General features: G+C 48.4%; 1 protein-coding gene across 1 annotated transcript; it reads left to right on the forward strand.

The window, feature by feature from the left end:
• Positions 1-66,919: 66,919 nt before the first annotated feature.
• Positions 66,920-111,381, forward strand: LOC141217363 (microtubule-associated serine/threonine-protein kinase 3-like). Its single transcript, XM_073665789.1, has 9 exons — positions 66,920-66,928; positions 70,348-70,513; positions 70,620-70,718; positions 70,961-71,083; positions 71,228-71,337; positions 71,440-71,531; positions 71,928-72,064; positions 72,552-72,644; positions 111,290-111,381. The coding sequence occupies exons 1-9, from the start codon at positions 66,920-66,922 to the stop codon at positions 111,379-111,381; spliced, it is 921 nt and encodes a 306-aa protein (XP_073521890.1).
• Positions 111,382-144,179: the final 32,798 nt, after the last annotated feature.

Consider the following 144,179-nt stretch of genomic DNA (forward strand, 5'->3'; position numbering starts at 1 on the left):
TTCCCTCTTGTCTTGCGTCTCTGGGCCTCTCTTCCTCCTCCTTTCCACTGCAGGCCTGGCCCTGGAGCTGGGCCCAGCCGGAGCCACAGCTCCCTGTCAGCCCTCCTGGCTGAACTCTCCCTCTGACTCCCTCAGCTCTGCTCTCCCTGTCTCTAGATGGTGCCCACCATATATACTCCCTCTATGTGTGAGCCCAGGTGACTAGCACCCAATGGGCTCCTACCTCTATGCCCAGAGTCCCTCCCCTATCTGCCCCTACACTACTGGGATGTTCCTCCCCCCCTCCCACTCCAGCCAGGGACAGACGCTGTCGTACCTGCACATCTATCTGGTGGGAGTACCGTTGTTCTGTCCCCCGGAAATGGGATGAGTGTAGTGCATGCAGCTAGCTGAGCTCAGTCCCACACTTCATCCTTACCCGAGAGTGGAATACCACACCTCTGGATCGAGGTGCAATACCCCTGTAGCAGCCGAGTCCTCGGGGTGCTACATATACATCACATGGGATACACTGGGGCCGATGTATATATAGGTGCATCTCACTAAATTATAATATGATCAAGAAGTTAATTTATTTCAGTTCTTCAATACAAAAAGTGAAACTCATATATTATATAGAGTCATTAATATAATTGTCTTATCCCGTCTGTCTGTCTGTCCTTCTGTCCAGGAAATCCTGCGTCGTTGATTGGTCCGGCGCTGTCAATCAGCGAGGCGGCATTTCAGAAAAAGATGGCGGATGTTAGCGGCTCATCTGCCGCACGGAGGTCAGCGGCGATGCAGCCGGGAGATGCAGCCGGCTGCTCGCAGCATAAGTCCCCCACCGGAGGCGCTGCTGACCTCCATGCGGCTACCGTCGGGAGATCAGCGGCTACGGCCGCTTATCTCCCGACGGCAAGTGTGACGCCCCCCCTCCCCTCTCCTCTCCCCCCCTCTCCCCTCCTCTCCCCTCTCCCCCCTCCCCTCTCCCCGCTTGCTCAGGGCCCCGGCACCCGGCGCCATACTTACCCCTCCCTGTGCCTCCGCAGCAGCTCCTGTGTCTGCCGCTGCTGCTCTGTGACGTCTCAGGTCAGAGGGCTCGGTGACGTCTTTACACTGCGCTCTCTCCTGAGCGGTCACAGCGTGCAGCGGGAAGATGCCGGCTACGCTGGAGTCCGGAGCAGCAGCTGAGAAGTGAGGTGAGTATTGGATTTTTTTTTTTTATTGTATGGGGGCATAGGGCATTAAATGGTGGGGTGGGGGTGTGTGACATTGTGGAGGGGCCATTATAAGCGAGGGGGGGGTGTGACATCCTGCATGGGCCACTATGGGGGGATGTGACATCCTGCATGGGGTATTATATAAGGGGGATGTGACTTTCTGCATGGGGCATTATCAGGGAGGGGGGGATGTGACATGCTGCATAGGGCACTATGGGGGGGATGTGAGTTCCTCCATGGGGTATTATATAGGGGGGATGTCACTTCCTGCATGGGGCATTATAAGGGAGGGGGCGATGTGACTTCCTCCATGGGGCATTATAAGGGGGGTGGTGACATCCTGCATGGGGCATTTATATGGTGGGGGGGAGTGACATCCTGCATGGGGCATTATAAGGGAGGCGGGGATGTGACATCCTGCATGGGGCACTATGGAGGGGATGTGACTTCCTCTATGGGGCATTATATAGGGGGGATGTCACTTTCTGCATGGGGTATTATATAGGGGGGATGTGACTTCCTGCATGGGGCATTCTATAGGAGGGATGTGACATCCTGCATGGGGCATTATAAGGAAGGGGGGGGATGTGACATCCTGCATGGGGCATTATACAGGGGGGGGATGTGACATCCTGCATGGGGCATTATCCTGCATGGGCCATTATATGGGGGGGATGTGACATCCTTTTTGGGGCATTATAAGGGAGGGGGGATGTGACTTCCTGCATGGGGCATTATAAAGGAGGGGGATGTGACATCCTGCATGGGGCATTATATGGGGGGGGAGTGACATCCTGCATGGGGCATTATAAGGGAGGGGGGGTGACATCCTGCATGGGGCATTATAAGGGATGGGGGGATGTGACATCCTGCATGGGGCATTATATGGGGGGGGGAAGTGACAACCTGCATGGGGCATTATAAGGCAGGTGGATACTCCCCGGTCCTCACTAACACGGTTCGCTGATTGGTCGCAGCCGCGACCAATCAGCGATTTCGGCGCCAAATTTAAACACCGCTCTGCTGATTGCTCGCGGCCGCCCGCGGCGACCAATCTGCGATTGTGGCGCCAAATTTATACACGGTCTCCGGCCAATTGGCGGCAGATTTAAAATAAGTATGCCACCGTCGGGAGACATTCTAGAATACCCGATGCGTTAGAATCGGGCCACCATCTAGTATATTATATAGAGTCATTACAAACAGAGTGATCTATTTCACGTGTTTATTTCTGTTAATGTTGATGATTATGGCTTACAGCCAATGAAAACACAAAAGCCATTATCTCAGTGAATTAAAATAATTAACAAAAAAACACATGCAAAGGCTTCCTAAGCATTTAAAAGGTCCCTTAGTCTGTTTCAGAAGGCTCCACAATCATAGGAAAGACTGCTGACATGACAGATGTCCAGAAGGCAGTCATTGACACACTCCACAAGGTCCCAGAGTTCCAATTTTCATTTGGAAATCAAGGTCCCAGAGTCTCGAGGAAGAGTGGTGAGGCCACAATCCAAGCTGCTTGCGGTCTAGTGTGAAGTCTCCACAATCGGTGATAGTTTGGGGAGCCATGTCATCTGCTGGGACTTGACACTAGAGTTGAGCGAGTATGTTCTATTAACCCTTTCGCCGACTATGCTCGGGCCGAGCTCCGAGTATTTCCAGCTGCTCGGTGATAAGGTTAAATTGCTTCTGTGTGCATGATTTGCAACTGTTTGACAGCTTTATTACATGTGAGGAATGTCTATTTCTTACACATTCCTCACATGTAATAAAGCAGTCAAACAGTTGCAAATCATGCACACGGGAGCAATTTAACCTCATCACCGAGCAGCTGGAAATACTCGGAGCTCGGCCCGAGCATACTCGGTCAGAACATACTCGCTCAACCCTACTTGGCACCTGTCCACACTGCCAAAAATACCAATACCTGGTTTAAAAACAACAGTATCACTGTGCTTGATTGGCCAGCAAACTCGCCTGACCTAATCCCCATAGAGAATCTATTATAGAGAATCTATGGGGTATTGTCAAGAGGAAGATGAGAGACACCAGACCCAACAATGCAGACGAGCTGAAGGCTGCTATCAAAGCAACCTGGGCTTCCATAACACCTCAGCAGGGCCACAGGCTGATCGCCTCCATGCCACATTGCCGCATTGATGCAGTAATTGATGCAAAAGGAGCCCCGACCAAGTATTGAGTGCATTTACAGAACATACATTTCAGTCGGACAACATTTCGGATGTTAAAAACATTTTTCAAGCTGTTGTTATAAAGTATTCTAATTTACTGAGATAATGACTTTTGTTCATTGGCTGTAAGCCATAATCATCAACATTAACAGAAATAAACACGTGAAATAGATCACTCTGTCTGTAATGACTCTATATAATATATGAATTTCACTTTTTGCATTGAAGAACTGAAATAAATTAACTTTTTGATGACATTCTAATTTAGTGAGATGCACCTGTACATCATATAGGATGCTGGGGCTGATCAGTATACATAATGTAAGATACACTGGGGCTGATGTATATACGTCATGTAGGATACACTGGTGATGATGTACATACATTACATAGGATATGCTGGAGACTATGTATATACATCATATAGGATACGCTTGTGCCAGTGTATATGCATCTCTATAGGATACCTTGGGAGCGATGTACATAGATCATATAGGATATGCTGGGGCCGATATATATACATCATATAGAATACACTGGGGCTGTGTCATGATGTGACTGTGGGATAGCAAGTGTGCTCCTATTCTGACCCTCAGGCTAGGGGTCCCTAGCTATTTCTGTTCCCAGGATTACTCCTGAATGTGGAGATGCCCGAGCCTCGTTCCTTACTATGCTCCTAAGCAGCACTAGTTTGTACAGTGTATGGGGGGAATACAAAACAAGATAGGACAGAACTGAAGCACAGTCACACAACACGCTCTCAGGGAAATACACAAAGGAATATAAAGTCTAAAACCTGAGAGGCAACAAAGTAATATAAAGACACCTAGGGAAAAAGGAAAGGGTTACCAAACAACGCTTGCAACAACTTTAGCAATAACCACTAAACCAGTATGTGTTCACCTTTCCAGAACAGGATAGAGAAAAACGATACTGGCATTGCCAGCAAAGCACAGCCGGCTTAAATGGAGAAACAGCAGACACGACTGGTTCTCCTCTAGCATGTGATCAAAGGCAGTCAACAACCTCAGCCCAGCAAAGACTAACTTTTGCTCACCTGCCAAGGAGCTGCAGCTCTAAGAGTCGATGCCCTAGTCACCCTGCACTGACCATAGCTATCAATGGAGTTACAAGGAGCAGTATATGAATCTGTGGAATCCACAGACTTGGACGCCGCCATCACAGTTTGTGATGTTAGAGAAAACCTCCTTGTGACATGCTGATGTACAAACATCATATAGGATACACTAGGGCTGATGTATATATATCATATAGGATACACTAGGGCTGATGTATATATAGTACATCTTAAAGGATATACGGGTGCTAATGTAGAGTATATACATCATATAGGATACACTGGGGCTGATGTACAAACATCATATAGGATACACTAGGGCTGATGTATATATAGTACATCTTAAAGGATATACGGGTGCTAATGTAGAGTATATACATCATATAGGATACACTGGGGCTGATGTATATACATCGTATAGGATACACTAGGGCTGATGTATATATATCATATAGGATACACTAGGGCTGATGTATATACATCACATAGGATACACTGGGGCTGATGTATATACATCGTATAGGATACACTAGGGCTGATGTATATACATCATATAGGATACACTGGGGCTGATGTATATACATCGTATAGGATACACTAGGGCTGATGTATATATATCATATAAGAGATACTGGAGCTAATGTACAGTATATACATCGTATAGGATACACTGGGGCTGATGTATATACATCATATAGGATACACTAGGGCTGATGTATATATAGTACATTTTAAAGGATATACTGGTGCTAATGTACAGTATATACATCGTATAGGATACACTGGGGCTGATGTACAAACATCGTATAGGATACACTAGGGCTGATGTATATATAGTACATCTTAAAGGATATACGGGTGCTAATGTAGAGTATATACATCATATAGGATACACTGGGGCTGATGTACAAACATCATATAGGATACACTAGGGCTGATGTATATATAGTACATCTTAAAGGATATACGGGTGCTAATGTAGAGTATATACATCATATAGGATACACTGGGGCTGATGTATATACATCGTATAGGATACACTAGGGCTGATGTATATATATCATATAGGATACACTAGGGCTGATGTATATACATCACATAGGATACACTGGGGCTGATGTATATACATCGTATAGGATACACTAGGGCTGATGTATATATATCATATAAGAGATACTGGAGCTAATGTACAGTATATACATCGTATAGGATACACTGGGGCTGATGTATATACATCGTATAGGATACACTAGGGCTGATGTATATATAGTACATCTTAAAGGATATACGGGTGCTAATGTAGAGTATATACATCATATAGGATACACTGGGGCTGATGTATATACATCGTATAGGATACACTAGGGCTGATGTATATATATATCATATAAGAGATACTGGAGCTAATGTACAGTATATACATCGTATAGGATACACTGGGGCTGATGTATATACATCATATAGGATATACAGGTGCTGATGTACAGTATATACATCGTATAGGATACACTGGGGCTGATGTATATACATCATATAGGATATACAGGTGCTGATGTACAGTATGTACATCACATAGGATACACTGGGGCTGATGTATATATATCATATAAGAGATACTGGAGCTAATGTACAGTATATACATCATATAGGATACACTGGGGCTGATGTATATACATCATATAGGATATACAGGTGCTGATGTACAGTATATACATCATATAGGATACACAGGTGCTGATGTACAGTATGTACATCACATAGGATACACTGGGGCTGATGTATATATATCATATAAGAGATACTGGAGCTAATGTACAGTATATACATCGTATAGGATACACTGGGGCTGATGTATATACATCGTATAGGATTGACTGGGGCTGATGTATATACATCATATAGGATATACAGGTGCTGATGTACAGTATGTACATCACATAGGATACACTGGGGCTGATGTATATATATCATATAGGATATACAGGTGCTGATGTACAGTATATACATCACATAGGATACACTGGGGCTGATGTATACACATCATATACAGTAGGATACACTGGGGCTGATGTACATACATTACATGGCCTCAGCTTGTTAACTCATCCATAGCCTGGAGATGAATCAGTGTAGCATGCAGCCCTCCCAGAGCTTGAAGATGAGCCTGCAGGAAAGTAAGGAGCCGGCGCGCAGAGAGCGGTAGCCCCTCCTACCAAGAACATCCTGATAACACTATCTGGCACTAGGCCTGGCAAAGAGTACGCCACTGCGGTGTACTGAACGCTGTGCGTGTGCGTCGTGCATGGGCGCGCATGGGCGGGTACACACGACATGGACATGAAAAAATATTAAAAGGCCAGCAGCTGCAAAACCACGGCCGATGGCCCACAATGTAGGTGAGGGCTGCAGCCCAGTGAGCATGTGCCTGTTGGGCTTGTAGTAGTGGCATGGTTCTAGAGGTCAATATATCTTTGAACATAAGTATGAGATATACAACCAATACCATTTTAATGGCAACTCTCGTATATATATATATAGACAGTGTCGGACTGGGGTGTCTGGGGCCCACAGGAGGAATTGATCCTCAGGGCCCACCCTACAGCTATATGTAAATACCTGATAGCCGATATCCCCGTTATAGTGGAGCGTCTGCTGTAAATCACAGGCGGCTCCTGCACATCTACTGTGCACATGCTATAACTAGGATGTACAATTACGGTAGTTTGCAGTAAAGGGGTTCTTTGGTTAAAACAAGTTATCACCGATCCAAGGGCTCCATGGGATAGGTGATAACTGACTGATCGTTTGGGTCCGAACATTGGAAACCGCACCGATCAGAAGAATGGGGAAGTTTTATCCCTGTCAGGACACTTATCCCCATTTTAAAATGCAGCGGCAGGTGGGACGTCTGACTGCAGCTCCCTTCATTCTCTTTGGGGTTTCCAGAAAAAAAACAAGAACAGCCACTGAGGGAATGAATGGATCAGTGGTCAAGTCGCACATGAGCTCCAGTCTAATGGGGATAAAAGCTCCACATTCTACCAATCGGTGCAGGTCCCAGCATTCAGACCCCCACTAATCAATAACTTATCACTTATCCTGTGGAGAGGTGATTACTTGTTTTCATCGGAGAACCCCTGTAAGTGCATCTTGTTCCAAGTATTTAATTAATCACTAATGGAAATAAAGAATCTTCTCCTAATTAATATCAGAGAGAACAAATGACTGCCATACACAACACAATCCACTGTACCAACACAAACAGTACTACATACAAGGGAGAAATACTGCCACACCATGACTGGACTACATATTACTACCACATAGTGACCGAATAATACTACGTATAAGGGAGAAATACCACCACACGATGACCAGACCACATATTACCACCTCATAGTGACTGAATAATACCACATACAAGGGAGAAATACCACTAAACCATGACCAGACCACATATTACCACCACATAGTGATCGAATAATACTACATATAAGGTAGAAATACCACCACACCTTGACCAGGCCAGATATTACCACCCCATAGTGACCGAATATTACTACATACAAGGGAGAAATACCACCATGCCATGACCAGACCAGATATTAACAGCAAATAGCGTCCAAATAATTCCCCATCATTTCTCTCTACTACCTCCATAATTGCTCTTCTCCATCCCAATCATTGCTCTCCCCCACCTTCTCCAACATTGTCATATCTCCCCCACCTTCTCCATCATTGCCATATCTCCCCCCACCACCTCCATCATCATTGCCATATCTCCCCCCACCACCTCCATCATTGCCATATCTCCCCCCACCTGCTCCATCATCATTGCCATATCTCCCCCACCTGCTCTGTCATCATTGCCATATCTCCCCCAAACTGCTCCGTCATCATTGCCATATCTCCCCCCACCTACTCCATCATCATTGCCATTTCTCCCCCCACCTGCTCCACCATCATTGCCATATCTCCCCCACCTCCTCTATCACTAATGCCATGTCATATCTCCACCTACCTCCTCCATCACCATGCCATGCATATCTCCCCCCACCTCCCCCATTGCCATGCCATATATCCCCCACCATGTCATATCTCGCCGCACCTGCTCAATCACCATTGTTCTCCCTCAAAAAAACCCAAAACTTGTCTCTCAGCGCGCTCCCCCGCAGCACTGTCCTCTGCTTCCTGCCCGGCATCTTTCTCCCTGACACAGGCCCATGCTGCATGATGACATCATCAAGCAGCGCGAGCCTGTGTGAGGGAGGAAACGCCGGGCAGAAAGCAGAGGTGAGGACGGATCCCTGCAGCTATGCTGCCATTTTCCTCCTGTCGGCAGTGGAGCTGGAGGGATCGCTCCTTGCCTGCCGCACAGGATGAGGGCAATCTGCCCATGGGACCGAGAAGCAGGCCAGATTGCCTTCATCAGCCGCACTGCAAGGGCCCCTCTGACCCTCCAGGCCCTTGCAGTGCGGAGCACCGGCGGCCATGTTAACCAGGGGCACCCGTGTGTCCTGCTCGGGGGCCCGCTGAGGACCCGGGCCCACCGGAGAATTCTCCGGTGTCTCGGTGCCCCAGTCCGACCCTGTTTATAGACACACTTACACATTGGTGTGTACATATGTGGGGGTCGTGATGACATTCCACTCGTCCTCCAGTCACTCCAAATTCAAACTATGAGCATGGGTCAACCATTCAAAGAATGAGTCAGACAACAAGCTGGTTCAAGCTCAGAGCATGCTCAGAAGACTACTACAGTCAACCTCCTCAGCATTGTTCTGCGTTTATTTTTACATACACAAATCTAAATACACTACATAATGGGAGGGAAAAGGGGTTGTCCGGGGCGGGTTAAACAATGAAAGTCCAGTGTCTGGCCACTCCTGATTGGTCCACATCTCCTTATCTCAGTCTCTGGGCAGATATTGCAGCCGTCAGCTTATAATCTTGTTTCGTTTCTCTGAAATGTCTTGGCAACACTGGAAATGTCTTAGTTTAAGTTTCGATTTGAGTAATTACGTAGCAAGGAAAGCTTATTGTTATATGACACAAAATGGTGGTTAGTACATTAGCAAAAAAGCGTATAAAAGTTACAAAAATATAAAAGTTACAAATATATATATTCTCTTTTACCCTGACATTCCCCCCTAAACACTAAGCTTTCCTTTGCTTTGGGGCCTTTGAGACTGTCCATGTGTGGGGAGAGGGGAGGTGGATTTCTTCACCCAATCATCTTAGAAGCTGCCCCCTTATGGGACGCCCCCAAACAATTGAGTCCTATCCTGGATGACACATGGAGTTCTCCCAACTGATCCTAAACTGAATCTTTCAATTGGACTTTGTTATGGGGGGGTCTGGTCAGACTTGTTCAAAGGAGTGTATTTCTCTATATAAGGGGACTATGCAGCACAGGACCACCAGGCCCAATACTAGTAGACCTCCCATTACTAGACAAACTTGTTGGAGGAATCCCTTGAGCCCTCCCAACCAACCTGAGAAGAAGGAGGTATCTACCCCTGTGTGGTAGCTGTCCACCCTGGGACAGACAGTAAGCATATGGAAAGGATATAGAAGAAGGTAGTCATCTTTTATAGACTCGTTCTGTCTCTCGTGCAGTGGGAGGTGTGAATCCAGGTGCTCCTGCCCTCAAGCTTCAGGGCCGTCGGGGTGGTGAGAAGCACAGTGTACGGTCCCTCGAACCGCGGCTGGAGGCAGTCTTTCCGGACAAACTTCTTCACATACACTAGATCGCCTGGGGTGAAATCATGTACTGCATCACCTGTAGATTCTGGGAGAGAAGCAGATACTGGAGAGCGGGTGTTAGTCAATTCTTTGGACAAAGCAATTACAAATTTTACTACTCTATCATGTGTTTCAGACAACTCTTGGGGCCTAATCTCTCCTATCTTGGGTGGGGTCCTAAACAAAATTTTATAGGGAGTCAGCCCATGTTTGGCCTGAGGAGTGTGTGTGATATGATACAATACTATGGGGAGTAGGTCGGGCCAGGGGAGGGGATGATCTTAGGTCATTTTCAAGAGCTGGGTCTTGAGTGTGGAATTCATCCTTTCCACTTTGCCTGAACTGGCAGGATGGTATGGAGTGTGGAGGCCCAAATCTGTTCCCAACATGTTCCAGAGTTCTTCGTAGATATTTGCTGTGAAAGCTGGTCCTTGATCCGATTCTATGACTTGGGGAAACTCCAAATCTGCAGGCAATTTCGGTGATCAGTTTCCTGGCTGTGACTTTAGCAGTCATGTTGACGACCGGGTAGGCCTCGGGCCAGGCTGAGAACATATCCACGGCTACCAAAACGTACTCCTATTTTCTTGCTTTAGGCATTTGGATATGGTCGACTTGTATTCTCTGCCAAGGGTAGTCTGGTTTAGCCAGGTGTTGGAGAGGGACCCGTGCCGTACACGTTGGGTTGCAGGTAGCGCAGACAGAGCAGGATTTTGAGTACGAAGTCACAGTGGAAGAGATTCCGGGTGCAAAATACAGTTTCTTGATACATGCCAAGGCTTGATTCTTTCCTCTGTGTGTAGGCCCGTGAGCCCATGCTGCCACAGCTGAGTACATGCATCTAGGCAAGCAAGGCTTCCCATCCACTTGGTAAAGAGTCGAGTTGACCTTTGAATCTTTGCGACCTGCCAGCACGGCTCCTGCCGCTTTCCATTGCTTGACTTCTTCAGTGGGGGTCTCCCTTTGTTCCTCACACAATTTTTCTTCAGGCATCCTGACCCCCCTGGATTCCATTCGTGTCTCCGCTGGACTTGTATGGTCTTCCGCCGGCTGTTCTTTGGCTCTTGCTCTAGTGAGCGCCACAGCTACGGTTTGCAGGGTTTCTCCTATCTCTTCTTCCTTTTCCTGCCACTTTGATGACACATTCTCCACTGCTGCAGTCTTGGCTGCTTGGTCAGCTAGGTGGTTGCCCCTGGCTTCTCTGGATTCTAGTCTTCCATGAGCCTTGACCTTCATAACAGCAACCTGAATGGGTAGTTCCAGGGCCTTCATTAGGGCCTTAATCCATGAGGCATGTTTCACTGGTGTACCTGCAGCTGTGATGAATCCTCTAGACTTCCACAAAAGTCCAAAATCGTTGCAAATTCCATGTCCATACCTGGAATCGGTATATATATATATATATTCGCCTTTGTTCCTGCTGCCAGGTGGCAGGCCTCTGTGAGAGCCACAAGTTCAGCTTCTTGTGCAGACATGTATGGTGGTAGAGCTTCAGCCTTGAGGACTGTTAGGTCTGTTGTGACAGCATATCCCGTGTGGAACTTCCCTTGAGGGTCTGCGAGCGGATGTGCCACCATATTCTCTGGAGCAGAAGTCTCTTCCTGCAAAATTTTTATACAATCATGAGGTTCCACCAATGGACCTTCACCCTCTTCACCTTCCCCCCTAGAAGGTGGAAGCAAAGTGGCAGGATTGATAGTCAGACATCTGGTAAATGTTATATTGGAGGGCAACAATAGGGAACACTGCAGACGCAGGTGTCTTTGGTTGGTGAGATGTTTCGGAAATGTTTGTTGCAGAACAGCTGAGAGATCATGACCGGCCTGTATAACTAGATCATGTCCAAGGACGATATCAGCTGACTTGTCAAGGAGGATGTGAGCAGCGTGGACCGCCTTAAGGCACATGGGGGCAGTTCGGGCGACAGGGTCCAGGCGGGCTGAGTAGTAGCCTAAAGGCCGATACTTATGATCATAGCGTTGTGCTAGAACTCCAGAGGCATGACCTTCCGATTCCGAGGCAAAAAGATGAAATGTCTGAGTATAGTCTGGTAAGCCCAAGGCCGGGGCAGAGACAACAGCCTGTTTAAGGCGGTCAAAACATAGTCTGTGTTGATGAGAAACACGTGGATTTTCAGCATGAAACCAAACTGAGCCTTCATCCCTGAGACAGTCGTACAGAGGTTGCATGAGCTTTGAGGCATCAGGGATCCATTGTCTGCAGTAAGTGATGAGGCCAAGGAAAGTCTGCATAGTGGAGTAGGTGGTTGGGAAGGTGATATCCATGATGGCTTGCTTTCTTTCTTCAGTCAGATGTCTAGCACCTTGTGATATACAATGTCCGAGGAAAATGACCTTGGGCAGACACCATTGGACTTCGCCTTTCGAGACTTTACAGTTAGCTGAGTGAAGAAACCAGAGAAGGGATTCTGACATCTCTGGCAAATTTTCTTCAGTGCCACAGAGTAAAAGATCATCCACATACCGTAGAAGGGTGACCTGAGGGTTATCTTGAACCCATGGCTCCAGAATAGACTTCATAGAATGAGTGAATTGGTTAGGAGAGTTCTGGGCTCCTTGAAAGGTGAAGGCAAAAAGAAACCACGAATCTTCATGTAAGGGTATACTGAAGAAGGCGTTGGCTAGATCTAACACCGTAAACAAGGTGGCCGTTGGAGGCAGCTGAGACAAGAGGGTGTTTGAGTTGGGTACCACTGGAGTTTCTAAAATGGTAGCTGCATTGACGGCTCTGAGATCCTGAACCAACTGGTATCTTGGAGACTCTCCCGGAACGGTTTTCTTTTTTACAGGAAAGAGGGGTGTATTGCATGGAGATACACATCTGACAAGGACTCCTGATTCCAGGAGGGAAACGATTTGGGTACCCAAGCTTTGTTCTTGTGCAGCCTTGAGGGGGTATTGTGGCAACCGTGGATACCTGTGTCCAGGCTTGAGGTGTACTCGGACCGGGGGAACCTGCAGGAGGCCGACGTCCTCTGGCCCACTGGACCACAGAGAGTGAGGGAACTGTGAGGTTGTATGGTCATCATCATGAGAGGGAAGGCTTTAAAAACACAGTGGTCTTCAGTCCCTTGTTCGGAATGAGGGTCCCGCAAAAGAAGCTCCATACCATGGTTTCCGAAGGTAATTGTTGCCTTCATTCGCTCTAAGAGATCGGTTCCCAACAGATTGACAGGACAAGTTTCAGAGACCAAGAATCTTGTGAGTACTCCGGTGAACGGTCCTGCAGACACAGGGACTGTGGGTGGAGAGGAAATATGTTGGCCTTCCACCCCAACACAGGTGAGGGTATCCGGTGATAGGGATACAGAAGGAGGGAGCTGTGCAGAGGAAATGACAGATGTGGCCGCCCCAGTGTCCACCAGGAACTTCAGTGGTTGATGGTCCACCTGTAAAGTGACAGTCTCTGAGGATGTGGTCAAGGCTACCACACTGCCAACATAACATTCATCCTTCAGAATCACGAGGTTGTCTTCTGTTTTTAGATGATCCCTTGTCATCTCTTCTGTCTTGTTTTCTATATGTGGGAGGAGTATCATCACCTGTGCCTTTAACCATTACCCACTTGATTCCATGTTGGTTGCCAGGGGTGGGTAGCTTTCTTGAGCTTGATATACCGTGGCAGAAGCGGCTTTCTTCCTTGGCTTAGTATCCTTTTCCATTTTTAGCATGGCTTTTTGGAAAGCTTTGACAATGTTCACTACGTCGTTGAAAGAAGAAGAACGAATCTCGGGCCGTACTCTCAGGACTTCATCTCTGAGAGCGTCTTGTAGGCCATCTACTAGGGCCTGAACCAACAGGGCGGCCTGCGTCTTGACATGAGGACTGTATCCAAGATCCTCAAAATGCATGCTGAGTCTTGCAGCATATCTTTCCACAGATTCATCAGGGTCTTGTTGAACATCTTGTACAGACCCAGCTTGATCTGACAAGTGATCCTGAGCCCAGGCTTTTAACTGTTTCATGTATTCTAGGCCGGATTCATACGTACTAAGGGATCCTGCTTTTGTGGAATTCATGGCCTTTTGAAAGCTCTCCGTTTTCGGCTAAGTGAGCCTGGCATTCTGCAGCCAGAGTAGAACCAGCAGCAAGGGCAATTTTACGAACCAATCCTCCAACATGGCTCATACAGGTGTTTGCAGGGTTGGCTATGGCCCCCACCCGATGTGTAAGGATGTCACCATAGCCTATTGACAGAGTGACAGGGTGTCCTGATGGGTCTACTAGGTTCCGGGAGCGGCAGGGGTCCCAGACTTCTGAGGGGCTGGGGGGTGGTGTTCTGTCAGCAGTTGCTTGGAGCAAGGGCCGGAATATGGGTAATGAATGTGGGGTGGAGGATGCCATAGGAGACGTATGGGGTAAAAAGGGGGGGGGGGGCTGGAGTATCTTGAGCCCATCCCTCATCTGGCTCCGTATCGTCTTGAGTAACAGTATGTTGGCGGAGGGAGAGCAGTCTGGCCTGAAATTCTGGGGAGTTGAGGAGGATATCCCCAGGGTTGTGGGTGACTCCCATAGGAAACAGGGGAAGCGTCTCAGCATCGTGAACTGGAGCAGAGGGTGTCACATTAGTTTCAGATGGGTACTCTGGGACTACGGGCTTTTCCACCTGTGCTGGTGGCTGGTAATATGCACTGGACGGATCTAGTAGTGGATATAGGCTGGATTGGGGCTTTACGGGCCTCCCACAACAAGTAAGAGGTGTAGCAAGATGGCCGTGGGAGGGAGGAGTTAAAATGGAAGTGGGATTATTCTTGGAGGCAGGAAAAGGTGTAGTAAGATGGCCGTTGGAGGGAGGAGGGGGGAGTGGGGGTGGGATTGTTCTTGGGGGCAGGCTGGGCATCGTGCCATGGGCGGCCCGCCCAGAGTGGGTTTTGCTCTCCACACACCCGACACGTCCACCCCTCCGGTGATTTGTTGTTGGCACCATTATAGGGCGGTGGCTGAAGGCTCGGTGTAGTGACAGGCATCAACGGGGTTACGGCCAATTTAGGGTCACATAACAAATCACATTCTGTAGCTTTCATGTATCCGAACAAAGGCTCGGCATTCTCTGTCCCCCCCCTGCACCATCTACTCTAAGATGTGCTTGCAGAAATCCTCACCCAACTTTCCCAACTTCTGTGTAACACATTCATAAGCTTATCATATTCTACAAATTCCTAACATTCTTCTTGCCTTCTTGCCTTCCCGTAACTCCACTAATTGGCTTAACTCCTACAGCAGCATTCCGCAACTTACGAAATCTTTCAAATTTGAATATACACAACATTTTCTTATAGAATGCAATGATCTGTCGCGACTCAGATCACTGGTGCAGCCGACAGGTCGCCACTCCTCAGTGTAGAGACACCTCGATACACTGTTGAGATAGAGAGACACCTCAATCTAACTCCTTTCCTAGCCTTGAATGGCGACTTTACAGTGCGACTCACCACGGCACCCTGACTACAGGTCACCACCCGTCAGTGTAGAGACACCTCGATACACTGATGAGATAGAGAGACACCTCGATCTATCTCCTTTCCTACCACGGTACCACCCGACAGTGTAGAGACACCTCAATACACTGTTTAGATAGAGAGACACCTCAATCTATCTGCTTTCCTACCACAGCACCACCCGACAGTGTAGAGACACCTCAATACACTGTTTCCTAACCTTGACTTAACAGCAGTCTCTGTATTAGACGAAGAGTACTCCTCAATTCGTCACAGATTCTTTCTCCCTTACACTACAATTCAGGAATGCTTTGTAACCTTGACTATCAGTCACGGGAGGCAGCTATCTAAGAAAAGTACAGTGACCGGGGGAGGAGGAGGTGGTGTGCACACGAGCACGCGCAGGCATGCGACGTCACTCGGTTTAACACTTGCTGGTTCAGGACGTGGTGCGGGACGCCCAAGGTCTCACCACTCGACCGGTCACCCACCCAGATCCAACCTGACAACCCCACAGAAACCGCTGCGGCTGACACACAGGCAAGTGAGACATATAAAATACATCTCAACTTACCGTGTTCGATGGAGGTTGATCAGGCCTCAAATTCAGCCACCGCGGTCACCACCAGGGAAGTCAGCAATATGGGTCCGGGAGGGCGGCGTACCGCTAGCCACGCCGCACGTTGAGCGCCATTTGTGGGGGTCGTGATGACATTCCACTCGTCCTCCAGTCACTCCAAATTCAAACTATGAGCATGGGTCAACCATTCAAAGAATGAGTCAGACAACAAGCTGGTTCAAGCTCAGAGCATGCTCAGAAGACTACTACAGTCAACCTCCTCAGCATTGTTCTGCGTTTATTTTTACATACACAAATCTAAATACACTACATAATGGGAGGGAAAAGGGGTTGTCCGGGGCGGGTTAAACAATGAAAGTCCAGTGTCTGGCCACTCCTGATTGGTCCACATCTCCTTATCTCAGTCTCTGGGCAGATATTGCAGCCGTCAGCTTATAATCTTGTTTCGTTTCTCTGAAATGTCTTGGCAACACTGGAAATGTCTTAGTTTAAGTTTCGATTTGAGTAATTACGTAGCAAGGAAAGCTTATTGTTATATGACACAAAATGGTGGTTAGTACATTAGCAAAAAAGCGTATAAAAGTTACAAAAATATAAAAGTTACAAATATATATATTCTCTTTTACCCTGACACATACAGTACATGTGCATGTGTGTGAGTATATACTGTATGTGTATATGTGTATAGTGGCGTTGCTCGCAGTTTATAGACCCTGTAAGGCAGCGCTAGTCATCATGCTGGGGGACACTCGCTGCATCGGGTCAATTAAAGCACACCAGCCACGTTTTCCAGTATTTCACAATCCAGCAGTTTATTACACTTCACTACTGCTTATCACCGAGTCCAACTCAGTGGCTCACCGACATACACATATAATGTCCAGGAGCCTTTCAAGTGGCAGACAGGCCCACTTGGCTCCAGTTACAGCCATCAGCAAAGTCACTTATATCAACGTCCATATAATGCAGTGCTTTACCTTTGCCCGGTTTTAGCTGCTTCAGTCAGATTTGTTCTGCCACCACTGTGGCTTTACGGCTTCCCAGATGGGGGTCTCCAGCCCTCGTTCCTTCAAAGGCTACTGGTATGTTTTCTCACCTAACATCCAGCCTATGCCTTCCAGGGCTCTTGCCTTTCAAGCCTCTGGCCCTCCAAGGCTACTGGTATCGCTTACACGTAAGGATCCAGCCTCTGCCTTTCAGGCTTCACTAGGCCTCACTAAGCCTCTCCAGGCTAACAGTGTCCCACACACGGGAACAGGCCTCACGCCTTTCACACCTGTCTCAAATCTACCAGGGTTTATATATCCTCTAGTGCACACACAGGACCTGTGCTGATGTCACAGTCATGTGATCAGACCTTCTGTATGCACAGGACCTGTGCGATGTCACAGTCATGTGATCAGTAACCTCGGGAGGTACATGGCCGGCCAAAACACACCCTGGACCATTACAGTAATGCCGCAAGCCGCTGCCCCCAACCATTACAGATCTTTAATAGTACTGGTGTTCTCTTATGGGCCAAAAGGATATTTTGGCCCCATAGGCTCCAGGGCTAAGTGCGACTGCAACACATGTACCTACTATAGTTATGTCTCTATGTTTGTATCTGGACAATCAGACAGGCATTTACCATGTAGCCTATAGTTATTCTGTCCTATTCTGTAGTAGATGTGTAGGTACTGTAATAATCTGGCAATTCACCTATATCTCTGCTCTGTACAACAGCTGCATTTGCTCCTTGGTCTGAAATACGTGAGCTGCGGGGACTTTTACAGCTACTTACTGATGAAGGGGCAGCTTGACATCCCCAGTGCAAGGTAAAGTTTTATTTTTATGTAATTATACACGAATAGAAATATACAGTATATATAAACAGCAGTTCCGTCATCAGTATTGATTGCTCTTTGATGCCAATATGGATTAGACTAAAGCAATATATTAGTCATCAGAACCTGGACAGAATCCTGACCGGCCACTTTATTACACTATGGATATGTAGCACCCCGAGGACTCGGCTGCTACAGGGGTATTGCACCTCAGACCAGAGGTGTGGTATTCCACTCCCGGGTAAGGATGGAGTGTGGAACTGGGCTCAGTTAGCTGCATGCACTACACTCACCCCATTTCCGGGGGACAGATCAACGGTACTCCCACCAGATAGATGTGCAGGTACGACAGCTTCTGTCCCTGGCTGGAGTGGGGAGGGGGGAGGAACATCCCAGTGGTGTAGGAGCAGATAGGGGAGGGACTCTGGGCAGAGGTAGGAGCCCATTGGTTGCTCGTCACCTGGGCTCGGGTGTCAGAGGGAGTATATAAGGTGGGCACCATCTTAGGACAGGGTCTTTTTGGTCTGCTCTGTGCAGAGAGGAGCTCAGCCAGAGAGGGCTGACAGGGAGCTGTGGCTCCGTCTGGGCCCAGCTCCAGAGCCAGGCCTGAAGCAGAGAGAGAGAGAAGTCAGAGGAAGAAGGAACAGAAACACCAGGAAAGGCCCAGAGACGCAAGAGAAGAGGGAACCCTGAGATCCCACGAGTTAACGGGTGAAGGGTTGGCAGAACAGGGTACCGGATCCCAAACTGGTGGAGGCCAATTATCCTCAGCCAGGAACCGGAGGTCGTGAACAAGTTTTGGCGCGACCCCTCGCCATATCCACCAGGAAGGCATACCACGTATAGGGTCAGGGAAGCCGGGAGAGGTTTCACCACCAGAAGGCCCGAGGGAGCTGGACAAAGGTGGATCCCTGGTGGGGACGGCCAGTAGGAAGGAAGAGAGGGGAGCTCAGGACCACGCTCTGGAACTGCCTGGGAGTTGGCTGAGTCCCGCACCTGGTGGACGCAGCACGGCTCGGGTGGTCACTCTTGGCCGAAGTGATCTGAACACCAACTGTGAGTAAAGCTGTGAAAACTGCAATGCACGTCTCTGAGCTTCCTTGTCACACCACTACCACTATCATCTTTTCCTGCTTCATCAGCTGCCCTGAGGCTATACCCCTCCCGTTGGGGGTTATACCATCCACGCTGCACATCCGTACCACCGGCCTCAGCGGACTGCCCTGCAGCGGCGGCTTCATAGCCGCATTCAACGGGTGGCGTAGTCGGACACTAATACCATCATATCAATAACGCCACTTAGTTTGACACCCTGGGCACGGACTGGGTCACCGCCACGAGGACTACTACCCCTATCTGATCCGGCTCCGGGTATTCCCCGCGTGCGCAACGCTACACAAACATGGCCCAGGGGGCGCGTCACCTTTGGCGTAGTCGGCAGGATTACGTGCCCGCAACCACCGGGTACTGCGTGCCTGAAGAAAAGTTCACATTTACCTCAAAAAGGAGTCTCCCGCCAATTCCAGAGGGTTCCCGCCATCAGACGCCGTCCGGAGTCGTTTCCCGCCGTTTGCCCGCCATCTGCAGCCTTTGCCCGCCATCCACGAAGTTTCCCGCCATCAGTGGACGATTCCCGCCATCTTGGGCAGTTTCCCGCCCTGGCAGAGCGGACGCCATTGTGGGCGTGCCAGAGAGTGGCAAGAGACCACCTCCCATCGTGGGCGCGGTCCCAGAAGGGCGCCAAAAGCGGAGACCGCCCCCACCAGCCGAGACTACCACCATGGAAATGTCCATCAAGGTCGGGGGTCTGCCCCTGAAACTGACTGTCACTAAGTTGCCCCGGGACCACTCCCAAGGGGGGCGGATAGAGAACAAAACGGAGAAGATGGGTGCAGCCTGGAGGAGTCTGGACAGATCGCACCCGGGGATGGAGGAAGAGACAAGCGGTACCGACCCCGTGGTCCGGGGCCTGCTGCAGGCCGCCACCCCAGAAGGCCTGGTGGAGATCCTGGCACAGCTCCCCAGAGATCGGGAGCGTGCACAGACCGCGCTGGAGGCCTTGGCCCGGAAGATGGCCCGAGTACAGCAGGAAGCACTGGCCGAATGGGGGAGGGAGATGGCCCAGCAGGCTGGAACCCGCCAGCAGAGGACGCCACCCGCAACGTGGAGCATGTCTGCCCCTGAGGATGGTGCAGGAGGGACGAAGGCCGGAGACGACGCCGCGGAGGGAGCCGCAGGGATGGAAGCAGGTAATGGGGACGTCACCACCCTGAGCCCAGTAGCCGAAAACCTGCCCCAGCTCCCCGTCGCAGAGCCCGAAGTCCCACTCACCGCGCCCGTTGCCGCACCGCCACTGCTCCCAACTAGGCCTCAAGCGGCCGGAGCCGCGGTCACGCCCCCTTCCGCGCGCCACGCCCCTTGACCCTGAGCGCGGCAAAAGAGGAAGTGCCCCCGGCCTGGTCGCAAGGCCGAGTACCCCCGGGCGCCGCGGTCTCAACAGCGCCCTCCTCCCGGAAGGCGCCATATTTGAATCCAGACAGGATGCCTACGGCCTGGACACAAGGCCGAGCACCCCCGGGCGCCACTGCCCCTACAGCGCCCTCTACCTCCACCGTGCCACCCCTGGGTGAAGATCTGTTTGCACAGCATACTAGCCCGGATGGGCTGCCCTTCGTTTGGCCACCGGAGTACATCAATTCCCGACTCCGGAGGGAACGGCCCCTGTGTGAGCCTCTAATCCCGGCTCCGGCGCCCGCCAAAATTGTCCCACTCCCGTTGGAGGAAGCCCAGTTTGCATGGGACCCCACCGGTGAGAACCTAATGGGGTTTACCCAGGAGACCCGGGCGGACGCAGCCCGGCGTGAGGAGTGCTGCCGTCAACAGCTAGAGGTCTTCGGGAGAGAACGACGAGAGAGGCGGATCCGCGAAGAACAGCTGCAGGTCCGGAGCGCGGAGCAGAAACGCCGAGCCCGACGAAACCCCGGTGCGGCCCACGGTCCCCGCGCCACCGGGACCGTAATAAAGTTCCAGCTGGAGCATGGCTGGGGCTTTATCCGGGATCACCGAACCCCCGGCGACGTCTTTGTCAACCGCAGGGATGTCGAGAGTCACCTTCCAGAAGGACACCGAGGATGCGACCTCTACTCAGGTGATGAGGTCACCTTCACCCGGCATCAGTGTGCCAAAGGACCGTACGCCCTTCACGTACACCGGCTGACTGAGGAGGAGATACAATATGAGGAAAGCCAAGAGGACCCGGACGGGTCTGAAGACTACCCTCAGGAGGAGGCAAGGAGAGGATACCGCTACTGAAGGAAGTAGCCTAAACAAAGTACTGTATATAGTTACCCGTCAGGGAATGAGAACTGTTGCTGAAGTTGTTGCTGAGTGAAGTGTGGTCCCCGTTGGGACTAGTGTGGGACTGTTAAAGAACTGTTTCCTGTGTGCCCCTATCCATTACCAGGCTGAGGACTGTGAGCAGCCATTCCCCTATTCCCACTGGCCGAGGACTGAGAGCGGCCATACCCTGTAAATAGTTGCGCTTCTTAAGGCGCCCCCTACTGGTTTTAGAGAAGAACTGCTTTTCTACTTTGGAACTAGTGACTGTTGCACTTTACCTGGTCACAAGTTGCACCGTGGCCAGAAGATCAAGAATATGTTTGAAAATGTTTTATTTGAGAATGTCTTATAATGGAAAGTTAAATATGCTGCTAAAATAATAATGCCAAAAGTTTTAAATGGTGTTTTTCAAAAAGAGTTCCGGTGGCATTAGGAAAATGTTTTATACCTGTAACGTTTAAAAAGAGTAGAGTACCTCCCATAAAGGGATGAGTTCATAAGTTAATATCTTATATATGAGTGCACTTTAAAAATTTTGTATGTTGTAATTTGCTTTTGCTCTATTCCAGCCCGAGGACGTGCTGTGGTTTACCAGGGGGGAATGTAGCACCCCGAGGACTCGGCTGCTACAGGGGTATTGCACCTCAGACCAGAGGTGTGGTATTCCACTCCCGGGTAAGGATGGAGTGTGGAACTGGGCTCAGTTAGCTGCATGCACTACACTCACCCCATTTCCGGGGGAAAGATCAACGGTACTCCCACCAGATAGATGTGCAGGTACGACAGCTTCTGTCCCTGGCTGGAGTGGGGAGGGGGGAGGAACATCCCAGTGGTGTAGGAGCAGATAGGGGAGGGACTCTGGGCAGAGGTAGGAGCCCATTGGTTGCTCGTCACCTGGGCTCGGGTGTCAGAGGGAGTATATAAGGTGGGCACCATCTTAGGACAGGGTCTTTTTTGGTCTGTCTGTGCAGAGAGGAGCTCAGCCAGAGAGGGCTGACAGGGAGCTGTGGCTCAGTCTGGGCCCAGCTCCAGAGCCAGGCCTGGAGAGGAGGCCTGAAGCAGAGAGAGAGAGAAAGGAGAAGAAGGAGGAACAGAAACACCAGGAGGGGCCCAGAGACGCAAGAGAAGAGGGAACCCTGAGATCCCACGAGTTAACGGGTGAAGGGTTGGCAGAACAGGGTACCGGATCCCAAACTGGTGGAGGCCAATTATCCTCAGCCAGGAACCGGAGGTCGTGGACAAGTTTTGGCGCGACCCCTCGCCATATCCACCAGGAAGGCATACCACGTATAGGGTCAGGGAAGCCGGGAGAGGTTTCACCACCAGAAGGCCCGAGGGAGCTGGACAAAGGTGGATCCCTGGTGGGGACGGCCAGTAGAAAGGAAGAGAGGGGAGCTCAGGACCACGCTCTGGAACTGCCTGGGAGTTGGCCGAGTCCCGCACCTGGTGGACGCAGCACGGCTCGGGTGGTAACTCTTGGCCGAAGTGATCTGAACACCAACTGTGAGTAAAGCTGTGAAAACTGCAATGCACGTCTCTGAGCTTCCTTGTCACACCACTACCACTATCATCTTTTCCTGCTTCATCAGCTGCCCTGAGGCTATACCCCTCCCGTTGGGGGTTATACCATCCACGCTGCACATCCGTACCACCGGCCTCAGCGGACTGCCCTGCAGCGGCGGCTTCATAGCCGCATTCAACGGGTGGCGTAGTCGGACACTAATACCATCATATCAATAACGCCACTTAGTTTGACACCCTGGGCACGGACCGGGTCACCGTCACAAGGACTACTACCCCTATCGGATCCGGCTCTGGGTATTCCCCGCGCGCACGCGCGCCGCACCCCAGACATGGCCCAGGGGGCGAGTCAGATAGGGCAGGATTTCTTGTATTTCTGTAGACCGTCACTAATTTCTTGTCTCTCTGTCAGATTCTATGCCGCTGAACTCGTCTGTGGAATCCAACATCTCCACTCAAAGGGCGTCATCCACAGAGACCTCAAGCCCGAGAACATCTTGGTGGCTGAAACGGGCCATATTAAGATCACAGATTTCGGTCTCTCAATTGACAACATGCATGGAGACCGAACAGCCACTGGATACGCTGGAACTGCAGGCTACATGGCTCCTGAGGTGAGAAGAACAAGGATTTTCTCTTTTCTTCATACTATAATTGTATGTCTGCCTGGATCACACACATAATCCAACAAATGTCCATTACAGTAAATGGGACATTCTGACATTGACATCTGGCATGCCATACACATTAGATAGGCAGCTTGCCTCAGCTGAGTGTACATGCGTTCTGAATGGGAGGGGGGAGTATGACCATGCCAGACACAAAGGATCGGGCACTGAAATTCAGCATCCAGTGTTTGAGCTGAATTGGGATGTCTCCATACACATTAGATGATCTCTCCGGAATCTGTGAGTCCGGCCACAATACATGATCATGCTATATGTTTTGCCAGCATTAGAGACCCAAAGAGTTACAAGTCAGCCAGCAAAGGTTCTGGAGCTCAGAAGAGCAGCATGGCTCCTTTCAGTCATTAGTGTGGTAATCATAATATTCAAGTGATGCCACAACCAGAGGAATCATCCACTCTCACTATATTACATAGTCTTACAATTATTATACTGAGAACTTTGTTACACTGAAGATATGGAACTTTTTGACCAACTCTTTATCTATTTTCTTCTTCTTTATGTAGATTTTGGCTGGGAAGGAGTATAACGCCGGAGTAGACTGGTATTCTTTTGGTGTCATCTTAAAAGAAATGGTTACCGATGAGTGCGCCTACCATCAGACACTCAACGATAAATCCTCCGGCATCAGGAACATCATTAAACAGGTCAGTTGTCTTAACAGTCATTAGTACTATGATGTATACAATGTTATAGTTGTAGAGATGAGCAAACCTTTTGAAATTCAAATTAACCAGCTTGTTCCAATTTTTTCCCAAAAATGTTAAAATCGCAAGTACTCAACATAAATGGGTAAACTTGTGGTAACCGTTCTTTACTGCTGTGCTGTCACATACTATCTGTGCAGTCTTTTACTGTTTTATGTCTTTCTCTCTCAATCTCTACTGCTAAGCTGTGATGTGCTCTCCCTATCCAGATTCACCACAAAATGACTCCTACATTCATTGCTTTGGCTTTCATACAGGCTATGATAGTCCCTCCTGATTGTGCTATAACATGTGATGTGACACCTTAAAGCATTATGGTGAAGCCTGGACGGCTTACATCAGAGGTCCCATAAGTCTTCTCTGACTGATGTAATTTTTAGTAATACTGTATGAAAATTGGCTGCAATCATTTTAGGTGATTCCCAAGAAGCAAATCACAAATTGTTGAAATTCACCGGGTTCAGCAGATTCACAAAAATTCAACACAAATTCAGTTCGCATCAAGTGGATTTGCTCATCTCTGCATAGTAGTCATCATTTTCTCTCCAGTTTACATTCATGGATTTTGGTTTTATCTTTATTAGCTCCTTCAGAAAGATCCTGCCAGTCGCTTAGGAGCCAACGGTAACATCAGAAAGCACAGGTTTTTTCAGCGTATCGACTGGGTCTCTGTGGAAGCCCTGAAACTGCCTCCACCATACGTCCCTGCAGTAAGTATATGAGCAGATATGGTTTCTTAGTATTAAAATCTTTGTGTCTATTCTTTTACTAGTTTTCAATCAACACAACTTGTTTTTAACGGAGACTCTGATATAAAGTCATAATTTTAATGTTATAATTCCTTTTTTCCTTTATAGCCATCTGAGCCTCCCCGTCGTCATAAACCATTCCATCTGGAGAAACTAGAAGCAGCAGAGGCCACAGCACCTATATCAACAAAGGACCAGGCATTGTTTGAGGGATTTTCATTTGTCAACTTGGAAACCCTTGAGCAGACCCCAGCTCTATAGTCATCAGAGCGAGCGGCCCACCTGAGCCTCCGGAAGACTGAAAATCAGAAGACTGGACATCACTGGAACAAACGCTGCAAGAATGAAGGTGACCATGGAGACGTCGAGGGACCCCGAATGAAGACACAGAGAATGACGGAGCCAGCAGATCCACCTATGGGCTGGCGGTAAGAATAAGCGCCATAATATCTGCGCTTTATTCCAATCATAGGCATGTGCCAAACATTTTTCACTGACCGGTAATAGGATTTCCTCCTGCTCATTTTAGCTCCAATTTTTGGTGCTGTCTTGGGCAGCGATGAAATACTGAGGTGCGTGATGGCCGGCTATTAAGGGGTGGCAGGAAGCCGGATTTTTTTTTTTTAACAACATCTTGCACTTGCCTATGATAAATCTACCATTACCGGCAGTTGGATTTCCTCATACTTATGACAGTGTTGTCATAGGAGTGGGGAAAAAGGTGAGAGATGGCCGGCTATTAAGGGGTGGCAGGAGGCCGGATTTTTTTTTTTTTTTTTTTAAAATAGGGAAAATTTGACCTATGGAGAACACAAGAGCTTACAGCTAGTGGACTTGCACATCCTCCAGATGTAAGTGTAAAATGAGAGCCGCAGTCTTAAAAAGTACATTTTGTTAAGACCCTGAGGATGGCAGAGCCGGCAGATCCACCTATGAGCTGGGGGTAAGAATGGAGGACTATTTCATCAAAGTCCTGTGAAGACACCCATGCCAATGTCATTCCAGTCCATGCCAGGGGTACCTATTCCAGAAGCCATTGAGCCTTCTCATGGAACATCTATATAGTTAAACAAAACAAAAAAACCTGCAAAGCTTTTTAATGCAACTAAAACCTCTTACATTTTTCTTACATCTGTAAATAACAACAGAATGAAGTGGGTTAAAAGTGTATTTTGAATATTCCCATTTTTTAAGGCACCTAAACAGGAAAGGGTTCTTTACAGTCAGAGCAGTGGGACTGTGGAATTCCCTACCACAAGAGGTAGTGATGGCAGACACTATAACAGCTTTCAAAAAAGGGTCTGGATGATTTCCTCGAAACACATAACATTGAGGGTTACAGTTAAATTAGACAAAATGTTACAACTATAGAAGTACATTTAATACCATAATAGTAATTACATAATTAGTATCATAATTAGGTTTGATCCAGGGTTCCTGGACTGATCGCCTATTTTCGGGGTCAAGAAGGAATTTTTCCCCTGTGACACAAATTGGCTGAAGGTGTCCTGGGGTTTTTGCCTTCTTCTGGATCAACAATGTAGGCATAGGGCAGTATTATTAGTGATAGGAAAGTTAGAATAATACTGTAATAAGATAGCAGGATGTTAATAATAGTAACGATATCAAATAGTCACATTTATAAAAATAAAAACAAATTAATTAATAACTGCAGTAGTACAATAAGTAGTGTAATATTAAATATATAACTAGTAATAACATAATTAGGTTTGATCCAGGGTTCTAGGACTGATCGCCTTTTCTCGGGGTCAAGAAGGAATTTTTCCCTGTGATGAAAATTGGCTGAATGTGTCCTGGGGTTTTTGCCTTCTTCAGGATCAACAGATTTAGGCATAGGGAGTCTAGTAATACCATTATTAGAATCACAAGAGTAATACAAAATATAAAACTAATTAAAAAATTAAATTATAAACGGGTACATTCTTAATTGTTATAGTGCAGCAATAATAAAAAAGGTAATAATAATAATAATAATAATAATAATACATTTGTGAGGCCTAGTGCCAGTTAGTTAGTAAGTTAGTGTAGTGTTAGTGTACGGAGTACAATTGGGGGAGGAAAGTTGAACTTGATGGACCGAGGTCTTTCTTCAACCTACGTTACAATGTTACTAATATCTGCGCTTTATTCCAATCATAGGCATGTGCCAAATATTTTTCACTGACCGGTAATAGGATTTCCTCCTGCTCATTTTAGCTGCATTTTTTGGTGCTGTCTTGGGCAATGATGAAATACTGAGGTGCGTGATGGCCGGATATTAAGGGGTGGAGGAGGTTGGATTTTTTTTTTTTAAATAGAGAAAGTGTTTGACAAGTCAATGTATTGTTCAACCCGGCCACACAAGGCTTCAATACTTTATAACCCTAGAGACATTGCTTCATCTTCCGGCTCAGCTGTAAATGGAGAAAATCATAATCTTTGAATGGGCGTTAATATACTTTTTTTTTTTTTAAATCAAAGCAGCAAAAGCATATATAAATATAAGAGCTATAAAATACATACACATTTTGCCAAGATGTTCTTTCTGTAGGCTTTAATTCTGAAAAAGAAGAGGTATAATATAGCAGCACAGGCAGAAATAAGCATGCTGTTACAGTGTAACCCAAAGAATGAGGTTATGACCCGGAAATATGAGCCCCGAGTCGCCGTCTGCTGTAAAGACTTAATATTCTATTCTGTATTGAATGATCTTAAGGGCAATAAGCACAAGAAGAACAGTTACTCGCTCCAACACTTTTAATGCTCTCACTATTGTAAGGCTACAATATGTTTACATGGGGCGTAATTACTGAGGATTCACCATCCAAATCTGCAATAAAGTTCAGTACAGAATTTGTGTTTATAAAGGAAAAATATCTCAGCAGATTTGAGAATTTCTTGTAAGGCATGGATGCTCCTAAAAAATATATATTTAAAAAATAAATCCAACGCAGTTCGCTCTGAGGTCGGTGCTGCCTGCTCCGTTTGGAGGACCCAAGACTGCTAAAGCCTGTGATTGGCAGCAGCGCTCAGGTGACTAGAATTGGATGTTTCTTTATTGTCCCCATCACAGCCTCGGTGCAGGAGATTTTGGGAAGCGAGTGACGTCTTACACTAAAACTATGACAGGGACATTGAACTCTTCTTCAGTCACAAAGAGGGGGCATGATTATAGCACATGAGGCCGGGCTAGTCCCGGCCAATAGATGCTCACCCCCCTCTGGACTAGTATTGGCGGCCAATAGATTGCGCATCCCCACTTCCCCCTCTGGACTAGTCGCAGACAATAGATGCCGCTGCCCCCCCCCTCCAGACTAGTCCCAGCCAATAGACCCCCCCCTCTGGACTAGTTCCAGCCAATTTGCATATTGCTAGCAGCGATGTAAGAAATGTTTTTACTGCACGTAGCAATCAACTTTTGGTTCCTGCATCATAATGAAGGATAATAACAGTTTGGGAGACTTGGAAGACATCACAGGTTTCCTTTGATAGGAATATCCCATAAAGTGTCATACATGACAAATCTATAGCCTGCGTCTCTTGTTGGGATACCCCTTTCACTTTCCAGTAGAATAGGATTTTATAGCATAAGTATAAAAAAAAGTGCTAGGGGCCACACATGCTCAGTCTCCACAGCCAGATCTCTGTGTCCGTGCACAGGAAACTATTCCCATTGGTCCTTTACAGTGAACAGAGGATAACTGTGCAGAGGACAGGATGGGGGGACATAGGTCCATTAGCATTAAGCTTATTAGATGGACATGCAATTTGATACACACTTTGAACACTGTTAAATGGTTAATTATGGAAATTCATTTGGAATGTTAATTAATAATGGATATTCATTTTATCCTTAATTTTGAGTTCTATACAAGGATTGCCTCAGCCATTGTGTCTAGTTGACATGCGCTATTTGTGTGTGCATTTTTGGTTCACTACCATATGTAGAACAGGTGTGCCATACGACTGGCTATAAAAGCCCATGGTACAGAAAGGGGGGGGCTCTCTTGCTCTTCCCACCCCACAAGAAGAATCTTCATGCTGAGAAGTATCTGACATGTAGGCCTGGACACGTGCTGGATAAAGACATGATTTACCAGCCAGGATCCAAGGAAAGATGGGTGAATCTCAACAATTAAGCTAATTATGGACAAATGGACAATTACTTTATAACTAATTATTGTATGTACCTGCTGCAATTTGATTCTTTTTAATGGACAATCCAAGAATAAATAGATACATTTTTTTATAAGAATATCGTGATATTGATACTTTGCGAAGTCCTCAGTAGGAAAAAATAATACAGGAAGAGTATTATTTTACAATGGTGAGCCAGCCAGTCCTGTTTTTTCGTTTTTTTAAATTAAGTAAGTGAATTTCTTCCGTGAACAAGGGGGGAAGTCCTGACGAGCTGAACAGCTGTTGTTCACGTGTCAGTAAATTCACTAGTTTGTCACGAGAAGCAGAAAGGAACCTATAGACTGAGGACTAACAGGAAGCAGAGGTACTAACAAGGAACAGAATCACACAGGAAAAGAATCAGACGAACTGAAGACAGGACGTGCTGATAAAGGGAAGCCAAGGAATCTTAAGGTAAGCAAAATATGGATATAATTTCTTCTTTTGCTAAACAAAGTAATATTAATTTCAAAGTTAATGTAGGAGATGACATAGAAGTTTTGTGGCTCAGTTTATACAAAGAATGTGAATTGCAGAATTTACAGTTAACTTTTAAATTGGTAAATAGAGACAAACAGAAATTGAGAAATATTCTACATTTGGTAGATTTTTTTCATAGTCTTGTGTTAGAGATTTCTAAGCAGGAAAATAGTGTAGAAGTGTCAGATGGTGATACTGATTCTGACTGTAATGTGGAAAATGAACAAGAAGTAAGACACGTGTCTGTAACTGAAGGTGACCTTGGGTCTGACCAAGAGACGGACATACAGAAACCTGACATGGGAGGAGACATGACTGACATACGAGAAACCGACATACTAGGTGATGTGGGAGGAGACGTGAGTGACGTAGGAGGAGCGGACGTACAAGAGCCACTAAAAATATCAGAGAATTCAGGAATTACCCAGGCTCAACTGCAAATTAAAATGAGGAAAAATTTGCTGAAATTATACAAAATCATGCCAAAATATGATGTCAAAATCCATGCCTGTAGAAATTCAGAGACATTTGAGAGCTTTTCTGATAAGTTTGATCTAACCAATGAGGAGAGGAATCAATTATTTAAAATATGGATTCCTGTGACATTGTCCAGACGTTTACATTTAATGCCCTGTGAAAATGACTCTCCTAATGGATGGGAAAATGATTTGGACAGGTTAAGATATTTGATTTATTGTGTCACAAAGGATTTTCCCAACATAGAAGATCTGCAGAAACTAAGGATTGGTAGGAAGGAATGTACATATACATTCATGTCCATATTTGAACGGTTGTACAAAGCTCTCATCAAAAATGGAAAAGTACAACAAATGGTAACAACTTTTGTACAAAAATTCAAATTTCTAGATCCAGTATCTAGAGTTATAGCGTCACAAAAAGAATCCCTATTCAAATGTGCGCAGTTGCTGGATTCTGTTAGAAAACATGAGAATCGTGAAAAGAAAATAAATCAAGTTAAATTTATAAAACCAGGAAAGGTAAAATCTTACCAAAAGCCAATATCAAACTCTCCTAGACTGAGTCATCCCCATAGTGAACTCTATCAAATACGCAGGAGATTTCATATCTGTTATAAGCCATATCAGATGATTCAAAACTCCATATCTCCACAGAAAGAGTTAAAAATGCAAAGCTGTGACTTTTCCCTAGAAAAGAAAATGGCCGAAATAGACGGACAGAGACAGGTGAGACGACCAGGTGAGAGTGACGTCAGGGAATGTGGACAGAAGGACAGGCAGTTCTCTGAGGTTTTGAAGGATAGAAAAATGTCTTTCCTAAATAGGACGTTCCTGGAGATATTTGAGAGAGACAGAAGATTTGGTTTAGGGAGTGGCTAAGGAAAAACTGTAATTATAATGTAGCATAGAAGTGTTATAATGTCTCAATATTTATTTATAATCTTATACAGTAAAATTGTAGTTACATAGTTTCTAATAGTTCATATATATATATATATATATATATATATATATATATACACACTTGTCTAAGTAGAGATTGTGTATAATTGTATTTATATATATATTTATAAAAAATATATATATATTAATTAATAAATTAGAACTTCATATATAAATTTAAGTAGCAATATTTTGAATTACATTAGAACCAACCAATATATGTATAAGATATTTAAATAATTCTTTTTCTGTATGAATTTGATATTTAATTTTATCTTCTTATATTTCCTTAGAGGTTTCATTCCAAAGCAGGATTTGATCAAACAACTCTAAAATGGATTTATTTCTTTATTCACACAGGAAGTTGAAAAATTGCATGATTTTATGTGTATAACATTTTAAAATAATAACAATATAACTAGTTGGATCATTATGTGTAGCACTTATGAATTAATATTTTCTGTGCATGAAGTGTTCGTTATAACAAGTAGCTTTACAGCATGACGTGTGACAGCTGCGGCCTTTGAACTTTGAGCTAATAGTATAGATCCCATTCATTCTATTTTCAGCTGATGTAACTTAAAACCTGGCAGCCAGTGAAAAAAGAATCTAAGTCAAGAGTTTTTTCAAGTGTCTGAAATTCCAGTGACTTACTCTCATATTATATAATATGTACTTGGGGAATATTCAAAGAAATATTAAGATATGACAATGCGCATTAATAAATTGGGATACAACAATTTTGGGTTAAATATATATATATATATATAAAACTTCATATGTGGAATGTTTGAGTTGAACAGATCTGTGAATGTCAGAGTGAAGGTGACAGATGAGTAAATCAGCAGCTGCTAAGTGTGATTGATGTGACAGAGGCCTCGTATGTTTGTATGTTTGGAAAGAAAAAAAAATGTTTCTTTATGTGAAGGTACAAAAATATATTTAATTCTGAGGAAATTATAATACATAATTAGGTATTATCTACATATATATATTTCTATATTTCTTTAATAATTATTATTTCTTGATTTAACTAATAGTGGATAAGAGCAACCACACATCAAATGGTTTACAAAGCAAATTTACATTTAGAATAATTTTCCACATGATAATATTCTTGAATAACTATGATATTATTTTTAATGGTTACCTAAATAGGTACACACCTCTCTTTAGACAAATCTATGCTACTCATCGATATGAAATTTATGCAAAATATTTCTAGAAGAATAATTATTTTAATTTGGTTCTGATATATACATAAATTTTATAAAATAATATTTTTTGGTATTAAGGGGGAAAATGTGTTTTTGATCCTGATTACATAATCACTTTTGATCAATACTTATTTTCCACACATTTTAATAAAGAAGAAATAATAATAAGGTACTATGGTATAATTAAGAAGGGTATTACATGCAAAGTTGCATAGTTTAATAATTTTTTGGTGATACAAGGTTATGACAAATATGAAATCATCCAGATAATGGAGATATAAGGGTATTTTTTATGGAGAATATAATTACTCTGCATTTGTCATTACAATTTAAAGGCCTTATTTTTATTTTTATTCTTATTTTTACTCTTAATTTTATTTTTCATTTTTAAAATTGTATTCTTACTTATTTTCTTATTTTTCCATTTTTCATTTTTAATTCTCAATTTTTGATTTTAATTCAGTTCAAGATTTCAATTGAGAAAACACATTAATATTTAATGGGGTAATGTCAAGTACAAGAATATTGCTTCATCAAATATAATGATGATTTGAATTAATATAAGAAAAATGTTTACATTTTCTGAGTAAACACAACAATTCATTCATTCATTCATTCCTTCATACATTCATATATTTATTCATTTTAGTTCAGCAGTATACATTCTTTGGTATTATTGGTTTAATAAAGATATAAACACTTGTTTCAAAACACACTGACACCTATGGGTTGGAAAAGGTAATTACCCCTATGACATAAAAATGTTCTATCATATGGAGAACTTGATTAATAATGAATTATTATCTATTATTGTTTATTATTCCAAACATAATTTATTTTAATATTTTGATAATAATTAGATGGATATTATTGATTGCTATGGTACGCTGTGATATTATAGGTTAGGAAAAACTGCCAGATTTGGTACCAGATTAGGGAATGAAGACATCAATCAAGACATCGCAATTATGAATTCTATCTTAATAAAGACTTTTCATATTTATAAATCAAAGAGACTCTCAAAAGTTACAAGAAGAAGCAACTGATATCCGGAAGTCTCAGAAGGTAACAGGTGTGAATGCTGAGTGTTATAATAGACTGTGTCCATTACATACAATACAATTGTAATGCACACGCCCGGGATGAGCGGCGTGTGCGTGTGATTGTAGTGATTCCACTGGACCGTGCCGGAGAGTGAATGCCTGGAGGGGCGTAACTAGGTATTCACCCGATCCGACCAGGGTCGCACGACGGCATACGACGCCAGTGCACCAAGGAGGAACCGAGCAGAGGGACCAGGTGCTACTCCAGGACAGACCCCGGACACGGCTGTTGACCCACACAGGGGAATACAGGAACAGACTGGTAGGCTGGCACACAGACTGGTGGGTATAGGCAGGCACGACTGGTATGCAGGCAGGCGGGTATGCAGGCAGGGGGGTACAGGCAAGCACAGCTAGAGTGCAGACAGGGAGGCACTAGCAGGTAGGAACACAGGCGGGATAGGACCCAGTACACACTGGGACTCAGGAACAGAACCACAGATGTGGCGGACAAACACAGCAGAGTGAGACCTCCCAGAGAGGTGAGCGAGAACAGGGCAGGACAAGGCCGCCTGGAGCGGTGAGCAAGAGTAGAGCAGGACAAGGCCGCCAGGAGCGGTGAACAAAGGGTCAGAGCTGAGCGAGACTGCCGGAGCATTGAGCAAGAGTAAAGCAGGACGAGGCCGTCTGGAGCGGTGAGCAAGAGTGGAGCAAGACTGCCGGAGCAGTGAGCAAAAGGATAAGAGCGGAGCGAGACTGCCGAAGCAGCGAGCAAAAGGGTCAGAGCGGAGCAAGGCTGCCGGAGCAGCGAGAAAAGGAGTCAGAGCAGGCTAGAACCGCCGGAGCGGTGAGCAAAGGAGTCAGAGCAGGCTAGAACCGCCGGAGCGGTGAGCAAAGGAGTCAGAGCAGGCTAGAACCGCCGGAGCGGTGAGCAAAGGAGTCAGAGCAGGCTAGAACCGCCGGAGCGGTGAACAAAGGAGTAGGAGCAGGCAAGAACCGCCGGAGCGGTAAGCAAGGCAGAGCAGAGGGGACAGGGCTCTGTTCACACGGAACAGACAGGAAGAGAAAGGCAGAGCCAGATACCCACAGGATACTTGCAGTGAAGTAGCGAGTGGACCAAAAACTCACAAACGGGAGTACAGAGACAACAAGCAGGAGTTAGGTACGAGTTCAGACTCTGCAGAAAAAGGAAGGGAACGGACATAGAGGCAAAACAGGTAAAGGATAGGAAAGAGTACAGACTGGAACTGAGTGTACAGAGGAGACCGACACTGCAGCGGGATACAGGAGCGGGTCTGGGAATACGGCCCCCAGAGAGGCGGGACGAACAGGCAAGGAGCGTGTTCAGACAGGACAGACAAGATACAGGAACAGGTCTAGGTAATCGGCCCCTAGAAGGCGGGAGGAACAGGCTAGGAGCGTGTTCAGACAGGACAGACAAGATACAGGAACGGGTCTAGGTAATCGGCCCCTAGAAGGCGGGAGGAACAGGCTAGGAGCGTGTTCAGACAGGCCTGGAAATACAGCCTCCAGGATAGGCAGACAAGAGAACACAGACAGGACTCAGTTCAGACACGGGAACTGATACCGCAAGGCAGGAGACATAGACAGGACTCAGTTCAGACACGGGAACTGATACCGCAAGGCAGGAGACATAGACAGGACTCAGTTCAGACACGGGAACTGATACCGCAAGGCAGGAGACAAAGAACGGGACCTGGCACCTACAGAGTGCAAGCACACACTGAATGAAACACTATGCTCAGGCAGGGATTGATTGCCGCAGCTGGGTTATATACCAGGTGACAGACAGCAATAGGCTGAGGACGCACAAGGGGTGTGACCCACAGCAGGTACAAAAAGCAGGAAGTGATCGGGTGCCGCCCTTAAGCAGCAGAAACAGACACAAACAGACAGCATGGAGGGAAGCCAGAGAGACATTCTGGACAGGAGATCAAGTGCGCGCTCTTGCACAGTGGGAGATGGACCACTATGCAAGGACGCCGCCAGGTATGTTACAGTACCCCCCCCCTTACGCCCCCTCTTCTTCAGGCCTGCCAGAATCTTCCGCAGGGAATTCGAGGGCCAATTCTTCACTTCGAAGAGATCACTTCCACTGTCCACCGGAAAAACTGGTCTCCTCTGGGTAGCTAGGATGCTACCTCCCATCCAGCCACCCTTAGCAACAGACGAAACGGGTGGAGTACCAGGAACAGCACACAAGGAAGTCTCTCTCCACATATTTTCAGATGGCACCCCAGAGAGTACAGGAGACAACTGGAAGTCCTCCACCGGGTTGGAGGGGGACAGAGACTTGGGGGTAATCTCTGCTTCAAGGTACATCTTGTCAAGCTCACAGGAAGAAATAGACGGGTTATCAGGTACATAATGAGGAAAAGTCACTGTCTCTTTGTTATCTGGTGGTACCCCGGAGGATTCAGGAAACAACTGGAGGTCCTCCGCCGGGTCAGAAGAGTGCAGAGGCTCAGAGAAAACATCTGCTTCAGAGAACACTAGGTCGGACTCACTGGACGAAGCAGGCGAGGTATCGGGTACCGAGTATAGGAAAGTCTCTGTCCATTCACCACCAGGTGGCACCCCGAAGGGTTCTGGAGACAACTGGCGGTCCTCCGCCTGGTCAGAGGGGTGTAGAGACTCACCGGTAACCTCTGCTTCAGAGTACACTAGGTCGGACTCACTGGACGAAGCAAGCGAGGTATCAGATCCAGGATATAGGAAAGTCTCTGTCCATTCACCACCAGGTGGCACCCCGAAGGGTTCTGGAGACAACTGGAGGTCCTCCGCCTGGTCAGAGGGGTGTAGAGACTCATGGTTAACCACTGCTTCGGAGTACACTAGGTTGGACTCAGTGGACGAAGCGAGCGAGGTATCAGGTACAGAGTATAGGAGAGTCTGTCCTTTCGCTACCAGGTAGCACCCCGAAGGGTTCTGGAGACAACTGGAGGTCCTCCGCCTGGTCGGAGGGGTGTAGAGACTCGGGAGTAACCTCTGCTTCGGAGTACACTAGGTTGGACTCACTGGACGAAGCGAGCGAGGTATCAGGTACAGAGTATAGGAGAGTCTCTGTCCTTTCGCTACCAGGTAGCACCCCGAAGGGTTCAGGAGACAACTGGAGGTCCTCCGCCTGGTCGGAGGGGTGTAGAGACTCGGGGGTAACTACCACTTTGGGGTACCCATTGTCATGCTCACAGGACGAAGCGGACAAAGTATCGAGTACCGGGTGTAGAGAAGTCTCTCTCCATTTGTCATCGAGTGGTATCCCGGAGGATTCAGGAGGCAACAGGGGGTCCTCCACCAGGTAGTAGAGGTGCACAGACTCTGAGGTAACCACAGCTTTGGAGCATCATTGGACATGCACACCGGTTAAAGTGGGTGAAGCATCTGATGCCGGGTGCAGGAAGTTCTCCTGTGTGGAGTCTGGATGGGCAGAAGTCTCTTCGGGCAGGAGAACTAGTGCACTACCCACGCACATTACCCGTTGGGGCTTCTCCGGGATACAGGGAGATGAAGCTTCAGTAGGGACTTCAAGGTTGGGGTCAGGAGGTCTCAGGGAGGACAGACCCTGGCGTGACGGCTTGCCTCTACGTCTAGCACGTCTGGACTGCCTCTTGAGGTTGGGAGAAGTATTCCGGAAAGCGTAGTCACCCTGTGAGGATTCTGGGTGGGCAGTAGTCTCATTGGGCTGAAGGACTATTGCGCTACCCATACACATTACCCGTCGGGGCTGCTCCGGGATATTGGGAAGTGAAGCTTCAGCAGGGGCTTCAGGGTTAGGGTCCTCGAAGACCATACGAAAGGCCACCAGGAAGGCCTGCAGGTCAAGGACGACAGGATCCCATGCTTCCCATAGGGGGGTGACCCATTTCAAGGCATCACCCGCTAGGTAGTCAATCATAAAGGCCACTTTAGCCCAATCGGAAGGAAAATAGAGAGGGTAGGCCTTAAAGTGTAGCATGCATTGCTCCACAAATGCACTACACTGTCTTGGATCCCCATAGTAACGTGGCGGATGCGCAGGAACGAGAGCTGATAGATCCATCTGGACGGTGCGTAATTCGCCTGGAACTCAGCTAAGGAAAAAAAAAAAAATTATTTATTTATTTTAATGCATGTATTCGCTGGAAAACTTCTCAGAGAGCGAAGGCCGTGGGGCTCAACGGGAACCATGGCCTGAGCATGCTGTAATGCACACGCCCGGGCTGAGCGGCGTGTGCGTGTGATTGTAGTGATTCCACTGAACCGTGCCGGAGAGTGAATGCCTGGAGGGGCGTAACTAGGTATTCACCCGATCCGACCAGGGTCGCACGACGGCATACGACGCCAGTGCACCAAGGAGGAACCGAGCAGAGGGACCAGGTGCTACTCCAGGACAGACCCCGGACACGGCTGTTGACCCACACAGGGGAATACAGGAACAGACTGGTAGGCTGGCACACAGACTGGTGGGTTTAGGCAGGCACGACTGGTATGCAGGCAGGCGGGTATGCAGGCAGGGGGGTACAGGCAAGCACAGCTAGAGTGCAGACAGGGAGGCACTAGCAGGTAGGAACACAGGCGGGATAGGACCCAGTACACACTGGGACTCAGGAACAGAACCACAGATGTGGCGGACAAACACAGCAGAGTGAGACCTCCCAGAGAGGTGAGCGAGAACAGGGCAGGACAAGGCCGCCTGGAGCGGTGAGCAAGAGTAGAGCAGGACAAGGCCGCCAGGAGCGGTGAACAAAGGGTCAGAGCTGAGCGAGACTGCCGGAGCATTGAGCAAGAGTAAAGCAGGACGAGGCCGTCTGGAGCGGTGAGCAAGAGTGGAGCAAGACTGCCGGAGCAGTGAGCAAAAGGATAAGAGCGGAGCGAGACTGCCGGAGCAGCGAGCAAAAGGGTCAGAGCGGAGCAAGGCTGCCGGAGCAGCGAGAAAAGGAGTCAGAGCAGGCTAGAACCGCCGGAGCGGTGAGCAAAGGAGTCAGAGCAGGCTAGAACCGCCGGAGCGGTGAGCAAAGGAGTCAGAGCAGGCTAGAACCGCCGGAGCGGTGAGCAAAGGAGTCAGAGCAGGCTAGAACCGCCGGAGCGGTGAGCAAAGGAGTCAGAGCAGGCTAGAACCGCCGGAGCGGTGAACAAAGGAGTAGGAGCAGGCAAGAACCGCCGGAGCGGTAAGCAAGGCAGAGCAGAGGGGACAGGGCTCTGTTCACACGGAACAGACAGGAAGAGAAAGGCAGAGCCAGATACCCACAGGATACTTGCAGTGAAGTAGCGAGTGGACCAAAAACTCACAAACGGGAGTACAGAGACAACAAGCAGGAGTTAGGTACGAGTTCAGACTCTGCAGAAAAAGGAAGGGAACGGACATAGAGGCAAAACAGGTAAAGGATAGGAAAGAGTACAGACTGGAACTGAGTGTACAGAGGAGACCGACACTGCAGCGGGATACAGGAGCGGGTCTGGGAATACGGCCCCCAGAGAGGCGGGACGAACAGGCAAGGAGCGTGTTCAGACAGGACAGACAAGATACAGGAACAGGTCTAGGTAATCGGCCCCTAGAAGGCGGGAGGAACAGGCTAGGAGCGTGTTCAGACAGGACAGACAAGATACAGGAACGGGTCTAGGTAATCGGCCCCTAGAAGGCGGGAGGAACAGGCTAGGAGCATGTTCAGACAGGCCTGGAAATACAGCCTCCAGGATAGGCAGACAAGAGAACACAGACAGGACTCAGTTCAGACACGGGAACTGATACCGCAAGGCAGGAGACATAGACAGGACTCAGTTAAGACACGGGAACTGATACCGCAAGGCAGGAGACATAGACAGGACTCAGTTCAGACACGGGAACTGATACCGCAAGGCAGGAGACAAAGAACGGGACCTGGCACCTACAGAGTGCAAGCACACACTGAATGAAACACTATGCTCAGGCAGGGATTGATTGCCGCAGCTGGGTTATATACCAGGTGACAGACAGCAATAGGCTGAGGACGCACAAGGGGTGTGACCCACAGCAGGTACAAAAAGCAGGAAGTGATCGGGCGCCGCCCTTAAGCAGCAGAAACAGACACAAACAGACAGCATGGAGGGAAGCCAGAGAGACATTCTGGACAGGAGATCAAGTGCGCGCTCTTGCACAGTGGGAGATGGACCACTATGCAAGGACGCCGCCAGGTATGTTACAACAATTCACACCACTGATCACCGGGACGGCAGAGGACGATGATCCTATATGAACTGTGTTGTGTTCAAGTTTCATCACGTTCCAGTGGTTTCCTATCACCTGCAACGCTTCAATGAAAGCTGGTGAACAGGTAATACCTGGCATATGTGTCCTGTATATAAAGGACTGAGTACTGGTTATGGGGCTATATAAAGCAGGGAAGTGTCAAGTTAACCCTTGCTTTACTGACCAAAGACGTCACATCTGTTCCAAAAGTGACACGAGACCAGTGCGGACGACACGGAAGATTCCAGAACTATCCAACGTAAGTCCAGGTGACATCACACAGATATTAAAGCTACATTTCATCCATGGACTTTGTTTTTTCTTATCAATTGACACATGATCTTTCTAATAAAGAATACAGTTTATAGACTGCACAATAATGAATACAATTATGGACTGTACAATATCTACACGCTGTCATTTATTTCAAAGGAGTTTTCATCTAAAGACTGTTATAAAAGAACCAAGAAGAAGACGAGACGACGACCCGATGACATCAGACGATGACGATTGGACCCGCGATTGCTTCGATTTAGATATAGGGAAGTATAATTATACATATTAAATGAATATTAGTCACGGCTTACCATAACATGAATTCACATCATTATATAACAATAATCAGATATTGATATTATTATTATTATTATTATTATGGAAATTTAATAATATTGCCAAGGAAGAAGAAAAGGAAAAAAAATGATTGTTATCCTAATGATAAACCTGTCTTCTTTTGAGGATTTTTCAGTCCTTTTTATCCTCAAAAAGGGGGGAATGTTAAATAATTATTATTCGATAATCATTTTTCTTAAATCTGAGTTCTATGCCTCAGCCATTGTGTCTAGTTGACATGCGCTATTTGTGTGTGTATTTTTGGTTCACTACCATATGTAGAACAGGTGTGCCATACGACCGGCTATAAAAGCCCATGGTACAGAAAGGGGGGGGCTCTCTTGCTCTGCCCACCCCACAAGACACAGAATCTTCATGCTGAGAAGTATCTGACATGTAGGCCTGGACACGTGCTGGACAAAGACATGATTTACCAGCCAGGATCCAAGGAAAGATGGGTGAATCTCAACAATTAAGCTAATTATGGACAAATGGACAATTACTTTATAACTAGTGTTGAGCATTCCGATACTGAAATATCGGGTATCGGCCGATATTCACTGTATCGGAATTCCGATACTTAATTCCGATACTTTTATAATATCGAATACCGGAATCGGAAGTTCCCATAATGCCTGCGCTCTGCAGTGTCTCTGAAGGATGACAAGCTGGATGGCAGCGCTCAGCTGCGATCCAGCTTGTCATCAGAATGCCATCCCAGCGTGGGAGAATTCTCCTGATTGTTTAAAAGCCGGCGCGCGGTAAAAAGCCGCCGGCTTTTAAACAATCACGCAGCCCCATACTGCTTCCCCGCAGCCTCCCACCCCGATCCTCCGCTCCCCTCGCCACCTCCCATCCCGATCGTAAATTAGGACCGGGCGGGGAGCGCAGCACCAAGGAGCGAAGGACCCGGGCGGGGAAGCCGGCAGTGAAAAGACTTCACCGCCGGCTTTCCCGTTCTGTGCTGCGCTTTCCCGCCGGTTATTTCAAATGAACAGCTGAGGTATCAGGTGATGCCGATCAGCTGTTCATTTGAAGTAGCCGCGGTGCCCTCAGAGGGTTCATGTGAGTTCATGCTTGACTGCATGAACTCACATCAACTTTCCCACGGCCGCACAGGTCAGCCTCACCTCCCGGACCCGTCATGATTAGTGTGTGCGGGGTGTGTGTGTGTGCGGGGTGTGTGTGCGGGTGTGTGTGCGGGGTGTGTGTGTGCGGGTGTGTGTGCGGGCAGACATAGGCCGATGTGACACTACTACTCCCATCGGCCTATGTCTGTCCCCCGTCCACTCCTGCCAGCAGGATCAGCTCGATGGGAGCAGTAGTTCCCATCAGCCTGATCCTGCTATTTAAATTGCCCTACTGTGTCCCCAATAAATGTTAAATACATGTCATTGGTGGCCAGTGGTTACCTAAAAGAAATTAGTTCATACATTACCTGTCCCCGCCGATCGCCACCTAAAATAAAGTAAAAAATAAAAAACTACACCTATACTCACCAAGACACCTAATTCCCCGAAGCCATCGATCTCCTGTAATAAAATATAAAATAATAAACCACAACCTTATCCTTACCCCTCCGTAGTAGTCCACGAGTGTCCCACGAAGATCTCCAGTTCAGAGCAGCCACATAGAATGTGACCGCTCTGAACCGCTGCCGCCGCTAGAATGACGGGGCCGTAAGGGTTCACCGGAGTTCAGGCAGCGCTGCTCCGGTTAGCTCCTTTACGGCACTGCTGTATCGTGAGAAATTCCCACGGTACAGCACTGCCGTAAAGGAGGTCTCCGGAGCTGCGCTGCCTGAATGCACTCCGGTGACCTCAGTCAGTGGCTCCCGCTGCCGGGAGCGGACGTGTTCCCGGCAGCGTGAGCTTACAGCAGCCATGCACAGCTGTCACCATCTCCAGATGTGACAGCTGTGCATGGGAGATCAGCGCAGGAACGTGGACAGGTAACTATTTTTTTTTTAGTAAACTAAGAATTAAATAAAATGGTGTTTTATTTCAAATAAATTATTTTTTTCTGGGTGTAGTGTGTTTTTTCTTTTTAACACTTTGTAGGTTAGTAATGGGGGTGTCATATAGACGGCCATCATTACTAACCTGGGCTTCATGGCAGCTGGCGCTGACATGAACCCCACCACTATTACCCCCTGCCACCGCACCAGGGCAGCGTGGAAGAGCGAGGCTAAGTGCCAGAATTGGCGCATCCTATGGATGCGCCATTTCTGGGGCGGCTGACGGCTGGTGTTTCTAGCCTGGGAGGGGGCCAATATTCATGGCACCCTTCCTGAGCTATTAATATCAGCCCCCAGCTGTCTGCCTAGCCTTTGCTAGCTATTAAAATAGAGGGGACCCCACGTCATTTTTTTTTGGGGGGTCCCCCATTTTAATAGCTAGTAAAGGCTAGGTATTCAGCTGGGGGCTGATATTAGTAGCCTGGGAAGCTCCGTGGGTTTTACCCCCTTCCCAGGCTTCAAACATCTGCCCCAGCCGTCTGCTTAACCTCCGCTAGAGACTAAAATTATGGGGGATCCCACGCCATTTTTTTTTTAAATAAATCCTTTATTTTAACACTAAATGACATTTGAGGACTTAATAAAGATGCAGTCCCTAAATTATTATTTATTTTTTAATAAATTTTTCCCAAAACTTTTGACGTGGGCTTCGCCATATTTTTGTATGCCAGCCAGGTACAGCATCCAGCTTCTATGAACGCGCCATTTTCCGGGGCGGCCGCGGACTGCAATTTTCAGCGGGGGGGGGGGAGGGCAAAAAGCTTGGGCCTCCCTGCGCTGCAGATTCCATCCCCCAGCTGCCTAGTTGTACCTGGCTGGACACAAAAATAGGGAGAAGCTCCACGTTTTTTTTTTTTTAATTATTTCATGAAATTCATGGAATAATTAAGAAAAAAAGGGCTTCCCTATATTGTTGTGTCCGGCTAGGTACAAATAGGCAGCTGGTGGTTGGGGGCAGCCCGTTCCTGCCTGCTGTACCTGGCTGGACACAAATATAGTGTGAAGCCCCACGTCAATTTTTTTTTAATTATTTCAGGAAATTCATGAAATAATTAAAAAAAAATTATGTGGGGCTTCGCCCTATAATTGTGTCCAGCCAGGTACAGCAGGCAGGAACGGGCTGCCCCCAACCACCAGCTGCCTATTTGTACCTAGCCGGACACAACAATATAGGGAAGCCCTTTTTTTCTTAATTATTCCATGAATTTCATGAAATAATTAAAAAAAAAATGTGTGGCGCTTCGCCCTATTTTTGTGTCCAGCCAGGTACAACTAGGCAGCTGGGGGCTGGAATCTGCAGCGCAGGGAGACCCAAGCTTTCTGGGTCCCACCCGCTGCAAATTGCAGTCCGCAGCCGCCCCGGAAAATGGCGCGTTCATAGAAGCGCCATCTTCTGGCGCTGTACCCAACTCATCCAGGGCCCTGGTGCGGTGGCTCACTGGGTAATAAAGGGGTTAAGGCCAGCTTGGCATTATCAGCTGGCCCTAAGCCCGAAATTCATGGGGTCACGCCAATATTAGACATGACCGCCATGAATTTCTAGTAAAGTATTTAAAAAAAACACAAACACCCAGAAAAATGTCCTTTAATTGAAATAAAGACACAATTCTTTATTGTTCTAAATTAAACCATACTTACCGCCACACCCATTCCAGCTGAAGCCAACGATCTCCTGCAATAAAAGTAAAATAATAAAGCAACCTCATCCTTACCTTTCCATGGTTCCCAGGACAGCTTCAGCTCTGCTACATCGAGATGACAGGCTGGACCGCAGCAGAACGCTGCCATCCAGCCTGTCATCCCGCGGACACTGAGAAGCGCAGGCATGCTTGCGCTCCTCAGTGTCTTTCTGTGACGTCATCCAGATGAGCCGAGGTCATGTCCAATGAACTCAGCTCACCTCATGCACGTCACTGACAGCGTGGGAAAATTCTCCTGCACTCAGCGCTTCAGCGTGAGAATTCTCCCACGCTGTCAGTGACGTGCATGAGGTGCGCTGAGTTCATGGGACATGACCTCACCTCATGCACGTCACTGACAGCGTGGGAAAATTCTCACGCTGAAGCGCTGAGTGCAGGAGAATTCTCCCACGCTGTCAGTGACGTACATGAGGTGAGCCGAGTTCATTGTCGGCTCATCTGGATGCCGTCACAGCCAGACACTGAGGAGTGGAAGTATGCCTGCGCTTCTCAGTGTCTGCGGGATGACAGGCTGGATGGCAGCGTTCTGCTGCGGTCCAGCCTGTCATCTCGATGTAGCAGAGCTGGAGCCGTCGTGGGAGCCATGGAAAGGTAAGGATGAGGTTGCTTTATTATTTTTCTTTTATTGCAGGAGATCGTTGGCTTCAGCTGGAATGGGCGTGATGGTAAGTATGGTTTAATTTAGAACAATAAAGAATTGTGTGTTTATTTCAATTAAAGGACTTTTTTCTGGGTGTTTGTGTTTTTTTTAAATACTTTACTAGAAATTCATGGTGGTCATGTCTAATATTGGCGTGACCCCATGAATTTCGGGCTTAGGGCCAGCTGATAATGCCAAGCTGGCCTTAACCCCTTTATTACCCAGTGAGCCACCGCATCAGGGCCCTGGATGAGTTGGGTACAGCGCCAGAAGATGGCGCTTCTATGAACGCGCCATTTTCCGGGGCGGCTGCGGACTGCAATTTGCAGCGGGTGGGGCCCAGAAAGCTTGGGCCTCCCTGCGCTGCAGATTCCAGCCCCCAGCTGCCTAGTTGTACCTGGCTGGACACAAAAATAGGGCGAAGCTCCACGTTTTTTTTTTTTTAAATTCATGAAATTCATGGAATAATTCAGAAAAAAAGGGCTTCCCTATATTGTTGTGTCCGGCTAGGTACAAATAGGCTGCTGGTGGTTGGGGGCAGCCCGTTCCTGCCTGCTGTACCTGACTGGACACAAATATAGGGCGAAGCCCCACATCAATTTTTTTAAATTATTTCATGAATTTCCTGAAATGATTTAAAAAAAATTGACGTGGGGCTTCGCACTATATTTGTGTCCAGCCAGGTACAGCAGGCAGGAACGGGCTGCCCCCAACCACCAGCTGCCTATTTGTACCTGGTTGGACACAACAATATAGGGAAGCCCTTTTTTTCTTAATTATTTCATGAATTTCATGAAATAATTAAAAAAAAAAAATACGTGAAGCTTCTCCCTATTTTTGTGTCCAGCCAGGTACAACTAGGCAGCTGGGGGATGGAATCTGCAGCGCAGGGAGGCCCAAGCTTTCTGCCCCCCCCCCTCCCCCCGCTGAAAATTGCAGTGCGCAGCCACCCCGGAAAATGGCGCGTTCATAGAAGCTGGATGCTGTACCTGGCTGGCATACAAAAATATGGCGAAGCCCACGTCAAAAGTTTTGGGAAAAATTAATTAAAAAATAAATAATAATTTAGGGACTGCATCTTTATTAACTCCTCAAATGTCATTTAGTGTTAAAATAAAGGACTTATTTTAAAAAAAATTGACGTGGGGCTTCGCCCTATATTTGTGTCCAGCCAGGTACAGCAGGCAGGAACAGGCTGCCCCCAACCACCAGCTGCCTATTTGTACCTGGCCGGACACAACAATATAGGGAAGCCCTTTTTTAAAAAAATTATTTCATGAAATAATTAAAAAAAAATTGACGTGGGGCTTCGCACTATATTTGTGTCCAGCCAGGTACAGCAGGCAGGAATGGGCTGCCCCCAACCACCAGCTGCCTATTTGTACCTGGTTGGACACAACAATATAGGGAAGCCCTTTTTTTCTTAATTATTCCATGAATTTCATGAAATAATTTTAAAAAAAAATGCGTGGGGCTTCGCCCTATTTTTGTGCCCAGCCAGATACAACTAGGCAGCTGGGGGCTGGAATCCGCAGCGCAGGGAGACCCAAGCTTTCTGGGCCACCCCCGCTGCAAATTGCAGTCCGCAGCCGCCCCAGAAAATGGCGCGTTCATAGAAGCGCCATCTTCTGGCGCTGTACCCAACTCATCCAGGGCCCTGGTGCGGTGGCTCACTGGGTAATAAAGGGGTTAAGGCCAGCTTGGCATTATCAGCTGGCCCTAAGCCCAAAATTCATGGGGTCACGCCAATATTAGACATGACCACCATGAATTTCTAGTAAAGTATTTAAAAAAACACAACACCCAGAAAAAAGTCCTTTAATTGAAATAAACACACAATTCTTTATTGTTCTAAATTAAACCATACTTACCACCACGCCCATTCCAGCTGAAGCCAACGATCTCCTGCAATAAAAGTAAAATAATAAAGCAACCTCATCCTTACCTTTCCATGGCTCCCACGACAGCTTCAGCTCTGCTACATCGAGATGACAGGCTGGACCGCAGCAGAACGCTGCCATCCATCCTGTCATCCCGCAGACACTGAGAAGCGCAGGCATACTTCCACTCCTCAGTGTCTGGCTGTGACGGCATCCAGATGAGCCGAGGTCATGTCCAATGAACTCCGCTCACTTCATGTACGTCACTGACAGCGTGGGAAAATTCTCCTGCACTCAGCACTTCAGCGTGAGAATTTTCCCACGCTGTCAGTGACGTGCATGAGGTGAGCTGAGTTCATTGGACATGACCTCACCTCATGTATGTCACTGACAGCGTGGGAGAATTCTCACGCTGAAGCGCTGAGTGCAGGAGAATTTTCCCACGCTGTCAGTGACGTGCATGAGGTGAGCTGAGTTCATTGGACATGAACTCGGCTCATCTGGATGACGTCACAGAGAGACACTGAGGAGCGCAAGCATGCCTGCGCTTCTCAGTGTCTGCGGGATGACAGGCTGGATGGCAGCTTTCTGCTGCGGTCCAGCCTGTCATCTCGATGTAGCAGAGCTGAAGCTGTCCTGGGAACCATCGAAAGGTAAGGATGAGGTTGCTTTATTATTTTTCTTTTATTGCAGGAGATCGTTGGCTTCAGCTGGAATGGGCGTGATGGTAAGTATGGTTTAATTTAGAACAATAAAGAATTGTGTCTTTATTTCAATTAAAGGACTTTACTCTGGGTGTTTGTGTTTTCTTTTAACTTTGACTATGGGGTTAGTAATGGGGGTGTCTTATAGACGCCTCTCCATTACTAACCTGGGCTTGATGTCAGCTGGCATTATAAGCTGACATCAACCCCAACCCTATTACCCCCTGCCACCGCACCAGGGCAGCGTGGAAGAGCGAGGCTAAGTGCCAGAATTGGCGCATCCTATGGATGCGCCATTTCTGGGGCGGCTGACGGCTGGTGTTTCTAGCCTGGGAGGGGGCCAATATTCATGGCACCCTTCCTGGGCTATTAATATCAGCCCCCAGCTGTCTGCCTAGCCTGTGCTAGCTATTAAATTAGGGGGGACCCCACGTCATTTTTTTGGGGGGGTCCCCCATTTTAATAGCTAGTAAAGGCTAGGTATTCAGCTGGGGGCTGATATTAGTAGCCTGGGAAGCTCCGTGGGTATTACCCCCTTCCCAGGCTTCAAACATTTGCCCCAGCTGTCTGCTTAACCTCCGCTAGAGCCTAAAATTAAGGGGAACCCCACGCCAATTTTTTTTTAAATAAATCCTTTATTTTAACACTAAATGACAAGTACAGTAATCAACACTGTCACTGTACTTCATATATATGTGACTGACATGTTTCTATCTATCTAATCTATGTGTGATTCTCTATTCCTTCTATTCTAAATTGTCGGGTACAGATGCTGAATTGCCGGCCGGCTTTCTTAAAGAGACGGTGCATGAAAACACTATTATTTTTTTAAATAAATCCTTTACACTAAATGACAAGTTCTGTAAGCAACACTGTCACTGTACTTCTTATATATGTGACTGACATGTTTCTATCTATCTAATCTATGTGTGAAGCTCTATTCTGTCTGTTATAAATTGTCGGGTACAGATGCTGAATTGCCGGCCGGCTTTTTTAAAGAGACGGTGCACGAAAACACTAATATTTTTTTTAATAAATCCTTTACACTAAATGACAAGTACAGTAAGCAACACTGTCACTGTACTTCATATATATGTGACTGACATGTTTCTATCTATCTAATCTATGTGTGAAGCTCTATTCTTTCTGTTGTAAATTGTCGGGTACCGGTGAATGCCGCTGATGAATTGCCGGCTTTTCATGTCATTCTACATTATTCTTAGTTGTTTTACTTCATGTAGAATTAACCTACAAGGAAAGAAAGGGTTTATTTTCATTCCGATATTTGTGTCCCATTGACTTGCATTGGTTTCCGGTATCGGAATCGGCGATATCCGATACTTTTTGGGTATCGGCCCGATCCAATCCGATACGATATTTCCTGATATCGGAAGGTATCGCTCAACACTATTTATAACTAATTATTGTATGTACCTGCTGCAATCTGATTCTATTTAACCCCTTAATAACATCTGACGTACTAATACACGTCTGTGCCCTGGGACTTAAGAGCCAGACCCGTATTAGTACGTCATCGCGATCGCGCGCGCACACAGGCTGTGCGGGCGCGATCGCCGCCGGGTGTCAGCTGATTGTCACAGCTGACACCCGGTACTATGTGCAGGGAGCGGTCTTGCACCGCTCCCAGCACATTAACCCCCGCGATGCTGCGATCGAAGTCGATCGAAGTCGATCGCGGCATTGCGGGGGCAAGGGGAGGTGATCGCCGATACTCACCTCCTCTTCCGGCTTCCAGCGCAGTCTGCAAAGGCTTCCCGGGTGTTGCCATGACGACCCGATGTCGTCATGACAACATCCGGGTCACCAGAGAGCAGGAAGATTGCTTGGACATGCGCAGTGCATCTCCAAGCAATCTTCACACTGTGCACTTCTGACAGCCTTCATGGCATAGGGATGGTGCTCCATTCCTGTGCCATGCAGGCGATCAGAAAAAAAAAAGTGAAAGTCCCAGAGTGGGACAAAGTAATAAAGTGTATAAACTGTGTGAAAGTGGAAAAAAAAAAAAAAAAAATGTGCAAAAATATTATAAAAAAATAAAAAAAATAATACACCAAAAATAAAAATATAATGTACCCAGCAATAAATATTATTATAAAAAAAATAAAAAAAAAACAATAAAAGTACACATATTTGGTATCGCCGCGTCCGGAACAACCTGACCTATAAAACGGTCCCACTAGTTAACCCCTTCAGTGAACACGGTAAAAAAAAAAAAAAAAAAACGAAGCAAAAAACAATGCTTTATCACCATACCTCCAAACAAAAAGTGGAATAACACGCGATCAAAAAGACGCATATAAATAAAAATGATACCGTTGAAAACGTCATCTCGTCCCGCAAAAAACAAGCTGCCATACAGCTCCATCAGCCGAAAAATAAAAAAGTTATAGCTCTCAGAATAAAGCGATACTAAAAAATATTTTTTTCTATAAAATAGCTTTTATTGTGTATAAGCGCCAAAACATAGAAAAATGATACAAATGTGGTACCGCTGTAAACGTACTGACCCGAAGAGTAAAGCTGCCTCATCAATTTTACCACACGCGGAACAGAATAAAAAAAAAAAAAAAAAACAATTCCTGAATTGTTGGTTTTTGTTTATTCTGCCTCCCAAAAATCGGAATAGAAAGCGATCAAAAAATGTCACGTGCCTGAAAATGGCACCAATAACAACGTCAAGTCATCCCGCAAAAAACGAGCCGTCACATGACTGTCTGCCAAAATCTGGAAAAATTATAGCTCTCAAAATATGGCGATGCAAAAACTAGATTTTATAAAAAATGTGTCTTTTAGTGTGTGACAGCTGTCAGTCATAAAAACCCCATATGATTCTGGCATTGCTGTAATCGCACCGACCCGAAGAATAAAGTCGTCTAATCACTTATACCGCACAAGGAACGGCGTCAAAAATAAACTCTTGGGTTAGGATTGGGCTAGGGTTAGGGCTGGGTTTGGGGCTAGGGTTGTGCTGGGGCTAGGGTTGTGCTGGGGCTAGGGTTGTGCTGGGGCTAGGGTTGTGCTGGGGCTAGGGTTGTGCTAGGGTTAGGGCTGGGGTTGGGATTTTTTTCAAAAGTAAGAAAAAAAGATAACAATATGGCGACTAGTGTTGAGAGCAAGTGCTTGCTACTTGAGTTTGCATCGGGTGCTCTGGTATGCATTGAGTATCGTGGGTATTTGAGTGACATGCTCGAGTCTCTGCCCCATATGCTTCGCGGCCAAAAAACTTTACGGGGATTGCCTGCCATGCACGAGCGATCCCCGCATGTTTTTTTTTGGGTGTCTAATAACCGTGAAACATGCGGAGCAGGGACTCGAGCATGTCACTCGAGCACACGCTGTACATGGTGCATACCTGAGTACCCGATGCAAACTCAAGTAGCGAGCACTTGCGCTCAAGAATAATGACAACTTATTCAATATGATGACCTAATGTAAACAAATAATGTGCCGTACCTCTGGGTTCAAAATGTTCACTATACACCTTAATAAAATCCTTGAGGGGTATAGTTTCCAAAATGGGGACACTTGTGGGGGAGCTCCACTGTTTAGGCACATCACGGGCTCTCCAAACGCGACATGGTGTCCGCTAACAAATTGAATGGAAAATCGGCTCAAATTGTTAGCGGACGCCATGTTGCGTTTGGAGAGCCCCTGTGTGCCCAAACATTGGAGCTCCCCCACAAGTGACCCCATTTTGGAAACTAGACCCCCCAAGGCACCTATCTAGATGCATAGTGAGCACTTGGAACCCCCAGGTGCTTCACAAATTGATTCGTAATAATGAAAAAGTGAAAAAAAAAACACTTTTTCATTTTTATGAATCAATTTGTGAAGCACCTGGGGTTCCAAGTGCTCACTATGAATCTAGATAGGTGCCTTGGGGGGTCTAGTTTCCAAAATGGGGTCACTTGTGGGGGAGCTCCAATGTTTGGGCACACAGGGACTCTCTAAATGCAACATGGTATCCGCTAACAAATTGAATGGAAAATCGGCTCAAATTGTTAGCGGACACCACATTGCATTTGGAGAGCCCCTCTGTGCCCAAACTTTGGAGCTCCCCCACAAGTGACCCCATTTTGGAAACTAGACCCCCCAAGGCACCTTTCTAGATGCATAGTGAGCACTTGGAACCCCCAGGTGCTTCACAAATTGATTCGTAAAAATGAAAAAGTGAAAAAAAAAACACTTTTCCATTTTTATGAATCAATTTGTGAAGCACCTGGGGTTCCAAGTGCTCACTATGAATCTAGATAGGTGCCTTGGGGGGTCTAGTTTCCAAAATGGGGTCACTTGTGGGGGAGCTCCAATGTTTGGGCACACAGGGACTCTCCAAATGCAACATGATATCCGCTAACAAATTGTCGGCTCAAATTGTTAGCGGATATCATGTTGCATTTGGAGAGTCCCTGTGTGCCCAAACATTGGAGCTCCCCCACAAGTGACCCCATTTTGGAAACTAGACCCCCCAAGGCACCTATCTAAATGCATAGTGAGCACTTGGAACCCCAGGTGCTTCACAAATTGATTCATAAAAATGAAAAAGTGTTTTTTTTTTCACTTTTTCATTATTACGAATCAATTTGTGAAGCACCTGGGGGTTCCAAGTGCTCACTATGCATCTAGAAAGGAGCCTTGGGGGTCTAGTTTCCAAAATGGGGTCACTTGTGGGGGAGCTCCAATGTTTGGGCACACAGGGACTCTAAATGCAACATGGTATCCGCTAACAAATTGAATGGAAAATCGGCTCAAATTGTTAGCGGACACCACATTGCGTTTGGAGAGCCCCTCTGTGCCCAAACTTTGGAGCTCCCCCACAATTGACCCCATTTTGGAAACTAGACCCCCCAAGGCACCTTTCTAGATGCATAGTGAGCACTTGGAACCCCCAGGTGCTTCACAAATTGATTTGTAAAAATGAAAAAGTGAAAAAAAAAAACACTTTTTCATTTTTATGAATCAATTTGTGAAGCACCTGGGGTTCCAAGTGCTCACTATGAATCTAGATAGGTGCCTTGGGGGGTCTAGTTTCCAAAATGGGGTCACTTGTGGGGGAGCTCCAATGTTTGGGCACACAGGGACTCTCCAAATGCAACATGATATCCGCTAACAAATTGTCGGCTCAAATTGTTAGCGGATATCATGTTGCATTTGGAGAGTCCCTGTGTGCCCAAACATTGGAGCTCCCCCACAAGTGACCCCATTTTGGAAACTAGACCCCCCAATGCACCTATCTAGATGCATAGTGAGCACTTGGAACCCCAGGTGCTTCACAAATTGATTCATAAAAATGAAAAAGTGTTTTTTTTTTCACTTTTTCATTATTACGAATCAATTTGTGAAGCACCTGGGGGTTCCAAGTGCTCACTATGCATCTAGAAAGGTGCCTTGGGGGGTCTAGTTTCCAAAATGGGGTCACTTGTGGGGGAGCTCCAAAGTTTGGGCACAGAGGGGCTCTCCAAACGCAATGTGGCGTCCGCTAACAATTTGAGCCGATTTTCCATTCAATTTGTTAGCGGATACCATGTTGCATTTAGAGAGTCCCTGTGTGCCCAAACATTGGAGCTCCCCCACAAGTGACCCCATTTTGGAAACTAGACCACCCAAGGCGCCTATCTAGATGCATAGTGAGCACTTGGAACCCTCAGGTGCTTCACAAATTGATTCATACAAATGAAAAAGTGTTTTTTTTTTCACTTTTTAATTGTTACGAATCAATTTGTGAAGCACCTGGGGGTTCCAAGTGCTCACTATGCATCTAGATAGGTGCCTTGGGGGGTCTAGTTTCCAAAATGGGGTGACTTGTGGGGGAGCTCCAATGTTTGGGCACACAGGGACTCTCTAAATGCAACATGGTGTCCTCTAACAAATTTAACGGAAAATCGGCTCAAATTGTTAGCGACACCATGTTGCGTTTGGAGAGCCGCTGTGTGCCCAAACATTGGAGCTCCCCCACAAGTGACCCCATTTTGGAAACTAGACCCCCCAAGGCACCTATCTAGATGCATTGTGAGCACTTGGAACCCTCAGGTGCTTCACAAATTGATTCATACAAATGAAAAAGTGTTTTTTTTTTTTCACTTTTTCATTGTTACGAATCAATTTGTGAAGCACCTGGGGGTTCCAAGTGCTCACTATGCATCTAGATAGGTGCCTTGGGGGGTCTAGTTTCCAAAATGGGGTGACTTGTGGGGGAGCTCCAATGTTTGGGCACACAGGGACTCTCTAAATGCAACATGGTGTCCTCTAACAAATTTAACGGAAAATCGGCTCAAATTGTTAGCGACACCATGTTGCGTTTGGAGAGCCGCTGTGTGCCCAAACATTGGAGCTCCCCCACAAGTGACCCCATTTTGGAAACTAGACCCCCCAAGGCACCTATCTAGATGCATTGTGAGCACTTGGAACCCTCAGGTGCTTCACAAATTGATTCATACAAATGAAAAAGTGTTTTTTTTTTTTCACTTTTTCATTGTTACGAATCAATTTGTGAAGCACCTGGGGGTTCCAAGTGCTCACTATGCATCTAGATAGGTGCCTTGGGGGGTCTAGTTTCCAAAATGGGGTGACTTGTGGGGGAGCTCCAATGTTTGGGCACACAGGGACTCTCTAAATGCAACATGGTGTCCTCTAACAAATTTAACGGAAAATCGGCTCAAATTGTTAGCGACACCATGTTGCGTTTGGAGAGCCGCTGTGTGCCCAAACATTGGAGCTCCCCCACAAGTGACCCCATTTTGGAAACTAGACCCCCCAAGGCACCTATCTAGATGCATTGTGAGCACTTGGAACCCTCAGGTGCTTCACAAATTGATTCATAAAAATGAAAAAGTGTTTTTTTTTTTCACTTTTTCATTGTTACGAATCAATTTGTGAAGCACCTGGGGGTTCCAAGTGCTCACTATGCATCTAGAAAGGTGCCTTGGGGGGGTCTAGTTTCCAAAATGGGGTGACTTGTGGGGGAGCTCCAAAGTTTGGGCACACATGGGCTCTCCAAACACAACATGGCGTCCGCTAACTATTCAAGCAAATTTTACAATCAAAAAGTCAAATGGCGCTCCTTCCCTTCCGATCCCTGCCGTGCGCCCAAACAGTGTTTTTTCCCCAAATATTGGGTATCTGCGTGCCCAGGGGAAATTGCACAACAAATTTTGGGGTCCATTTTTTCTTGTTACCCCTGTGAAAATAAAAAAAATTGGGTCTAAAGTAACATTTTTGTGAAAAAAGTTAAATGTTCATTTTTTTCTTCCACATTCAAAAAATTCCTGTGAAGCACCTGAAGGGTTAATAAAGTTCTTGAATGTGGTTTTGAGCACCTTGAGGGGTGCAGTTTTTAGAATGGTGTCACTTTTGGGTATTTTCTGTCATAAAGACCTCTCAAAGTGACTTCAAATGTGATGTGGTCCCTAAAAAAATGGTTTTGTAAATTTTGTTGGAAAAATGAGAAATCGCTGGTCAACTTTTAACCCTTATAGCTCCCTAACAAAAAAAAATTTTGGTTCCAAAATTGTGCTGATGTAAAGTAGACATGTGGGAAATGTTATTTATTAACTCTTTTGTGTGACATATCGCTCTGATTTCAGGGCTTAAAAATTCAAATTTTGAAAATTGCAAAATTTTCAAAATTTTCGCCAAATTTCCGTTTTTTTCACAAATAAACGCAAGTGATATCGAAGAAATTTTTCCACAATCATGAAGTACAATATGTCACGAAAAAACAATCTCAGAATCAGGGGGATCGGTTGAAGCGTTCCAGAGTAATTACCTCATAAAGTGACAGTGGTCAGAATTGTAAAAATTGGCCCGGTCATTAACGTGCAAACCACCCGCGGGGCTTAAGGGGTTAATGGACAATCCAAGAATAAATAGATACATTTTTTTTATAAGAATATCGTGATATTGATACTTTGCGAAGTCCTCAGTAGAAAAAAATAATACAGAAAGAGTATTATTTTACAGTGTTACAGGGGCCCACTGAGACCCTTTCGCCCAGGGCCCACGAAAACCTGGAGCCGGCCCTGGTTGAAAGCAATGATGGAGGAGGGAGCTTCATGTGACACTCCCTCTCCCATCATTCCTCCTCTGCGTCTGACGCAGCGGCATGATGACGCGCCACGCTGTGTCAGACAGTGGAGCTGGCAGCTGCTGAGGTGATCAGCTGCAGAGACTGAAGCAGCAGGGAACGAGGAGCGGTAAGTATGTATTTATTTATTTATTTATTTTTAAATCAGTGTGTCCTGATAATACTGGAGGACTGGGGCTGCATTTTACCCTATGGTGGGGGACCGCATTTTACTCTTTGGGGGGCTGCACTATACTGCGTACAGGACCATGGGGAGTGCATTATACTGTGTGCAGGACCATGGCGAGTGCATTATACTGTGTGGAGGACCATGGGGTGTGCATTATACTGTGTGGAGGACCATAGGGTGTGCATTATACTGTGTGGAGGACCATAGGGAGTACGTTATACTGTGTGGATGACCATAGGGAGTGTATTATACTGTGTGGAAGACCATAGGGAGTGAACTATACTGCGTGGAAGACCATAGGGAGTTCATTATACTGCGTGGAGGACCATAGGGAGTGCATTTTACTGCATGGAGGACCATAGGGAGTGCATTATACTTAGTGGAAGACCATAGGGAGTGCAATGTACTGTGTGGAGAACCATAGGGAGTTCATTATACTGTGTGGAGAACTGTGGCACCCCAGGGGTCTGGTTTCCACAGTAACAGCAATGTTATGTCTGAGAGCAGGTGGGAGGTCTCTTGGTCAGGAATCCTATGCATGCCACACCTCCTGCCCAGTCCTGGGAGGGGAAGAACTTCCCCTGTATAAACCTGGGGCTGAGGCAGGGTTAGAGGGTTCAGAGGGAGAGTTCAGCCAGGAGGGCTGACAGGGAGCTGTGGCTCCGGCTGGGCCCAGCTCCTGGGCCATGCCAGAAGTAGAGAAGAGAAGCAGCATAGGAAGAAACAACAGGAGCTCTGTGGGAGCAGTGTTACAAAGAGTCAGGGGCTGGCAGCTGCAGAGCTCGCCCTGACTGAGAAGATTTCTTACCGGACCCGGAGTCCGAGGCTGTGGGGACTAACTCCTACCCAGCAGCAGAATCCGTCAGGCAGGGGATTTCAGGTCCTCTGGCCAAGAAACCCGAAGGCACGGTCACACGCATGGGACCAGCACCGCCGTCGTGGAGCGGAAGCTACTAGAAGGCCCCGAGTCACCGGCCATACGGGTGAGCACCACACGGTACACTCAGGGACGTGGGCTACTTATACTCGCTTCTAGCAAGGTAGCCAGAAGAGTATCGTTAGTTTGGGAGGCCTACAACTCCGCCTGGCCAGGGGAGATCCCATCTGCTCAAGGACTGACCAGGCCCCAACCGCTAGCCAGTACTCCGGGAGGGTCTATCTTTGTCACCAGTAAAGACCCTGAACTACACCGCATCGTCTCTGAGTGGTTCCTGCTACCCCCATCATCCACGTCGGCTGCCCTGAGGCCATACCCCTCCCGTTGGGGGTTATACTGTCACGCTGCACAATCCTACCACCGGCCTCAGCGGTCTGCCCTGCAGCAGCAGCTCCTTAGCTGTACTCAACGGGTGGCGTAGTCGTCCAACATCTACCGCTAATACAGCGCCACTTAGTCTGACTCCCTGGGCACGGACCGGGTCACCGCCACGAGACTACAACCCTCAACAGATCCGGCTCCGGGTAAGCTCCCGCGTGTGCAACGCTGCGCGACACAGGCCCAGGGGCGCGTCAGAACTATAGGGAGTTCATTATACTGTGTGGAGGACCTTAGGGAGTGCATTATACTGTGTGGAGGACCTTAGGGAGTGCATTAATCTGCGTGGAGGACCATGGCGAGTGTCTTATACTGTGTGGAGGACCATGGCGAGAGTCTTACACTGTGTGGAGGACCATGGTGAGGATCTTACACTGTGTGCACTTTCTGCTGCTCACGGCACTTTACTAAAACTGTGGATGGATGTTAGCAGAAATAACCATATCAAACCCACTAAAATGTAACGCTAATTCCCAGGTGCCGGTACGTGTGATCCTGATGCGGCACACTGTTGCCACACGTGTGACAAACAGGGACACACGGGACACGGATATCTCTGGTACCGTTTTTTCCTTTCCGGTACTGGAAATATATGGACGTGTGAAACCGGCTTTATAGGGAGTCTGGCCGACTGACAGCGGCTCACCGCTCCTGCAGCTGCACGATCTCGCGACCTAAACACAACAAGGTAAAGGATTGAACTTTATAAAGACACAACGATCAATGACAATGATGTAAATGATTTATCACTTTTTATTAATTCTTCAATACCTTCAATATTTGTCACAGTTGTTAATAGTAAACTAAAATGTTCTATGGAGAAAAAAAAGACAAATGAGGAATAAACCTACACATTATTTCCCATATGACGGAGTATATCTTTTGGGTGTGTTCACAATTGGCTGTTTTTCTGCGGCAATAACACTGCACTTTAAAGTACGAGCTTAGTGAATGAGATTTCTGAAGTCTCATTCACATGCTGCATTTCTTTTCTAGTGTTTTTTGTATTCTGCAGCTTGTCAATCCTTTTAGGGCCGTTGCAGCGTTTTTCACCAATTCAAATGAATGAGAAAAAAAACAATTAAAAACACAGCAAAAACGTGCGTATTTTACTCAGTGTTTTTCCTGCCACCAGTTTGGTTTTTGTTGAGCAAAAAATGCTGCAAAAATGCAGCGTGTGAACATACCCTTATACTGGTTGTGTTCTAACTGGAAATAAAAGAGAACGGTCATGATAACATGGAGATGGATTTTATTCTATGGAGTTTCCACTGTACACATTGCTCGGCAGCATCTGTTTGTGCAGAGTCGCCTCTTGAAGATTCTATCACAAGATTCTATCATGACATCACTGGTGATGCTCGCCCATTATGACATCACAGCTCACAGTCACTACTTCTACAATGTACACAGGGTAGCGGGTGCCATTTTGGCTCCATAGCTAGTTACTGAGCGCACTTACAGTTTCTCACTATGGCCGGATTTTTTCTGGATAATTTTCAGGTACAAGCGCTATGGGGTATTCTTATCAACAATCGCCCTAACATTGTGCTTCTACCACCCGATGGCGTCCTCAGCTTCACTCACCGGCTGGTGGTGCAGCTAGTAAGGAACTGCCTGACCAAATACCAACAAGGTCATCTCACCTCAGAGTATGTGACGGATTTACTTCATAACATCAGGACATTACTACAGCAGGTAAATAGCGGACACTCCGCACAAAACTTCTCCATATAGATAATTGAACCCGTTCTACACCCTAGTGACAAGCATTTTTATTGGTACAATTTCGGCACCATTTTTTTAAAGACACTGTGTCTGCGAATTCACACATAGAGTGTCTTCAATAAAATGCAGCCGGATAGCGTAGTATGCGCACATGCAAACCCCCATAGCCTCCCCACGTCCAGCAGGAGACCCCCATACCCTCCCCACGTCCAGCAGGAGAACCCCATAACCTCCCCACCTCCAGCAGGAGACCCCCATAGCCCCCCCACGTCCAACAGGAGACCCCCATAGCCTCCCCACGTCCAGCAGAAGACCCCCATAGCCTCCCTACGTCCAGCAGGAGACCCCCATAGCCTCCCTACGTCCAGCAGGAGACTCTCATAAACTCCCCACGTCCAGCAAGAGACCCCCATAGCCACCCCACATCCAGCAGGAGACCCTCATAGCCTCCCTACGTCCAGCAGGAGACCCCCATAGCCTCAATGCATCAAGCAGGAGACCCCTATAACCTCCCCACGTTCAGCAGGAGACCCCTATAGCCTCCGCACGTCTAACAGGAGACCCCCATAGTCTCCCCCGGTCCAGCAGGAGACCCTCATAGCCTCCCCACGTCCAGCAGGAGACCCCCATAGCCTCCCCATGTCCATCAGGAGACCCCATAGCCTAAACACGTCCAGCAGGAGACCCCCATAGCCTCCCCACCTCCAACAGGAGACCCCACATAGTCTCCCCACGTCCAGCAGAAGACCCCCATACCCTCCCCATGTCCAGCAGGAGAACCCCATAACCTCCCCACCTCCAGCAGGAGACCCCCATAGCCTCCCACCTCCAACAGGAGACCCCCATAGCCTCCCCACATCCAGCAGAAGACCCCCATAGCCTCCCTGCATCCAGCAGGAGACCCCCATAGCCTCAATGCATAAAGCAGGAGACCCCTATAACCTACCCACGTCCAGCAGGAGACCCCTATAGCCTCCACACGTCTAGCAGGAGACCCCCATAGTCTCCCCCAGTCCAGCAGGAGACCCTCATAGCCTCCCCACATCCAGCAGGAGACCCCCATAGCCTCCTCACGTCCATCAGGAGACCCCCAGAGCCTCCACACATCCAGCAGGAGACCCCTATTGCCTCAATGCATCGAGCAGGAGACCCCTATAGCCTCCCCACGTCCAGCAGGAAACCCCCATAGCCTCCGTAGGTCTAGCAGGAGACCCCATAGCCTCCCGTGGTCCAGCAGGAGACCCTCATAACCTCCCCACATCCAGCAAGAGACCCCCATAGCCTCCCCACATCCAGCAGGAGACCCTTATAGCCTCAACGCATAGAGCAGGAGACCCCCATAGCCTCCCCATGTCCAGCAGGAGAACCCCATAGCCTCCCCACGTCCAGAAGGAGACCCCTTTAGCCTCCACACATCCAGCAGGAGACCCCATAGCCTCCCCATGTCCAGCAGGAGAACCTCATAGCCTCTGCACATCCAGCAGGAGACCCCCATAGCCTCCCCTGGTCCAGCAGGAGACCCTCATAGCCTCCCCACGTCCAGCAGGAGACCCCCATAGCCTCCACACATCCAGCAGGAGACCCCCATAACCTCCCCACATCCAGCAGGAGACCCCCATAGCCTCCATACATCCAGCAGGAGACCCCCATAGCCTCCCCACATCCAGCAGGACACCCCCATAGCCTCTATACATCCAGCAGGAGACCCCCATAGCCTCCGCATGTCCAGCAGGAGACCCGCATAGCCTCCCCACCTCCAGCAGGAGACCCCCATAGCCTCCATATGACGCGCCCCTGGGCCTGTGTCGCGCAGCGTTGCGCACGCGGGAGCTTACCCGGAGCCGGATCTGTTGAGGGTTGTAGTCTCGTGGCGGTGATCCGGTCCGTGCCCAGGGAGTCAGACTAAGTGGCGCTGTATCAGCGGTAGATGTTGGACGACTACGCCACCCGTTGAGTACAGCTAAGGAGCTGCTGCTGCAGGGCAGACCGCTGAGGCCGGTGGTAGGATTGTGCAGCGTGATAGTATAACCCCCAACGGGAGGGGTATGGCCTCAGGGCAGCCGACGTGGATGATGGGGGTAGCAGGAACCACTCGGAGACGGTACGGTGTAGTTCAGGGTCTTTACTGGTGACAAAGATAGACCCTCCCGGAGTACTGGCTAGCGATTGGGGCCTGGTCAGTCCTTGAGCAGATGGGATCTCCCCTGGCCAGGCGGAGTTGTAGGCCTCCCAAACTAACGATACTCTTCTGGCTACCTTGCTAGAGGCGGGTATAAGTAGCCCACGTCCCTGAGTGTACCGTGTGGTGCTCACCCGTATGGCCGGTGACTCGGGGCCTTCTAGTAGCTTCCGCTCCACGACGGCGGTGCTGGTCCCACGCGTGTGACCGTGCCTTCGGGTTTCTGGGCCAGAGGACCTGCAATCCCCTGCCGGTCGGTTTCTGCTGCTGGATAGGAGTTAGTCCCCACAGCCTCGGACTCCGGGTCCGGTGATAACTTCTCAGTCAGGGCGAGCTCTGCAGCTGCCAGCCCCTGACTCCTTGTAGCACTGCTCCCACAGAGCTCCTGTTGTTTCTTCCTATGCTGCTTCTCTTCTCTACTTCTTCTCTACTCACTAACCCTGCCTCAGCCCTAGGTTTATATAGGGGAAGTTCTTCCCCTCCCAGGACTGGGCAGGAGGTGTGGCATGCATAGGATTCCTGACCAAGAGACCTCCCACCTGCTCTCAGACATAACATTGCTGTTACTGTGGAAACCAGACCCCTGGGGTGCCACACATACATCCAGCAGGAGACCCCCATAGCCTCCACACGTCCAGCAGGAGACCCCCATAGCCTCCGCACATCCAGCAGGAGACCCCCATAGCCTCCCCACATCCAGCAGGAGACCCCCATATCCTCTGCATGTCCAGCAGGAGACTCCCATAGCCTCTGCACGTCCAGCAGGAGACTCCCATAGACTTCTCACGTCCAGCAGGAGACCCTCATAGCCTCCACACGTCCAGCAGGAGACCCCCATAGCCTCAATGCATTGAGCAAGATACCGCATAACCTCCCCATGTACAGCAGTAGAACCCCATAAACTCCTCATGTCCAGCAGGAGACCCCCATAGCCTCGCAACATCCAGTAGAAGACTCCTATAGCCTCCCCACGTCCAGCAGGAGACCCCATAGCCTCTGCACGTCCAGCAGCAGACCCCCATAGACTCCCCACGTCCAGCAGGAGACCTCCATAGCCTCCACCCCTCCAGCAGGAGACCCCCTTAGCATCCGCATGTCCAGCAAGAGACCCCGATAGCCTCCCCACGTCCAGCAGAAGACCCCCATAGCATTCGCACGTCTAGCAGGAGACCCCCATAGCCTTCCCCGGTCCAGCAGGAGACCCTCAAAGCCTCCCCACGTCCAGCAGGAGACCCCCATAGCCTCCCCACGTCCAGCAGGAAACCCCCATAGCCTCCCCACGTCCAGCAGGAAACCCCCATAGCCTCTGCACGTCCAGCAGGAGACTCCCATAGACTCCCCATGTCCAGCAAGAGACCCCCATAACCACCCCACATCCAGCAGGAGACCCTCATAGCCTCAACGCATCGAGCAGGAGACCCCCATGGCCTCCCTACGTCCAGCAGGAGACCCCCATAGCCTCCGCACGTCCTGCAGGAGACCCCCATAGCCTCTGCACGTCCAGCAGGAGACCCCCATAGCCTCCGCACGTCCAGCAGGAGACCCCCATAGCCTCCGCATGTCCAGCAGGAGACCCTCATAGCCTCCGCATGTCCAGCAGCAGACCGCCATAGCCTCCTCACGTCCAGCAGGAGACCCCTATAGCCTCTGCATGTCCATCAGGAGACCCCCATAGCCTCTGCATGTCCATCAGGAGACCCCCATAGCCTCCGCACATCCAGCAGGAGACCCCTATAGCCTCCCCACGTCCAGCAGGAGACCTTCATTGCCTCCCCACGTCCAGCAGGAGACCTCCATACAGAGGCGTACATAGGAATCATGGGGCCCCATAGCAGAAGCGCTAAATGGAGCCCCTCCAAAAAAGTGAAAATTGTCGGGGGTCAAGGAAGAGCATATCTCATAACTTTCCAGCCTTTACACAGTAATTTTTCTCCTGCTGAAGTCCTAGATTCTTCTTTTATTTCCCCATAAGGTATGATGCCAACAATAGTGCCCCCCCTAAACACAGTATGTTACCCCCATGGTGAATTCCTCCACATGCACAGTATAATGACTCTACCGTACCCCACCTCAACTCTCAAGGCAAAGTATGGTGACTCCAACACAGTATGATCCCCCAACTGTGACCCCCACACAGCCCTCCATGTAGTATAATGGCCCCACACCTCTCCACACAGTATAATGCACTCGCCATGGTACTCCACACAGTATAATGCACTCGCCATGGTCCTCCACACAGTATAATGCACTCGCCATGGTCCTCCACACAGTATAATGCACTCCCTATGGTCCTCCACGCAGTATAATGCACTCCCAATGGTCCTCCACACAGTATAATGCACTCCCTATGGTCCTCCACACAGTATAATGCTCTCCCTATGGTCCTCCACACAGTATAAGATATTCTTCATACAGAATACTGGCCCCCATATAGTCCTCTCCATACAGTATACTGGCCTGCATATAGTCCTCCATACAGTGTACTGGCCCCCATATAGTCCTCCATACAGTATACCGGCCTCCTTATAGTCCTCTATAGAGAATACTGGCCTCATATAGTCCTCCACACAGTGTATGGGTCCCAATATAGCCCTCCATACAGTGTATTGGCCCCCATATAGTCCTCCATACAGTATACTGGCCCCCATATAGTCCTCCATACAGAATACTGGCCCCCATAGAGAATACTGGCCCCCATATAGTCCTCCATACAGTGTACTTCCCCCATATAGTCCCATATAGTCCTCAATACAGTATACTGGCCCTCATATAGTCCTCCACACAGTGTATGGGCCCCCATATAGTCCTCCCTACAGAATACTGGCCCCCATATAGTCCTCCCTACAGAATACTGGCCCCCATATAGTCATCCATACAGTATACTGCCCCTCATATAGTCCTCCACACAGTGTATGGGCCCCCATATAGTCCTCCATACAGTGTACGAGCCCTTATATAGTGTATGGGCCCCAGGCCTCCATACATTAAAAAAAAAAAAAATGACATACTCACCTTACCTCACCTGCTGCCGCTGCTCTGCTCTGGACTCCTCAGCGTCGCTGTCTTCCCGCTCTGCACTGTGACTGCTCAGCAGAGGGTGTGGTGGAAAGACGTCATCCCACCCTCTAACCTGAGACGTCACAGCACAGGACGCGGAAGACACCGGAGCTGCGGAGGCACGGGGAGAGGTAAGTATTGTGCCGGGGCCCTGAGCGGAGCGGGGCCCCCCGCCTGCTCAGGGACCCGGCACTTGCCCGGGTGCTAACGCCGGGCCTGGGAGCGGAGCCTGTTGCAAGGGCCCCGCTGCGGGGCATACACGGTGCAGGCGACTGCTATGGGCCCCCCCCCCGGCTCACGGGCCCCATAGCAGTGGCGTGGCCTGCCGCCATTGGCGGTACGCCACTGCCTCCATAGCCTCCCCACTTTTAGCAGGAGACCCTCCATAGCCATGATGAAATGACGCATACCTCTATTTCTGGCACCACACTCCTCCTCCATCCCCATCCGCCTCCCGGTCTGGATGTGTTCTTCTATCTGCGGCCACATTGTGCAGGTACAGTGCGCTTGCGCAGTCTATAGAGGCTTCGGAAAGAAGGACCCATCCCTGGTTATATTATAGATAATGGTGGGATAGAAGTTTCTTTCCTCCAATATAAAACACGATGAGTCCCCAGAGTTATTGTATCTGCAGAGAGGAGCAAATGTCACATACAATGGCGGCCTCCTCCATTGTGACCTTTCTCATCTCAAAATTTTCCTTTTTGTTTCTTTTCCTCTTTTTAGGCTGAAGAAAGATCTCAATATGGAGATTTGGCTTTTATTAAAGACCTGGCCGAAAAAGTCCTGTGTGTACTGGAGCGTCCGGCTCGCTCATTGGAACGCCTGGTAAGGAGCCGTCATCTTCTCTAGCACACGTCTGATTTGTACAGTTACAATTGGCTGCATCTGTAAATGCAGGTTTAGTCCTTCCTGATTTATCTATGTGATGATTTAGTGTAAGGTTCCACATGTTAATTATATATATATTATATCTACCAGGAAACAGCAGAAGGCGACACCAAAGACGAGCAAAATCTAATCCCGGGACTGAACAGCAATCTGACTACAGGTAAGCCGATCACCCGACCTCCTACAAGAAATATCCAGATATTATACAGAACAGGGAATAATCTTACATTTACTCTGTATATTCTGTGTAATGGGAACCTGTCAGCACATTTTTGCATATTGTGGTATGACTGTACTGGCCATTTCTCTGTAATAATTTTTTGCAGAAATCCAATGTCTCAGTCAAGGGAAATCTAATGTAGAAGCCGTATACAAATCAGCATGGAAGTGCACTGGGGGCGTGGAAGAAGAAATCCATACTGTGACACGCCCCCAGTGCACTTCCAGGATAATCTGCATATGGCTCCTACGCTTCAGCTCTCTTACCATCACTCACATGTACAGCGAGGGTGGGGGGGTCCTCATTCATGTGATGATTGGGGGGTCCTTCATCATTTCCATTACATTTATTCATGGATGCGCCGTACGTTCACATATTTGGAATCCCTATATAATAAGTATTATTCCCATTTACAGACATCTTGTCATGTCTGAGTTATATTGTTGTAATATATATGTAGGATTAATATCGTCTAATACATTTTATTTCTTCATAATTTTTTCACTCTTTTAGAAACAACTGTGTTGGCGGATGCTGACAGTAGAATCTGTGAGATCCCGGAGATCCAACAATCTGACGGTGTAAGTATCATGGAGAGAGATGACGGTGTATCACCAGATTATGGGGTGGGAATGACACCTCCAGTATTGTCTCCCATATAACCATGGGATGTCTCTATTCTAAGAGGAGATGACAGAAGGGAGACGTTTTTGCATCTGGAGCTTTTTTCCAGCAGCTTCTATATCTTTATATAATTTCTTATTCTTTTATAGAGCGTGATCAAATCATTGACCCCGTCAAGACAGCCGCATAAGAGCGACTATGGGACATCCAAACTGATCAGCAGTGGAAGTTTTGGGTGAGTTTTCTGTTGGCATAATCCACATTTCTCAAGGTTCCCAATGACAATGCTCCAGACTCTGTGCTCTTCCCTTCAGTGTTATCATAGGGAAATTATATGATCTGTAGGAAAACAAACTATTAAGGAAAGGGATTAAAATAGAATAATATATTACACCTGCCTGTCCTAGACCCTCATCTGTTCTTACACTGCCACCCCCATCAGAGCTTCCCGATCCTCCGCACCGGTCTGTTCTTTTCGGGATCCATTAGCGAACTGATAAGAGTAATTGGCAACACATGGTCAAGTGAGGGGGTGACACGAAATTTCATCAATGACATCTGCACCCCCCAACCTCCACCATGACCATGTGAGTCTACTCCCTGGTCTCAGCAATAAAGACTGGCACAGAGGACAAGTGGCTATAATGGGTTTCATTTTTTGTAACTCCTTCGCTCCCCTCCATTTATTATGTTGTTATGTCTTGGGGTATGCGGGAGCATAATTAACGTCATGTTATGGCAATTGGACCACTTTTAATTTGGACCAACTTTTATTTGCACTGAATCGTATCTACTGGTCTAATGTAGTGAATCTGCCCAAGAATAATTTCAGTAGATTCTCTCATCTGTAATGTGACCTGGGTGAGGGCTCCGGCGGACGTGGCATTGTGGACACCTCCCATAGGTGATCTATGTAGTGATCTTTTATCAAATTCTAGACATGGACTTCCAGTGACGGACAGACTTCTAGCATTAAACATTAGTACAAAACATTATATAATGACTTCTATAGATGTTCTTGTAGTAAAGATTCATTCTAACCATTGATTCTCTTTCTCTCCAGTGCCGTCTACTTAGCGCACCATAAAGACTCACACCAGATCTTTGCTTTGAAGAAAATGTTCAAGCGAAACCTGAACACTCCAAAAAGAGTGGCATTGGCCTTTCTGGAGAGGGACATCCTAACATTCGCTGATTGTCCCTTCGTGGTCTCCATGCTCTGCTCCTTTCCAACAAAATCTCACCTGTGTATGGTCATGGAGTATGTAGGAGGTAGGACATGTATATTGTAGTATATTCAGCCCATGTCTGCTTACATCTTATCACTGCTCTTATAATTAGGATAATTAGGACAGTTACATCCTCACAGTGCGTTTACTGTAGGTTTTCTATTACCAAGATGCCTGGAAATTCATTGATCTGTGTGCAGCAGTGCTATGGTGCCAGTGAGTCAGATCGGGCCTGGCACCGCTCGGCACTGGGCCCCATTCCACCACCTGTCATCACAATTTCAGTGGTATTCACATTGTCAGAATATGAATACCGATGAAAACAATGGTGGATCAGGGAGCCAAAGGTTCCTAAATCCACCATTCAGCCTCCGCAGATGGGTCCGAGACTCCGTGTACTGCAGGTTCTTCGATGTCGCCACAATATTGCATCTGTAGTGTGGAGTCTCAGTACTTACACTGCACAGGTGGGGCTGGTGGGGGCCATAACACTGAGTGATGGGGCAGGTGGAGACCATATGCTGAGTAGTAGGGCTGGTTGGGGCCATAATACTGAGTGGTGAGGCTGGTGAGGGCGATAATTCTAAATGGTGAGGCTGATGGGGGCCATAACACTAAGTAGTGGTGGGGGCCATAATACTGAGAGGTAGGGCTGGTGGGGGCTATAGTACTGAATGGTGGGGCTGGTGGGTGCCTTACTACTAAGTGGTGGGGCTGGTGGGGGCCATAACACTGAGTGGTGGGGCTAATAAGGGTCATAATTCTGAGTAGTGGGGTTGGTGAGAGCGATAATACTGAGTGTTGATACTGGTGGGGGCCATAATACTGAGAGGTGGGGCTGGTGGAGGTGGTAGTACTGAGTGGTGGGTGCCTTACTACTAAGTGGTGGGGCTGGTAGGGGCCGTAACAATGAGTGGTGGGGCTGGTGAGGGCCATAATACTGAGTGTTGAGGCTGGTGGGGGCCATAATACTGAGTAGTGGGGCTATTGTGTGCCTTACTACTAAGTGGAGGGACTGTTGGGGGCAATAACACTGAGTGGTGGGGCTGCTGAGGGCCATAATACTGAGTGGTGGGGCTGGTGAGAGCAATTATACTTAGTTGTTGGGCTGGTGGGGGCATAATACTGAGTTGTGAGATTGGTGGAAGCCATAATACTGAGAATTGAGGGTTGTGGGTACCATAATACTGAATGGTGTGCCGTGTGAGGGGCTATAGGGGACTGTGAATGCCGCTATATTGAGTTGGTGACTGTACATGCCCCTACACCCCCTGGGCGTCCTCATATTGAATGGTGTGCAGTGGGGGTCCTTATTCTGTGTGGGGATCCTAATTCTGTTTGATTGGCTTTGGGGGCCATCATACTGAGTGGGCAGTGGTGGAGACCATTATATTGTCTGAGGGGCTATGGGGGCCATTATATTAAGTAGGGGGGGCTGTGGGCGCCATTATACTGAGTAGGGGGCTGTGACTGGCCTCATACTGAGTGGGGACATTATAGACAGGTGCTACATTATATCTGTAAGGTGAAACTGGATTAAGATTTCACTGTGGGGATATCTAACTCAGTCTGTGGGTGGGGGCATTTTTGGGAGCATCATATGCTAAAATGGCTATAAAAGGTGTATTGCTGTTGAGAACATCGATTGACTTCAGTAAGGGTTTTTTTTGAAGGGGCGTGCAGTTAGAACTTTTGCTATGGGGCCCTGAGATTTCTCTGTACGCCACTGTCTATGTGATCTCCCTGTAAGTCCGCACTGAGCATGTCAGTATCTCCAGCTATAGACGAGATGTGACATCACTTTATGTTATTAGTTACATGGAGGACATTTCTCCATCGATTCAGACTAATATTATGTGCACTATACATTATATCTGTTTATATTCTCTCCTATCCCAATGTCTCTGCTCACTTCCCATTATACATCATGGTGATCTGCTGTATAAACCACTCACCGGTCATATTTCCTTTCTTCTATAGGTGGTGACTGTGAGACCCTCCTAAGCACCAGGGGTCCTCTATCTGTCCCCTTGGCCCGCTTATACTTTGGAGAAGCGGTTCTTGCTGTGGAATACCTCCATAGCTACGGTGTGGTGCACAGAGACCTGAAGCCGGATAAGTAAGTGCCCCTCGTAGTATAATAAAGGGGGGAAGTTATCATTTATCATACGGTCTGTGAGGCTAAAACCATCTTCTCTTTCACAGCCTCCTGATTACATCTGCTGGACACATAAAAGTTACCGATTTTGGGATTTCAAAAGTTGGTGTCATGATGCCAAAAACCAACACCTACAAGGAATTAGCGGAGGACATCACCAGGGAGTTCCTGGACCGTGAGGTGGGTAACACTTACAGGAATTTAGCTTGTTCTTTACAAATCTCCAAGGACCAAAGCAAAGAAAGACCTTAAATATAACTTTTAATAGATACATTTAAAAGCACCCATATCAATATATAAAGACAAAATCCATAAAATGTGGCGGCAGCAGTATTCTCCGATCGGGGTGTATTTATCTCCCGCGTCTGTCCACTGACTCATTGTGGCTATCTCCTAATATGATCCCCTGATGAACCCCAAATTAGGAGGGGGAGAAACGTGTTGGGACAATTTACAGATAAGTCCTCTGGTTACTGCTGACTAAAATGCTTTTTTGGCAACTTTTTTTGTAATTCGCACACTGGATAATGCTCTGTCCCAACATTTGGACGTGTCCTGTGTAGATCAGTCCTGATTATAGATTAGCCAGGGGGATTTTGAGGTTGTCTATATATACCGTCTGTCCTAGACTATTATCTTCATGCTCAATGTCATTATATAGGTGACTTGTTACTACTTTGGACATATTTATGTTCCTATGTTTACCGTTAATTGAGCACACGTGCTTTTATAATATTGTTCTTGTTGCCCGTAATTGCCAGCACTAATGTACTTTATGTATCTATAATAGGCTTCTGAATGATGGTTTATATATCATACTGAATTGTGTATAGATTGGTGCATTTGATATCGCTCTCTGTACTAGTGGAACTACATTATATCAGCTTCCCTGTTTCCATATAATTGATACATTGAATATTGCCTTTTTTTCATTCAGCATGTTAGCAGCAACATGACTGTCTGCCTTTCATCATTATCTGTATATGTGTATGTCTGTCTAGGGGTGGATAGCGTCACGGAGGGAGTGCCGATGTGGAGGGGGGCGCCAAACCGATTAGCTAGGGTGTCAACCTCCACTGGCAGGCGGGATCTCAGCCCATTTGGGATCTCTAGGGCAAGCCTGCATGTCAATTATCCTACGTTTATCCCACTACCCATATATTGTACATTTTATGCATTTTGTCTTCATATATTGATATGGGTGCTTTTAAATGTAGCTATTAAAGATTATATTTTAAGGGGTTTTCTTTGTTTTGCTTTGGTATTTGGTTAACTAATATACCCCATCTGTTCACCTTGCCTTTGGCATATGTTTTTTTTTCTTTACAAATCTCATCACACTATTGTGTCTTCTCTACATTCTTCATTTCTAGAGGACGTTTCCATTGATATTTTATCTTTTGTCATTGTGTTTTTATGGCGAGAACGTGTTATAATAACCATTTTATCATTTTCATCTCTATCTTCTGTTTTCCAGTTATGTGGCACCCCATATTACATCGCCCCAGAGGTCATCCTGAAAGAAGGCTATGGAAGACCTGTTGACTGGTGGTCAATGGGGATAATCCTACATAAATTTCTCACGGGATCTGTACCATTTGATGGAGATTCTGTAGCTGAGCTTTATGACAGGATTGTCATTGGTAAGTGGAATGATCCGACCATTGCTTTGATCAGTTACATTGGTTTAGGTGTTTACTTTGCTTTACCTTACAGTCCAGTAAAGAGATTTTATTTTCTGTATAACAGGTGACATAATTTGGGATTGTAATTCCGCTCCTACTCCCAATGCACAGAACCTGATTACTGAGCTGCTCAGAACAAATCCTGCAGATAGACTTGGGACAGGTAAGAGATATAATACTATTCATATTAGTATTAATATTCACCTATCACACTTATCACTCATGTCCTTGAGGATCAACACTTCTCTATCAGATTGTCCATTTCTAGTTCTCCACACTATGACTTTCAGTCTTCTTCCTTCATGTTGACTCAGTTATGTCATTAATTCAGATTAAGTTAAACTGTTCAGATGTGAAGCAATCTCTGACAATGTCCACATCACTTTTGTTTTGTTCTTTTTCCAGGAGGATCACTTGAGATCAAGAGTCATCCATTCCTGAGTGACTTAGATTTTAACAACCTTCTAAGTCAGAAGCCAGAGTACATTCCTCAGCTTGCCTCAGATGTGGACAACAGCTTATTTATCGGTAAGTAGAAGAAGACATCATCTAGACTAAGCGGCTGTTTGTCTTGTCTTCCATAAAATGTAATAATCAGTACCCACTAATATTGTGATAAATGACGCCTGTTTTATACTAACAACCTCTAATAATACTTCATTACTTTTGTAGATCACTCTGAAATAGACCATTCGGTCTCAGAGGATGAGGAGGGTACAAGTGTGAACAATGAGAACCTTGACTTCCAAAATTTTACATCTTCTTCTGAAAGGCTTTCTAAAGTAAGTACCGTATGTGCGCAATAAATCCAAAATATGTGCAACAAAAAAGACCTCTAAAAGTAAAAAAAAAGTATTTCATATCTTGTTTTTGTCCATGTTTAGCTCTGTACCATCACTACCAGAAAGATGAATGATGAGGACCAGAAGTCTCCTCCAGAGTGTACGCCAGCAACCAATACAAATATCTCAGAAATGTGAGTAGATTAGGGGGTCATTAATGGGAGTTCCAGGCTGATATATATGCACAACACATAATATAGGACATAAATACCATAATATCAAATTCAGCCTCAATGATTAGCAGTCATTGTGCTTTTGGCTTCAGAAACCGTTGGTGATAATAGCCCATAATTGCAGCCATTCACACGTATTAGAGCTGCCCATACTGTAGGAGAGATGTAGTATTACATGCCAGCCATTATTGCTAGTTGTTTTTCGCTCTGATCCATAGAAGGTAGATTGGAGCATAAAACCTTCCTCACTATGACAGTCATATGTCCTATTAGGCCCTCTAGTCGGTGTTCTTCTAGTGAGACCACCCCTTTTATTCTGCATTGACTTGTGATTTACATGTTTTTCTTAAATCATAGAATGGGAGAGTTGGAAGTTACCTCCTGGGTCTTCTGGTCCGACCCCCTGATTCTTCCTGACAGGCAGAAAGAATCGCTTTCTGAATCTGATAGCGACAATGCTATAAACAGCTTGCCCTCCTCGTCCCCATCATCAGGTATGTATGTACAGCATCAAAAGGTGAATGTTGACTTCAAGGCTCAAATATTTGTTTTTTCTGTATTAGGTCTCCTATGTTGTCCAGGTTTCATGGATCCCAATTATGTTTTCCATGGGCCCATACTGTATTTCTATTTCCTTAATTTTATCCAGGAATTGTTTTCATGGATTCTGTAAAATACGTTTTAGCATCCAGGAACTCACTTCAATATAAGAAGACATTGTCTCCTATAGTAGAATATCGCTCATTAGTGATGCACCACGTGGCGGCACACAGGGCGCTTACTGCTCCATATCAGTGATACATCTAATGCCCCTCAGATTAGGTCATGAACGGTATATAGGACTTATTCTGCCCTATAATAATGTAATGCCAGATTATCAGGACTATAGGGGACAGGACTAGAACAATTCTTCTATATACAGTACACAAAGCAGATCCTATAAGAATATTTCTTTACTGAGTTTTTTTACTTTCTCATCAGAATTTACAACTGAAGAGGAAAGAAAATCTGAAATGAATCTGAGTATAGACCAACAAAACTCAGAAAATGGGAAAAAGGGGAAAAAGAGACGAGGTAAGTGTGAGAATCATCTCCATGTTGTGTGATGTTAGTGATGAGAATAAGTCATGGGGAGCAGATGTCATCTGTCAGTGATGGGATTGTCACATGTATGATGGCTGACAATGACCCCGGACATCTGTGTGAATAAGATTCCTCTGCTGTCCGGCCGGCCACACTGACCGCACAGTAGTATCATGTAATATGGAGTCCCATCACTTACATTGTATTTATTTCTCTTCTCTTAGGTTCCATCTTCCGCCGGATCTTATCATCCTGCCGGCGTGGACTATCCAGGGCTGCTCGCGCATTTGCATGCTGTCGCTGTTGCCCAAGTGTCATCTAAAAGACGGAAAAGCTCCGCATCTAGCGGAGTACAGCCGATCCACCATCACTGCTGGACCTGTAAAGAAGGACCTTCACCATCTACCTGTGGCCTTCTAACTGTAACATCTCTACCCGGACTTGTTTCGGTAATGCCTCTGTCACCAGGCTCCGCTGTATCCAAACTGCTCGCCTGACTTGGCTTTTTTTACTGATCACCTGGTATCTGATCCGGATTTCTTACTGACTATGATTTTGTCTACTGATTCTGTCCCTGATTTTGTTCATCCCTTATCCTTCTACCCTATCCCTAATAAAAAAAAAAAACAACTCCTATATTTATTGAGATTTTCTTATATCTATCAAACTTCACTCTGCATTCTGCTAAGCGATAAAAAATACATATTAACACTTCTGCTTTTAAAAGAATTTTAATTATATATATATATATATATATATATATATATATATATATATATATATATATATATAGATCAGGGCTGGAATGGGATGAAAAATGAAAAAGCACGCCTGTCACACAAACCCCACCATCCCACATACCACATCACCGCCCCCCTCATCCCATTGAGGCACAATGAAAAGTTCAGCACATTTTGCTTTCTTGTTCATGCCCCTCACCACTCCATTATAGGGGATGTTTATTAAGCCACGTGTGAATGGAGCTGCAGTGCGAATGATCGACTACCGCTCCATTCACCCAGAGCTCTTCAGATCCCTGGTTCTCGGAAACAGTGGGGGTTCCGGCTGTTGGACTCCCAGCAATCAGAAAATTATTCCATATCCCAATGATAGAGGACAATTTCCAACCTTCAGATAACCCCTTTAAACAAGTTGTTCAGGATTAATTTTTATTTAACCATAGGATTGTAGACATAGAAAATAATAAACCCATCAGTACTGACCCTCCCCAAAGCCAATGCCACCTCTTCTTCAGCAGAACAGGAGAAGTGGTACTGTGCAATGTATATATACAGAATAATACAGATACTGAGAATTACACCCAGTATACAGGACAAGAGAAGTGGTACTGTGCAGTGTATATATACAGAATAATAGAGATACTGAGAATGACACCCAGTATACAGGACAAGAGAAGTGGCACTGTGCAGTGTATATATACAGAATAATACAGATACTGAGAATTACACCCAGTATACAGGGCAAGAGAAGTAGTACTGTGCAGAGTATATATACAGAATAATACAGATAGTGAGAATTACACCCAGTATACAGGACAAGAGAAGTGGCACTGTGCAGTGTATATATACAGAATAATACAGATACTGAGAATTACACCCAGTGTAATATACAGAATAATACAGATACTGAGAATTACACCCAGTATACAGGACAAGAGAAGTGGTACTGTGCAGCGTATATATACACAGAATAATACAGATACTGAGAATGACACCCAGTATACAGGACAAGAGAAGTGGTACTGTGCAGTGTATATATACAGAATAATACAGATACTGAGAATTACATCCACTATACAGGACAAGAGAAGTGGTACTGTGCAGTGTATATATACAGAATAATACAGATACTGAGAATTACATCCACTATACAGGACAAGAGAAGTGGTACTGTGCAGTGTATATATACAGAATAATACAGATACTGAGAATGACACCCAGTATAATATACAGAATAATACAGATTGTAAGGCAGCGCTAGTCATCATACTGGGGGTTACTCGCTTCGCTGCGTCAATCAATGCACACGTGCAATGTCTTTACATTTTTCTCACAATGTTGCAGTTTATTACATCATAAGCCACAGTTCACCAGGTCCAACTCCGTGGCACGCCGACACACATATCTACAACATTCATGAGACAAGTGGCACACAGGCCCACTTGCTCCAGGTTACAGCCTACGGCAAGGTAATAAATTATCAATGACCATAACACAGTCCATGTAACAAAGTGTACTACCTTTGCCGGTTTAGTTGCTGCAGTCCATTTTAATCCGCCACCACTGTGGCTTTGTGGCTTCCCAGGTAGGGGTCTCCAGCCGTCGTTCCCTCAAAGGCCACTGACATCCACACAGGATCCAGGCTCTGCCTTTCAGGACTCTTCCTCAATAATCCGCCACCACTGTGGCTTTGCGGCTTCCCAGGTAGGGGTCTCCAGCCGTCGTTCCCTCAAAGGCCACTGACATCCACACAGGATCCAGGCTCGACCTTTCAGGTACCAGGCTTCACTCCAAAGCCGCTGCCTTCCAAGGCCACTAGCATCCGCACATTATCCAGTCTTTGCCTTTCAGGCTGCCAGGCTTCACTCGGCCTCACTAGGCCTCTCACAAACGGTGTCCCACACACACGGAGCACAGGCCTCACGCCTCACACCGAACACACCTGTCTCCAATTACCGGGGTTTATATATCCTGTGCACACATACACCCATACTGACAGGACCTTGCTGATGTCACAGTCATGTGATCAGTCAGCTGTGTATATAGGTCCTGTGTGCTGTCCCAGTCATGTGTACAGACCTTTACTGTGCATACAGGACCTGTGTGATGTCACAGTCATGTGACCAGTCAGTTAAAGGGGAAGGTACATGGTCAGGTAAAACACATCCTGGACCATTTACAGTAATGCTAGCAAGCTGCTGCATTACAAGATACTGAGAATTACACCCAGTATACAGGACAAGAGAAGTGGTACTGTGCAGTGTATATATATAGAATAATACAGATACTGAGAATGACACCCAGTATACAGGACAAGAGAAGTGGCACTGTGCAGGGTATATATACAGAATAATACAGATACTGAGAATTACACCCAGTATACAGGACAAGAGAAGTAGTACTGTGCAGAGTATATATACAGAATAATACAGATACTGAGAATGACACCCAGTATACAGGACAAGAGAAGTGGCACTGTGCAGTGTATATATACAGAATAATACAGATACTGAGAATGACACCCAGTATACAGGACAAGAGAAGTGGCACTGTGCAGTGTATATATACAGAATAATACAGATACTGAGAATTACACCCAGTATACAGGACAAGAGAAGTAGTACTGTGCAGAGTATATATACAGAATAATACAGATACTGAGAATGACACCCAGTATACAGGACAAGAGAAGTGGTACTGTGCAGTGTATATATGCAGAATAATACAGATACTGAGAATTACACCCAGCATACAGGACAAGAGAAGTAGTACTGTGCAGAGTATATATACAGAATAATACAGATACTGAGAATGACACCCAGTATACAGGACAAGAGAAGTGGCACTGTGCAGTGTATATATACAGAATAATACAGATACTGAGAATGACACCCAGTATACAGGACAGGAGAAGTAGTACTGTGCAGAGTATATATACAGAATAATACAGATACTGAGAATTACACCCAGTATACAGGACAGGAGAAGTGGTACTGTGCAGTGTATATATACAGAATAATACAGATACTGAGAATGACACCCAGTATACAGGACAGGAGAAGTGGTACTGTGCAGTGTCTATATACAGAATAATACAGATACTGAGAATGACACCCAGTATACAGGACAGGAGAAGTGGTACTGTGCAGTGTATATATACAGAATAATACAGATACTGAGAATTACACCCAGTATACAGGACAGGAGAAGTGGTACTGTGCAGTGTATATATACAGAATAATACAGATACTGAGAATTACACCCAGTATACAGGACAATAGAAGTAGTACTATGCAGAGTATATATACAGAATAATACAGATACTGAGAATGACACCCAGTATAATATACAGAATAATACAGATACTGAGAATTACACCCAGTATACAGGACAAGAGAAGTGGTACTGTGCAGTGTATATATACAGAATAATACAGATACTGAGAATTACATCCACTATACAGGACAAGAGAAGTGGTACTGTGCAGTGTATATCTATATATATAATCGTCTTATCCCGTCTGTCTGTCTGTCTGTCTGTCTGTGTGTCTGTCGGTGTGTCTGTCTGTCCAGGAAATCCCGCGTCGCTCATTGGTCCGGCAGCGGCCAATCAGCGCCGGGGGATTTCTAAAAAAAGATGGCGGCCGTTAGCGGCTCATCTGCGGGACGGAGCTGAGCGGCGATGCAGCCGGGAGATGAGTGCCGCGAGGCGCTCATCTCCCGGCCGGCAACAGCAGAAGGAACCCGACCGCCGGTCCCATCTGCGGGAAGGAGATGCATCCGGGAGATGAGCGGCGCGAGGCGCTCATCTCCCGGCCGGTAGCAGCGGAAGGACCGCCGGCGCCGCTGACCTCCATGCGGAAGGGAGGAACGGGGACCAGCGCTGCGGGTCGGGATACTTCTGCTGCGAGCGCCCGCGATGTCCCGGGTTCTCGCAGCGTAAGTAGCCGCACAGGCAGCGCCGCTCCCCGGTCCTCACCAAGACGATTCGATGATTGGTCGGGGTCTTCGGACCCGACCAATCACTGATCTTAGCGCAAAACTTAAACACCGCTGTGCTGATTGGTCGCCGACGCTGCCCGCGACCAATCACCGATTTGGGCGCCAAATTTAAATATCGTCCGCGACCAATCACCACAGCGGTGTTTAAATGTGGAGCCAAGATCGGTGATTGGTCGCGGCCGATATTTAAATTTGGCGCCCAAATCGGTGATTGGTCGCGGCCGATATTTAAATTTGGCGCCCAAATCGGTGATTGGTCGCGGTCAGCGTCCGCGACCAATCAGCACAATAGTGTTTAACTTTGGCGCCAAGATCAGTCATTGGTCGCGGGCCAAGACAGCGACCAATCACCGATTTGTGCGGCAATTTTAAATAGCGTCCGCGACCAATTGGATGTCAGCGCCGCTGCTTGTGCGGATACTTCCGCTACAAGAACCCGGGACATGAGCGGGCGCTCGCAGCAGAAGTATCCAGATTTGCAGCGCCGCTCCCCGGTCCTCCCTTCACACCCTAGCCACTGATGTCCCCACTGTATCCGCATGGTGTTACAAAGGTCCGGAAATTTGTGTTAAAAATCGCTGATTGGTCGCTGGCGCTGCCCGCGACCAATCACCTATTTGGGCGCCAAATTTAAATATCGGCCGCGACCAATCAGCACAGCGGTGTTTAAATGTGGAGCCAAGATCGGTGATTGGTCGTGGCCGATATTTAAATTTGGCGCCCAAATCGGTGATTGGTCGCGGGCAGTGCCAGCGACCAATCAGCGATTTTTAACACAAATGTCCGGACCTTTGTAACACCATGCGGATACTGTGGGGACATCAGCGGCTAGGGTGTGAAGGGAGGACCGGGGAGCGGCGCTGCGGGTCGGGATACTTCTTCTGCCAGCGCCCGCTCATGTCCCGGGTTATCGGAGCGGAACTATCCGCACAGGCAGCGCCGCTGACATCCATGCGGCTATGGTGTGAAGGGAGGACGGGGGAGCGGCGCTGACATCCAATTGGTCGCCGACGCTATTTAAAAGTGCCGCACAAATCGGTGATTGGTCGCGGTCTTGTCCCACGACCAATCACGGATCTTGCCGCAAAAGTTAAACACTACGGTGCTGATTGGTCGCGGATGCTGCCCGCGACCAATCACCGATTTGGGCGCCACATTCAAATATCGGCCGCGACAAATCACCGATCTTGGCTCCACACCGCTGTGCGGATTGGTCGCGGACGCTATTTAAATGTGGCGCCAAAATCGGTGATTGGTCGTGCCCAGCGTCGGCGACCAATCAGCACAGCGGTGTTTAAATATGGAGCCAAGATCGGTGATTGGTCGCGGCCGATATTTAAATTTGGCGCCCAAATCGGTGATTGGTCGCGGGCAGCGTCCGCGACCAATCAGCACAGTACTGTTTAACTTTGGCCGCAAGATCAGTGATTGGTCGCGGGCCAAGTCAGCGACCAATCACCGATTTGTGCGGCACATTTAAATAGCTGCCGCGACCAATTGGATGTCAGCGCCGCTCCCCGGTCCTCCCTTCACGCCCTAGCCGCATGGATGTCAGCGCCGCTGCCTGTGCGGATACTTCCGCTCCGAGAACCCGGGACATGAGCGGGCGCTCGGAGCAGAAGTATCCCGACCTGCAGCGCCGCTCCCCGGTCCTCCCTTCACACCCTAGCCGCTGATGTCCCCACAGTATCCGCATGGTGTTACAAAGGTCTGGACATTTGTGTTAAAAATCGCTGATTGGTCGCTGTCGCTGCCCGCGACCAATCACCGATTTGGGCGCCAAATTTAAATATCGGCCGCGACCAATCACCGATCTTGGCTCCACATTTAAACACCGCTGTACTGATTGGTCGCGGACGCTATTTAAATGTGCCGCCAAAATCGGTGATTGGTCGCGCACAGCGTCGGCGACCAATCAGCACAGAGGTGTTTGAATTTGCCGCCAAGATCGGTGATTGGTCGCGGCCAGCGCCAACGACCAATCAGCGATTTTTAACACAAATGTCCGGACCTTTGTAACACCATGCGGATACTGTGGGGACATCAGCGGCTAGGGTGTGAAGGGAGGACCGGGGAGCGGCGCTGCGGGTCGGGACACTTCTGCTGCGAGCGCCCTCTCATGTCCCGGGTTCTTGCAGCGGAACTATCCGCACAGACAGCGGCGCTGACATCCATGCGGCTAGGGTGTGAAGGGAGGACCGGGGAGCGGCGCTGACATCCAATTGGTTGCGGCCGCTATTTAAATTTAAATGTGGCGCCAAAATCGGTGATTGGTCGCGCCCAGCGTCGGCGACCAATCAGCACAGCGGTGTTTAAATGTGGAGCCAAGATCGGTGATTGGTCGCGGCCGATATTTAAATTTGGCGCCCAAATCGGTGATTGGTCGCGAGCAGCGCCAGCGACCAATCAGCGATTTTTAACACAAATGTCCGGACCTTTGTAACACCATGCGGATACTGTGGGGACATCAGCGGCTAGGGTGTGAAGGGAGGACCGGGGAGCGGAGCTGCGGGTCGGGATACTTCTGCTCCGAGCGCCCGCTCATGTCCCGGGTTCTCGCAGCGGAAGTAGCCGCACAGGCAGCGGCGCTCCCCGGTCCTCACTAATACGATTCCGCTCCCCGCTCCTCCCCAATACGATTCGCTGATTGGTCGCGCTCTCCACACCCGACCAATCAGTGATCTTGGCGCTAAAGTTAAACACCGCTCTGCTGATTGGTCACGGCCGCTGCCCGCAACCAATCACCGATTTGGGCGCCACATTTAAATACTGCTGTGCTGATTGGACGCGGACGCCGGACGCGTCCAATCAGCGAGATTGGCGCCAAGTTTAAACAATGCTCTGCTGATTGGTTGCGGACTCCAGCCGCGACCAATCAACGAGATTGGCGCCAAATTTAAGCAACGCTCTGCCGATTGATCGCGGTCGCTGGCCGAGATCAATCAGCAGTATTGGCGCAAAATTTAAACACCGCTCTGCTGATTGGTCGCGGTTGTCGGCCGTGACCAGTCAGCAGTATTGGCGCCAAATTTAAACCTCACTCTGCTGATTGGTCGCAACCACCGGCCTCGACCAATCTGCGTTTTTTGTGCCAAATTTAAACAACGCTCTGCTGATTGGTCGCGGTCGCCGGCCGCGACCCATCAGCATTATTGGTGCCAAATTTAAACCCTGCTCTGCTGATTGGTCGCGGCCGCCAGCCGCGAACAATCAGCGAGATTGGCGCAAAATTTAAACACCGCTCTGCTGATTGGTCGCGGTTGTCGGCCGTGACCAATCAGCAGTATTGGCGCCAAATGTAAACCTCACTCTGCTGATTGGTCGCAACCACCGGCCGCGACCAATCAGCACTATTGTCGTCAAATTTAAACACCTCTTTGCTGATTGGTCGCGGTCGCGACTAATCAGCGATTTTGGTGCCAAATTTAAACACCGCACTGCTGATTGGTCGCGGCCGCCGAACGCGACCAATCAGCGATTTTGGCCCCAAATTTAAACACAGCTCTGCTGATTGCACCCGGTCAGCCGCATACCTATTCTAGAATACCTGATGCATTAGAATCGGGCCATCATCTAGTCTATATATATAATCGTCTTATCCCGTCTGTCTGTCTGTGTGTCTGTGTGTCTATGTGTCTGTCTGTCCAGGAAATCCCGCGTCGCTCATTGGTCCGGCAGCAGCCAATCAGCACCGCGGGATTTCTGAAAAAAGATGGCGGCCGTTAGCGGCTCATCTGCGGGACGGAGCTGAGCGGCGATGCAGCCGGGAGATGAGCGCCGCGAGGCGCTCATCTCCCGGCCGGCAACAGCAGAAGGAACCCGACCGCCGGACCCATCTGCGGGACGGAGATGCAGCCGGGAGATGAGCGGCGCGAGGCGCTCATCTCCCGGCCGGTAGCAGCGGAAGGACCGCCGGCGTCGCTGACCTCCATGCGGAAGAGAGGACCGGGCAGCGGCGCTGCAGGTCGGGATACTTCTCCTGCGAGCGCCCGCTCATGTCCCGGGTTCTCGCAGCGGAAGTAACCGCACAGGCAGCGCCGCTCCCCGGTCCTCACCAAGACGATTCGATGATTGGTCGCGGTCTTCGGACCCGACCAATCACCGATCTTGGCTCCAGATTTAAATACCGCTGTGCTGATTGGTCGCCGACGCTGCCCGCGACCAATCACCGATTTGGGCGCAACATTTAAATATCGGCCGCGACCAATCAGCACAGCGGTGTTTAAATCTGGAGCCAAGATCGGTGATTGGTCGCGGCCGATATTTAAATTTGGCGCCCAAATGGATGATTGGTCGCAGGCAGCGTCCGCGACCAATGAGCACAGTAGTGGTTAACTTTAGCCGCAAGATCAGTGATTGGTCGCGGGCCAAGACCGCGCCCAATCACCGATTTGTGCGGCACATTTAAATAGCGGCCGCGACCAATTGGATGTCAGCGCCGCTCCCCAGTCCTCCCTTCACACCCTAGCCGCATGAATGTCAGCGGCGCTGCCTGTGCGGATACTTCCGCTGCGAGAACCCGGGACATGAGAGGGCGCTCGCAGCAGAAGTATCCCTACCCGCAGCGCCGCTCCCCGGTCCTCCCTTCACACCCTAGCCGCTGATGTCCCCACAGTATCCGCATGGTGTTACAAAGATCCGGACATTTGTGTTAAAAATCGCTGATTGGTCGCCGGCAGTGCCCGCGACCAATCACCGATTTGGGCGCCAAATTTAAATATCGGCCGCGACCAATCACCGAACTTGGCTCCACATTTAAACACCGCTGTACTGATTGGTCGCGGCCGATATTTAAATTTGGCGCCCAAATCGGTGATTGGTCGCGGGCAGCGGCCGCGACCAATCAGCAGAGCGGTGTTTAACTTTAGCGCCAAGATCACTGATTGGTTGCGTGCGGAGAGCGCAACCAATCAGCGAATCATATTGGTGAGGAGCGGGGAGCGGAATCGTATTAGTGAGGACCGGGGAGCGCCGCTGCCTGTGCGGCTACTTCCGCTGTGAGAACCCGGGACATGAGCGACTGCTCGCAGCAGAAGTATCCCGACCCGCAGCGCCGCTCCCCGGTCCTCCCTTCACACCCTAACCGCTGATCTCCCCACAGTATGCGCATGGTGTTACAAAGATCCGGACATTTGTGTTAAAAATCGCTGATTGGTCGCTGGCGCTGCCCGCGACCAATCACTGATTTGGGCGCCAATTTTAAATATCGGCCGCGACCAATCAGCACAGCGGTGTTTAAATCTGGAGCCAAGATTGGTGATTGGTCGCGTCCGATATTTAAATTTGGCGCCCAAATTGGTGATTGGTCGCGGGCAGCGCCAGCGACCAATCAGCGATTTTAACACAAATGCCGCGACCAATCAGCAGTATTGTCGCCAAATTTAAACACCTCTTTGCTGATTGGTCGCGGTCGCGACTAATCAGCGATTTTGGTGCCAAATTTAATCACGCTCTCCATTCCTCACTAACACGGTTCGCTGATTGGTCGCGGCCGCCGCCCGCGACCAATCAGCGATTTTGGCGCCAAATTCAAACACCGTTCTGCTGATTGGTCGCGGCCGCCATCCGCGACTAATCAGCGAGATTGGCGCCAAATTTAAACAACGCTCTGCTGATTGGTCGAGGCCGGCGACCGCGACCAATCAGCAGAGCGATGCAGAGCGGGGTTTAAATTTGGCCCCAAAGTCGCTGATTAGTCGCGTATGACGACCACGACCAATCAACAGAGCGTTGTTTAAATTTTGCGCCAAAATCGCTGATTGGTCGCGGCCGTCAGACGCGACTAATCAGCGACTTTGGGGCCAAATTTAAACCCCGCGCTGCATCGCTTTGCTGATTGGTCGCGGTCGGCGGCCGCGACCAATCAGCAGTATTGGCGCCAAATTTAAACACCGCTCTGCTGATTGGTCGCGACTAATCAGCGATTTTGGTGCCAAATTTAAACACGCTCTCCAGTCCTCACTAACACGGTTCGCAGATAGGTCGCGGCCGCCGTCCGCGACCAATCACCGATATTGCCGCCAAATTTAAACACCGCTTTGCTGATTGGTCGCGGTTGCCGAACGCGACCAATCAGCGATTTGGGCGCCAAATTTAAACGCCGCTCTGCTAATTGCGCCCCGTCGGCCGCATACCTATTCTAGAATACCCGATGCGTTCGAATCGGGCCACCATCTAGTATACAGAATAATACAGATACTGAGAATTACACCCAGTATACAGGACAAGAGAACTGGTACTGTGCAGTGTATATATACAGAATAATACAGATACTGAGAATGACACCCAGTATAATATATAGAATAATACAGATACTGAGAATTACACCCAGTATAAAATACAGAATAATACAGATACTGAGAATTACACCCAGTATACAGGACAAGAGAAGTGGTACTGTGCAGTGTATATATACAGAATAATACAAATACTGAGAATTACATCCACGATTCAGGACAGGAGAAGTGGTACTGTGCAGTGTATATATACAGAATAATACAGATACTGAGAATTACATCCACTATACAGGACAAGAGAAGTGGTACTGTGCAGTGTATATATACAGAATAATACAGATACTGAGAATGACACCCAGTATACAGGACAAGAGAAGTGGTACTGTGCAGTGTATATATACAGAATAATACAGATACTGAGAATTACATCCACTATACAGGACAGGAGAAGTGGTACTGTGCAGTGTATATATACAGAATAATACAGATACTGAGAATTACATCCACTATTCAGGACAGGAGAAGTGGTACTGTGCAGTGTATATATACAGAATAATACAGATACTGAGAATTACATCCACTATACAGGACAAGAGAAGTGGTACTGTGCAGTGTATATGACGCGCCCCTGGGCCTGTGTCGCGCTGCGTTGCGCACGCGTGAGCTTACCCGGAGCCGGATCTGTTGAGGGTTGTAGTCTCGTGGCGGTGACCCGGTCCGTGCCCAGGGAGTCAAACTGGACGGCAGTCTGTTAGCGGTAAATGGTTGATGACTACGCCACCCGTTGAGTGCAGCCAGGGAGCTGCTGCTGCAGGGCAGACCGCTGAGGCCGGTGGTAGGATTGTGCAGCGTGATAGTATAACCCCCAACGGGAGGGGTATGGCCTCAGGGCAGCCGACGTGGATGATGGGGGTAGCAGGAACCACTCAGAGACGGTGCGGTGTAGTTCAGGGTCTTTACTGGTAACAACGATAGACCCTCCCGGAGTACTTGCTAGCAAACGGGGCCTGGTCAGTCTTTGAGCAGATGAGATCTCCCCTGGCCAGGCGTAGTTGTAGGCCTCCCAAACTGACTGTACTCTTCTGGCTACCTTGCTAGAAGCTGATGTAAGTAGCCCACGTCCCTGAGTGTACCGTGTGGTGCTCACCCGTATGGCCGGTGACTCGGGGCCTTCTAATGGCTTCCGCTCCACGATGGCGGTGCTGGTCCCACGCGTGTGACCGTGCCTTCGGGCTTCTGGGCCAGAGGACCTGAAATCCCCTGCCTGACGGATTCTGCTGCTGGGTAGGAGTTAGTCCCCACAGCCTCGGACTCCGGGTCCGGTAAAGAATCTTCTTAGTCAGGGCGAGCTCTGCAGCTGCCAGCCCCTGACTCCTTGTAACTCTGCTGTTTCCTATGCTGCTTCTTGTCTCCACTCTCCTTGTCTGACTAACCCTGCCTCAGCCCAGGGTTTATACATGGGAAGTTCTTCCCCTCCCAAGACTGGGCAGGAGGTGTGGCATGCACAGGATCCCTGACCAAAGGACCTCCCACCTGCTCTCAGACGTAATATCTCTATCACTGTGGCAACCAGACCCCTGGGGTGTCACATTCCCCCCTAGTGAAATTTAGTACTCCGGGACTAAACACTTTTTTTTTTTTTTTAGAAAAATATACCAAGGTATAACAATAACAATAAAATACAATAAGGAAACACAATAAGATGGTCACGGCATATCCGCAACCGGGTGTAGTCTTTGAAGAAAAGCAAAGGTGTCCATTTCACCAACACAGGGAGACGTAACCAGGTAGGGGTCTGTCCTACCCCGAGTCCTTAACAGTCTCTAGTCCATCCTGGGTTACGCTCCAACTATATACAAGGATTCCCGGTAAATCCACCAAGGTTTCCTAAAAACAACTGGAAACACAAAATTATACACAAGCAACAATACACAAATAAACATAAATAAAACTATTTTTACACTTCAAATTCTCCAGCGTGCGGGTAACTGGCCTCTAGTGGACCTAGTGGACCTACGGAGCTGACTGTCTGGCCCTGAACTACAGGGTGTAGGAGCTGTCAAGGGTAAACTGGGCAGCTGTCTACCGGCTCTTTGTCTCACTAGGGGTACGGCAGGCTCACTATAAGCAGAGGGTTGATTCTCCTGTTCTACTTGTGTGGAGTCTTCTGCCTCCTGGACCGGCTGTTTTTCCAGCTCTACCCGTTGCTCCGTAGGTTCTTGGGATGATGGTTGGAGGAAGGTGAGTACGGGTACCACAACTGCACCATTGACTTGAGTCCAAGACCGAGGGAAGTCCCCGAGCACGGTACTAACCATATCTTCCCTTTCTCCCACGGGTCGATGGTCTTCTTGTTCCTCTTCAGGGTTCCTCAGTTGTTCGGGACACTTCTTCAGGTGGTCCCGGGATACAATGGCTGTGGTTTCCCCTCCGTCTTTACTGATGGTACAGACCTTCGGGTTCTCGTGGCTTGAGGGCAGTACGGTGTACGGGTCCTTCTCCCACTGGTCGTCCAACTTGTGGAGCCGTCTCTTCCTCTTCAAGACCTGCTCTCCGGGTACCAGGGGAACAGCGGGAGCATACTGGTTGTAAGTTTTCTCTTGTCTTTCCCTAGCCTGACAGAGACTTCGCTCCACGCTCTCCTGTACTCTCCGGTACTGCTGCTGCCTCTCTGTGTCCCAGTCTGTTTCTGGTGAAGTGTCCTCGGGGGTCAGGACTCCCATTTCCAGGTCAACAGGTAACTTACCAGGTCTTGCCCTCATTAGGTAAGCCGGGGTACAGTTGGTGGAACCTACCGGGATGTGGTTGTATAGGTCCACCAGATCGGGCAACTTTTCAGGCCACAGACTGCGTTCTTCCAGGGGCAACGTTTTAAGAAGATCCATTACCACCTGGTTCATTTTTTCACAAAGTCCATTAGTCTGCGGATGGTAGGGTGTCGTCCTTATCTTCCGGCAGCCATACAGATTGCAGAATTCCTGAAAGACCTCCGCTTCAAAGGCAGGTCCCTGGTCCGTCAGCACTTGGTCCGGGTACCCGTGTGGACGGCAGAAGTGCTGCTGGAAGGCTCTAGCTGCTGTTTGAGCCGTTAAGTCCTTGACGGGGACGACAACCAAGAACCGGGAGTAATGATCCACGATGGTTAACGCGTAGACGTAGCCACTTCTGCTTGGGGTCAGTTTTACATGATCCAAGGCTACCAGTTCCAACGGTTGCCGGGTGACGATGGACTGCAGGGGAGTCTTCTGGCTGGCCCGGTCCTTCCTTCTCAGATTGCACGGGCCACAGTCTCTGCACCACTTCTCGATGGTTCCCCTCATGCCTACCCAGTGGAACCGCTCGCGCAGCAGGAACTCCAGCTTTTTCCACCCGAAGTGTCCAGCTCCGTCGTGGTATGCCTCCATCACCATGGCTGCGTCTCTTCGTGGCACCACTACTTGCCAGAGTAGTTCATGCGTCCGGGAGTTGACCATTCTGCGGCACAACTTCCCCTTGTAAAGGAATAGTCGACTCTTCTCCGCCCATAGTTGTTTGGCTTCCTCCGGAGCGTCTGGTTCAAGGCGAGCCTCCGGCCGAGTCAGCATCTCCTTCACCAGTCGGACGGCAGGGTCGCTGTCTTGCGTTTCCGCCCAGTTGTAGTGGGGTAAGGGGTTCAACGTAGCAGCCTGCTTACCCCTTACCCGGTGGGAATACTGGATAGTCCCATGACGGTGGAACGCAGGGAGTTCAACTTCTTCCAGTCCCTCCGGATCTTCTCCTTCGTCCGGCAGGTTGGGCATCCTGGACAGGGCGTCCGCGTTAGTATTGGAGCGTCCTGCCCGGTATTTGATTGTGAACTCGTAGTTGGACAGACGGGCCATCCACCTCTGCTCCAGGGCACCGAGTCTTGCCGTGTCCAGGTGTGTCAACGGGTTGTTATCCGTGTATACGGTGAACCGGGAAGAAGCGAGGTAATGCCTAAAGCGCTCGGTGACTGCCCATACCACGGCCAGGAACTCTAGCTTAAATGAGCTGTAATTTTCGGGGTTCCTTTCGGTGGGTCGCAGTTTTCGGCTGGCATAGGAGATTACTCGTTCTCTCCCCTGCTGAATCTGGGACAGTACGGCTCCTAGCCCGATGTTACTGGCGTCGGTGTAGAGGATAAAGGGCTGACTATAATCCGGGTACGCCAGGATTTCGTCCCCCGTGAGGGCCATCTTCAGCTGGCGGAAGGACTCTTCTTCCAGCTCCTCCCATTTGAAGGGCGGCTTCTGGTTCTTGGCCTTCCGGGACTGGCCTATCAGGAGGTCCTGCATAGGTGCTGCCTTTTTGGTGAAACCGGGAATAAACCTTCGGTAGTAGCCTACCAACCCGAGGAACTGCCGCACTTCTTTTACGCTGGAGGGGCTTGGCCATCCCTTAATTGCGGTGATCTTATCAGGGTCGGGAGCCACTCCGTCAGCGCTCACCACGTGTCCCAGGTACTGCACCTTTGGTTTCAGGAGGTGACACTTGGAGGGTTTCACCTTTAGGCCGTAACTCGCCAGAGCCTCGAACACTTCCGCCAGGTGTTTCAGGTGGTCCTCATACGTCTTGGAATATACGATGACATCGTCCAGGTACAACAGGACCGTCTCGAAGTTTCTGTGGCCCAGACAACACTCCATTAGGCGTTGGAAGGTTCCTGGTGCGTTGCAGAGTCCGAACGGCATGCAGGTGAACTCGCTAAGTCCCATCGGGGTGGTGAATGCGGTCTTCTCCCGGTCCGCCTCTGCTACAGGAACCTGCCAGTACCCGCTAGTGAGATCCAAGGTAGAGAAGAAGTTAGCAGATCTTAAAGCAGCCAATGACTCCTCTATCCTTGGTAAGGGGTACGCATCCTTGTGTGTGATACGGTTGATTTTCCGGTAATCTACACACATCCTCATAGTGTTGTCTTTCTTTTTGACTAAAACTAATGGGGCTGCCCAGGGGCTACAACTATCCCGGATTACCCCAGCCTCCTTCATGTCTCTAAGCATCCCCTTGGCGTGTTGGTAATGTGCAGGGGGTACGGGTCGATACCTCTCTTTTATGGGAGGATGATCTCCCGTGGGGATGCGATGTTCTACCCCCTTGACTCGCCCGAAGTCTAACGGGTGTTTACTAAACACTCTCTCATACTCTTGAACCACCCGATAGACTCCTTGTTTCTGATGTGAGGGAGTGGAGTCAGTACCCAGATGTAGTTGCTGACACCAGTCCTCCATGTCTTTCTTAGAGCCGTTACCTTCCTCCGGGTGAGATGGAGGCAAGGGTTCCACAGATTGTATAGAATTTTGATTAGTGGTATATAATTTGGCTAGCGTGGCATACCGGGGCAGGTACACTTCCCTCTCCCCGATATTTATTATGCGAACGGGCACCCTCCCATGGCGTACATTGACCACCCCCCGTGCTGTCAAAATGGTGGGCCTACTGTCTGAGTAAACTGGTTCTACCATTGCCTGGTAATCTCTACCTCTCAGACCAATAGCTGCCCGGCACCAAATCATCATTTCACTTTTTGGGGGCATGGCAATAGGAAAAGGGTCACACATTCTTACGCTACCAATCTCACCGCCGGAGAGTTCCACTTGTTGCCGTTGCATCAGTGCCCGGATCTCTTTCTGGAGCACCCGCTGCTCGCCGGAGCTGGCATTCTTGGCAACCTGCTGTAAAAGGAAAATCACCTCTGCAAGACAATTTTCAATTACATTAGTTCCTAGAGTTATTTTTGGGTGACTCTCATGTTTGTCAATATCTACAATGATCAGTCCCTGTGCGGCCAGTTCGACTCTACCAATTTTGATGGTCACCTCTTTAAATCCGATCTGTGGCACGGGCTGACCATTGCTGGCGATGATACTCAAGTCGTCGTCAGGGTAGCGGGTAATATCCGAGTCATTCCAGTACTGCTTGAAGAGCACGTACGGGATGGTGGTGACCTGTGACCCGGTGTCCAGTAGGGCACTCATGGGAATGCCATCCAGTACCACAGGCAAGACTGGACGTCCTCCCACATATCTGTCGCGCCAGTTCGATGGGCCTGGTGATCTTTTTCCTGGGGGTTGGCCCTCTACCCCAGGTTGTGCCCGTTTAAAGAACAGTACCTTGCCATATGTCCGGGTTGATTGCAGCGGCGGCAGATGGGTCGTCCGTCCTCACTGTATCGGTCACTGGGTCTTCCTCTGGCCGGTGGGGTCCTCCTTGGTCGACGCCACGGGATGTCCTCCGGTCCGGATGCCAGCTGGATCTTCCCTGGGGTGGAAGCCTGTAAAGACTGCACAGTTCGGGTTAGCGCAGCAACGCTCTTAGCTAGCTCTTGGACCTGATGGTGTAGGTCTGGAGCCGGGTCATTGTCCAAAGCCTGCGCATCAGCTCCCACAGGCCCTGCTGACAAGGGCGCCGCCTCCTGGTAGTAAGTGGTAGTGGGGCGTCTGTGGGTCACAACGCCACCTGGTGCCGGTTCTCGGAGCACCCGGATGGCTCTGTCTTTGAACTGTGCAAAGTCCAGATGGGGATCCTGTAAGGCCATTGCCCGCAACTGGGTTCGGTGGGCATTGCAATATAAACCCTCTATAAATTGTTCAGTCAACAGCCTGTCCTCGTTTCCCACCCCATCAGGGTCGGTCTGCTTTATGGCCCTCAGGGCCTCTTGTAGGTTTAGTGCATAGTCCCTTATACTCTCATGCGCTCGCTGCTTGCACCCGTAGAATCTAAGCTTAATCTCGGCTGAGGTGCGGGTATCAAAGGTGTCCTTCAGCCGGGTTAGTATCCCTGCGACAGTCTTCCTCCCAGGTGGCCAGGATTTTACTTCCCTTTTGGCTGCCCCGGTTAGTTGGGCCACCAGGATGCTCACTTTTTGCTCTTCTGTGAGGGGGTACACCTGGAAGAGGCTATCCAGCTTTTCTCTAAAGTCATGCAGGGTATGTGACTCCCCTGAGTACTGGGGTAGCCAAGCTGCTCCCGGGATATAGGGCATGGTGAAGGGCATAACTGCAGCAGCGGTAGCGCTGGCGGGGGTTGAGGCAGTGAAGCTCTCCTCCGTATCCGACATCTTCCTCCCCCCTAGTGGACCGTGGCCTACCTTGCGATGATCCTCTTCCGTAGGCCGCGGCTCCGCAGTGGATCGTCAGGGTTGAGGACCTTCCGTCGCGCTCCTGTGACGTCGGCGTCTGCTGGGCTCCTTCCAGGACCTTACGCAACGTCCGGACGTGAGGCGGGGCTTCAGTTCTCGCGCGCTTTCGGAGTCCACGCCCCTCTTCTTCCCGCGCGGCGTCCTCAAGATGGCGTCCAACGGCGGGAAAACTCCACGGATGGCGGGAAGAAGGCCGAAGATGGCGCCGGATGGCGGGAAACTTCACCGATGGCGGGAAGAAGGTAGAAGATGGCGCCGGATGGCGGGAAACCTCCACGGATAGCGGGAATCTTCACCACTGGTAAGTTTGAACAGTCTTTGCTTTTCAGGCACGCAGTACCCGGTGGTTGCGGGCACGAAATCCTGCCGACTACGCCAAAGTTGACGCGCCCCTGGGCCTGTGTCGCGCTGCGTTGCGCACGCGTGAGCTTACCCGGAGCCGGATCTGTTGAGGGTTGTAGTCTCGTGGCGGTGACCCGGTCCGTGCCCAGGGAGTCAAACTGGACGGCAGTCTGTTAGCGGTAAATGGTTGATGACTACGCCACCCGTTGAGTGCAGCCAGGGAGCTGCTGCTGCAGGGCAGACCGCTGAGGCCGGTGGTAGGATTGTGCAGCGTGATAGTATAACCCCCAACGGGAGGGGTATGGCCTCAGGGCAGCCGACGTGGATGATGGGGGTAGCAGGAACCACTCAGAGACGGTGCGGTGTAGTTCAGGGTCTTTACTGGTAACAACGATAGACCCTCCCGGAGTACTTGCTAGCAAACGGGGCCTGGTCAGTCTTTGAGCAGATGAGATCTCCCCTGGCCAGGCGTAGTTGTAGGCCTCCCAAACTGACTGTACTCTTCTGGCTACCTTGCTAGAAGCTGATGTAAGTAGCCCACGTCCCTGAGTGTACCGTGTGGTGCTCACCCGTATGGCCGGTGACTCGGGGCCTTCTAATGGCTTCCGCTCCACGATGGCGGTGCTGGTCCCACGCGTGTGACCGTGCCTTCGGGCTTCTGGGCCAGAGGACCTGAAATCCCCTGCCTGACGGATTCTGCTGCTGGGTAGGAGTTAGTCCCCACAGCCTCGGACTCCGGGTCCGGTAAAGAATCTTCTTAGTCAGGGCGAGCTCTGCAGCTGCCAGCCCCTGACTCCTTGTAACTCTGCTGTTTCCTATGCTGCTTCTTGTCTCCACTCTCCTTGTCTGACTAACCCTGCCTCAGCCCAGGGTTTATACATGGGAAGTTCTTCCCCTCCCAAGACTGGGCAGGAGGTGTGGCATGCACAGGATCCCTGACCAAAGGACCTCCCACCTGCTCTCAGACGTAATATCTCTATCACTGTGGCAACCAGACCCCTGGGGTGTCACATATATATACAGAATAATGCAAATACTGAGAATTACATCCACAATTCAGGACAGGAGAAGTGGTACTGTGCAGTGTTTATATACAGAATAATACAGATACTGAGAATTACATCCACTATACAGGACAAGAGAAGTGGTACTGTGCAGTGTATATATACAGAATAATACAGATACTGAGAATTACATCCACTATACAGGACAAGAGAAGTGGTACTGTGCAGTGTATATATACAGAATAATACAGATACTGAGAATGACACCCAGTATAATATACAGAATAATACAGATACTGAGAATTACACCCAGTATAATATACAGAATAATATTGACGCGCCCCTGGGCCTACTTGGTGTAGCGTTGCGCACGCGGGGACTACCTGGAGCCGGGCCTGTTGGGGGTAGTAGTCTCGTGGCGGTGACCCGGTCCGTGCCCAGGGAGTCAAACTGTGTGGCTGAGTATTAGCAGTAGATGTTGGAGGACTACGCCACCCGTTGAACGCAGCTATGGAGCTGCCGCTTCAGGGCAGACCGCTGAGGCCGGTGGAAGGATTGTGCAGCGTGGATGGTATAACCCCCAACGGGAGGGGTATGGCCTCAGGGCAGCCGACGTGGATGAAGGGGGTAGCAGGAACCACTCAGAGACGGTGCGGTGTAGTTTTGGGTCTTTACTGGTGACAAGGTAGACCCTCCCGGAGTACTGGCTAGCGATCGGGGCCTGGTCAGTCCGTGAGCTGATGGGATCTCCCCTGGCCAGGCGGAGTTGTAGGCCTCCCCAACTAATCGTACTCTTCTGGCTACCTTGCTAGAGGCTGATAAAAGTAGCCCACGTCCCTAAGTGTACCGTGTGGTGCTCACCCGTATGGCCAGTGACTCGGGGCCTTCTGGTAGCTTCCGCTCCACGTCGCGGTGCTGGTCCCTTGCGTGTGACCGTGCCTTCGGGTTTCTTGGCCAGAGGACCTGAAATCCCCTGCCAGGCGGTTTCTGCTGCTGGGTAAGGATTAATCCCCACAGCCTCGGACTCCGGGTCCGGTAAGAACTCTTCAATCAGGGCGAGCTCTACAGCTTCCAGCCCCTGATCTCTTTTAGCACAGCTCCCACAGAGCTCCTGATCTTTCTTTCCCTAAAGCTGCTCCACTACAGACCAGACTGTGTCTCTGTCTGTGTTCTCTGCTCTTTCTTTCTCTAACCCTGCCTCAGCCCTAGTTTTATATAGGGGAAGTTCTTCCCCTCCCAGGACTGGGCAGGAGGTGTGGCATGCATAGGATTCCTGACCAGGAGACCTCCCACCTGCTCACAGACGTAATATTGCTATTACTGTGGAAACCAGACCCCTGGGGTGCCACAATATAGATACTGAGAATTACATCCACTATACAGGACAGGAGAAGTGGTACTGTGCAGTGTATATATACAGAATAATACAGATACTGAGAATTACATCCACTATTCAGGACAGGAGAAGTGGTACTGTGCAGTGTATATGTATTTCACCCAAAATTGTACTAATAAAAGCATCATCTAGCCAAGGCAAAAATAAGCCATCACACAGCTCCAGTATATAGAGGAAATGTCCAGTGCGCTGTAGTATATAGAGGATGTGTCCCGTGTGGTGTAGTATATAGAGGATGTGTCCCGTGTGGTGTAGTATATAGAGGATGTGTCCCGTGTTGTGTAGTATGTTATGCACACACCTGGGCTGACTGGCATGTGCGTGATTTAGTGATTCCACTGTGCCATGAACCGGAGAGTGTCTGGAGGGGCGTAACTAAGTATCAACCCGATCCGACCAAGTTCGCACGACGGCTAACGACGCCGTGCACCAGGGAGGAACCGAGCAGTGGGACCAGGTGCTACTCCAGGCCAGATCCCGGACACGGCTGTTGACCCACACCGGGGAATACAGGAACAGGCGGGTTAGTCTTGCACACAGACAGGTGGGTATTGGCATGCACGGCTGGAGTGCAGACAGGAGGATACTGGCAGGCACGGCTGTTATGCAGACAGGAGGGTACTGACCAGTGCGGCTGGCGTGCAGACGGGGAGGTACTAGCAGGTTGAAGCACAGGCTGGATAGAGTCCAGTACAGAATGGGATACAGGAACAGAACCGCAGATGCGGTAGACAAGCAGAGCAGAGAGGTACCACCGGAGTGGTGGGAAAGGCGGAGCAGAGAGGTACCGCTGGAGCTGTGAGCAAGCAGAGCAGTTAGAAACCGCCGGAGCGGTGAGCAAGGCAGAGCAGGCAGGAACCGCCGGAGCGGTGAGCAAGGCAGAGCAGGCAGGAACCGCCGGAGCAGTGAGCAAGGCAGAGTAGGCAGGAACCGCTGGAGCGGTGAGCAAGGCAGAGCAGGCAGGAACCGCCGGAGTGGTGAGCAAGGCAGAGCAGACAGGAGCCGCCGGAGTGGTGAGCAAGGCAAAGCAGGCAGGACCCGCCGGAGCGGTGAGCAAGGCAGAGCAGGCAGGAACCGCTCGAGTGGTGAGCAAGGCAGAGCAGGCAGGACCCGCCGGAGCGGTGAGCAAGGCAGAGCAGGCAGGAACCACTGGAGCGGTGAGCAAGGCAGAGCAGGCAGGAACCGCCGGAGCGGTGAGCAAGGCAGAGAAGAGGGGACAGGGCTCTGTTCACACAGAACAGACTGGAAGGGAAAGGCAGAACCAGATATACACAATATACTTGCAATGAAGTAGCGAGTGGACTCTTAACTCACAAACGGAAGTACAGCGACAACGAGTAGGAGTTAGGTGCAGGTTCAGACTCTGCAGAAAAAGGGAAGGTACGGACATAGAGAAAAACAGGTAACAGGCTTGGAGAGTGTTCAGACAGGAACTGAGTGTTCAGACAGGAACTGACACTGCAGCGAGATACAGGAGCGAGTCTGGGTATGCGGCCCCCAGAATGGCGGACAAACAGGCTAGAAGACACAGATAACAGGTCTGGGTATGCGGCCCCCAGAAGGCGGGACGAACAGGCTAGGAGCGTGTTCAGACAGGCCTGGGAATACAGCCTCCAGGAAGGCGGACAGGCAGGAAAAACAGAACAGGACCGGGCACATCAGGCAAGAAGCCCTCGGAGGATAAGAGTTGCTCAGGCACCAGCTTCAAGGTGGAGCTGGTTTAAATATCCAGTGACAGACAGAAATAGGCTGAGGACGCATTAGGGGTGTGCCCACAACAGCTACAAAAAACAGGAAGTAACCGGGCTGCTGCCCTAAGCAGTCAGAACAGAGACAAACAGACAGCATGAATAGAAGCCAGGCTAGCAGACTGGACTGAAGATCAAGTTTGCAATCTTGCATAGTGAGAGATGGTGCACCATGCAAGCCCGCCACCAGGTATGTTACAGTGTATATAGAGGATCTGTCCCGTGTGGTGTAGTATATAGAGGATGTGTCCCGTGTGGTGTAGTATATAGAGGATGTGTCCCGTGTGGTGTAGTATATAGAGGATGTGTCACATGATGCGTAGTATATAGAGGATGTGTCCCTTTTGGTGTAGTATATAGAGGATCTGTCAGCTCTCCTGTGTGGTGTAGTATATAGAGGATCTGTCCTGTGCGCTGTAGTATATAGAGGATGTGTCCCGTGTGGTGTAGTGTATAGAGGATCTGTCGGCTCTCCTGTGGGGTGTAGTATATAGAGGATCTGTCCTGTGCGCTGTAGTATATAGAGGATGTGTCCCGTGTGGTGTAGTATATAGAGGATCTGTCCCGTGTGGTGTAGTATATAGAGGATGTGTCCCGTGTGGTGTAGTATATAGAGGATGTGTCCCATGTGGTGTAGTATATAGAGGATGTGTCACATGATGTGTAGTATATAGAGGATGTGTCCCTTGTGGTGTAGTATATAGAGGATCTGTCAGCTCTCCTGTGTGGTGTAGTATATAGAGGATCTGTCCTGTGCGCTGTAGTATATAGAGGATGTGTCCCTTGTGGCGTAGTATATAGAGGATGTGTCACATGATGTGTAGTATACAGAGGATCTGTCCCGTATGGTGTAGTGTATAGAGGATCTGTCGGCTCTCCTGTGTGGTGTAGTATATAGAGGATCTGTCCCGTGTGGTGTAGTGTATAGAGGATCTGTCGGCTCTCCTGTGTGGTGTAGTATATAGAGGATCTGTCCTGTGTGGTGTAGTATATAGAGGATCTGTCCCATGTGGTGTAGTATATAGAGGATCTGTGCCGTGTGGTGTAGTGTATAGAGGATCTGTCGGCTCTCCTGTGTGGTGTAGTATATAGAGGATGTGTCACTTGTGGTGTAGTATATAGAGGATGTGTCCCGTGTGGTGTAGTATATAGAGGATGTGTCCTGTGTGGTGTAGTATATAGAGGATGTGTCCCGTGTGGTGTAGTGTATAGAGTATCTGTCGGCTCTCCTGTGTGGTGTAGTATATAGAGGATCTGTTCTGTGCGCTGTAATATATAGAGGATGTGTGGCGCCCTGCTGCGCAATAGTGCCACAGATCCTAGAGGGGTGCTTGGACGGATTTCTCCACAAGAGGCCCTCAGAGCATACACACACCTCCACCCTACCTCAGACCACCAGACGGAGCCCGGATAGGGACATATATATACGGAGGGTGGAGTTAGGCAGGCAGAACAGAGCAGGAAGCTCCTGCAAGTACAGCCTGTGAGTCTGCTGCAGCCACAGAGCAGAACAGTCTAGTTGTGTTTTAGTGTAGGCTCAGACACAGAAACAGGTCTGCAGCCAGTTCCTGCAGGAGTCAGTCTGCAGAGGTAGGCCAAGCTAGACTCAAGTAGCTCAGGTTAGTGAGCTTAAGGTGTACCAACGCCATAAGAGAGGTGAAGCGCAGCCTGCCAGCTGCTAGTGTGTATAGCCTAGTGAGGGCCCCGAGTAGGCTGAAGGCTAGTGGAGTGAGTAGCATTGGGGGCAGAGGAGCTGTACAAGCTCACCCCAGAAACATATACCGGACACCGGGTCCGCGTCTACAGGGCCATATATTCCCCTGTAGAGACAACCGGATTCCCTGGAAGACTTCAGGTCCCAGGATCACCCAAGAGCTGATACGTACCAGAGCCAGGAGTCACGGAGGCCCCGCAAGCAGGGAGTGTGAACTCCAAGAGAAGGCCCTATCAGAAGATCAGCAGGTGCAGGACAGTGACAAAGTTAGGCCTAGCTCCAGGCAGGTCAGAAACTTACTACACAAAGGCAAGAAACAGGAGGCCCTATACCTGCTCACTGGGGAGAATCCTGATATGCACCCTTCACCCTATAGTGCTCCGGAATGTGACTGAATTTCCACCAGTAAAAGGTACTGAAGTGAACTGTGTGTGGTTGCCAATCCTTCTTCAGACCCGGCTGGGTCCCCTCTGTCCTGCATCCCTACATTTACACTGCCCTGAGGCCCAGCTCCACCTGTGGGGAGCTATACCACCCAAGCTGCCTTAACACCGGCCTCAGCGAACTGCCGCAGCGCTGGTGATCCTCACCAGACACCACAGGTGGCGTCACGAACTTTCACATAATTATCCACCTTTTTAAAGAGAGGCCCAGGGTACGGGCCCGGGAGCCGACTACCGCGACATCCCCCAAGGCCAGGCATCAAGGCCCAGGCGCCAAGTACATCCCCATCCCCTGGGCTCGTCATCTCTTTCCTGGCGTCACGAACAGGATAGCGTGCCCGCGGCTACGGAAGGAGTTGTGCCCGTTGCCACCGGGTACTGTGCGCCTTTATTCACGAACTGTATATTGTACTGTGGCGAAGATTGATGCCATTGTTACGTCACTGTGCGAGAAGAAGGGCGTAACCACGCGAAAACTAGGAGGCGTACCTGTGTAACCGCGCGAAGTCTCTGACACGCCCCATGCACTGATGCAGCGTCAGGTCCTGGCAGGAAGCCCCAACGCACGCTCTGACGTAAGACGAGAAGCGACGCAAGGTCCTATCCGACGACCGTCACCTGCAGAGCTGCGGCCTACGGAAAAAGAAGGTAGGCCACGGTTCGCTAGGGGGATGCCAGGATGTCGCAGGAGCAGCCCGATACCGGGGTTCGGGTCGAGAACCCCGATGATCCCACCGGGGATGATGCCGCGCGGGATGGAGCAACCGCCCCATCAACAGGGCCTGTAGCGCCTATCGTACCATTGACTTTACAGTACATGCCTGGAGCAAAGTGGCTCCCCCAGTACAGCGGCAAGCCAGACACCCTGTCTGGATTCAAGCGAAAAATATGCAGCATACTGGACATGTATTCTATGATGGGCAAACAAAGAGCTGCACTTGTTGTGGGACAATTGACTGGTGCTGCGGAGAGAGAAGTAGAGACTTGGTCGGCCGCAGACCAGGAGTCAGTGTCCGTAATCTTCAAAAAGTTACAAACTTCTTTGAGGCAGACCTCCAGATGAGGTTCTACCACTGCTCACAGAAACCGGTGGACAGTGTTCGGGACTATGCCTGCCGTTTGCAAGGGGCCCTGCGGGCTCTGAAACAGGTCAGTCCAACCAGCATAACTGATGAAAGTAAAATGCTAAAAGAACAATTTGTCCGGGGGCTGAGGTCCCAAGAGGAGAGCAGGACTGTGCGTTGGTGGTCCTTGGATCATCCAGATGCTACCTTTAAGGACATGGCTATAAAGGAACTGCAACCCCTGGAAACAGCAGATACTGCTATACAACATTACCAGGGTAGGGCCACTCCAATGCCCGCAGCACCCACATTTTCCCCACTGGCTAATGAAGCTAAAGTGCAGGCAGCGCCCCCTTGTGAGCTGGACAGTCTGGGCTCAGAAGTGCGCCAGCTGACTAAAAACCTGGTCACTCTGATGAGTGCCCTGCAGCTACGGACGGAGCCAGAGACGGAGGGAAGGATCCTGCTAGCCGACTGCCCTGAGGATGTCCCCTGGATGAGAGGAAGGAGGAGGACGCCGTCGCCCCGGAGGAGGACAACGCCGCCCGGGAGGAGGAAAACGCCACCTCGTGGAAGGACCAACAACCAGCGCCACCCTCAACGAGAGTTTGTCAGCCACCGCTGCCAGAAGGCAGGCCACACAGTGCGCAATTGCCCTTTAAAAGAGCAAACCCTCGGTCCGAGGGTCAACACCCGGGAATAGACTCAGCAGGCCCCTCAGACTGGCACAGCACGTTCGTGGGAGGAAGACCTTTCCTGTCCATAATCCTGGACGACATTGAGATACCTGCCCTGCTGGACACTGGATCTCAGGTAACCATAATGCCTGATGCCCTTTACAAGAGATTCTGGTCCATGGACAATCTCCAACCCCCAGATACAGATTTCTCCGTTTATGCCTCTAACAACCTCCCTCTTAACCTAGTCGGGGTTAAGGATGTGGCGGTAAAGGTGGGGAGAGTGGAGCTGAAGGACCAGGGGTTCATTGTAGTAGAGACTCTCTCTGATGAGAATGGACTGTATATGGTACCAGGTACTAATATTGTTGATAACTGTTTGGAGGAAGTGGTGTTTTTACTCCAACAGCTCGCTGACGTCGCCAGACCGGGGCAGAGGAGAGCCCTCCAGAAGGAGATTCGAGCCCTGATGTACCAGCAGCAAGTAAAGTTATCCGGTGGTGAGATTGGTAATGTGCGGGTAGCAGACCCGATGCCCATTGTGATTCCCCCAATGAGTGAAATGCTTATATGGTGTAGAGCAGCAATAGGTCTTAAAGGACAGAGTTACCAGGCGGTAGTAGAACCCCTTAGCTCAGAGCACAGACCTACACTCTTAACTGCCAGAGGGGTAGTGGATGTACGCAATGGGAGGGTGCCCGTCCGTCTTCTCAACTATGGGGAAGACGAGGTCAGATTACCACGATATACCACTGTTGCCAAGTTACATGCTGTAAATAACAACTCCATCCACACGGTGGAGTCCTTAACCTCCCCAGACCAAGTGGAGGATAATGACCCGGCAACCCAGGTGGAGGACTGGTGTCAACAGATCCATGTTGGGACAGACACCACTCCAGCTCACCAGAAACAGGGGGTACACCGGGTGGTTCAGGAATACGCGCAGGTATTCAGCAAGCACCCACTTGACTTTGGGAGGATTTAGGGGGTACAACATCACATCCCCACAGGCAACCATCCCCCCATCAAAGAACGGTACAGGCCTATACCACCAGCACACTACCAGAAAGCCAAGGAGATGTTGCACGACATGAAAAAGGCAGGGTAGTAAGGGATAGTTGTAGTCCCTGGGCAGCTCCCCTAGTGTTAGTCAGGAAGAAGGATGGAAGCATGAGGATGTGTGTAGATTACAGAAAAGTAAATCGCATTACACATAAAGATGCATACCCTTTATCACGAATAGAGGAATCCCTGGCTGCCTTAAAGTCTGCAAATCAAATTACTTTTCCACCCTTGACCTCACTAGTGGGTACTGGCAAGTAGCTGTGGCTGAGGAGGATAGGGAGAAGACGGCCTTCACCACCCCGATGGAACTCTGCGAGTTCAACAGTATGCCGTTTGGACTCTGCAATGCACCTGGAACGTTTCAGAGATTGATGGAGTGCTGCCTGAGACACCACAACTTCGAGACTGTGTTACTATACCTGGACGACGTGATTGTGTACTCCAAGACGTATGAGGACCACTTGAAGCACCTGGCGGAGGTATTTGAGTCACAGTCCCAGTATGGGATGAAGCTGAAGCCCTCAAAGTGCCACCTGCTCAAGAGAAAGGTACAGTACCTGGGGCACATTGTCAGTCCAGAGGGAGTGGCACCAGACCCGGAGAAGGTCACTGCCATCCAGAAATGGCCGGAGCCGAAGAACCTCAAGGAGGTACGTCAGTTCCTGGGACTAGTAGGATACTACCGGAGGTTTGTAAAAGATTACACCAAGAAAGCAGCGCCTCTGCAAGACCTCCTGGTAGGACAGTCCCCCCAAAGGCAGAAATCCCCCATTCCACTGGGGTGAGGAGCAAGCCGAATCATTTCAAGAGATGAAGGAGATACTGACAGGCGACGAGATCCTAGCCTACCCTGACTACAGCCAACCGTTCTTGCTGTATACTGATGCCAGCAATGAAGGATTAGGAGCTGTCCTAAGTCAGAAGCAGAATGGCCTAGAGAAAGTGACAGCCTATGCAAGCAGGAAGCTCCGCCCGACTGAGAGGAACCCAGAGAACTATAGCAGCTTCAAGTTAGAGTTCCTGGCCTTGGTCTGGGCCATCACTGAAAGGTTCAAGCACTACTTAGCCTCCAGCAAGTTCACTGCCTACACTGACAATAACCCCCTGACTCATCTTGAAACAACCAAGCAAGGAGCCATGGAACAGCGATGGATGGCTCGGCTGTCCAATTACCAATTCACAATTAAATACCGGGCGGGCCGCAAGAACGCCAACGCCGATGCCCTGTCCAGGATGCCTCACCAGTCAGACACAGAAGAAGAAGTGGATGACCTGGAGGAGATTGAGCTACCTGCCTTTCACCGGAATGGGATGATCCTTGAGTAATGAGCCTCCAGGAGGCAGCGTGGTAAGACGTTAAACCCTTTGCCTCACCACAGCTGGAAGGAGACCAAGGACAGCGACCTGGTTGTCAGCCGTATCAAGGAGCTGATAACCCAAGAAGGTTCCTCCCTGGAGAAAGATGCATCTTTCCAAGCAAAACAGCTGTGGAAGGAGAGAAGCCGGCTGTTCATCTATCGAGAGAAGCTGTGCCGGAGGTACATCAATCCCAAGACCCACGAGATGGTATGGCAGATAGTGGTCCCCAAGATGGACATCCAGATGGTGTTGGAGGCCTACCACGATCAGGCGGGGCACTTTGGCTGGAAAAAGCTAGAAACCCTGCTAAAGTGTCGATTCTACTGGGTGGGAATGCGCAGCTCCATTGAGAAGTGGTGCAGAGACTGTGGATCCTGTAGCCTCAGAAGAAAAGACTACAGCAGCCAGAAGGCGCCCCTGCAACCCATCAAGATGGCTTGACCCCTGGAGATCGTGGCGCTGGACCATGTCAAGCTGTCACCCAGCAGGTCAGGGTACTCCTATGCCCTGACCATGGTAGATCACTACTCCAGGTTCCTGGTGGTCGCCCCTGTCAAAGACCTGACGGCAGAAACAGCAGCAAAAACGTTCCAAGCATATTTCTGCAGACCCCATGGATACCCTGAGCAGGTGCTGACAGACCAAGGCCCAGCCTTCGAGGCCGAGTTGTTCAAAGAGTTCTGCCATTTGTATGTGTGTAGGAAGATAAGAACTATACCGTACCACCCCCAAACCAATGGTCTCTGTGAAAAGATGAACAACATTGTCATCGACCTGCTGAAGACCTTACCACTTGAGGAGAGAAATCAGTGGCCAGACCTACTACCTGACCTGGTAGATCTGTACAATCACATACCTATGAGTTCCACCAATTGCACTCCAGCATATCTCATGCGAGCAAGACCAGGAAAGTTGCCCATGGACCTGGAGCTTGGTGTTGCAGAACCAGAAGCAGATATGTCCACTGAGGACTGGGACACGTCCAGACAGGAGCAGTACAGAAGAGTACAAGCCTGTGTCGAAGACAGTCTCGCTAGGGTGAAGGACAAGCAGGAAGACCACTATAATAAGAGTGCGCCAGCAGAACCCTTCACACCAGGATAAGTGGTATTGAAAAGGAAAAGGAGAAACCACAAACTTGATGACCAGTGGGAGACAGAACCCTACCCTGTGTTGAATTTATAGGTTTGATAACAGGAAGACGTGTTTGATTAGCAAAGATGAAGGAAGAACAACTGCAACGGTATCTAGAGACCACCTGAAGTTGTGTCCAGAACTGCTAAAGCCCCAAGAAGAAGTGCCTCTCATCACCCCGGAGGAACCTGAAGAAGCAGTAATACATACTGATTTAGGAGATTTCCCGGCAGATTGGCCTCAAATAGGAGGAGCAGTCATAATCCCAGTACTCCACTTCTTTCGACAGCCAGAAGACCCTCCACAGCCAGATGAACCTGTAAGTGCTGCAGAAGAGCCTAGTGCTGCAGAAGAGTCAGCTCAAGAAGAATCCCCGGACGAAGCATCCCCGGCAGGAGCAGAGCAAGAAGGCCCAGCCAATGGTGAACTTGCCAGGCCCAAAGGGAGGTTAAGGCAGTTTTTCAATACCATCACTAGTAGAACAAATCGGGTAACTGACAACACAGATACCACACATTCTATGAAGAATCCTTTATCGTGATTAGTAATTCTTCTATATAAAGTAAATGACATGTGGGAGTATGGTGATGATTACCGCACCCATCCTTCTAAAATAATTCCAGTGCAGAAGAACAGCATGTAGTCTGACCTGGGTATCAGGGGTGTATTAAGGATAGCCAGGGCCCCGCGTGGCCCCCCCACGTGACGGGTCGGAGGTCACCATATACCTGAAACATTATTATTGAAAAAAATAGCTGCCGAGTGAAACTAACCTAAAAAACATCCATTAATCTAAAATTTACCTTCAGTTAAAAAAAATACTTTACCCATAGTATTGAACAGACCAACTTTAATATGTAATCAAGTCTCTTGCCAATTTTCACAAGGTTTTCATATCAATAGTGCAACAAACACAGAATACAGTAGAAAACATTAACAATATAACACTTCCATTACAACAGAAACATCAGTCATTATATCTAAAAGTGTCAAATGCATAACAATAAATAAATATATATTTTTCAAAAGCTGTCAGAACCATAAACTGTAGAAGCAAAGTATCCTCTCCCTAAGCCTAAGCTCCAGCATACCAGATAGTTTTGGGGTATGTTACTTGCTACATTTAATAGGTTAATTTGAACTTTAGCCTAGGGATGTTAGTAAAGATTTGTCTCTGGAAGTGGCACCCATTTCCCCTGTATGAGGTTGACCAACCAAACTGGAGGCATGAAGGAAAAAAAAAAGAAAAACCAACAGATTAAGGCAAGACCTCACCTTTTCTGAGTAATATAAGACTCATGTTTAAAGCAATACTGCAGTTTTTTTGTATTACGGCACTGGAGTAGAGCCACTAATCTAAGTTCCCTGTCCCTAGTCTCATCCTTACCAACCGGCATCTTCATCTGTATTCCGTGAGGCTCCTGACGTTCTCCAGCAGTTTGTGACCTGCTGGCTTGCTCCAGTGTTTGCTGGCCTATCAGGAAGTCAGAACTCAATTTAAGCCCATGAGATCCAGAACAAGGCCAGCAACAGGCCCCCACACTTACACTGAGAGCTTCTGACCATTACTTCAGGTCAGTCCAAAGTTGCAGTCAAAACATGGCTGTGGGACTGAAGCGGCGCTGGGAAGAGCTGAAGACAGTGGCTAGTAAGTATAATAATAGGGTTAAGGAACCACTAGTTTAGTTGCACCACACCAGCGCTGAAATAAAAAAAAACAAACCCTGGAGTGGGGCTTTAACCAGGTGACAAAACTGTCACTAGCAGTGATTACTGTGCAGGCGGAGGAGAGCAGAGGTGTGTGATTCCATATACTGCTCTGCATCTATCTCAGGCTGTGTGGAATAATGCCCTGGTACCTGAGGTAGATGCTGAGCGCTGTATGTGACACGTGCTGATCGGACACTGCAGCTCTCATCTCAGTAATGTCCTGCTGCTGTGAGACAAGAACTGTAATGTGCCATCAGCACTTGTAACAAACAGCGCTCAGCATTTAGCCCAGGTGCCTGAAATTTATTCCCCAAAGCCTGGGATGGATGCAGAGCAGTATATAGAATCATACACCACTGCACAGCAATCAATAGAAGGCAGATTTTTTTTTTAACTAGTTAGACATGAGTATTATATACAGAGAAAGCCAGCTCTCATATCCTCTGCGATTGTGCGCTTTATCCTCTGCCTGACACCTCCTGCACATTATTGGGTAACATCATACAGGGAAAAAAGTAAATGCCCCCTTAGTTGAAGGGGAAATTGGCATAAAGTTTTCAAGTAATTGTAAAAACTAAAAATGGCTGCTGTGTCAGTCTGTGTGTTTTGTGAGTAACTTACAGTTTGGCTGGTACTTTGAAGAGGAAACACACGATGGTATGTGCTGTGCTTGAATTTTCAATACCTAAAAGAAATGAGGCAAAAAATAATTTTTCTTAACATCTGTTTACACATATACATAGTAACAGTCATCCTTCAACCTTAAAAAATAAGTCCATCTAGTTCAAGCCATAGCCTAACATGCTGATCCAGAGGAAGGCAAAAAAAAACCATGTGGCAAACACTAAGCTCCACATTGGGGAAAAAAATTCCTTCCTGACTCCATACGACAATCAGACTAGTTCCCTGGATCAACGCCCTATCAAGGAATCTAGTATACAGTGCTGTGCAAATTAATTGGGACAAAGCCAAAAAAAACCATATTTTTGAATATTTAATAATAAAATGTTATAATGCACTGTTACATACAAATTATAGTAAGAAATATGTCCTCCTTTAGCAGATATGAGATTTTCAATGCGTTTTGGCATTGATTCTACCAAGTTTTTGCATAAATTCTTCCATTCTTCATCATGGAACCACACTTGTATGGCACTGTTTATCATGCGTTCTTTGGTTGTACAGTCCATTTTGCCAAGACGTCTCTTCACAATGCTCCACAAATTTTCTATAAGATTTAAGGCTGGTGAATTGCCAGGCCAGTACAGCACTTTTACTTTATTTTCTTCCAGGAATTTCTTCACACACTTGGAATTGTGGCATGGAGAAAAAGTACACTAAACCACTCCTCACAGAAACAAGCTCTCAACTGAAGCTGAGGGGGCAGCTAGCTGTTATTTTCTGACTAAAACCAGTCAAACCACATTTTGTTACTCACGGTTGTACACTCACACCTGTTCAAAAAAGTTAAAACTGGTTTGAATCACTGACTGGTAACCAACTTACGATTTTACTTAAAAAATGCTTTGTCCCAATTAATTTGCACAGCACTGTATATAATCTGTAATATTATACTTATCAAGAAAGGCCTCCATGCCCTTCTTAAATGTTAGTAGTGAATCCCTCATTACAACATCATGCGGCAGAGAGTTCCATAGTCTCACTGCTCTTACAGTAAAGAATCCGCGTCTGTGATTATGATTAAACCTTCTTTCCTCCAGACGTAGAAGATGCCCCCTTGTCCCCGTCTCAGGCCTCAGAGTAAAAAGATCAGTAGAAAGGTCTTTGTACTGTCCCCTCATATACTTGTACATACCGTGTTTCCCCGAAAGTAAGACCCCCCCGAAAGTAAGGCAGGGTGGGGGGTTTCGGGGGGGTTCGCCAATGTAGGGCACCCCCCGATTGTAAGGCAGGGTAGCGGGGGGGGGGGCCGGGGAATGTAAGGCTGATTCGTCACAGGCTCCCTAGCCGGCTCGCAGCTGATTGGCCGATCAGCCTGTTCGTCACAGGCTCCCTAGCCGGCTCGCAGCTGATTGGCCGATCAGCCTGTTCGTCACAGGCTCCCTAGCCGGCTCGCAGCTGATTGGCCGATCAGCCTGTTCGTCACAGGCTCCCTAGCCGGCTCGCAGCTGATTGGCCGATCAGCCTGTTCGTCACAGGCTCCCTAGCCGGCTCGCAGCTGATTGGCCGATCAGCCTGTTCGCCACAGGCTCCCTAGCCGGCTCGCAGCTGATTGGCCGAATCAGCTGCGACGTCACCGCCTGCAGGCTCGCTCCGATTGGTCCAGCTTCCCCGGCATCCGAATCGTCAGCCCGGCACCGCAGAGGAGATCGAAACAGAAGGAAAGTAACGGTAAGTTCCGAAACTCTCTCTGTGTGTGTGTGTGTGTGTGTGTATACGATATGTGTACGGTATGTGTATGGGTGCCGTATGGGGCTGTGTGTGTGTGTGTATACGATATGTGTACGGTATGTGTATGGGTGCCGTATGGGGCTGTGTGTGTGTGTGTATACGATATGTGTACGGTATGTGTATGGGTGCCGTATGGGGCTGTGTGTGTGTGTGTGTGTGGTGGCAGAGTGGGGGGCAGAACCACTGTATGGGGAGGCTGCATACTGTTCAGCCTGTTTTTTTTCCCAATGTAAGGCCTCCCCCGAAAGTAAGGCAGGGTGGGACTTTTGGGGGTAAAATTAATGTAAGACAGGGCCTTACTTTCGGGGAAACACGGTAGTAATAAGATCACCCCTAAGCCTTCGTTTTTCCAAACTAAATAACCCCGAGTGAAATTGATAAGAAAGTGTGTGTCATATGCGAGTGTACTTGAGAAACACTTACTAGAAAGTCACTGGATCTCTGTTTTGTCTTTCTCCAAGAGCTTCTTGGTCCTGACACGTGTTCCATTGATCAAATCATGAGAGAAGTTCCTGCAGACAAACCCTGAAAAACATAATGCGAGTCACTTCTGACCAGATTGTCATCTACTTTTCTCAGAACGTCTACTTCTACTTCTCTTAACGTGAGAAAATGGCTGTGGATTTTTAACATTTCTTTTACTTTGTTAGTCCCCTTAGGCAACTTGAAACTGAACGTTAGATCACTTGTCTATATTCAAAAGTACTTTTGCATTGCTACATATAAAATCACTATTGCCTGTGAAGCCCAACCACAGAATGACAGTGGCATGTGAAGAGAACCTAGTATGTCCATATCCTCAAACGCTATTGACGCGCCCCCTGGGCAGCGGGGTACTCGCCAACCGGGCCTTGATGGATTTGGGGGATGTCACAGTGGCTGGCCCATTCCGTGACCCAGGGTGGTCAGTCCAAAAATAAAAGGGGGGATAAAAATGTAAACCAAAAAGGGGAAGTAGGGTAGGTTTGTAAATGTTCGTGACGCCACCCGTGGTACCCGGTAATGACTACTGGCGCTGCGACAGTCCTCTGAGGCCGGTGTTCCGGGCAGCTTAGTTGGTGCTACTCTCCACGGGTAGAGTAGGCCTCAGGGCAGTGTAGATGTGATGTAGAGTGGTGGCGGGTGCTGTGCCGCTGTAGAAAGAACAGGCAGAGATAGCGGTTGAAGTCATCCGAGTCTTTACTCACTTTTTATCAGCTCAGAGCTTCTCTCTGCTGTCACACGGCGAGCTGCGGCCGCCAGGGTGGGGCTCAGCACTTTCCAGGTAGTTCAGGAGCACCTGCCAGGACCCCGCTCTAGTGTGTTCCTCTCTTGCTCAATTTCTCCCGCCGTGTGTTCCCCACTGAGTCCCGTACGGGTGCTGCAATCTCTCTATGGGCAACGTGTAGTTCCCGGACCGACTGGGCGCCCTTTTTGGTGACTTGTGGTGAGGCTGAGGCGTAAGGCTGGGTCCCTCTGGGTAAACTCAGATTAGGGCATACAGGTGGCGACTCCGCTCCATCCGTATCCCCCTGGGATCCACATAAGCCTCCGGATTCTTCCGACAGAGACGTGAAGTACAAAGTCAGATTGGGGACCGGTTACCCCTCTTGCGGCCGGGTCCCTCTGGCTAGGCCAGAATAAGGTATGCAGGTGGTGGCTCCGCTCCGTCCATATCCCCTGGGATCCTTTCGCCTGTGGAGCTTGACTCCTCTGCTCCCCTCCTGGGCCTCCTACTCTCAGGACCCTGACCGAGACAGAGCCTACAGCAACTCTGCCCTGCTCCTCGTCTCGAGGCCTGAGACCGAGGACCGTGGACCCTCAGCTGGCTGCAGCGTTGTGCTGTCTACCGACCAACGACCCACAACCAAAGACAATGATACCAAGATGGCCTCCATATATATATGATCCAGCTAAGTGCTCAAAATAAATGCTTCCTCCACCCTCACTCACTACATGGTTCCCCCCAACTCCTCCATTCTGGCCCGGGGCGGCACTATGGTGCATATAGGCCCCCTTCAGAACTGGAGTGGTGTAGTGTTGAGTGTGTGTTTGGGGTCCTGTATGGTACTCCATCCTTACCTGGAAGAGGAGATATCACACCCTTAAGTGGGGTGCAATAACTCTGTGGCGACTGAGCCCGCAGGGGCGCCACATTATTGACCTGCAGTGCAGGTTAATAGTATAGAAAAGTGCCCAACCGCTGTACTGAACGTGCAGCTCATGGGAAAAAAATGGAATTTAAATCATTCCAAGAACCTTTACTGGCCTTCAGTCATACAGGTGTGTACAAAGCATCTACAATTGCAGCCCATAGCACTGCGAGTGGCTCCTGCAAGCACGTGTGACGCTCACAGCCCTCCCTGGGAAGATGGGGGGGTACTCAGAGCCGGGTCAGATGTTGGGGGATGTAGCCGTGACCTGGACCCGTTCCGTGCCCAGGGCCGTCACATTAAAAGATTTAATGGGCTTTCAGGGTTGGTGTTAATTGAGTGGTTGTATTGACTACACCACCTGTGGTGCCTGGTGATTCTCCACCAGCTCTGCATTCAGTCCTCTGAAGCGGGATGTAGCGGCAGCAGAAGATGGTACTACTCCCCACAGGCGGAGCAGGGCCTCAGGGCAGAGAGGACAAGAGGATGGGAGCTGTTGTGGAAGATGTTGTGCGGTGTAGTGCGGTGCCGCGTTGCAATAAGAAACCGGAGGCCATAGGGGTAGTCCTCCAAGCTTTACTCACGGTAGAATGCTCAGCTGCAAGGCTTCTCCCTGCTCCTCACGGCGCGCTGCGGCCACCAGGACCGGGGGTCCGACAACCTCCGGGTAGTTCAGGTGCTTTGGTCAGGACCCCGCACCAGAGTGTTCCTAGACTTTCCCACTAGGTCCTCTCCTGTCCGTTTGTGGTGCGTTTACTAAGGCCGGGTCTCCCTCTGGACTATGCACAGAACAAGGGTACGGGTGGCGACTCCGCTCCGTTACCCGGTGGGATCCACTGAGCCTCCGGGCTTCTCTGACTAAGACTTGTAATGACAGAGTCAGATATCGGGGGCCGGTACCCCTTTTGCAGCAGGAATCCCTCAGACTAGGCCAGAATAGTGAGGACAGGTGGCGTATACTGCTCCGTCTTCATCCCCCTGGGATCCTTTTGCCTGCGGAGCTATACTCCTCCGCTCCCCTCCAGACCTTCTTAAGTAAGGACCTTGACCGGGTAGAGACAGCCGTTAACTCTTGCCCGTTCCTCGACTCAAGGCCAGAGTTCGAGGACCGTGTCCCCATCAACTGCAGGTTCACACAGAAAGCCACGTTCAGCGATGAAGATCACAATCAAAGACCTTGAACTTAAGATGGCTGGCTATTAAATATGAATTTAGTACGTGTAACCTCTAAGTGTATCCTCCACCCTCACCCACTACTAGGTTCCCCCTTACTTTGGTTCCCCCATCTCCACTTATCCCGGCTGGGGCAGCACCCTGGTGCCTTAAAGCCCCCCTACAGGTGGGAGAGATGTAGTGTTGAATGCAGAGGTGGGGTCCTGACAGCTGCACCATCCTTACCTCGAAGGAGAGATACCACACCTCATTAAAGAGATGCAGTACCCCTTTGGCGACCGAACCCTCAGGGGCGCCACACACGCCCTGGCACTTTGACTGATAGCTGACTCTACAGTGATGCACTGCATCGCGAGAGGTCAAATTGCTAGGGTGTGCTTACAGCAGCCACTCGCATGTATGACTGAAAACCGGCAGTTCTTGCGATGAAGTCTATTTCTCTCTTCTCATCTCTCAAACAATCCTGCTATTACATATAGACGCTTAAAAAAATTAAAATATCTTCTGGTAAACAGCCACCTTGGGGGGCCAGCAGCTAAGGGTTTATTTGGATCCAAGGGCCCAAGCTGGGGCTGCCACCCATGTGGCTCTTGCGTGGCGTGCCTCAATATAGAGTCTACGAAAATCTTTACAAATTCAAATGGTACGAAGCAATATAAGATTACTCATACCATCACATGTACCACAGTTGGGGTGATCTACAGTGCAAAATGCCCTTGCAACAGAATATATGTAGGCCTTACATCAAGAGAACTCCGAAGAAGAACTAGAGAACGCGTCTTGGATATCAAGGCAGCAAAAGAAATTTACAATGTGGATGAGCTCAAGACATTACCGCGTCACTTTATGAAGTTTCATAACAGTGACCCTTCTGGTCTCCAGTTGAGTGGTTTTGATAGGGTCTACCCAGGCACTAGAGGAGGTAACTGGAAAAAAATCCTGGCACAGAAGGAGGCAAGGGGGATCACTGTGTTGAACACCTTAACCCTCCATGGTCTCAATGAGACAAATAGTTTTGTTTCATTTCTTTAATATTGTTGGGTGGTTCCTAGTGGAGTGCATTGTATTATGGTCATTTTACTTTTAATCTTATTTTAATTGTTTTTATTCGTTTATACTTACGTTTTCTTCTTTCCTTCTCTTCTTAGTTCTTTCGCCTGACGTTTGCTATTTTTCAGAGTTGGTCATCTTCTTGAGCGTCATCATCACCAGTGCATTTGAACCTCTTTTTATATTTTAAAGAATTTAAATATCTTCTAGTAATATATGTATAATGTCATGCATTTATGTGCCCCATGCCTTTTTGTTATATAAATATATTTTTCATCTCATCATATTTTTCACTATATATTCACTAGCACAATTGCACTGTATGGGTCATATTATATGATAGGTGTCACACTATCTATCATATATCATAGATATATAATTTTTTCATATGATATATATTCTCCTATAACATTTTCACGTTATTATCTCATATACGTCCCTGGTATCCTGTTATTAATTTCCAGGGCAGGTCCTTGTTAGCTAGTGGACTGAAAAAAAGGTAATTAGCTCATATCACCTGAAACTCACAGGAATCCCAGGCTCACGGATTAGTGTCCAGCATACACTTGTAAAGATATATAGAAAAAGTAAAATCCGGTGCCACAAGCGATAAATCCTTTATTCCAAAAATTAAAAATCACATGTCCCTAGGAGGGGAACAACTGGACGCGTTTCGAGGACACAGCCCCTTAATCGTCAGTATACAAATGAATTAAAAAACAACACATTTATAATAAAAACTGTGACCACCCCTAAGCATGTGTGATAGATTAGTATACACATTAGGATATTAACTCCTACTTAGACAAGATTTGCGTGCAACAAATTCTCATAGAATATACAGACAGAGTTAGGGGGAAAAAAAAACAAAAAAAAAACTTTTATGTAAATAATTTGCCATATAGATGCACAGAACAGAATATGCATATAATATTATAAATGCAAGTATATATATATATATAATTCAATAAAAAAACATTAAATCTGATCTATAATTCATACCTTGCGGTATCCGTGCATTTAATTTCAATATCCACAATTTTTCTTTGTTATGGAGCATTTTCTCCCAATTACCGCCACGATGGGGACGTGGTACTCTCTCTATGCCTGTAATATTTAATGTGCTTATATTGCCCGCATGTACCTCTCTGAAATGTTTGGAGAGACCTGATAACCTGATGGATTTTGAGGCAGGATTTGCTCCTGTAATATGTTCTGATATTCTTGCCTTAAGGGCTCTGGTAGTGCGGCCTATATAATATTCTGAACAGCTGGCACAAGTTGCCATATAGACAACATGGGAGGTGTTACAATTTATATAAGACTCTATGTCATATTTTCTACCTGTATGTAAATCAGAGAAACTTGAACCCATAGCGACATATTTGCACATACAGCATCTATTTTCACCACATTTATACATGCCGACATATTTCAGCCAGGTGGGACTTTGTACTTTATTATCCAAAAATACGCTGGGTGACAACATATTGCGTAGATCCTGACCTTTCCTTGAAACCACCCTACAGCCTGCTTCCAATATATTAGACAATTTGTCATCCTGATATAATATGGGTAAGTTCTTGAGAAAGATTTGTTTAATGTTGTAAAAATGATCACTATATGGCGTAGAGAAAGTTAATGAAGATTTAGCCTTATTGGAACTATGTTTTACTGATTGTGTCAACAAACCTTCTCTATCTTTAGATATAGCTATAGATATAGCCCTATCGATCATCCATTTTTTATATCCCCTAGACCTCAGTCTCGCTGACATGGTTTTAGTTTCCTCCTCAAAACACTCTTGTTCACTGCAATTGCGTCTAGCTCTAATGAACTCACCCACTGGTAAATTTTTTATAACATGTTTTGGGTGGCTGCTTTCAGCTCTCAAGAGAGAATTGCCGCTAAGGGGCTTGCGGTAAAGTTTAGAGGCAATTTTCCCTGTACTCACACAACCAGTCAATACGACATCCAAAAACGGAGTGGACTCCTTGTGAATCTCCATAGTGAATTTCAAATTGTAGTTGTTATTCTCCAGATAATTTAGAAATTCAGTAACAGGTGGTGCGGGAGACCCCGATGACAGACCCCATATGAGGATCATGTCATCAATGAATCTCCCGCACCACCGAATATTGTTCCTATATGGACAACATTCATTGAAAATATATTCTTCCTCCCATCTTTTCATATAAACATTGGCCAGTGAAGGGGAAAACTTAGAGCCCATCGGACAACCGCAAAGCTGTAAGTAAAATTTATCATTGAAGATGAAAAAATTACTCTTCAAAAGAAATTCCAAACTCAAAAGCAAAAATTCCTTGACACCATCAGTAAAAATGTCAGTTAGATTCAAAAAATATTGCACAACCCTCAATGCCTTATCGTGAGGTATTGAGGAATACAACTGGACAACATCACATGTTATCCAATTACAGTCCTCCTGCCAAGACATAAGATTAATGGCCTGCATTAAATGCTGAGTATCTTTTATCATACCTGGTGATCCCTCCAGTAAGACACGTAATCTGGAATCCACCCACCCTGAAAGTCTCTCATGGAGGGAATGTATACCCGCCACGATTGGCCTCAGGGGAGGTGGAAACACTGACTTATGCGTCTTAGGGAGGGCATGAAAAATCGGAATAACAGGCTGATCTGGAGACAAAAATTCCTTCATTTTGGAATCAATGGCTCCAAGAGCTACTCCTTCCTCCAGTAGCCTGTTTAATTTTATAGTAAAATTCTTTGTGGGATCAGAGACTAAGGGGCGGTAGGTGGTGGAATCAGATAATATATCCTCTACCAATTTTTTATATAATCCTGAATCCAGAATCACCACCGAACCCCCCTTGTCTGAAGGTCTAATGACAATGGTAGAATTAGCCCTTAGGGAAATTATTGCTTCCCTTTCCCTTTTGGAAAGATTATTTGATACTCTCAATTTTCCATCATCCAAGAGATTATTTAGATCCCTTTCCACTGCGGCTTGAAAGGAATCCATAGCTGGTATCCTCGCCGCAATGGGAAAATAACTTTCGTTGGATGTAGCAAAATTGAATATTTCCAAGTCATTTCTTAATTTCATACATTTTTTGATCTTAACATTGTTTTCCAAATGATGTAAATCCTTGATGCACATGGTTTCCTGTAACCCCATATGTAATGGATAACAGTCAGGCAATATAGGAGGGACACAATCATGATCTGTAGAGACCTGAAGGATGTTTCTATCATAAAAATGTCTTTTAACTGCTAAATTTCTTGTTTACATCCTTCAATGTTTGAAATAAATCAGCATTTTTATTAGGTACAAAATTTAAATCTTTCTCCAAAACTTTAAGTTCATGTTCAGAAAAAATGCAAGCAGATAAATTGTGAACAGAAACTATATCTATGTTATTTATTTCCTGTGTTTCTCTTTTCCTCCTTCTCCGTGAGCGCCTTTTCGGCCTTTGTAGCAGTTTTTTGAAACAGCAGATGTGGAGGCATATCTAGTATTGTATGCTCTAAAAGAGCCATTTCCATCCTGACCAGAAAACGGCACATCTGATTCATCTGTACTTGCTGATGAGACAGGTGAAGAAAAACTCACATTACGGTTGCTCACTTGTTCAGGTGGATTTCTCAGAATGGATTTTATGGTGCCTGATTTTGTGGAATATTTAGGAGTTTTAGGTGTGCTAGCGGTAGATAAAAAACGAGTTTTTCCAGGAGTACGATGTTTCCATACATAGACAGAATTACTTTCATAGTCTTTTAAATCTCGTTTGTACTTGGAACTTTTTAAATCAATGATAGTCTTTTCAAGTTCATCAATTTTTTTTATGCATATTCTCATATAGTGATTCATATACATTCTGAGAAATAAACTTATCCGCTGCATCTTGCAAAACCTTGATATCATTCTCTAAAGACTCCAATTTATTTTCCTCCTCCAAAATGATAAGATTCATTAATTTAAAAGAACATTCCGAAAGAACATCGTTCCACTTACTTGTAAATTCATCACTGAACGGAGTAGTTGCAATCTTTTTAATACGGAGGCCTCGAGGAATCATCTTTTTCAAGACGTATTTCTTCAAGGTGGCATGATCCCACCAAACCTTTAGATGCTGAATCAAAGCTTTTTCCAAAGTAAAAAATGCCTCATGAATTTCAGGAGCACTCCTGTCCATATTTCCACCACCAGAGAAAATAGAGTCCAGTTTTTTTGCACGCAAATCCCGGCATAATGATAGGTAGTCTCGCGTGGATTCCATGGGTGAGATTTAACCAGCCCAAATGAAAAGAGCAATGTCTTAAAAATGTGAGAGGTGAGAGCTATGCTGAGTACTAGTGGACTGAAAAAAAGGTAATTAGCTCATATCACCTGATACTCACAGGAATCCCAGGCTCACGGATTAGTGTCCAGCATACACTTGTAAGGATATATAGAAAAAGTAAAATCCGGTGCCACAAGCGATAAATCCTTTATTCCAGAAATGAAAAATCACATGTCCCTAGGAGGGGAACAACTGGACGCGTTTCGAGGACACAGCCCCTTAATCGTCAGTATACAACTGAATTAAAAAACAACACATTTATAATAAAAACTGTGACCACCCCTAAGCATGTGTGATAGATTAGTATACACATTAGGATATTAACTCCTACTTAGACAAGATTTGCGTGCAACAAATTCTCATAGAATATACAGACATAGACTTAGGAGAAAAAACAAGAAAAAAAAAAAAACTTTTATGTAAATAATTTGCCATATAGATGCACAGAACAGAATATGCATATAATATTATAAATGCAAGTATATATATATATAATTCAATAAAAAAACATTAAATCTGATCTATAATTCATACCTTGCGGTATCCGTGCATTTAATTTCAATATCCACAATTTTTCTTTGTTATGGAGCATTTTCTCCCAATTACCGCCACGATGGGGACGTGGTACTCTCTCTATGCCTGTAATATTTAATGTACTTATATTGCCCGCATGTACCTCTCTGAAATGTTTGGAGAGACCTGATAACCTGATGGATTTTGAGGCAGGATTTGCTCCTGTAATATGTTCTGATATTCTTGCCTTAAGGGCTCTGGTAGTGCGGCCTATATAATATTCTGAACAGCTGGCACAAGTTGCCATATAGACAACATGGGAGGTGTTACAATGTATATAAGACTCTATGTCATATTTTCTACCTGTATGTAAATCAGAGAAACTTGAACCCATAGCGACATATTTGCACATACAGCATCTATTTTCACCACATTTATACATGCCGACATATTTCAGCCAGGTGGGACTTTGTACTTTATTATCCAAAAAAACGCTGGGTGACAACATATTGCGTAGATCCTGACCTTTCCTTGAAACCACCCTACAGCCTGCTTCCAATATATTAGACAATTTGTCATCCTGATATAATATGGGTAAGTGACTTGGAAATATCCAATTTTGCTACATCCAACGAAAGTTATTATCCCATTGCGGCGAGGATACCAGCTATGGATTCCTTTCAAGCCGCAATGGAAAGGGATCTAAATAATCTCTTGGATGATGGAAAATTGAGAGTATCAAATAATCTTTCCAAAAGGGAAAGGGAAGCAATAATTTCCCTAAGGGCTAATTCTACCATTGTCATTAGACCTTCAGACAAGGGGGGTTCGGTGGTGATTCTGGATTCAGGATTATATAAAAAATTGGTAGAGGATATATTATCTGATTCCACCACCTACCGTCCCTTAGTCTCTGATCCCACAAAGAATTTTACTATAAAATTAAACAGGCTACTGGAGGAAGGAGTAGCTCTTGGAGCCATTGATTCCAAAATGAAGGAATTTTTGTCTCCAGATCAGCCTGTTATTCCGATTTTTCATGCCCTCCCTAAGACGCATAAGTCAGTGTTTCCACCTCCCCTGAGGCCAATCGTGGCGGGTATACATTCCCTCCATGAGAGACTTTCAGGGTGGGTGGATTCCAGATTACGTGTCTTACTGGAGGGATCACCAGGTATGATAAAAGATACTCAGCATTTAATGCAGGCCATTAATCTTATGTCTTGGCAGGAGGACTGTAATTGGATAACATGTGATGTTGTCCAGTTGTATTCCTCAATACCTCACGATAAGGCATTGAGGGTTGTGCAATATTTTTTGAATCTAACTGACATTTTTACTGATGGTGTCAAGGAATTTTTGCTTTTGAGTTTGGAATTTCTTTTGAAGAGTAATTTTTTCATCTTCAATGATAAATTTTACTTACAGCTTTGCGGTTGTCCGATGGGCTCTAAGTTTTCCCCTTCACTGGCCAATGTTTATATGAAAAGATGGGAGGAAGAATATATTTTCAATGAATGTTGTCCATATAGGAACAATATTCGGTGGTGCGGGAGATTCATTGATGACATGATCCTCATATGGGGTCTGTCATCGGGGTCTCCCGCACCACCTGTTACTGAATTTCTAAATTATCTGGAGAATAACAACTACAATTTGAAATTCACTATGGAGATTCACAAGGAGTCCACTCCGTTTTTGGATGTCGTATTGACTGGTTGTGTGAGTACAGGGAAAATTGCCTCTAAACTTTACCGCAAGCCCCTTAGCGGCAATTCTCTCTTGAGAGCTGAAAGCAGCCACCCAAAACATGTTATAAAAAATTTACCAGTGGGTGAGTTCATTAGAGCTAGACGCAATTGCAGTGAACAAGAGTGTTTTGAGGAGGAAACTAAAACCATGTCAGCGAGACTGAGGTCTAGGGGATATAAAAAATGGATGATCGATAGGGCTATATCTATAGCTATATCTAAAGATAGAGAAGGTTTGTTGACACAATCAGTAAAACATAGTTCCAATAAGGCTAAATCTTCATTAACTTTCTCTACGCCATATAGTGATCATTTTTACAACATTAAACAAATCTTTCTCAAGAACTTACCCATATTATATCAGGATGACAAATTGTCTAATATATTGGAAGCAGGCTGTAGGGTGGTTTCAAGGAAAGGTCAGGATCTACGCAATATGTTGTCACCCAGCGTATTTTTGGATAATAAAGTACAAAGTCCCACCTGGCTGAAATATGTCGGCATGTATAAATGTGGTGAAAATAGATGCTGTATGTGCAAATATGTCGCTATGGGTTCAAGTTTCTCTGATTTACATACAGGTAGAAAATATGACATAGAGTCTTATATACATTGTAACACCTCCCATGTTGTCTATATGGCAACTTGTGTCAGCTGTTCAGAATATTCTATAGGCCGCACTACCAGAGCCCTTAAGGCAAGAATATCAGAACATATTACAGGAGCAAATCCTGCCTCAAAATCCATCAGGTTATCAGGTCTCTCCAAACATTTCAGAGAGGTACATGCGGGCAATATAAGCACATTAAATATTACAGGCATAGAGAGAGTACCACGTCCCCATCGTGGCGGTAATTGGGAAAAAATGCTCCATAACAAAGAAAAATTGTGGATATTGAAATTAAATGCACGGATACCGCAAGGTATGAATTATAGATCAGATTTAATGTTTTTTTATTGAATTATATATATATATATACTTGCATTTATAATATTATATGCATATTCTGTTCTGTGCATCTATATGGCAAATTATTTACAAAAAAGTTTTTTTTTTGTTTTTTTTTCCCCCTAAGTCTATGTCTGTATATTCTATGAGAATTTGTTGCACGCAAATCTTGTCTAAGTAGGAGTTAATATCCTAATGTGTATACTAATCTATCACACATGCTTAGGGGTGGTCACAGTTTTTATTATAAATGTGTTGTTTTTTAATTCATTTGTATACTGACGATTAAGGGGCTGTGTCCTCGAAACGCGTCCAGTTGTTCCCCTCCTAGGGACATGTGATTTTTAATTTTTGGAATAAAGGATTTATCGCTTGTGGCACCGGATTTTACTTTTTCTATATATCTTTACAAGTGTATGCTGGACACTAATCCGTGAGCCTGGGATTCCTGTGAGTTTCAGGTGATATGAGCTAATTACCTTTTTTTCAGTCCACTAGCTAACAAGGACCTGCCCTGGAAATTAATAACAGGATACCAGGGACGTATATGAGATAATAACGTGAAAATGTTATAGGAGAATATATATCATATGAAAAAATTATATATCTATGATATATGATGGATAGTGTGACACCTATCATATAATATGACCCATACAGTGCAATTGTGCTAGTGAATATATAGTGAAAAATATGATGAGATGAAAAATATATTTATATAACAAAAAGGCATGGGGCACATAAATGCATGACATTATACATATATTACTAGAAGATATTTAAATTCTTTAAAATATAAAAAGAGGTTCAAATGCACTGGTGATGATGACGCTCAAGAAGATGACCAACTCTGAAAAATAGCAAACGTCAGGCGAAAGAACTAAGAAGAGAAGGAAAGAAGAAAACGTAAGTATAAACGAATAAAAACAATTAAAATAAGATTAAAAGTAAAATGACCATAATACAATGCACTCCACTAGGAACCACCCAACAATATTAAAGAAATGAAACAAAACTATTTGTCTCATTGAGACCATGGAGGGTTAAGGTGTTCAACACAGTGATCCCCCTTGCCTCCTTCTGTGCCAGGATTTTTTCCAGTTACCTCCTCTAGTGCCTGGGTAGACCCTATCAAAACCACTCAACTGGAGACCAGAAGGGTCACTGTTATGAAACTTCATAAAGTGACGCGGTAATGTCTTGAGCTCATCCACATTGTAAATTTCTTTTGCTGCCTTGATATCCAAGACGCGTTCTCTAGTTCTTCTTCGGAGTTCTCTTGATGTAAGGCCTACATATATTCTGTTGCAAGGGCATTTTGCACTGTAGATCACCCCAACTGTGGTACATGTGATGGTATGAGTAATCTTATATTGCTTCGTACCATTTGAATTTGTAAAGATTTTCGTAGACTCTATATTGAGGCACGCCACGCAAGAGCCACATGGGTGGCAGCCCCAGCTTGGGCCCTTGGATCCAAATAAACCCTTAGCTGCTGGCCCCCCAAGGTGGCTGTTTACCAGAAGATATTTTAATTTTTTTAAGCGTCTATATGTAATAGCAGGATTGTTTGAGAGATGAGAAGAGAGAAATAGACTTCATCGCAAGAACTGCCGGTTTTCAGTCATACATGCGAGTGGCTGCTGTAAGCACACCCTAGCAATTTGACCTCTCGCGATGCAGTGCATCACTGTAGAGTCAGCTATCAGTCAAAGTGCCAGGGCGTGTGTGGCGCCCCTGAGGGTTCGGTCGCCAAAGGGGTACTGCATCTCTTTAATGAGGTGTGGTATCTCTCCTTCGAGGTAAGGATGGTGCAGCTGTCAGGACCCCACCTCTGCATTCAACACTACATCTCTCCCACCTGTAGGGGGGCTTTAAGGCACCAGGGTGCTGCCCCAGCCGGGATAAGTGGAGATGGGGGAACCAAAGTAAGGGGGAACCTAGTAGTGGGTGAGGGTGGAGGATACACTTAGAGGTTACACGTACTAAATTCATATTTAATAGCCAGCCATCTTAAGTTCAAGGTCTTTGATTGTGATCTTCATCGCTGAACGTGGCTTTCTGTGTGAACCTGCAGTTGATGGGGACACGGTCCTCGAACTCTGGCCTTGAGTCGAGGAACGGGCAAGAGTTAACGGCTGTCTCTACCCGGTCAAGGTCCTTACTTAAGAAGGTCTGGAGGGGAGCGGAGGAGTATAGCTCCGCAGGCAAAAGGATCCCAGGGGGATGAAGACGGAGCAGTATACGCCACCTGTCCTCACTATTCTGGCCTAGTCTGAGGGATTCCTGCTGCAAAAGGGGTACCGGCCCCCGATATCTGACTCTGTCATTACAAGTCTTAGTCAGAGAAGCCCGGAGGCTCAGTGGATCCCACCGGGTAACGGAGCGGAGTCGCCACCCGTACCCTTGTTCTGTGCATAGTCCAGAGGGAGACCCGGCCTTAGTAAACGCACCACAAACGGACAGGAGAGGACCTAGTGGGAAAGTCTAGGAACACTCTGGTGCGGGGTCCTGACCAAAGCACCTGAACTACCCGGAGGTTGTCGGACCCCCGGTCCTGGTGGCCGCAGCGCGCCGTGAGGAGCAGGGAGAAGCCTTGCAGCTGAGCATTCTACCGTGAGTAAAGCTTGGAGGACTACCCCTATGGCCTCCGGTTTCTTATTGCAACGCGGCACCGCACTACACCGCACAACATTTTCCACAACAGCTCCCATCCTCTTGTCCTCTCTGCCCTGAGGCCCTGCTCCGCCTGTGGGGAGTAGTACCATCTTCTGCTGCCGCTACATCCCGCTTCAGAGGACTGAATGCAGAGCTGGTGGAGAATCACCAGGCACCACAAGTGGTGTAGTCAATACAACCACTCAATTAACACCAACCCTGAAAGCCCATTAAATCTTTTAATGTGACGGCCCTGGGCACGGAACGGGTCCAGGCCACGGCTACATCCCCCAACATCTGACCCGGCTCTGAGTACCCCCCCATCTTCCCAGGGAGGGCTGTGAGCGTCACACGTGCTTGCAGGAGCCACTCGCAGTGCTATGGGCTGCAATTGTAGATGCTTTGTACACACCTGTATGACTGAAGGCCAGTAAAGGTTCTTGGAATGATTTAAATTCCATTTTTTTCCCATGAGCTGCACGTTCAGTACAGCGGTTGGGCACTTTTCTATACTATTAACCTGCACTGCAGGTCAATAATGTGGCGCCCCTGCGGGCTCAGTCGCCACAGAGTTATTGCACCCCACTTAAGGGTGTGATATCTCCTCTTCCAGGTAAGGATGGAGTACCATACAGGACCCCAAACACACACTCAACACTACACCACTCCAGTTCTGAAGGGGGCCTATATGCACCATAGTGCCGCCCCGGGCCAGAATGGAGGAGTTGGGGGGAACCATGTAGTGAGTGAGGGTGGAGGAAGCATTTATTTTGAGCACTTAGCTGGATCATATATATATGGAGGCCATCTTGGTATCATTGTCTTTGGTTGTGGGTCGTTGGTCGGTAGACAGCACAACGCTGCAGCCAGCTGAGGGTCCACGGTCCTCGGTCTCAGGCCTCGAGACGAGGAGCAGGGCAGAGTTGCTGTAGGCTCTGTCTCGGTCAGGGTCCTGAGAGTAGGAGGCCCAGGAGGGGAGCAGAGGAGTCAAGCTCCACAGGCGAAAGGATCCCAGGGGATATGGACGGAGCGGAGCCACCACCTGCATACCTTATTCTGGCCTAGCCAGAGGGACCCGGCCGCAAGAGGGGTAACCGGTCCCCAATCTGACTTTGTACTTCACGTCTCTGTCGGAAGAATCCGGAGGCTTATGTGGATCCCAGGGGGATACGGATGGAGCGGAGTCGCCACCTGTATGCCCTAATCTGAGTTTACCCAGAGGGACCCAGCCTTACGCCTCAGCCTCACCACAAGTCACCAAAAAGGGCGCCCAGTCGGTCCGGGAACTACACGTTGCCCATAGAGAGATTGCAGCACCCGTACGGGACTCAGTGGGGAACACACGGCGGGAGAAATTGAGCAAGAGAGGAACACACTAGAGCGGGGTCCTGGCAGGTGCTCCTGAACTACCTGGAAAGTGCTGAGCCCCACCCTGGCGGCCGCAGCTCGCCGTGTGACAGCAGAGAGAAGCTCTGAGCTGATAAAAAGTGAGTAAAGACTCGGATGACTTCAACCGCTATCTCTGCCTGTTCTTTCTACAGCGGCACAGCACCCGCCACCACTCTACATCACATCTACACTGCCCTGAGGCCTACTCTACCCGTGGAGAGTAGCACCAACTAAGCTGCCCGGAACACCGGCCTCAGAGGACTGTCGCAGCGCCAGTAGTCATTACCGGGTACCACGGGTGGCGTCACGAACATTTACAAACCTACCCTACTTCCCCTTTTTGGTTTACATTTTTATCCCCCCTTTTATTTTTGGACTGACCACCCTGGGTCACGGAATGGGCCAGCCACTGTGACATCCCCCAAATCCATCAAGGCCCGGTTGGCGAGTACCCCGCTGCCCAGGGGGCGCGTCAATAGCGTTTGAGGATATGGACATACTAGGTTCTCTTCACATGCCACTGTCATTCTGTGGTTGGGCTTCACAGGCAATAGTGATTTTATATGTAGCAATGCAAAAGTACTTTTGAATATAGACAAGTGATCTAACGTTCAGTTTCAAGTTGCCTAAGGGGACTAACAAAGTAAAAGAAATGTTAAAAATCCACAGCCATTTTCTCACGTTAAGAGAAGTAGAAGTAGACGTTCTGAGAAAAGTAGATGACAATCTGGTCAGAAGTGACTCGCATTATGTTTTTCAGGGTTTGTCTGCAGGAACTTCTCTCATGATTTGATCAATGGAACACGTGTCAGGACCAAGAAGCTCTTGGAGAAAGACAAAACAGAGATCCAGTGACTTTCTAGTAAGTGTTTCTCAAGTACACTCGCATATGACACACACTTTCTTATCAATTTCACTCGGGGTTATTTAGTTTGGAAAAACGAAGGCTTAGGGGTGATCTTATTACTACCGTGTTTCCCCGAAAGTAAGGCCCTGTCTTACATTAATTTTACCCCCAAAAGTCCCACCCTGCCTTACTTTCGGGGGAGGCCTTACATTGGGAAAAAAAACAGGCTGAACAGTATGCAGCCTCCCCATACAGTGGTTCTGCCCCCCACTCTGCCACCACACACACACACACACACAGCCCCATACGGCACCCATACACATACCGTACACATATCGTATACACACACACACACAGCCCCATACGGCACCCATACACATACCGTACACATATCGTATACACACACACACACAGCCCCATACGGCACCCATACACATACCGTACACATATCGTATACACACACACACACACACACACACAGAGAGAGTTTCGGAACTTACCGTTACTTTCCTTCTGTTTCGATCTCCTCTGCGGTGCCGGGCTGACGATTCGGATGCCGGGGAAGCTGGACCAATCGGAGCGAGCCTGCAGGCGGTGACGTCGCAGCTGATTCGGCCAATCAGCTGCGAGCCGGCTAGGGAGCCTGTGGCGAACAGGCTGATCGGCCAATCAGCTGCGAGCCGGCTAGGGAGCCTGTGACGAACAGGCTGATCGGCCAATCAGCTGCGAGCCGGCTAGGGAGCCTGTGACGAACAGGCTGATCGGCCAATCAGCTGCGAGCCGGCTAGGGAGCCTGTGACGAACAGGCTGATCGGCCAATCAGCTGCGAGCCGGCTAGGGAGCCTGTGACGAACAGGCTGATCGGCCAATCAGCTGCGAGCCGGCTAGGGAGCCTGTGACGAATCAGCCTTACATTCCCCGGCCCCCCCCCCGCTACCCTGCCTTACAATCGGGGGGTGCCCTACATTGGCGGACCCCCCCGAAACCCCCCACCCTGCCTTACTTTCGGGGGGGTCTTACTTTCGGGGAAACACGGTATGTACAAGTATATGAGGGGACAGTACAAAGACCTTTCTACTGATCTTTTTACTCTGAGGCCTGAGACGGGGACAAGGGGGCATCTTCTACGTCTGGAGGAAAGAAGGTTTAATCATAATCACAGACGCGGATTCTTTACTGTAAGAGCAGTGAGACTATGGAACTCTCTGCCGCATGATGTTGTAATGAGGGATTCACTACTAACATTTAAGAAGGGCATGGAGGCCTTTCTTGATAAGTATAATATTACAGATTATATACAGTGCTGTGCAAATTAATTGGGACAAAGCATTTTTTAAGTAAAATCGTAAGTTGGTTACCAGTCAGTGATTCAAACCAGTTTTAACTTTTTTGAACAGGTGTGAGTGTACAACCGTGAGTAACAAAATGTGGTTTGACTGGTTTTAGTCAGAAAATAACAGCTAGCTGCCCCCTCAGCTTCAGTTGAGAGCTTGTTTCTGTGAGGAGTGGTTTAGTGTACTTTTTCTCCATGCCACAATTCCAAGTGTGTGAAGAAATTCCTGGAAGAAAATAAAGTAAAAGTGCTGTACTGGCCTGGCAATTCACCAGACTTAAATCTTATAGAAAATTTGTGGAGCATTGTGAAGAGACGTCTTGGCAAAATGGACTGTACAACCAAAGAACGCATGATAAACAGTGCCATACAAGTGTGGTTCCATGATGAAGAATGGAAGAATTTATGCAAAAACTTGGTAGAATCAATGCCAAAACGCATTGAAAATCTCATATCTGCTAAAGGAGGACATATTTCTTACTATAATTTGTATGTAACAGTGCATTATAACATTTTATTATTAAATATTCAAAAATATGGGTTTTTTTGGCTTTGTCCCAATTAATTTGCACAGCACTGTATACTAGATTCCTTGATAGGGCGTTGATCCAGGGAACTAGTCTGATTGTCGTATGGAGTCAGGAAGGAATTTTTTTCCCCAATGTGGAGCTTAGTGTTTGCCACATGGTTTTTTTTTGCCTTCCTCTGGATCAGCATGTTAGGCTATGGCTTGAACTAGATGGACTTATTTTTTAAGGTTGAAGGATGACTGTTACTATGTATATGTGTAAACAGATGTTAAGAAAAATTATTTTTTGCCTCATTTCTTTTAGGTATTGAAAATTCAAGCACAGCACATACCATCGTGTGTTTCCTCTTCAAAGTACCAGCCAAACTGTAAGTTACTCACAAAACACACAGACTGACACAGCAGCCATTTTTAGTTTTTGTAATTACTTGTAAACTTTATGCCAATTTCCCCTTCAACTAAGGGGGCATTTACTTTTTTCCCTGTATGATGTTACCCAATAATGTGCAGGCGGTGTCAGGCAGAGGATAAAGCGCACAATCGCAGAGGATATGAGAGCTGGCTTTCTCTGTATATAATACTCATGTCTAACTAGTTAAAAATAAAATCTGCCTTCTATTGATTGCTGTGCAGTGGTGTATGATTCTATATACTGCTCTGCATCCATCCCAGGCTTTGGGGAATAACTTTCAGGCACCTGGGCTAAATGCTGAGCGCTGTTTGTTACAAGTGCTGATGGCACATTACAGTTCTTGTCTCACAGCAGCAGGACATTACTGAGATGAGAGCTGCAGTGTCCGATCAGCACGTGTCACATACAGCGCTCAGCATCTACCTCAGGTACCAGGGCATTATTCCACACAGCCTGAGATAGATGCAGAGCAGTATATGGAATCACACACCTCTGCTCTCCTCCGCCTGCACAGTAATCACTGATAGTGACAGTTTTGTCACCTGGTTAAAGCCCCACTCCAGGGTTTGTTTTCTTTTATTTCAGCGCTGGAGTGGTGCAACTAAACTAGTGGTCCCTTAACCCTATTATTATACTTACTAGCCACTGTCTTCAGCTCTTCCCAGCGTTGCTTCAGTCCCACAGCCATGTTTTGACTGCAACTTTGGACTGACCTGAAGTAATGGTCAGAAGCTCTCAGTGTAAGTGTGGGGGCCTGTTGCTGGCCTTGTTCTGGATCTCATGGGCTTAAATTGAGTTCTGACTTCCTGATAGGCCAGCAAACACTGGAGCAAGCTGGCAGGTCACAAACTGCTGGAGAACGTCAGGAGCCTCACGGAATACAGATGAAGATGCCGGTTGGTAAGGATGAGACTAGGGGCAGGGAACTTAGATTAGTGGCTCTACTCCAGTGCCGTAATACAAAAAAACTGCAGTATTGCTTTAAACATGAGTCTTATATTACTCAGAAAAGGTGAGGTCTTGCCTTAATCTGTTGGTTTTTCTTTTTTTTTTCCTTCATGCCTCCAGTTTGGTTGGTCAACCTCATACAGGGGAAATGGGTGACACTTCCAGAGACAAATCTTTACTAACATCCCTTGGTTAAAGTTCAAATTAACCTATTAAATGTAGCAAGTAACATACCCCAAAACTATCTGGTATGCTGGAGCTTAGGCTTAGTGAGAGGATACTTTGCTTCTACAGTTTATGGTTCTGACAGCTTTTGAAAAATATATATTTATTTATTGTTATGCATTTGACACTTTTAGATATAATGACTGATGTTTCTGTTGTAATGGAAGTGTTATATTGTTAATGTTTTCTACTGTATTCTGTGTTTGTTGCACTATTGATATGAAAACCTTGTGAAAATTGGCAAGAGACTTGATTACATATTAAAGTTGGTCTGTTCAATACTATGGGTAAAGTATTTTTTTTAACTGAAGGTAAATTTTAGATTAATGGATGTTTTTTAGGTTAGTTTCACTCGGCAGCTATTTTTTTCAATAATAATGTTTCAGGTATATGGTGACCTCTGACCCGTCACGTGGGGGGGCCACGCGGGGCCCTGGCTATCCTTAATACACCCCTGATACCCAGGTCAGACTACATGCTGTTCTTCTGCACTGGAATTATTTTAGAAGGATGGGTGCGGTAATCATCACCATACTCCCACATGTCATTTACTTTATATAGAAGAATTACTAATCACGATAAAGGAGTCTTCATAGAATGTGTGGTATCTGTGTTGTCAGTTACCCGATTTGTTCTACTAGTGATGGTATTGAAAAACTGCCTTAACCTCCCTTTGGGCCTGGCAAGTTCACCATTGGCTGGGCCTTCTTGCTCTGCTCCTGCCGGGGATGCTTCATCCGGGAATTCTTCTTGAGCTGGCTCTTCTGCAGCACTAGGCTCTTCTGCAGCACTTACAGATTCATCTTGCTGTGGTAGGGTCTTCTGGCTGTCGAAAGAAGTGGAGTACTGGGATTATGACTGCTCCTCCTATTTGAGGCCAATCTGCCAGGAAATCTCCTAAATCAGTATGGATTACTGCTTCTTCAGGTTCCTCCGGGGTGATGAGAGGCACTTCTTGGGGCTTTAGCAGTTCTGGACACAACTTCAGGTGGTCTCTAGATACCATTGCAGTTGTTCTTCCTTCATCTTTGCTAATCAAACACGTCTTCCTGTTATCAAACCTTGAATTCAACACAGTGTAGGGTTCTCTCTCCCACTGGTCATCAAGTTTGTGGTTTCTCCTTTTCCTTTTCAATACCACTTCTCCTGGTGTGAAGGGTTCTGCTGGCGCACTCTTATTATAGTGGGCTTCCTGCTTGTCCCTCACCCTAGCGAGACTGTCTTCGACACAGGCTTGTACTCTTCTGTACTGCTCCTGTCTGGATGTGTCCCAGTCCTCAGTGGACATATCTGCTTCTGGTTCTACAACACCAAGCTCCAGGTCCATGGACAACTTTCCTGGTCTTGCTCGCATGAGATATGCTGGAGTGCAATTGGTGGAACTCATAGGTATGTGATTGTACAGATCTACCAGGTCAGGTAGTAGGTCTGGTCACTGATTTCTCTCCTCAAGTGGTAAGGTCTTCAGCAGGTCGATGACAATGTTGTTCATCTTTTAACAGAGACCATTGGTTTGGGGGTGGTACGGTCTAGTTATTATCTTCTTACACCCATACAAATGGCAGAACTCTTTGAACAACTCGGCCTCGAAGGCTGGGCCTTGGTCTGTCAGCACCTGCTCAGGGTATCCATGGGGTCTGCAGAAATATGCTTGGAACGTTTTTGCTGCTGTTTCTGCTGTTAGGTCTTTGACAGGGGCAACCACCAGGAACCTGGAGTAGTGATCCACTATGGTCAGGGCATAGGAGTACCCTGACCTGCTGGGTGACAGCTTGACATGGTCCAGGGCCACGATCTCCAGGGGTCAAGTCATCTTGATGGGTTGCAGGGGCGCCTTCTGGCTGCTGTAGTCTTTTCTTCTGAGGCTACAGGGTCCACAGTCTCTGCACCACTTCTCAATGGAGCTGCGCATTCCCACCCAGTAGAATCGACACTTTAGCAGGGTTTCTAGCTTTTTCCAGCCAAAGTGCCCCGCCTGATCGTGGTAGGCCTCCAACACCATCTGGATCTCCATCTTGGGGACCACTATCTGCCATACCATCTTGTGGGTCTTGGGATTGACGTACCTCCGGCACAGCTTCTCTCAATAGATGAACAGCCGGCTTCTCTCATTCCACAGCTGTTTTGCTTGGAGAGACGCATCCTTCTCCAGGGAGGAACCTTCTTGGGTTATCAACTCCTTGATACGGCTGACAACCGGGTCGCTGTCCTGGGTCTCCTTCCAGCTGTGGTGAGGCAAAGGGTTTAACATCTTACCACGCTGCCTCCTGAAGGCTCGTTACTCGTGGATCATCCCATTCCGGTGAAAGGCAGGTAGCTCAATCTCCTCCAGGTCATCCATTTCTTCTTCTGTGTCTGACTGGTGAGGCATCCTGGACAGGGCATTGGCGTTGGCTTTCTTGCGGCCCGCCCGGTATTTAATTGTGAATTGGTAATTGGACAGCCGAGCCATCCATCGCTGTTCCATGGCTCCTTGCTTGGCTGTTTCAAGATGAGTCAGGGGGTTATTGTCAGTGTAGGCAGTGAACTTGCTGGAGGCTAAGTAGTGCTTGAACCTTTCAGTGATGGCCCAGACCAAGGCCAGGAACTCTAACTTGAAGCTGCTATAGTTCTCTGGGTTCCTCTCAGTCGGGCGGAGCTTCCTGCTTGCATAGGCTATCACTTTCTCTAGGCCATTCTGCTTCTGACTTAGGACAGCTCCTAATCCTTCATTGCTGGCATCAGTATACAGCAGGAACGGTTGGCTGTAGTCAGGGTAGGCTAGGATCTCGTCGCCTGTCAGTATCTCCTTCATCTCTTGAAATGATTCGGCTTGCTCCTCACCCCAGTGGAATGGGGGATTTCTGCCTTTGGGGGGACTGTCCTACCAGGAGGTCTTGCAGAGGCGCTGCTTTCTTGGTGTAATCTATTACAAACCTCCGGTAGTATCCTACTAGTCCCAGGAACTGACGTACCTCCTTGAGGTTCTTCGGCTCCGGCCATTTCTGGATGGCAGTGACCTTCTCCGGGTCTGGTGCCACTCCCTCTGGACTGACAATGTGCCCCAGGTACTGTACCTTTCTCTTGAGCAGGTGGCACTTTGAGGGCTTCACCTTCATCCCATACTGGGACAGTGACTGAAATACCTCTGCCAGGTGCTTCAAGTGGTCCTCATACGTCTTGGAGTACACAATCACGTCATCCAGGTATAGTAACACAGTCTCGAAGTTGCGGTGTCCCAAGCAGCACTCCATCAATCTCTGAAACGTTCCAGGGGCATTGCAGAGTCCAAAAGGCATACTGTTGAACTCGCAGAGTTCCATCGGGGTGGTGAAGGCCATCTTCTCCCGATCCTCCTCAGCCACAGCTACAGCCACAGCCACAGCCAGTACCCACTAGTGAGGTCAAGTGTGGAAAAGTAATTTGATTTGCAGACTTTAAGGCAGCCAGGGATTCCTCTATTCGTGGTAAAGGGTATGCATCTTTATGTGTAATGCGATTTACTTTTCTGTAATCTACACACATCCTCATGCTTCCATACTTCTTCCTGACTAACACTAGGGGAGCTGCCCAGGGACTACAACTATCCCTTACTACCCTGCCTTTTTCATGTCGTGCAACATCTCCTTGGCTTTCTGGTAGTGTGCTGGTGGTATAGGCTTGTACCGTTCTTTGATGGGAGGATGGTTGCCTGTGGGGATGTGATGTTGTACCCCCTTAATCCTTCCAAAGTCAAGTGGATGCTTGCTGAATACCTGCGCGTAATCCTGAACCACCCGGGGTACCCCCTGTTTCTGGTGAGCTGGAGTGGTGTCTGTCCCAACATGGATCTGTTGACACCAGTCCTCCACCTGGGTTGCCGGGTCATTATCCTCCACTTGGTCTGGGGAGGTTAAGGACTCCACCGTGTGGATGGAGTTGTTATTTACAGCATGTAACTTGGCAACAGTGGTATATCGTGGTAATCTGACCTCGTCTTCCCCATAGTTGAGAAGACGGACGGGCACCCTCCCATTGCGTACATCCACTACCCCTCTGGCAGTTAAGAGTGTAGGTCTGTGCTCTGAGCTAAGGAGTTCTACTACTGCCTGGTAACTCTGTCCTTTAAGACCTATTGCTGCTCTACACCATATAAGCATTTCACTCATTGGAGGAATCACAATGGGTATCGGGTCTGTTACCCGCACATTACCAATCTCACCACCGGATAACTTTACTTGCTGGTGGTACATCAGGGCTCGAATCTCCTTCTGGAGGGCTCTCCTCTGCCCCGGACTGGCGACGTCAGCGAGCTGTTGGAGTAAAAACACCACTTCCTCCAAACAGTTATCAACAATGTTAGTACCTAGTACCATATACAGTCCATTCTCATCAGAGAGAGTCTCTACTACAATGAGCCCCTGGTCCTTCAGCTCCACTCTCCCCACCTTTACCGCCACATCCTTAACCCCGACTAGGTTAAGAGGGAGGTTGTTAGAGGCATAAATGGAGAAATCTGTATCTGGGGGTTGGCGATTGTCCATGGACCAGAATCTCTTGTAAAGGGCATCAGGCATTATGGTTACCTGAGATCCAGTGTCCAGCAGGGCAGGTATCTCAATGCTGTCCAGGATTATGGACAGGAAAGGTCTTCCTCCCACGAACCTGCTGTGCCAGTCTGAGGGGCCTGCTGAGTCTATTTCTGGGTGTTGGCCCTCGGACCCAGGGTTTGCTCCTTTAAAGGGCAATTGCACTGTGTGGTCTGCCTTCTGGCAGCGGTGGCAGACAAACTCTCGTTGAGGGTGGCGCTGGTTGTTGGTCCTTCCACGGGGTGACGTTGTCCTCCTCCCGGGCGGCGTTGTCCTCCTCCGGGGCGGCAGCGTCCTCCTCCTTCCTCTCATCCAGGGGACATCCTCAGGGCAGTCGGCTAGCAGGATCCTTCCCTCTGTCTCTGGCTCCGTCCGTAGCTGCAGGGCACTCATCACAGTGGCCAGGTTTTTAGTCAGCTGGCGCACTTCTGAGCCCAGACTGTCCAGCTCACAAGGGGGCGCTGCCTGCACTTTGGCTTCATCAGCCAGCGGGGAAAAGGTGGGTGCTGCGGGCGTTGGAGTGGCCCTACCCTGGTAATGTTGTATAGCAGTATCTGCTGTTTCCAGGGGTTGCAGTTCCTTTATAGCCATGTCCTTAAGGGTGTCAAAGGTAGCATCTGGATGATCCAAGGACCACCAACGCACAGTCCTGCTCTCCTCTTGGGACCTCAGTCCCCGGACAAATTGTTCTTTTAGCATTTTACTTTCATCGGTTATGCTGGTTGGACTGACCTGTTTCAGAGCCCGCAGGGCCCCTTGCAAACGGCAGGCATAGTCCCGAACACTGTCCACCGGTTTCTGTGAGCAGTGGTAGAACCTCATCTGGAGGTCTGCCTCAGTGCGGTCCTCAAAGAAGTTTGTAACTTTTTGAAGATTACGGACACTGACTCCTGGTCTGTGGCCGACCAAGTCTCTACTTCTCTCTTTGCAGCACCAGTCAATTGTCCCACAACAACTGCAGCTCTTTGTTTGCCCATCATAGAATACATGTCCAGTATGCTGCATATTTTTCGCTTGAATCCCGACAGGGTGTCTGGCTTGCCGCTGTACTGGGGGAGCCACTTTGCTCCCGGCATGTACGGTAAAGTCAATGGTACGATAGGCGCTACAGGCCCTGTTGATGGGGCGGTTGCTCGATCCCGCGCGGCATCATCCCCGGTGGGATCATCGGGGTTCTCGACCCGGACCCCGGTATCGGGCTGCTCCTGCGACATCCTGGCACCCCCCTAGCGAACCGTGGCCTACCTTCTTTTTCTGTAGGCCGCAGCTCTGCAGGTGACAGTCTTCGGATAGGACCTTGCGTCGCTTCTCGTCTTATGTCAGAGCGTGCGTTGGGGCTTCCTGCCAGGACCTGATGCTGCGTCAATGCGTGGGGCGTGTCAGAGACTTCGCGCGGTTACACAGGTACGCCTCCTAGTTTTCGCGTGGTTACGCCCTTCTTCTCGCACAGTGACGTAACAATGGCGGCAATCTTCGCCACAGTACACTATACAGTTCGTGAATAAAGTACCCGGTGGCAACGGGCACAACTCCTTCCGTAGCCGCGGGCACGCTATCCTGTTCGTGACGCCAGGAAAGAGATGACGAGCCCAGGGGATGGGGATGTACTTGGCGCCCGGGCCTTGATGCCTGGCCTTGGGGGATGTCGCGGTAGTCGGCTCCTGGGCCCGTACCCTGGGCCTCGATTTAAAAAGGTGGATAATTATGTGAAAGTTTGTGACGCCACCTGTGGTGTCTGGTGAGGATCACCAGCGCTGCGGCAGTTCGCTGAAGCCGGTGTTAAGGCAGCTTGGGTGGTATAGCTCCCCACAGGTGGAGCTGGGCCTCAGGGCAGTGTAAATGTAGGGATGCAGGACAGAGGGGACCCAGCCGGGTCTGAAGAAGGATTGGCAAGCACACACAGTTCACTTCAGTACCTTTTACTGGTGGAAATTCAGGCACATTCCGGAGCACTATAGGGTGAAGGGTGCATATCAGGATTCTCCCCAGTGAGCAGGTATAGGGCCTCCTGTTTCTTGCCTTTGTGTAGTAAGTTTCTGACCTGCCTGGAGCTAGGCCTAACTTTGTCACTGTCCTGCAACGTCTGATCTTCTGATAGGGCCTTCTCTTGGAGTTCACACTCCCTGCTTGCGGGGCCTCCGTGACTCCTGGCTCTGGTACGTATCAGCTCTTGGGTGATCCTGGGACCTAAAGTCTTCCAGGGAATCCGGTTGTCTCTACAGGGGAATATATGTCCCTGTAGACGCGGACCCGGTGTCCGGTATATTTTTCTGGGGTGAGCTTGTACAGCTCCTCTGCCCCCAATGCTACTCACTCCACTAGCCTTCAGCCTACTCGGGGCCCTCACTAGGCTATACACACTAGCAGCTGGCAGGCTGCGCTTCACCGCCCTTATGGCGTTGGTACACCTTAAGCTCACTAACCTGAGCTACTTGAGTCTAGCTTGGCCTACCTCTGCAGACTGACTCCTGCAGGAACTGGCTGCAGACCTGTTTCTGAGTCTGAGCCTACACTAGAACACAACTAGACTGTTCTGCTCTGTGGCTGCAGCAGACTCACAGGCTGTACTTGCAGGAGCTTCCTGCTCTGTTCTGACTGCCTAACTCCACCCTCCGTATATATATGTCCCTATCCGTGCTCCTTCTGGTGGTCTGAGGTAGGGTGGAGGTGTGTGTATGCTCTGAGGGCCTCTTGTGGAGAAATCCGTCCAAGCACCCCTCTAGGATCTGTGGTACTATTGCGCAGCAGGGCGCCACACATCCTCTATATATTACAGCGCACAGAACAGATCCTCTATATACTACACCACACAGGAGAGCCGACAGATACTCTATACACTACACCACACGGGACACATCCTCTATATACTACACCACACGGGACACATCCTCTATATACTACACCACACGGGACACATCCTCTGTATACTACACCACAAGTGACACATCCTCTATATACTACACCACACAGGAGAGCCGACAGATCCTCTGTACACTACACCACACGGCACAGATCCTCTATATACTACACCACATGGGACAGATCCTCTATATACTACACCACACGGGACACATCCTCTATATACTACACCACACGGGACACATCCTCTGTATACTACACCACAAGTGACACATCCTCTATATACTACACCACACAGGAGAGCCGACAGATCCTCTGTACACTACACCACACGGCACAGATCCTCTATATACTACACCACACGGGACACATCCTCTATATACTACACCACACGGGACACATCCTCTGTATACTACACCACAAGTGACACATCCTCTATATACTACACCACACAGGAGAGCCGACAGATCCTCTGTACACTACACCACACGGCACAGATCCTCTATATACTACACCACACGGGACACATCCTCTATATACTACACCACACGGGACACATCCTCTATATACTACACCACACGGGACACATCCTCTGTATACTACACCACAAGTGACACATCCTCTATATACTACACCACACAGGAGAGCCGACAGATCCTCTGTACACTACACCACACGGCACAGATCCTCTATATACTACACCACATGGGACAGATCCTCTATATACTACACCACACAGGACAGATCCTCTATATACTACACCACACAGGAGAGCCGACAGATCCTCTATACACTACACCACACGGGACAGATCCTCTATATACTACACCACACAGGAGAGCCGACAGATCCTCTATACACTATACCACACGGGACAGATCCTCTGTATACTACACATCATGTGACACATCCTCTATATACTACACCACAAGGGACATATCCTCTATATACTACAGCGCACAGGACAGATCCTCTATATACTACACCACACAGGAGAGCTGACAGATCCTCTATATACTACACCACAAGGGACATATCCTCTATATACTACACATCATGTGACACATCCTCTATATACTACACCACACGGGACACATCCTCTATATACTACACCACACGGGACACATCCTCTATATACTACACCACACGGGACAGATCCTCTATATACTACACCACACAGGAGAGCCGACAGATCCTCTGTACACTACACCACACAGGACACATCCTCTATATACTACAGCGCACAGGACAGATCCTCTATATACTACACCACACAGGAGAGTTGACAGATCCTCTATATACTACACCACAAGGGACACATCCTCTATATACTACACATCATGTGACACATCCTCTATATACTACACCAACACAGGACACATCCTCTATATACTACACCACACGGGACACATCCTCTATATACTACACCACACGGGACAGATCCTCTATATACACTGTAACATACCTGGTGGCGGGCTTGCATGGTGTACCATCTCTCACTATGCAAGATTGCAAACTTGATCTTCAGTCCAGTCTGCTAGCCTGGCTTCTATTCATGCTGTCTGTTTGTCTCTGCTCTGACTGCTTAGGGCAGCGGCCCGGTTACTTCCTGTTTTTTGTAACTGCTGTGGGCACACCCCTAATGCGTCCTCAGCCTATTGCTGTCTGTCACTGGATATTTAAACCAGCTCCACCTTGAAGCTGGTGCCTGAGCAACTCTTATCCTCAGAGGGCTTCTTGCCTGATGTGCCAGGTCCTGTTCTGTTTTTCCTGCCTGTCCGCCTTCCTGGAGGCTGTATTCCCAGGCCTGTCTGAACACTCTCCTAGCCTGTTCGTCCCGCCTTCTGGGGGCCGCATACCCAGACCTGTTATCTGTGTCTTCTAGCCTGTTTGTCCGCCATTCTGGGGGCCGCATACCCAGACTCGCTCCTGTATCTCGCTGCAGTGTCAGTTCCTGTCTGAACACTCAGTTCCTGTCTGAACACTCTCCAAGCCTGTTACCTGTTTTTCTCTATGTCCGTACCTTCCCTTTTTCTGCAGAGTCTGAACCTGCACCTAACTCCTACTCGTTGTCGCTGTACTTCCGTTTGTGAGTTTAGAGTCCACTCTCTACTTCATTGCAAGTATCTTGTGTATATCTGGTTCTGCCTTTCCCTTCCAGTCTGTTCCGTGTGAACAGAGCCCTGTCCCCTCTTCTCTGCCTTGCTCACCGCTCCGGCGGTTCCTGCCTGCTCTGCCTTGCTCACCGCTCCGGCGGTTCCTACCTGCTCTGCCTTGCTCACCGCTCCGGTGGGTCCTGCCTGCTCTGCCTTGCTCACCACTCCGGCGGTTCCTGCCTGCTCTGCCTTGCTCACAGCTCCGGCGGTTCCTGCCTGCTCTGCTTTGCTCACCGCTCCGGCGGCTCCTGCCTGCTCTGCCTTGCTCACCACTCCGGCGGTTCCTGCCTGCTCTGCCTTGCTCACCGCTCCGGCGGTTCCTGCCTGCTCTGCCTTGCTCACTGCTCCGGCGGTTCCTGCCTGTTCTGCCTTGCTCACCGCTCCAGCGGTTCCTGCCTGCTCTGCCTTGCTCACCGCTCTGGAGGTTTCTCCCTGCTCTGCTTGTCTACCGCATCTGCGGTTCTGTTCCTGTATCCCAGTCTGTACTGGACTCTATCCAGCCTGTGCTCCAACCTGCTAGTACCTCCCCGTCTGCACGCCAGCCACACTTGTCAGTACCCTCCTGTCTGCATACCAGCCATGCCTGCCAGTATCCTCCTGTCTGCACTCCAGCCGTGCATGCCAATACCCACCTGTCTGTGTGCAAGCCTAACCCGCCTGTTCCTGTATTCCCCGGTGTGGGTCAACAGCCGTGTCTGGGATCTGGCCTGGAGTAGCACCTGGTCTCTCTGCTCGGTTCCTCCCTGGTGCACGGCGTCGTTAGCCGTCGTGCGAACTTGGCCGGATCGGGTTGATACTTAGCTACGCCCCTCCAGGCACTCTCCGGTTCATGGCAAAGTGGAATCACTAAATCACGCACATGCCAGTCAGCCCAGGCGTGTGCATAACATACTACACAACACGGGACACATCCTCTATATACTACACCACACGGGACACATCCTCTATATACTACAGCGCACAGGACAGATCCTCTATATACTACACCACACGGGACACATCCTCTATATACTACACCACACGGGACACATCCTCTATATACTACACCACACGGGACACATCCTCTATATACTACACCACACGGGACACATACTCTATATACTATACCACACGGGACACATCCTCTATATACTACACCACACGGGACACATCCTCTATACACTACACCACACGGGACAGATCCTCTATATACTACACCACACGGGACACATCCTCTATATACTACACCACACGTGACACATCCTCTATATACTATACCACATGGGACACATCCTCTATATACTACACCACAAGAGACACATCCTCTATATACTACACCACACGGGACACATCCTCTATATACTACACCACACGGGACAGATCTTCTATATACTACACCACACGGGACACATCCTCTATATACTACACCACACAGGACAGATCCTCTATGTACTACACCACACAGGACAGATCCTGTATATACTACACCACACGGGACACATCCTCTATATACTACACCACACGGGACACATCCTCTATATACTAGACCACATGGGACACATCCTCTATATACTACACTACAAGAGACACATCCTCTATATACTACACCACAAGAGACACATCCTCTATATACTACACCACACGGGACAGATCCTCTATATACTACACCACACAGGATAGATCCTCTATATACTATTCCACACGGGACACATCCTCTATATACTACACCACATGGGACAGATCCTCTATATACTACACCACACAGGACACATCCTCTATATACTACACCACACGGGACACATCCTCTATATACTACAGTTCACTGGACATTTCCTCTATATACTGGAGCTGTGTGACGGCTTATTTTTGCCTTGGCTAGATGATGCTTTTATTAGTACAATTTTGGGTGAAATACATATACACTGCACAGTACCACTTCTCCTGTCCTGAATAGTGGATGTAATTCTCAGTATCTGTATTATTCTGTATATATACACTGCACAGTACCACTTCTCCTGTCCTGTATAGTGGATGTAATTCTCAGTTTCTGTATTATTCTGTATATATACACAGCACAGTACCACTTCTCTTGTCCTGTATACTGGGTGTAATTTTCAGTATCTGTATTATTCTGTATATATATGTAGCACCCTGAGGATTCGGCTGCTACAGGGGTATTGCACCTCAACCCAGAGGTGTGATATTCCACTCCCGGGTAAGGAAGGAGTGTGGAACTGAGCTCAGATAGACTGCATGCACTACATACATCCCATTCCAGAGGAGCAGGCCGACGGTACTCCCACTTAGAAATGTGCAGGTACAACCGAGCCTGTTCCTGGCTGGAGTGGGAGGGGGGTGGTACATCCCATGTAGTGTAGGGGCAGATAGGGGGAGCAGTCTGGGTAGTGATAGGAGCTCATTGGGTGCTGGTCACCTGAGCTCACACATAGAGGGATATATAAGGAGGGCACCAACTTAGATCAGGGTCAGACGCTGAGAACAAGTCAGTTGGAGAGGAGAGAGAAGGAAACAGCAGCCCTGGAGAGAGAGAGAGTGGAGCAGAGAAAGACCCAGAGGGGGTAGACTGAAGGGACCCAAGAACCCAAATTAGAGCACCGGGTGAGGAGTCAGCAAGAGGGTACCGGAACCCAAGCTGGTGGGGGCAAAGACATTCCCCAGCCAGAGACCGGAGACCGTGGGCAGTGTCTGTCACGGTCACCCACCACATTCACCCCGAAGGCACACCACGTGGAGGGTCAGGGAACCCAAGGCCAAGGGTGTCCCAAAAGAAGGCCCGAGGGAGCTGGACCTAGGTGAATCCCTGGTGGGGACGGCTGAAGAAAGGACAGAGGGAGAGCTCAGGGCCACGCTCTGGACTTGTTTGGGGGTTGGCCGGATCCAGGACCTGGTGGACGCAGCACGGCTCGGGTGGTCACTAGCAGCTGGAGTGACCAGTACAACATCAGCAGTAAGTAAACACCCTTAACTGCACAACCCGAGTCTGTCTTCATTGCCGGCTGCATCGCACCACCACAACCCCCATCCTCTGCGCCTGTCCCCTCTGAGGCTATACCCCTCCCGTTGGGGGTTATCTCACCAAGCTGCGCACCCACCATCAGCCTCAGCGGACCCTGCAGCAGCGGCGGCCACAGTGACCGCATCACAACGGGTGGCGTAGTCGACACAAAAGAACTTTAATAACATCTGTAGGACTGCCACATAACACTTAGCTTGACGCCCTGGGCACGGGACCGGGTCACAGCCGCTCGGAGACTACAACCCCCCATCTGATCCGGTGCCGGGTATTCCCCTCAAAAAGGAATATGTCCCAGGGGGCGCGTCAACTTTGGCGTAGTTGGCAGGATTACGTGCCCGCAACACCCGGGTACTGCGTGCCTGAAGAAAAGTGCAAGTTTACCTCAGAAAGAAGTCTCCCGCCGGTTCCGGAGGGTCCACGCCATCGGACTCCATCACCAGTCGTTTCCCGCCGATTGTCCGCCATTTCCAGCTTGTTCCCGCCATCTGCCGAGTTTCCCGCCACTGGGAAGCGATTCCCGCCAAAACCGCAGATTTCCCGCCTTGGAAGAGCAGCGGACGCCATTATGGGCGTGCCAAAGGAGGGCAAGAGGCCACCTCCCATCGTGGGCCGGGACAGAAAATGGCGCCAAAAGTGGAAACCGCCCCCACCAACAGAGACTGTGATGCTGGAGGTGTCTGTCAGCGTGAAAGAACTCCCCCTGGAGCTGACAGTCACCGAGTTGCCCCGGGACCGCCCTCTAAGTGGGAGGAGACGAAAGAGAAGAGAAAAGATGGGTGTCGCTTGGAGCAGTCTGGAGCGAGCGCACCCGGAGGCAAGAGGTCTAACGAGGAGTAGCGGAGGAGCTCACCCGGAGATGGAAAGAAAGCAGAACAGCACCGGCCCGCTGGCCAGGAGTCTGCTAGAGACCGAGGAAGGAGGGCAGAGCAGCACCGGCCCGCTGGCCAGGAGCCTGCCGGAAGCCGAGCAGAGCAGCACCGACCCGATGGTCAGGAGCCTGCTAGAGTCCACAACCCCGCTAGGTCTAGCGGAGATCCTAGCGCAGCTCCCCCGAGACCGGGAGTGTGCACAAACTGCCCTGGAGGGCCTCGCACGGAGGATGGCCCGGGTACAGCGCGAGATACTGGCGGAGTGGAGCCGGGAGATGGCCCAGCAAGCAGAGACCAGTCAACGGAGCACGCTACCCTGGAAGAGGAAGCAGACCGCCTCTGAGGATGGCGCGGGAGGACCCAAGGCCGGAGACGGCGCCGAGGAGGGAGCCGAACGCATGGAGGCAGGTAAAGGGGACGCCTATACCCCAAGCCGTGACACCGCTTACCTGCCCCAGCTCCCCGTCGCAGAGCCCGAAAGTCCCCCTGCTGTGCCCGTAGCCGCCAGGTCACCGCCATGGACTAGGCCCCGACCGGAAGCCGCCGCAGCGACCCCTGTGACGTCACGCGCCCCGACCCGGAGCGTGACAAAGCAGGAAGTACCACCAGCCTGGTCGCAAGGCCTAGTACCCCCGGGCGCCGCATCACCAACAGCGCCCCCTACCTCCGCGGAGCCTCCGGCCTGGCCGCAAGGCCAGGTAGCCCAGGGCGCCGCCGTCCTAACGGTGCCCTTCACCTTCCAGGTGCCCCAGGCCTGGCCGCAAGGCCTGGGCAACCCGGGCGCCACCACCACCGCGCCCGCGCCCGCAATACCTAGGGTGCCACACCTGGGGGAGGACCTCTTCGGCCAGCTCACATGGCCGGACGGGCGGCCCTTCATCTGGCCCGAAGGGTACCCTGAGCTGGAGCGGCAGCAGAGACTAGGGCCCTTGTGTGAGCCCCTAATCCCGGCTCCGAAGCCCGTGGCTCGGGTCTCGCCTCCTCTAGCAGAAGCCCAATTCGTGTGGGACCCCACGGGAGAAGATTTGATGGGGTTCACCGGAGAAACTCGGGCAGCCGCAGCTGAACGTACAGAGTGTTGCCGTCAACAGCTGGCAGAGTTTAAGAGAGAACGGGAGGAGAGGCGGGTCAGAGAACAACAGGCCCAAATCCAGAGCGCGGAGCAGAAGAGCCGGACTAGGAGGAACCCCCGTGCAGCGCATTGTCCCCGCACCATCGGGACAGTGATAAAGTTCAACCCGCAGCATGGGTGGGGCTTTATTCGGGACCGTAACAACCGCGGTGACGTTTTTGTGACCCGCAGAGACGTCGAGTCCCACCTGCCGGAAGGTCACAAAGGCCGTGACCTCTACGTCGGAGACGAGGTCACTTACACCCGGCACAAGTGTGCCAAAGGACCTTACGCCCTCCACGTGCACCGCTTGACGGAGGAGGAGTTGCGGTACGGGGAGGAGGAGCCAGAGGACCCGGACGGGTCTGAAGAAACATCATATCAAGAAAGAGCAGGAGGAAGACGCCGTTGAGTGCGGCAGAGCAGGAGTTGTAAATAGTTACCCAATCGGGGTATAAAGGAACTGAAACTGAAACTGTTGCTGCTAAAATAGTCCCCGTTGGGACCAGTGAACTGTTTTACCCGTTAACCCCTTCATCCTACAGGCTGAGGACTGTGAGCAGCCATTCCCTTCCCTCTACCTGGCCGAGGACTGAGAGCGGCCAACTTTCAACTTCCCCTGTATATAGTTGCGCGTCCTAAAGCGCCCCCTACCGGTTTTATAAGAAAACCAGATTTTTCTAAGAGACTGTCGCACTTTTCCCGGACACACGTTGCACAGTGTCCGGAGGAGGAACCTGAAACAAGAGAAGTCTACGAGAATGTTTATATAAAAAGTTTTATATATATATAATGTTTATATGTTTTATATGTTCATATAAAAATTTTGTATGTTTTGGTGTTTTATGTCTTACAGCCCGAGGACGTGCTGTGATTTACCAGGGGGGAATGTAGCACCCTGAGGATTCGGCTGCTACAGGGGTATTGCACCTCAACCCAGAGGTGTGATATTCCACTCCCGGGTAAGGAAGGAGTGTGGAACTGAGCTCAGATAGACTGCATGCACTACATACATCCCATTCCAGAGGAGCAGGCCGACGGTACTCCCACTTAGAAATGTGCAGGTACAACCGAGCCTGTTCCTGGCTGGAGTGGGAGGGGGGTGGTACATCCCATGTAGTGTAGGGGCAGATAGGGGGAGCAGTCTGGGTAGTGATAGGAGCTCATTGGGTGCTGGTCACCTGAGCTCACACATAGAGGGATATATAAGGAGGGCACCAACTTAGATCAGGGTCAGACGCTGAGAACAAGTCAGTTGGAGAGGAGAGAGAAGGAAACAGCAGCCCTGGAGAGAGAGAGAGTGGAGCAGAGAAAGACCCAGAGGGGGAAGACTGAAGGGACCCAAGAACCCAAATTAGAGCACCGGGTGAGGAGTCAGCAAGAGGGTACCGGAACCCAAGCTGGTGGGGGCAAAGACATTCCCCAGCCAGAGACCGGAGACCGTGGGCAGTGTCTGTCACGGTCACCCACCACATTCACCCCGAAGGCACACCACGTGGAGGGTCAGGGAACCCAAGGCCAAGGGTGTCCCAAAAGAAGGCCCGAGGGAGCTGGACCTAGGTGAATCCCTGGTGGGGACGGCTGAAGAAAGGACAGAGGGAGAGCTCAGGGCCACGCTCTGGACTTGTTTGGGGGTTGGCCGGATCCAGGACCTGGTGGACGCAGCACGGCTCGGGTGGTCACTAGCAGCTGGAGTGACCAGTACAACATCAGCAGTAAGTAAACACCCTTAACTGCACAACCCGAGTCTGTCTTCATTGCCGGCTGCATCGCACCACCACAACCCCCATCCTCTGCGCCTGTCCCCTCTGAGGCTATACCCCTCCCGTTGGGGGTTATCTCACCAAGCTGCGCACCCACCATCAGCCTCAGCGGACCCTGCAGCAGCGGCGGCCACAGTGACCGCATCACAACGGGTGGCGTAGTCGACACAAAAGAACTTTAATAACATCTGTAGGACTGCCACATAACACTTAGCTTGACGCCCTGGGCACGGGACCGAGTCACAGCCGCTCGGAGACTACAACCCCCCATCTGATCCGGTGCCGGGTATTCCCCTCAAAAAGGAATATGTCCCAGGGGGCGCGTCATATACACTGCACAGTACCATTTCTCTTGTCCTGTATACTGGGTGTCATTCTCAGTATCTGTATTATTCTATATATTATACTGGGTGTCATTCTCAGTATCTGTATTATTCTGTATATATACACTGCACAGTACCACTTCTCTTGTCCTGTATAGTGGATGTAATTCTCAGTATCTGTATTATTCTGCATATATACACTGCACAGTACCACTTCTCTTGTCCTGTATAGTGGATGTAATTCTCAGTATCTGTATTATTCTGTATATATACACTGCACAGTACCACTTCTCTTGTCCTGTATAGTGGATGTAATTCTCAGTATCTGTATTATTCTGTATATATATACTGCACAGTACCACTTCTCCTGTCCTGAATAGTGGATGTAATTCTCAGTATTTGTATTATTCTGTATATATACACTGCACAGTACTACTTCTCCTGTCCTGTATAGTGGATGTA

This window comes from Phyllobates terribilis, unplaced genomic scaffold (assembly GCF_046119375.1).
Source record: "Phyllobates terribilis strain yellow unplaced genomic scaffold, ASM4611937v1 Scaffold_239__1_contigs__length_3013552, whole genome shotgun sequence".
In the NCBI taxonomy this organism is placed as follows: Eukaryota; Metazoa; Chordata; class Amphibia; order Anura; family Dendrobatidae; genus Phyllobates; species Phyllobates terribilis.

What these genes read in the sequence shown, in the direction of transcription:
- LOC141217363 (XM_073665789.1), top strand. An exon ending in TGCAGATAGACTTGGGACAG is followed by an intron (nt 70,719 to 70,960) that starts GTAAGAGATATA and finishes TTCTTTTTCCAG; the next exon opens with GAGGATCACTTGAGATCAAG. An exon ending in AATACAAATATCTCAGAAAT is followed by an intron (nt 71,532 to 71,927) that starts GTGAGTAGATTA and finishes CTTAAATCATAG; the next exon opens with AATGGGAGAGTTGGAAGTTA.